Genomic DNA, 144,179 nt, shown 5'->3' with positions numbered 1-144,179 from the left:
GCGCTCTATTGGCGACTAGAATGCAAAAACCCAGCACTCTCAAAACAACGTAATTTATGCATTGTGCTGATATGTTGTTGTTTAACCTTTTGCATTGCAGAGTTTAATCCTGAAGACTTATTTTTAATGTGTTTACAAATACTGTTAATTTGCAATGTATTGCTGCAGGCTTTCAGAGTGTGTTAGGGTGTGGTCCCTTTCCAGGGCCTTCCAGAGACTTGCCCTGCAGCATGCCTGGGTGTGGTTGTGGGCTGGGCCAAGACTCTATAAAAGGGAGCCAGCCCAGCTCCAAGTGCTCACTATTCAGAGGTCCCGGTGCAGAGCAGCAGCTACTTCCTGAGCTCCTGTCCTGGTGGCCTATTTGATATTCCAGGCCTCTGCCCTTCATTCTTCATTGGTGATCCTTGTTCTGGGCGGTAAGGTGGTCGTTGCGCTCACCTCCCGACGCCGTTATCGAGAACTTTTATATTCTTGCCCTAATTCTTTGATGATTAACAGATTACTTTGCGCGCTACCATTTCTTGACATTTATATAGTGGTTTACGAATCGGCAAGACGCGCAATTAGTTTCATCATGATTTGACTTTGTTATTCATTGCGCGCTACCATTTCTTGACATTTGCATGGTGGCTTAAGAATCGGCAAGACGCGTGATTAATTTCATGGTGCTTCAACCTTGTTGTTCATTGCGCGCTACAATTTCTTGACATTTACATGGTGACTTATGAATCGGCAAGACGTGAGATTCGTTTCATGGTGATTTAACCTTGATATTCATTGCGTGCTACTATTTCTTGACATTTTACATGGCGGCACTCGAATCGGCAAGATGCACAATTCTCTCCTCAAGCTTAATTAATGTTGTTCATTGCATATCACTATTCTAAGACACTTATTAGGTAATATTCGACAAGTTGTGTGATTTGTTTCCTGAATCCATATTGTGTTATTCATGGTGCACAATCCTTTTATGGTGTTTACTATATATATGAAAATCTGCAATGTGCGCAATTCGTGTTGAAACATTTCAAGAGAACACAAAAGGCCAGAGTTTCTAGATGCAATATTGCATGGTCCTAGTATGCCTTCTCAAAAAAGGATTCATGTGACTGGTTTAGAACTTATTCAGAATGTTTTCCTGATTCTCATGTAAAGGAAAGTACTTGAATTTGAAAGTTTCATTTAATCCATCTTGATTCCCTTACAGGTATCCGGCCATCTTGAAACGTAGTCATCTTAAGCCTAATTCTTAGGTTGTTCATGTTTTCAGAATGACTAGGCTTAGAGTCATAGTCTAGTATTGATTTCATGAGATGTAATTTTCATATTGTGTATTTTAACCTTTTTCTTACTACAGGTCTCCTTCCCATCTGTTCCCTTCCTAATCCCCTCTTCCCCTCTTGAACTCTCTTAGCCTCTGTGATTTATCTATCAGAGTCTTGGAGCTGTTCAGTGGTGGACGTGTTGGGAACGTGCGCAGACCACGAGGATCTGGTGACTCTGACAACTGGACAGCTAATCCAGGTGCAAAGTGGTGCAGCACAAAGCCAGTGGTCAAAACACATATTTCACTACACATGGTACTCCTTCTGTTGACTCTACTCAGCACATGACCTTGGTGTTTTAGCAACTCACTAATTAGATCATCACTGTTGGTCAACCCCTGCTCCTTTTTTTAAATTCTTTAACCACCATGGAACTAACTTGGAAGACGGTTTCCTTCCCCTTAATAACTCAAATGGGGTTTTCCTTGTCACTGAATGGGGTGTAATTCTATAAGATAATAACATACTCTGAAGAGCCTTCTTCCATGACAGGTTAGATTTCAGAGCCAGCTGTATAGCTTCCTTAACTACCCTATTGAACCTTTCGACTTGAACATTTCCCTCTGGATGATATAATGATACAATTTAATTTTACTAGATGTGAGCTGCACACCATTATCCGTTACTAGAGTCTCAGGAATCCCTTCCCTGGAAAACACATCCTCTAAAAAGTCAATGACCACATCCAAGGCCAACCATACAAACTTCTGGCCACTTAGAATGATAATCAATAAGGACAATGGCATATGCCTCTCCGGATGATAAGGGGCGAAAGGCCCCATAAAATTAATCACTACCTTCCGCCAAGGTCCTTCAGGGAATCAAACCATCTTCAGAGGTACTACCATTGCCTAGACAGACTTGTCACTTGCCTTGCATGCATTGCATTCCCTCACCGAACGAACCACCATACAATCCACCCCTGGCCACCAAAAGCTTTCCTCAATTTTCCTGTTATTACATATGGATAACTCATCCTTGTTCTTTCAAAATGTACTACATTCCCCTTAGAGCTGCCACTCAGATGGCCACCCCTTCATAAGATATTCCTTTACCTTTGCTAAGATCCCATCTTTTTGCATTTCCTTGATCCACTTATCCTCGGAAAACTCCAATTCCATCCCATGATCTTTAATAAATATCACATTGTCATACATAAAAGCCACATCACACTCATTATCATCCACTTCCTCACAATTCTCATACGTCAAAGACAACTGTGATAATCTATCCGCCACCCTATTATCCTTCCCTGGTAAGTGCATAATCTCATAATGGTACATTAGCAGTTTTGAGGCGAGTCTCGCTAACCGGGGGGTAAGATTTCTCCCACCTCCAGGACTCAAGATATTTACCAAGGGTTTGTGGTCCACGCATATCTTAAATTTGAGACCCCACACATACATCCTAAAACACTGGACAGCCGAAGTCGCAGCTAGTAATTCCCTTTTGTTAGAAATGGGGTCTTTGGTTGACAGTCAAGTTACCCCCTGTTCAAGCAAGGACCCTCACTCTAGTCAGGGTAAAAGAGAATCACCCTCAGCTAACCCCTGCTTACCCCCTTGGTAGCTTGGCAGAGCAGTAGGCTTAACTTCAGAGTGCTAGGTGAAAAGTATTTGTACCAACACACACAGTAACTTAATGAAAACACTACAAAATGACACATCACCAGTTTAGAAAAATAAATATTTCCTATCTAAACAAAACAAGACCAAAACGACAAAAATCCACCATACACAAGTCAAGTTATCAATTAAAAATCAAAAAGAGTCTTTAAGTAGTTTTAAAAACATACTAGCGCTGCTAGAGTGAAAATGTACCTGGTGTGGCTCAAAAATAACCCCGCACGGGCGGGTGTGTGTCAAAAATAACTCCGCACGGCGGTACTTGAATTAAAAATCCAGCCGCACGATGATCCTGCAGCGCAGGTTGTGATCTCCCAGCCTCCGTCAGCGATGCTGCGCATCGTTTCTCCTGCTCCGTGCGTCGATTTTTCGGTCGCGTTTCCTGCGAGCGTTGTTTCTCAGCTGCGGAGCTGGCGGCGCGTCGTTTTTTCAGCCGCAGGTCGGATTTGCGTCAATCTTTTCCCCGCACGGCGCTCTGGGCGTGTATTTTCTTGTCTTTAGGCTGCCAGCTTCTCCTTTCAGGGTCCCAGGAACTGGATGGGCACCACAGGGCAGAGTAGGAGTCTCTACAGAGACTCCAGGTGCTGGCAGAGAGAAGTCTTTGCTGTCCCTGAGACTTCAAACAACAGGAGGCAAGCTCTAGATCAAGCCCTTTGAGATTTCTTCTCAAGATGGAAGGCACAAAAAGTCCAGTCTTTGCCCTCTTACTCTGGCAGAAGCAGCAACTGCAGGATAGCTCCACAAAGCACAGTCACAGGCAGGGCAGCTCTTCTTCCTCAGCTATTCAGCTCTTCTCCAGGCAGAGGTTCTTCTTGGTTCCAGAAGTGTTTCCAAAGTCTGTGGTTTTGGGTGCCCTTCTTATACCCAATTTCTCCTTTGAGGTAGGCCTACTTCAAAGTAAACTCTTTGGAATGTGAAATCCTGCCTTGCCCAGGCCAGGCCCCAGACACTCACCTGGGGGTTGGAGACTGCATTGTGTGAGGGCAGGCCTAGCCCTTTCAGGTGTGAATGACCACTCCTCCCCTCCCTCCTAGCACAGATGGCTCATCAGGATATGCAGGCTACACCCCAGCTCCCTTTGTGTCACTGTCTAGTGTGAGGTGCAACCAGCCCAACTGTCAAACTGACCCAGACAGGGAATCCACAAACAGGCAGAGTCACAGAAATGGTATAAGCAAGAAAATGCTCACTTTCTAAAAGTGGCATTTTCAAACACACAATCTTAAAATCAACTTTACTAAAAGATGTATTTTTGAATTGTGAGTTCAGAGACCCCAAACTCCACATGTCCATCCGCTCCCAAAGGGAATCTACACTTTAATCAGATTTAAAGGTAGCCCCCATGTTAACCTATGAGAGGGACAGGCCTTGCAACAGTGAATAACGAATCTAGCAATATTTCACTGTCAGGACATATAAAACACATTATTATATGTCCTACCTTAACCATACGCTGCACCCTGCCCTTGGGGCTACCTAGGGCCTACCTTAGGGGTGTCTTACATGTAAGAAAAGGGAAGGTTTAGGCCTGGCAAGTGGGTACACTTGCCAAGTCGAATTTACAGTTAAAACTGCACACACAGACACTGCAGAGGCAGGTCTGAGACATGATTACAGAGCTACTTATGTGGGTGGCACAACCAGTGCTGCAGGCCCACTAGTAGCATTTGATTTACAGGCCCTGGGCACCTTTAGTGCACTGTACTAGGGACTTACTAATAAATCAAATATGCCAATCATGGATAAACCAATCACATACACATTTTGTAAAGGAGCACTTGCACTTTAGCACTGGTTAGTAGTGGTAAAGTGCCCAGAGTGACAAAAACAGTAAAATCAGTGTCCAGCACACATCAACAACCTGGGGAACAGAGGCAAAAAGTTAAGGGAGACCACGCCAAGGATGAAAAGTCTAACACCTTTCAATAACAGAGTAGTTCCTCTCCGTTTGTGTTAGAGTATGGGATGCATATGCTACCACCCACTCATTCTCATTCCTTTTTTGGGACAGGACAGCACCAACGCCATACCCACTAGCATCCACACAAATGATACAATTTGCATTTTCATCAAATTGTCTTAGATATGATGCATTTACAATTTCTTTTTTAAGTGCTGCAAATTCTTCAGTAAATCTCTGTCCCCAGCAAAACATTGCATTTTTCCTTAGTAGCGCTCTAAGATTCTCGACCTTGGATGTGTAATTTTCTATGAAACGTGAGTAAACTTCTATCAGCCCTAAGAAGGATACCAACTGTTCCTTGCTCTTGGGTTCTGAAGCATCGCAAATGGCTTCCACATGGCTAATTTTCGGATGAATGGCATCCTCTGAAATTACTTGACCCAAATATTCCACATGTTGTTTCCAAAATTAGCATTTTTGTTCTTTCACAGTTAGTCTATTGTCCATAAGTGCTTGAAGACCTTCCTTCAAAATGCAATCATGTTCCTTTTATCCTTCCCAAATATCAATATTTCATCCTGAAAAACCTTTGCACCAGTTATATTTGATAATACTCTGGATAATACCATTTGGAACATACCAGATGCACTGGCTAAACCAAATGACATCCTTTTGTACTGGAACAAACCTTCAGGTGTTATGAAGGCTGTGCAGTGCTTAGAGGTCGGATCCAGCGGAATTTGATGATAAGGGTTTGCTAAATCAATTGTTGAGAAAAAGTTTGCATCACCAATGGACGACATTAATTCTTGCAAATTTGTAGCATTGTTTAAAGAACAGAAGTCCAAAGAAAGTCTTAGATCGCCATTGGATTTCAAGGAAATTACAATTGGAGATACCAAATCAGAACTTTCAATTGGTTCGATAATGTCCCTTTCACATAAATGATGCAAAATTTCTTTTAGTTTCCCTCTGTAATTCAATGGAACATTTCTTAACTTTTGCCTCACAGGTAAAGAATTCTCTTTTAAGATGATGTAATGTTTAAAAAATTTCAAGGTTCCTAACACGCTGATAAAAACATTCGGAAATGCCTCCTTTCAGACAGAATATGTATAATTTGTACTTTTAATACTACCCTCACCCACTGCATATATGGGTGGGCCAGCTTTAGGGTCACTCTCACTCCAAGTTCAGTCATGTGTGGCCAACTTAAAATCATAGCTCCTTTTTCTGCTATAAGTACATTTCCTAAACATATTTTTCCGGCAAATCCAATTTCAGCTGGCACAGACCCCACAGTAGAAATTTTTATGACCAGAATAACTACATGTGCTTGAATTTGTATTCTCTAACAATCTACCAGGCCACAGTTTGTCAAACAACCTTTTCCCCATTATGGTGTACCACGCACATGAGTCCACCATGGCTTTGACCTGTATTCTATCTATGCTTAATGTACACTTAGGCAATTGGGCATTCTTTGCTTTGCTGTTCTCGCTCTGCATACTTAATACCACATCATGCATACCATATTCAAGCTCCTCATCATTAGGATCATCCACAATACAATTTACTTTTTTTTCTCCACACTTTTCCACACATGTGAAAAATGTCCTTTCTTCTTACACACATTGCATGCCTTTCCAATGGCAGGGCACAATTTAGAATTAGCTAAATGTGTTTTAGCTCCGCATCGAAAACACAGTAGCCCTCTAGTTTTACCAACCGCAAGATTTTTTTTACTTACCACTCTTCTCACTCCCTACAGCGCACATAGGCCCTCATTTTAACATTGGTGGTAAAAAACGCCTACTGCCGCAGCGACAGCAGCCAAAAGACCGTCGCCGCGGCTACCCGCCGTCCGCCATATTATCGCCACAGATGGATCTCCACCACAAGAATGGCGGAAATCTGGCCGTGGTCAGTCTGGTGAATGGCAGTAAGGCGGTGCTGCTACCACCAGCAGCACCATGCCAGTAGACCACCGCCAACCCTATTATGAGAAATAATATGGCCTGGCGGTGTTCTGCTGGCGGGCCCTGCTGGCGGTAGCAGCGCCCCATCATGGCTCCTGCCGGAGGACACCCTGGATCCAGGTAAGTCGTGCCTCTGACAGGGAAGGGGGGTGTTCTGTGTGTGGGGGTGGGGGTGTGTGCGAATGTATGGGTGTGCATGAATGCGGGTGTGTTTTTAGTGTTAATGCGTGTGTGCATGCACAGACATGTGAGTGTGTGTATGTTATGAAATGTGTCTGCGTGTATGTTTGGAAGTGTGTGCAGATGTGTGTATGATTGGATGTAGGCATGCATGTAAGTATGTGGGAATGGGTGTGTGTATGCATGTGTGTGTGTGTGTGTGAAGGGGGGGTGAATGTAGGGTGGGGTGGGGGTACAGAGAGGTGGGGAGTGGGGTTTCTGGAGAGGAAGGGGGGAGACCCCCTATCAGTGATAGGGAGTTCCTTCCCTGTCACTGATATGGACTACCGGCATGGTTTTCGTGGCATTACGAATGCCACGAAAACCATGGCGGTAGACAAGGTCATAATCCCGCAGGTGCCACAATGGCGGCCGCCGGACTGGAGATGGAAATCTCCAGCCCAGCAGTAGTTACCACCGTGGCGGTCGGAGTGGTAGATTGGCGGGTTGCCTTCAGCCAACCCGCCAATGTCATAATCTGGCGGTAAGTACCACCAGCCTGTTGGCGGTACTTACCGCCACATTATCCCCGGCTGCCAGGGTCATAATGACCCCCATAGTACCATTGTCTTTATTTTCATTCCTCACTACCGGTATACATTTCTCAGTAATATCAATACCTCTTGCCACTTCCATCGCAATTTTTAAAGACAATTCAATGGAAGACTATAGTTTCTCTTGAATTTCTTTTTGATTTAGTTCTCATCAGTAGCTGGTCCCTTAATACTTGGTCATATGTCATGTTCTCAAACGCACAAGTAACAGCAAGTCCCCTCAACACTGCCATATACTGGTCAATTGATTCATTTTCTTTTTGCCCTTAAGAGTAAAACTTGTATCTTTCCATGACCATACCTTTCTTGTAACTGTTTGAGAGCACATTTATGCACATCTTCCTCATTAACGTTGTCCAACCTCGGCAGATTTTTTAATTCTTTAAGACCTATTGCACCTAGTCTGTGCTTTAGTAAGGACAAATGTCCTTCTGGTGTACATTCCCCAAACACTAGTACTTCCAAATATGCCTCAAACAAATCCAAACACAATTCCCACGGAATAGGTGGGTCTCCATGCACAGCTAAAAAGAAAGATGGTGGTTGAATGCTAGACATATCTATCCCACTATAAGAAGTAAATCAACAGAACCCGACGTGTAGCCACAATTCCCAGTACCCCAAGTATGTGCATGTAGCCAGTGCGTGTCACCCTTAAAATAATTATTTTCTGGTATTTGATTGTGCGCGTCACCGAACACGCAGAGTCAAAGCAAAGGGTTGTAACGATTGCCGATCCTTCAGCAATTAAAGGTGTGTGCATCCCTGAACGAGCAAGATAGAAGGGAAAGTCAGAGTGAATATCCTTATCGGTTGCCATACAACCAAAGCTGTAAAAAGGAATCCTCCCAAACAGCAAAGATGGCCACCAAGACGTAATCTTACGTTTTGTCCGTAGGCATTGGGGCTTGTTTTTACCCAGAATGCACTTCACTGTATGCATCAATAATGCCTTTTGCACATCTCCACGCGCTAAGTGCACTTCACTGTACGCGTCAATAAAGGCTCATGCTCAGCTCCACACACAAGTTTATCATACTTGCACTTCCAAAGCGTTCTCCTTGAACAAGTATGATCACTACCGTGGCAAACCGGCTCCTCCAACCTTTCCTCTCCTTTCAGGAAATGTTTTTTTCATGAAGTTTGCCGCCAGAATCCAAATGCAAAGTAGACACCGAGCTGTGTGACTTTAAAGTGGTGTTGCTCCTCTCCCGCTTGTTGCCGTTGTGGAGAAAATAATGTGCCACCAAGACAAATTTGTTTCCAACTCAATTTAATAAAAAACAAGGTTCGTCGTAAGGGAGCAGCACCAACTCGACATCCTCCAGCAACCGCCCCGCAGCAAGTGCCGCCAACAACATTTTACTCCCATTGTAGCGATCCAACATTCTGATCACCACAATATTCAAAACTGCTTCATTCTGCTGCAGCCTTTTCCTGTGTGCTACTCCTACTTGTCTCTAAAATGATCAGAGTCTGGTTTGTTGGCCATGGTTTTGTGTTGTGGGCCAGAGATAGTGCTAGAAAAGTAGCGTTGGCAGGGTACTAGGTTCACCTAATGTGCACATTAAATGGCTTCACCAAAGAGGGTTAAAGTGGCATCAATATCTGCCTTTGGTTGAAAGCAATGCAGATTGACAACATCCAGACTCCATGATTGTGCACTGTGATGGCAATGACCTAGGCACAATTACTGACGTAGAACTGGAAATCTAAATGAAGGATATCTTTGGTAAATTAATGGCACTTTTCCCATATTCTGCATAGGTGTTCTTCAACATTTGCTAAAAACAAAAGTGGCAGTGATCCACAGCATTTTGCCTGCAGACAGAGAAATCCAGGAAACATGTCAATTAAACTGTTTCTGCATTTCTTCAAGACCACAACGTGGGCTCTGTACAACATAACAACTTACGCTTCGATATAGATGGAATTTATCGAAAAGACGGAGTTCATTTTACAGACCGAGGCAACAGGGTGTTCAACACTCAAAAGACTGCATCCTGTTCTATGTGTAAATATCCTCTACTCATCATAAACACAATGGCTCTTTTCAGAGCTAATCCTTTTCCCAAACACAGATTGTTTTGTTTTCAAATCCTTTTTTTTTTTATTTCTCACTCGGATCTGCTGCAGATCCTCTGCTATATTGTGGGATGGTCCACAACACTTTTGATGTTGCTCTATGGGTGTGTGAGTGGGTGTGTAATTGGCTGTATGGGTGTGTACATGGCGGTATGAGTGAGTGTGCGAGTGCCTATGTGGGTCTGTGAGTTATGTGTGATTGGTTCTCTAAGTCTCTGAGTGGATGTGTCAGTGACTGTATGGCTGTGTGAATGGCTGCGTGTGACTCTATAGGTATGTGAGGGGGTGGTTGTTTTTTTGTGGGTCTCTGGGTGTGTTAGTGTGTGGGTGTGTGGGTGTGTGAGTGTGTAAATGGGTGAATGTGGCTGTGTGGGGCTGTAAGTGGGAGTAATACTGGATTTGTGAGTGAGTTGATGTATGTATGTGTGTGTGAATGGGTGTGAGTGTGTAAATCTGTGTTTGAGTGTGTATACATATATGCATATTCCTATACAAAGCTATAAAAATTGAGCAGTTATACCTATAGTTATCCTTATCTAAAGAAACTATTAGTCATAGAAGTTAAGTAATTTTAGGCCACAAATTATAGTTTCTTGATATAAGTATAACTGTATATGCTGAAATTCTATGGCTTTGTATCGGTGAAACATCAACATAACTATGACATCCCTGTAACCTTTAGTTTTGTTTCTGAAAATAAAATATACATATATATATATATATATATATATATATATATATATTCTTAGATATCAATATTTGTTTTTCCTTTAATAACTCCAACACTACTGAACAGATTTACATCAACTTACTAAAAAGCACTGTTTCTGGACCAGGATTTGCATGGGAAAATGTTTTTGGGACCACCACCTTTTTGGCAGCCCCCATTTAATGAATCACCCCTAAACTTACAAACAGAAGCAGAAGTGAACGGCAAACTAGTTTTGAATGTTTGAAGAAGGTTAGTCATATGGCACCAAAGTTATAGGCAAAACAAAAAATGCTTTTCACATAGAAACTAAGGCCCTCATTACGACCCTGGCAGTCGGTGATAAAGTGGCGATAATACCACCAACAGGCCGTCGGTAACTACAGCCAAATTATGACCATGGCAGAAAGATCTCCGATAGACAGCCAATGTACAACACCGACCGCCAGGGTGGAAACAACAGCCACCACGGCTGTAGCCACCTACAACCAGGCAGAAGTCAATGATCCGCCCACCATATTAAGACACTTCAAACCGCCACCTTTTCCGAGGTGGTACCAACGACATCAAAAGCCTGGCGGAAACTGAGCTCAGAAGGGAAAGGACTCATCATTGGAGACACAGGGAAGAACCATGCCACCATGGAACTTGAACTGCATGTCTTCCCGATGGTATTCTACGTTCTGCTCCACCGACGACGGTTAGTACAGACACCTAGCACACAAGGGAGGGGGGAGGAAAAAGAGAGTGACACACACACAACACCCCCCCCACACACACACCTTACACACAACCAGATGCATTACAAAAACAATTTTACCCCCCAACTCGGCTGCATAATGCAAGGTCAAAATGATTTTGCAAAAGTGAATGTAATGAGATCAACACTGTATGAAAAATAAGTTAGGCAAGAGTATAGATATATACATATGTACAGAAAAAGGGACATAGCCCAGTCCTCAATTTGCATAGGCCACAGGCCAAAGTCCAAGGCCTCACATGTCACTTGCTTCAACACAGAGAGAACACTGCAGGGGCATCAGTTGGTATATAGGCAGGCACCTTAATAGGCAGGCACCTCAGGGTGACGTAACAAGACCACTGGTTCTGGAGGGGGCAACCTGTCCTGTGCTTGGTCCTGTGGAGTGCAAGGTCACAGTCTCTCATGTGGGTGTCATACCCACTGGTTCTGGAGGGGGGCAACATGCCCTGTGCTTGATCCTGGGCAGTGATGGGCCACACTCTCTCAGGTGGGTGTCATACCCACTGGTTCTGGAGGGGGCAACATGCCCTGTGCTTGATCCTGGGGAGTGATGGACCACAGTCTCTCAGGTGGGTGTCATAGCCACTGGTCCTGGAGGGTGCAACATGCCCTGTGCTTCATCTTGGGGGGTGCAAGGCCACAGTCTCTCAGGTGGGTGTCTTGCCCACTGGTTTTGGAGGGTGCAGGCTGCACAGCGGCCCATGGAGGCAGGATTACATACCGTCCACCGGTGGTGACGGCTGCACAGTGGTGGTGCCGTTGGTGGGGGAGGCTCCTGCCCATCCACTGCAACCTCAGATGGCTACACAGTGGTGGTGCTGCTGGTTGGGAGAGGCTCCTGCCCATCCCCTGCAACCTCAGACGGCTGAATAGTGGTGGTGCTGCTGATGGAGGGAGGCTCCTGCCCATCCCAAGCAACCTCGGACAGCTGCACAACCATGGTTGGGGGTGGTGGGCCAGGCACCTTGCTCTTCCTGCCTACTGGTGCAGGCTCCTTGCTCTTCCTGCCTGCTGGTGCAGGCTCCTTGGCCTTTCGGGTGGCAGATGCAGGCTCCTTGATCTTCCTGCCTGCTGGTGCAGGCTCCTTGGCTTTTTGGGTGGCAGGTGCAGGCTCCTTTCCCTTCTTGCCTGCTGGGGCAGTCTCCTTCCCCTTTAGGCTGGCTGGTGCAGGCTCCTTCCCCTTCAGGACATGTGGCCTGGATCCCTTTCCACCACGAGTGGGTGCGGTGATGACTGGGCCCATGGACTGTGTGGCTTAGGTGCTTGGCTGGTTTTTTTTAGGGTTTTTTAGGGACATTGGGGCAGGAAGAGGAAGAAGGAATGGGAGTGGAGGATGAGGGAGTGGTTGCTGGAAGTGTCTGTCTGCTGCTTTTGGGTGCAGGTGCATGGGCTGTATGCTGTTGTTAGGTGGATGGCTGTTGGATGTCTGAGTGCTTGCGTTTGTGTATTTTAGGATGGGGGGACAGACACAGTGGGAGAGGACACAGGGGATGTGTGCATGGCTGTTGTGGAGGTGTCTGCCAGTGAGGTGTGTGTTCTGCTTGGTGTAGTGATGCTGGTAGGGGATGATGATGTAGTTGATGTAATGCATGCAGATGTGAGTGTGGACGTAACTGGGTGGGAGGTGGAGAAGAAGGAGGAGGGGGAGACAGTGGAAATAGTAGATGTTGTTGTGTCTGCAACTGGATGGTGTTTGTGTGAGTGCCTGTGGAATGAAGTGTGGTGCTTGTGTTTGCCGTTGACACTTTTGGGTGTTGTCTTATGCGCATGCTCATCTGTATGTGTGCTTGGTATAGGTTGGGGTTGAGGGGAATGGGACTGGGCAGTAGAAGCTGGAGGGGGGATGGTAGGAACAGGGACAATGGCTGCCATCAGAGAGGAGGCCAGAGCCTGAATCGATCTCTGTTGGGCTACCAATGCAGTGTGAATGCCCTCCAGGAATGCATTAGATTGTTGGATCTGGGCTGCCAGCCCCTGGATGGCATTCACAATGGTTGACTGCCCTACAGAGATGGATCACAGGAGGTCAATAGCCTCCTCACTCAAGGCAGCAGGGCTAACTGGGGCAGGTCCTGAGGTGCCTGGGGCGAAGGAGATGCCCACCCTCCTGGGTGAGCGGGCATGGGCAACTCGATTATGGGCTGCTGGGAGGGTGGTGCTGGTACGGGGTGGCGACTGTACCTGTAGCTGGGGTGGTCACAGAAGTGTCCGCCACCACCAGGGAGATTCCATCGGAGGAGTATCTGGACTGTCCCCTCCAGTCTCCGCCGTAGTGCTCCCCTCACCCTCCATCCACTGGTGCCCTGACCGTCGATGGATTCTGCCTCCTGGGTCCTGTGGGATGTGCTCCCGCCGTCACCGGTCCCTCTGCTCCTCCGCCAGATTATGCTAATGCACATAAGGACAGGATGACAAAACAAGAAAGAGGGGGAAAGAGGCAAAGGATACACTGGGTCAATGGCTGCACCAACACCACTGTTGGCTTACACAGCACCCTCACACACAGGGAACAGCCCTACGCACTATGCATTGCACTACCAGAGAAATAGTTAGCGGCCAAGGCATGGGGAGGGGCACACCGTCAAATCCAGCACACCGGGGGGACACCCAGCCCTGAGCAGTAGTGGATGCCTACGAGGTTGCAAGATTTTCCCTTCTGAACCCCAGCCACCGGGGGACCTACGCTGCAATGTCAGGCCTGACATAGGGGCACCCACTGACACACATCCCCCACATGGATACCACCCTACCATGTGTAAGTTGTAATGATGGGCACGGTACTCACCCCTTTGTGGCTGCTTTGATGCCCTCAAGCGCCCATCCAGCTCTGGACAGGCCAGTATGCAGGCCATCAGAGGGGTCAGAGTTTGAATGGCACCTCTTCCTCGTTGGGAGGCCATCCCCATCTGGGCCTCCGCCGTCTTCCGTGCCCAGCGTCTCAGGTCCTCCCAACGTTTGCGACAGTGGGTGCTCCGCCTGCCTTAGTCCCCGAGGGTCCTCACCTCCTTGGCGATGGCACGCCATATACCCTTTTGATGGCACTGACCTGCAGAGACAATAGACACAGGAAAATAAATTTAAACAAACAGTCCTGTCTGTTACACATATGGCCCACCATACCCGTTTCCATCAACATTTACACACACATGGCCCAGCACACAACCTGTACGCCGCCCAGAGGACATCCACCCACCCCCCTTACAGAAGGCCTTCACACACACAACTCTATGCATTCATGCCACATGCGTCGTGCTCACAGTGTACTCACCTGTTGGTCTGGAGGCCCATACAGCAGTCCGTACTGGGGTAGGACCCGATCCACCAGTCTCTCCAACTCCTCCGAAGTGAAGGCTGGGTCCCTTTCCCCGGTCACACAGGCCATGGTAGGTTCCAGACACAGGTCACAGCAGCACTTGCAGTGTAGGTCCTCTCCTATGGAAGGTCAGGTAGCAAGTGAGGAATATGATAGGAAATGGCGGTCACGTCTGCGACGGTGCATACCGTCACCGCTGGCATAGTTCACCATTGGCCACTGTACCCCATAGAGCCCAATGTTAACCAATGAGGAGTTGCACAGCGGTTCCCGACCACCTCCCGCAACAGCGCACAACGTGAGCAGAATTACCTCTCACTTATACCAGTTCCTCCACACAGGACAGGCAGACGCCATTTCGGGGGGGGGGAGGCCCTGGAAAAATGCTGCATCACATGATATATTAAGACATACTGGACAAATTACAATGACACATGACCACAAAGTTCTGTTGTAACACCATTGTTCAGTTTGTGACCAGATCCTCACTCTTGTGTCCCTTAGATTGCTACCGCTGTGGATGAATAGGAGATGCAGACATACCCATGTGTAGACCCCTGGTGGACTTGGCAACACTGGAGGACAGGTACATTATCCTCACCAATAGACTGGACAGGACCACAATCACAGAGCTGTGTGCGCAATTGGAGCTTGACCTGATATCTGCTATCCGTCACTCCAATGGGATCCCCCCCTGTTGTGCAAGTGCTATCTGTACTCCATTTCCTGGGAACTGGTTCTTTCTAAGTGACAGTGGGCTTGGCAGATGGAATGTCACAGCCAGTGTTCTCAATAGTGCTAACAAGAGTGTTGTCTGCCCTGATAAAACAGATGGGCACCTACATTGTTTTCCCCCAGGTGGAATATTTGGCCACAGTGAGGGCCGAGTTCTATGCAGTGGGACATATCCTCAACATAATTAGAGAATTAGAGCGATTGATGGAACACATAGTGCATTTGTCCCCCCCCCCCCACCAGAATGAACAGGTTTTCAGGAATCAGAAGAGTTTCCACTCTATGAATGTACAGATGGTGTGCCTTCCAGACCTACAAATCTTCCACGTCAATGCTAAGTATCCTGGGTCAGTGCATGATGCCTTTGTCCTGAGGAGTAGCAGCATCCCAAATGTGATGGGCCAGCTACGAGGCACAGGGTGTGGCTAATAGGTGAGCCCTGGTTCCCACCTAGTATATGTTGGTGTATGCCTATGGTGTGGGTCATATGAGATAGTGTGTGGCTAAATGTTGTTCCTAAATATTTGCAGGTGACTCTGGTTACCCCAATCTATTGTGGCTGCTGGCCCCTGTGAGGAATGCCAGGACAAGGGCAGAAGAACATTATAATGAGGCCCATAGGCGAACCAGAAGGATAATTGAAAGAACCTTTGGCCTCCTGAAGGCCAGGTTCCGGTGCCTCCATCTAACAGGTGGAACCCTGTGCTACTCACCAAAGAAGGTCTGCCAGATAGTGGGGGCACGCTGCATGTTGCATAACCTGGCCCTCAGACGCCATGTCCCATTCCTGCAGGAGGTGGAGGAGGCTGGAGATGCCCGTGTGGCAGCAGTAGACCCTGTGAACAGTGAGTATGAGGAGGCAGAGGATGAGGGCAACAGAACATCTGTGATCCGATAATACTTCCAATGACACACAGGTAGGACAGTGTTACTTCACATTTCAATGACATTTGTTTGAATTTGTGTGGCAATGGCATGCTGGTATTTCCCACTTCTATGCCCACTTACTGTTCCCTCTGGCAATTCATTTTGCAGATTTTGGTGACCTGACATATACTCCTGGTGTGATCACTGCAGCCAGCTACAGGTCATTCATCTATGCTCATTCTCTGTACAGTTGATTTGCAATGTTTGTACCTGTTTCAATGAATACATATTTGACATACATGACATACTCCAAAAATCTTTTTTTTACTAAGGGTGTTTATTGAAGTGCTAAAATATGGAGAGGCAAGTGCAGTGGGATGGTGTGATGATAGAGGAAAGTCCAGGGTATTGTTCCAGTCTGTTTGTAGCACAGGTGCATTGTCCATGGGGACATAGGAAGGAGAGCAATGGCAGTTCAATGTGGACAGGGTGGGACACAAGAGCGAAAAATCAGGAAAGTCTTATTTCCTGGTGGCAGTCTTGGCAAGTGTCTCTAGCTTCCGTCTGGATCACAGGGACCATTTTCAGGGCGGTTCACCTTCTGCAGGGGGAGTGGTGCTGGTGGCCTGGGAGTCCTGTGGCGGGCCTCCTGGCCCCTAGTGGCTGCGGAACTGGAAGCCTGTTCAGATGTCTGGCTAGTGGCAGGGGTCCACTGGTGTGAGACTGCCTCCCTCATAATATTGGCCTTATCTGCCAGCACCACTGCTATGGAGATCAGGGTGTTGTTGATGGCCTGCAAGTCCTCCCTGATCCCCTGGTACTGTCCCTCCTGCAGCCACATGTTCTCCTGCACATTGTCCAGGATCTTGCCCATCGTGTCCTGGGAATGTTGATAAGCTCCTAGGATCTCTGCAACTGCATCCTGGAGAGTCGGTTCCCTGGGCCTGTCCTCCCCCTGGCGCACAGCAGTCCTCCCAGTTTCCCTGTTGGCCTGTGTCTCTGTACTCTGAACCGTGTGCCGACTGCCACTGACTGTCTTGTGTGCGAGGTATGGCCTGGGGTCCATGTAGAGGTGGACACACTGCTGATTGACGTGTCCTGGGGACAGAGGTGTGGGTACGCTGGGTGGGTGCTGCGGTGGTGCTTCCTGATGGGGGAGGCTCTGTGGTGGTGCGTGACTGGGCCTGGGTAACCGGCTGTCCAGTGGTCCCTGATGGGCTATGTAGGTCATCCACATCCTGAAGACCATAGTTGCTGTCATCACTGTGGGCATCTTCGGTTGGGAGACTGGATAGTGCTGGCACCTCCTCTCCGCTAACATTGGCTGGGGTACCTGTGGGGAGGTAAATGATGTGTTATGGTTTCTGTGTCTGACATATTGTGCATCTGTGGCTTGCCTTCTTTGGTTGGATTTGCCCTGGCACCTTTCACTTGTGTACGTTGGTGTGTGGTGGGATAGTTAGTTCTCTATAGTGCGCATGCTTTAGTGATGAGTTCCCATGCAGGGCTGTGAGTGGTGTCCATGCATTGGTACATCATGCAGGGCTTGGAATTGGGATGAGTGAGATATGATGGCGGGGTGTGTGGGAAGTGGTGGAGTGATGGGTGTGAGGGTGTGGGTATGTGATGGCATGCAGGTAGGGGTCGATAGTAGTCGAGAGTTGACTTAACAGAGTCCAGTCCTCCTCCTACTCCGGGCAGGCCCTCAGGATGCAAGATTGCCAAGACTTGCTCCTCCCGTGCTGTGAATTGTGGGGGAGGAGGTGGGGGTCCACTACCAGTCCTCTGGATGGCGAGCTGATGTCTTGCTGCAATGGAACGTACCTTCTCCCGTAGGTAGTTCCACAACTTCCTGATGTCATCCATAGGTCTTGGGTGCTGTCCCACGGTGTTGACCCTTTCCACGATTCTCCGCCATAGCTCCATCTTCCTAGCTACAGATATCTGCTGCACCTGAGCTCCAAATAACTGTGGCTCTACCCTGATAATTTCCTCCACTATGACCCTTAGCTCCTCCTCTGTGAAACGGGGGTGTCTTTGTGGTGCCATTGGTGTTATGTGAAGTGTGTTGGTGAGGGTGTGTTGGGTAATGTGTTGGGGTGTGTGACGTGGGGTGCGTGAGTGGTGTATAGGTGTGAATAATGTGTGGCTCTAGTTGTGTCAGTGGTCTTGGTGTCTCTCTGCTGGCAATGGTTTGTAATGGTAAAGGGTTGTGGGTAATGTGGGTGTGTGTTTTATAGTGGTGTGGGTGTGTGGGATGTGTATGGGTGTCAGGTGTGTGTTGTTTGAATTCTCCAATGTGGTGTTGTTTTGTTTGTGTGTGTCCATTTTGAGTGTGGCGGTATGTTCCGCCAATAGTTTACCGCTGTTGAATGTCCACTGTGGTGATTCATGGGTGATAATGTGGTGGGTTTTGTTCTGTTGGCATAACGGTGTGGGTTTTGATACCGCCAGTTTATCACTGACATTTGGGCTGGCGGATTTGTGTATGTGGCTTATACTGACGGGTTGGTGTATGTGTGTCATAATATGGTGAACAGATATCTGCCGCAGCGGCGGTAAGTTGGTGGCAGTCAATGTGGCGGTGTGATTTACTGCCAATGTCATAATGAGGTCCTAAGTCCTAACTAGAACTACTAGGTACTATCACAAAGGGAATTAACATGGGAAACACACTTTTTTTGCCCATCCCCCTTTTCTCGGCCCGCTTGACAGATCACCTCAAAAAATTCCATGCACAACAAGAATTCTGTGGAGCATTTATTTGTAAAATGTTGTGAAGATTCGTCAAACGGTGTCAAAGATATAGGCAAGTCCAAAAACTATTTTTCTATGGAAACTAGGTGCTAACTGTAACCACCAACCGGCAACTGGCAGTAGTTTTTTACATATTATATATATATATATATATATATATATATATATATATATAGAGAGAGAGACAGAGAGAGAGAGATATTCAGTTAAAAAAACAAAAATTACAGGGACGTTGTAGTTAGGTTCTTAATTTACTCACACAAAACCATAGAAATTCAGCAGTTATAGGTAGAGTTATTTCAAGTAACTATAGCTCACACGCTAGGGTAACTATAACTCACATTGTCACAAGTACTGCTAATGAGCCCAAATATTACAGCACTCATGACATATTTTATAACATCATTGAAAATATCAATGTAATATAATTTCTGTAAAACTATTGAGGAGAAAATTGTGCATGGGTGGGCCGTGAGTTAAAGTCACCCTAGAGTGCGAGTTATAGTTACTTGAAATATTTCTAATTATAACATTATAACTACTGAATTTCTATGTTTTTTCAGAGTAAGTTCAGATCTTAACTATAACGTCCCTGTACATATATATATATATTTCATGTTATTTAAAAGGGTTTAGGTTTAATGGGTACCGGTATAAGGCAGAATTTGATTTTTTGGTTACAGAAGCAGGTTAATAAAATGTTTTAGGGTTTAGAAATGCTAAGGGTAAAGGTGTAGTAAGGGGTTTGATTTCAGGAATTCAATAGTGGTAAGGGGTCTTAAAAAGGGTTTGGGTGGGTTCCCCTAAAAATAATAAAAAGTTACATTTTGATATAAAAATGAGAGTCGAGGGGTAACCCCGATAGATAGATAGATAGATAGATAGATAGATAGATAGATAGATAGATAGATAGATAGATAGATAGATAGATAGATAGATACGTTTTTACCATGAAAACAATGGAGAGTGCATGGTAAAGCCTCACGTTGTAAACCAACATGTTGTAAAGGTCAACACGATATATTAAATATGTGATAAAGGCATGCATGGTATATGTATGCGTGCTAACTGATATCCTTCTGTTAGCTTGTTTGATGCTGTTCTATCTGCCGGACATCTACTTTCAGATGCTACGTCATGTTTTTTATAATGTGCTTCACTGCTCCTCGAAGCTCGGCCATGCTATTTAAAAATAACTAAAAGTAATGAACTGGTTTTGTTGTTGCATGAGTCTCAGATATTATGAGCGTTTGGCACAGAGTAGAGATGTTTTGAAGGCAGTGAAAAAAGCTATAAGGTGGATATTTGGATGGCAGCCATTGGAATAATTTTACTGAGCACTGTTACTAATAAGCCGTGATGCACAAAATTAATTTCGAATTTGCTAAAATTTTCAATTTTAACTAAGCGCTCAATAAATAGCATTGTGGCATGCGTGAAAAGCAATACGTAGCAAAATAGAGTATTACAGAAATCTGTTAAACCTATAAGGGAGCTTATTGTAGTGCATCACTAAAAATCATTAAAAAATGGAGCACCTTATGAACGGACGAGAAAGGAGAAAGGGGTTCACCAGTTGCAAACCACTGCCTATCCATTGTCATCTTTGTGAATGACCATATGAGAGCTCAGTAGCCGCATGAAAGGGAGTTGTGAGCCCAAAGAGGTTCAATGGAGAAGGAATAAAACATTTTTTTGAGGAGGGCACTAATGAAAATGACAAACCTTAGAGCATCATTATACTGTATGTTCCCCACGACACTAAAAGTGCCATATTTGCTAGAATACAGAGAAAATTAAATGCATTGACATCATACCCCACAAAGAGGAAAAACTACACAAACAGTGGGATGACCTAAACATCACACAAAGAAGTTAACAAGCAAGTCTATGAGGTTTGTGTGAAAGGTGGATATCCCTCTCGACAAGTACCTCTAACACTTCCAGAAACCCTGGTGTAGGGCACCGTCATGCCAGACTCTTGCATGGACTACCAGCATTGCCATCCCTGATATGGAGGCTGAGGCGGTCACGGAGAAGACAAGAAACGAGTGTGCTGTGAATATAAATAAAATATGGAAAAACACCCATGTATATTGTGCATAAAGTACAAACAATACACACTGTTGACTATGTTCACAGTCCAGGATGCAACGCTAAAGTATTCTGGTACACGAAATCCCAATTTTCTCCATTTTAACACTCTACTGAATGACTCAATTTAGACTATGTAATAATTACAATGGCCCAGCGCTGGCATTCTACATATGCACATAGCCAATTTTTTGGTATGTCACATACAATTAGTGTTTCTGGCCTTCAGGCAAAGCCTGTTAGAACCAATACAACAAAATCACCACTGAAGGAAATATCTGCATTTCAGTAGAAACCAGAAAACCCTGGAACTTGTTACAATATGGCGCCAAAACAGTCTAAGTGTAGCCTCTGCCTTGAAGCACTTTTTGGTGAGGGATGCTACCACTATGAAACAATTAATATGCCCTTGTGACCACCCATAAGGTCCAAGGATCCCCAAGACATACTTCCACCCCTATTTTGTTGTAGCCAGCAGGTTCACAGCTGAAAGCTCTGGTTTGAGGATTGTGGTAAACAAAGATCACTGAATACAGACACTTTCAGAACTATTTTCCTTCTATAAAGCCCTGTATCAAGCATAATTGTACATTATGATGGTCTGAAAAGTGTCTATATGAGCCGCATTCTGTCATACAGAAGGATCAGAGATCATATAATGAACATCTTGAGCACAGGCCAAGAAGGTGGAGAAAATGAATCTTTGAACCCACAATGCAGAAACGAAGGCTAGACGTTTGGCAACATCATCTGTACAATACATTCTTACTGCATTTAATGGAAACGTATTGAACCATGATTGTTCCCCTCACTATACAAAAAAGCACTAGAACTGTGTGCACTGCACAGTAAACAAATAACAAGCACCTGATTTAGATCTTGGCAGATGGGGTTACTATGCCACAACCTTGACAGATATCCCGTCCGCCGTATTACGATTCTATTATATCTTATGGAAATTGTAATACGGCGGACGGAATAACCATCAGATGTGTAAAAGAGCAACCCATCCGCCAAGATATAAAACCAGTCCCAAACAGCCACAAGCAACTCTCACACATAGCCATCAAGAGCAGAGTCCAGGCATTGCTTTCAAATTCACAAGACCAACATCCTTGTTAAAAACCAGGCCCAGTTTAAACAGTTATAATGCATTTATTAGCCTAGTCATTTCTTCGTATATCAAGCAAAGAACTGGGCAGTGGGAGTACCACACAATATACATCTCTTAAGCAGAAAATATTAATTCAGTCAATCTTTGCCTGAAAAATAGAGAAATGGGGAGGTGTTAAATGGCTACCAAAACCTTTTATCTGCTCAGGTTAAATCTTAATGAGGTGTAAACATTTCCTCATCCAAGCACATGCTTGTCATTGAGTAGGACTGGACTGTAAGAAAGAGGAATTTGAGTGCTGGGAAATGAGACAGGCATGGAGGTGACAGGCATAATTACTTGAAAGAGCAAATTCAAGGAGAGAGTAAGGAGAAGGTAGTTAGGTGCAACACAGAACGAAGGAAGGTAGGATTTACAATAGGAATGAACAAGGAAGGAAGGCAAGGGAATGCTTAGAAAGCACTAGAAAAACACAATCTTCATGAATTTGTCTGAGTAAAAAGGAGTAAACCACAGATTTTTATAATTTTGGAAAACTCTGAAATACCCCACTGGAATTCACAACAAATGGAAACCGAAAAACAGGAAAGTCTTTGTACAATATAAACAACAATTCACAGCTCTTCAGAGCACGTGTCATAAGAGCAAGTGCAGAGGAATGAGGTCACTCTGCAGTAGGAAAACATCTCTCCTTCAGAAGCATGTGGAAGCACTGGAAGCTATGAGCTGAGCCAGGAGGTCGCACAATCAGTATCATTGCACACACTGGAATAAACCATGATGCCCTCCTTGAATGCCCAATAGTCATAGCATGAAGTCACAGGAGCAGAATGTGCTTTGGATAAGAAAGGTTACGTGTACAGAAACAGCCGTGGTGCATGCTGATCCACCATCTTCACCATGTAGATTAAGTTACATGTGCTGGCAGGGGTGTGGTTGGCCAAGGAGGAAGATGGCAGCTTAGGAAAGCGGCTGCAACTCCAGAGATCCTTACAGCACTATACCCACAACCAGCACGTGACCAAAATGAATGCTTGCAACCAAATTTAAGTTGCCGGTTGCCACTGAGGAACCTTCTGCATGGTCCCTGCAATAAGAAACTGCTGTGGGAAAACTACAAACGACCTCTGGATCGCCTACCGAGCACTGAGCATGCTGCACGGATCCACTTTTATTAGAGCCCTGGTGGTCTAGGAGCAAGAACAAAGCCATGACACATTCACTAATTTACTTGCAGATTCTTAACTGGTGGATGGTGATTTTCACTTCTTTCAAATTACATTTAATACAAAGATGCAAGTCTATACTCACCCAAGGTGACAATCCACTATGAAAAGATGAGGCTTGTTAAGACAATCACATGTTCACCAATCACAAGACTCAATTAATTACGCCCTATGAAAGCGTTTTCTCCTAATTTACAAGTCTGCGGGCTTGGGCACCTTCAATTGTGACTCCAATCTCTAACGACAGCAAATTCTTATTTGTAGGCACTAAATGTACGTTCACTAACAGGAAAAAGTGGTGTCGGGATGTGGATGAGTTCTCGATACCTCTTGTGTATAGCTTCAAATTGATTTTACTTCCTGAATTTACTCGCACCTGCATTGTGTACTCATCAAGTACAGGGTACAGAGAGCCTCAAGCTGGCTAAGCACTTGATCTGACTCTGCGTGCTGCCTTTTTGATAGTGACTGTCTTCATGGACATATCTATATATAACATTAAGGGTCTGGATTTGACCTAGGTTATGAGAGTACTTACTATGATAAGACCATGATCGCTCGATCATGTACCAAACCCGTACCTCAAATCATATCGCTCTCCTGAAAATGGCAGATAAGGAACAAAAATCCAGCCTCAAACAAACCAAAGTGGAAAATGGACGTCAACTCACCAAAATGCGAGGGGTAGCGGAAGTGACATCACATGCCATTTCATCTTTACTTTCACTCATGCACACACGCTTACACAAACACACATTCACTCATACACACACTCTTTTACAAAAGCACACTCTCGCCCACAAGCATGCACACAACATATATTTAAAAGTGTTTTTTACTTACCTCAGCCACCAAGGAGGGTCATATTCAAGGTAGCTGTACTCCATTTTTTATTACTCCAATAGTCAATAATATATCATTCACTGTTAGTGTAATTTAAAACACTGATTGAAAACAAGGAAGTGAGGGCCCAAGCAACGTCCATAAGGAGGAGCTGCCCCTGTGTTTCTGGCACTGATTTTGCCACCTCTGAAATAGAGCTAAAAAATGGTAACTGTGAACCAAGACCAAGTTTTTCCAAGCAGTACATCATCAGACAAGCATGTCATTATAATTAAGAACAGCTGATTTACATCCACAAAGACATCATCAGAGGGAAGCATAAGTAAGTAAAATAGCTCAGGCCTGCACTTGGCAAACCCCAGCTTCCTCAACATTGGAAAGAGAAATCTCCTTGACTGGGGCAAATAAGATTTATTTAAAAAAAACTGAAAATGAAGCACTCTGTGACCAAAATTAGTAACAAGGACAACAGCATATATAGGCCCTCATCACAACATTCGCTGTAGTTTCTGAATACAGCCGTACTGGCGGCTGCCACAATACCGCCATACCTGTGGTAATCCGCCCACCCTAATACAAACTCACAAAAATAAAATTGGCAGAATACAGCCACAATTCCCACACTGCTGAGCAACAGCGGGAGAGAGGCGGTAGCATCAGCCACACTGCCACGCCAAAAACAGATCCCCTCACAATAATGTGACCCACAAATCAGCACAGCGGTAAGCCAATGGCGGTGCAGACCGCCACTGTCTAAAAGGAACCTTCACAACAACACCATACTGGCCAATTCGAAAACCCCACACCTGATACACATACAAACACCCCCGCTCCCAGATACCATCATAAAACACACGCTCACACAACCCACAACCCTTTGCTACAACAAACAACTAGGACACATTTGACGGCCACTCAGTTGTATGCACTGCACACACACAACACAGCCATCTGCATGGCCCTCATGTATCACACTGCACATTGCACATTTACACACAAACACACACCTCACCATCATCATCACCATGTCCCCACAAAGGCACCCCCGTTTCACAGATGATGAGTTGCGGACAATGGCAGCCGAAATCATCAGGGTAGAGCCACAGCTATTTGGTGCAAATATCCAGCAGACATCTGTAGCCAAGAAGATGGAGATGTGGCAGCAGATCATCGACAAGGTGAACTCAGTGGGAAGGCATCCGCGCACAAGGGACTACATACAGAAGAGGTGAAACAACCTGAGGGGAAGGTCAGAGCCATGGCTTCCAGGCACCAAATTGCTATCATGAAGTCTGGCAGTGGGCCCCCGTCTCCTCCCCTCAAACTGACCTCATGGGATGCAAGCCTGCATCCTGAGGGTCTCAGTGGAATCCCCGGGGGAGTGGAGACTGGTAAGTCACCTCTTATCATCTTGTAGTCAGTATACCTGTATCGCATTCGCCCCATCCCCTGCATGCACACCCAACCCCACCAACCCCAATCCAAACGTCTGCACTCACAAATGCATGTTCAGCATGAAGCACTACGAATCCCACAAGGCATCACACACTATCAACCTAACAATGCACACTCCTCACGTAGGTAGCCCTGCAGACTGCATCATGCCAAATAGCACTCACCTAGCAGCCTATGTCAAACAGATGAGGTAGATGTTAATAACAATCCCTGTCATCCACAGGTACTACTGATAATGTCACCCATCAGCAGGTGCCCCGAACACCCAGTCCTCCACCAGAGAAATACCCCAGTGATGACAGTGACACAGGATGTCTGGGACTGGATGACCTCCCTGGCCCACCTGGCACCTCTGGGCAGACTCCCTCCACTAGCCTCATCCAGGCCACAATAGAGCCCCCACTACTGTAGCAGCCACAACAGCAGTCGCCAAATGCCCCTAAACTAGTGTCCCCAGGCCACATCAATCAATGGTGTGTACACCTGTACAGGGGCCTGAGTGAGCACCCTCCACTCAAGACGATGAAGGTCATGGTGTGAGTGTAAGTGGGCACACTGTGCAGGGGACATAGGCACAGGGGGCTAGGGCCAGTGGGAGGGCATCTCTGGGGCAAAGGGTAGGCCAACCCAGGGAGCCACTTGCCCCGGAGACCATTGAACAAGTCCAGGCAGCATTCCACAAATCCCAGGACAAGATGGGCCAGATAGTCACCATGTTGGGGGAACACCAAAGGCTACAAATCCAGTACCACCAGGAGACCATGCAGCAGTGGCAGAACCACAATGCCACCATGGCCTCTATCAAAGACTTCATGCCAGAATTAATATCCATCCTGCATGAGGCCTCCACCCAGCCACAGGCCCCTACCAGTAGCCACAGTCCTGAGCAGTCCTACATCTGCTGCAGCTACTGGAATGGTGGCCCTGCCTGAGGACTCACAAGCCATAGGTGACCCTCCCCCTGTAGATGAGGAACCCCCACACAAATGTGGGCGCAGACCCAGACATTCTGCAGGGACTAGAGCCAAGACCAACCCCACTGTCAGAAAATGAGCCCTACCAGAACTGTCTCCCTTGTGTGAAACAGAGACACCTCAGAGTCTACTGCCATATCCCCATTACCTATCACTCCTGGAAACTGGAGCTGTGCTACCGAATGCTTGGACTCACAACCTGATGATTACAAACAACATTGCCCCATTCATTAGCACTAACCCATCCTATTGTAATCATAATAAAGATACAGTAACACAACAATTGGTGTTGTGTGTTCAATTAGTGACAATGAACAAACAATGATGTTGTGTAGTGTTGAAGTTGAATCTGTGAAGCCTTTGTCCACGTAGCTTGTTGTCAGATGCACAGTGTGAATGTCAACACATATCTGGGTCCACAGGTAGCAGAGAGGGAAGGGAACTCAGCATTCAACAAGAGTACTCCTGTGTAAAGGTGGCAACAAAAAAACTATCATGATAGATCACCATATCAAAGCAATACCACATGTACCTGCAATAGTAACTGTCAACTAGCATACCTATGAATAACTACGCGAAGAGGATGTTTTGGGAACAATATTGGACACATCACACCATTCCTGTCTTGGAGACATGATACATAAGTGAAATACTGTCTATCACAATTATCAGTGTGCTAACCTCCACTGATAGTATGACAAAACTGTGAATACATATTTGGGTAACCTGTACCATGAGGTGATGTATGAGGACAGCTGTGAAGAAGGTACATTCCATTGTCACAGCCAGCTTATTCATATTACATATTTCACATAAGGGATTTGGATAGTCAGTGATATCAGTTCAGACATACTGACAATAGCAATGACAGTAGTACTTCAGCCCATTAATATCTACCTATCAGGTACAATGTACTGCTGTACCTAACTCAGACATGACACTGCTCACATCACAGATAGTTTAAAATTAACACCCATTCTGTAGTACAGCATGATAAGTAATAGAGTGAGACATAAACCTGCCAGAATGTCACTGGAAGTATTGCTGGATGAGCAGATTTCTTGTGACATCATCATCCTCTGCCTCCAGTCCTTAGATTCCTCACCGGTGTCAGTAGCAAGGACAGATTAGGATATCCTGAATCATCTATGGAGGGTGGGAACATCTATTACAGTCCTGCTATGTTCAAAGTGGTAAGTGTAGGCTTGCTGTGGTCACAGTGATTGTACTCTCACTCATCATACTCACCAATAAGGTAGCCTCTCTCCCTCTGTATGTGTGTCATCATATGTGGGACACTGCTGTTCCTGAGGATGTGGGAATCATGTACATGCCAGGGAACTCAGCTGCCACCTATGAGATATAGGTCTGCTAAACAGACTATCTGTACATTAATAGAATGATAGCTCTTCCTATTCCTATACCCTTGTTAGTTGTACCTGGGTGGTGCAAATGCAATGTGGGTGCCATCTATGACCCCTATTACATGAGGGATATACCCCTTTGCATAGAAGTCAGCCCTCACATGGGGCAAATCATCAGGATGGGAAAATCTTATGTAGCTGTCAACATGTTTCAGCAGGGCAGGCATGACTTTCCACAACACATAACTGAACATAGGTTGAGACATACCTGCTGCCAATCCCACAGTCCCTTGGAAAGCGCCTTTGGCCAAAAAGTGGAGGACAGATAGCACCTGCACATTGTGAGGAATGGCTGTAGGTTGTCGTATGGCTGGCAGCAGATCTGACTCCAACTGGCAACACAGTTTCATGATAGTTGCATGGTTGAGACGATAGGTGAGTATGATGTGTCATTCTTCCATGCTGGCAAGATGCATGTCTTAGCCTCCACAGTGGTCGGTATCTAGGTTTAGGAACCAACACATGTGTGAGCATGATTACACTTAATATGGCCAATATACATGTAACCAGGTTTCTGACTCAGACCTGGATATTTGATGAGAGACAGTTTCAACTATATGACAACCCAGTGAGTCATCTTGGGTGCATACACCATATATTAGTGACGTCTGGTGTCAGTCATTATTAATGTAAGGTTACCCTATCACCTACTACACCATCATAGGCTGTTCATGAGTCAGCAACATATTCCTCATTACTCAGAAGTTACAACTGACTAGATATGACTGACATTGTTCACCTTCATTTATGCTTGGCATGTACATGGCCTGTATGAGCTGAGACGGACACGTGTGACTGTAAACTGGACAATAGATGAGTAAAATGGCTGTTGCCTGTCCTGCATGCAGAGGAATATTACAGTGAGCTCATTCCGCCAACATATGTCGTCATGGCGGTAGGCGTCGAAACCGTTGTGCAACTCCTCATTGGTTAACATTGTTGTCTCTGGGAAACGGGGGTTAATGATGATGACCGCCGGCGGTGATGGTGCAGACCGCTGCAGCCATGATCGCCATTTTCTGTAGCCTCTCTCACTTGACTCCTGACTATCCAGCCAACCAGACCTCCACTGCGTGTGCTGCTGTGTCCTGCTCCTGGAAGCTACAATGGCCCATGTAACGGGGAGAAGGCCCCCGCCTTCACACAGGAAGAACTACAGAAACTTGTGGATGGGGGTCCTACCCCTGTACACAAAGCTGTATGGTGCTCCAGAACTGCAGGTGGCTTGCATATTGGTGTATTTATAGCAACATGGTTGTGTGTGGATGATAGTATATGCATGCTGCATACCCTATAGAGGGTGATGCATCGGACACGCATGCTGGAATGGAAAGTGTATATGTCCAGTCGTAGATGGAACTGTGTGTATACTGTTTGTGGTCCTATCAAATTTCTGCATGATGTGCATACATGACTGTGCCCTTCTTACTGTGTCTCCCATTCAGATCAGTGCCAATCAGAAAAAATCCATGTGGAATGCCAGTGCCAAGGAAGTGCAGACCCTGGGGGTCCATACCCGGTGGAGTATCCACTGCAGGAAGCAGTGGGAGGACCTGACACGCTGGGCCCGGAAGATCATGGAGGCCCAGCTGGGGTTGGCCTCCCAACGAGGAAGGGGTGCCAGTCGGACCCTGACCCACCTAATGGCCCACATACTGGCAGTGGTGTACCCAGAGTTTGATGGGCGCTTGGGGGTAACACAGCATTCACAAGGGGGTAAGTAACTGAGTGTAGTTCTTGTGTAATTACATTCTGTATGGAAAGGATGAGTGTGATGGACAAAGGTCGATGTCTAGTGCACATTAGAAAGGGAATGTATTTAGGACATTTGTATACAAGATGTGTAGGTATGTTAGAATGGTATTGTATGTACCTAAGGATGCCAGGCATGTATTAAGTTGTACTATCTGGGATTGGACTGGGGGAAAGTGACTGTCATGTACAGTTATGATCATGATAAGTTGGTTTTGTGAGGGCATACACAGGTTGCCATCACATTGTAAGGTTGTTATCCAGGAATTCCCCTAGCATAGCACTAATCAGGAGTCATAGAGGCATGCCAGTATGCAGCAGATCCTGAGGTGTGCTGTCGGACTGCGATGGTTGTGCTCACTTACTTCTGGGTAGATATTTGGGAGTGTTGAATGTGATTATGTAGTAGATATTGCATACCTGTAATTGCAGTGCTTATGGCTTAAACTGTGTTGATATGTGCTTGATGTGTAGATATTGACTCTATAGCCCCTTCTATGCTCTCCCACCCTCCATCTTTGTCCTCTTCTTCCCATGTGCGCATTAGCATCAACAGGTGAATGAGTAGGGGCACTGGTGAGTGGGAAAGCAGAAGGCCACAAGACCCATGAGGCCGAGAGCACAGATGCCGAAGGAACCAGTGGGTTGGAGGACATGGGGAGCACCACAGGGGAAACAGGAACTGCAACAGCTGACTCTGATTCCTCCTGCAATGGAAGGTCCCTGGTAGTGGCGGACCCTTCTGGGACCAGCCCAGCAACATCCTTGTCCACCAGCCCACTTTCCAGCACTGTCCTCCCAGTGGCTCCCCGCCCAGGTACCAGTGCCCACTCACCCAGGAGGGTGGGCATCTCTTTCGCTGCAGGCCCCCCAACCCCTGCCCCAGTCAGCCCTGCTGCCCTCAATGCGGAGGCTATTGACCTCCTGAGATCCAGCCCTGTGGGGGCAGTCAACCATTGTGAATGCCATCCAGGGCCTGGCATCCCAGATGCAACAGACCAATGCCTATCTGGAAGGCATTCATGGTGCTTTGGCTGGCCTGCACAGAATGTTTGAGGCTTCCTCATTGACAGCAGCTAGAGTCCCTACTACTTCTGTCCTCCCTCCAGCTTCCTGTGCCCAATCCCAGATCCCTCCCCCTCACCCATCCAACCCACACATTCACACAGGCATTCACCCAAAGCGACAGACAAGGAGTGCAAAGACAGACACACGTGCCACAAGACACACCACAAGCATTCACACACTCAACACTCAGAAGCAGACACAATGATAGCCACTGCCTCCCTTGTCTCCCTCACCACCTCCTGCCTTACAGTTACATCACCACTCACACCCGCCAGCACTGCATCCTCACTCCCAGATCCTGCCACCACTTCTGTTATGCCCACAGTCACCACAACAGCAGACACTCAGACATGCATCCCATCTACCACATCCACACTCACCACAACCACATGCAGCACACCCACCTTCCTTGCAGACACCACCCCAACATACATTCACACAACGTGTTTGTCCTCTCCCACCCTCTCTTCCCCTCTCCTCCCAAAACACATAAACGCTCCCACTCAGACACTCAACATTCCTCCACCTCACACATGCACACTATGCATAGACCTGCATCCATATCCAGCACATCTACACATCTTATGAGCACTCCCTCTACCTCCACTCCCAGACCTGTATCCCAGCCCATCCTCCGTTGTCCTAAAAAGCTTTTCCTTGCCCGCCTTGACCTGTTCCCTGATCCTGTCCCACCTTGTGTTGCCCCTCGCCATCATGGTTCCCTCCCCACAACCAGCCCCTCCATCCTTAAGTCCTCCCATGACCACCCTTCTGTTTCCCATGCCCCTCCCCCCACCAAAAAGCCTCCCCCTGGACCTGTGGCGGATTCCATACAGGCTCCTCCTCAGTCCCCCCCAAAAAATGTGTCCACCAACCCCCACCCAAAACCAAGTACAAAGACCCCCCCCAAACAGAAAAAAGGCCAAGGAACCCCCTCCCAAAAACATCCAAGGACCCCCACTCCCAAACCAAAGCCAAAGGACCCCCCCCACCCAAACCTAAAGCTCTGCCACCACCCCCACCCACTGACCCCTGAGGTGCCTGCATGCCCCACTGATGTCCCTAGCCTGTGGAGGCCATGAGGCTGTCAGGAGTCAAGTTGGGGCAATTACCTGGCCCTGTGTGGCTGTGGACAATTTGGACTGACCTATGGCCCTCTTTTATAAATAGTTTCGGCAGTGTTGGTGTCAATTTTATGCATTTGTCATGCCTTTCTCAGTACATGGTTGATGTACAAATGTATTTGGATGCTGTTTACTTAACATATCTGTGCATTGTGTCAGTATGTCAGAATTGGCTGTATACATGACTAGGACAGTGTAAGTATTGTTATGGATATGGATTGGTATGTTTGTGTATACTTGGTTGTGGTATTTGTGTGGTTAAGTTTTCTGATGTGTGTGCGGAGTTATGCGTGTGTTGTGTGTCCATGATGTGAGTATGTTCCATTTGCATGGATGTCTGTAAGTTCATAATTAGTTGTGTTGTATGTTTCCTATTCCATGCAGGTTGTGTTGACAATTTAGTTTTCTTGCTGGCCCTGTCTGTTACAGGATTAGGGTGCCTGTGTTACGTTTTGTGGCCTATTGAGTGAGATTTCTGTGGGTGGGTATATGTGTGGTTCCATTGTGATGTTTTTTGCCTGGGTGGGTGTGTATAATGTGTATTGGGCGTGGTTTGTGTGTGTTGGCTGTGCATGTGTGTGTCTCTGTGAATGTGTGTGTGTGTATCGGTATGAGTGTTTTGTGTGTGTGAGTGTTGCACTCCGTGCCGGGTGTGTGTGGCGTGTGTGACTCTCACCTTCCCTCCATTGTATGCTAGGTGGGTATACTTACTGATTGCGTCTTCGTCAGTGTTACTGGTCCTGTAGAAGGATGGCATAGAATAGCGCTGGGAAGACTTGGGGCACGTTCCATGGCGTCCGCTGACTCATCTGTATCCCTGGAGGTGAGTGTCTCCTTCTTTCAGTTTACTTCTGCCAGCTTTTTTTGACGTTCGTACTGCCCCAGAAATCATGGCGGTCTGCTGATTCATTATAGGGTGGGCGCTATTGTACTTTTCACCAACCTGGTGATGGCTACTGCCGTCGTCGACTGTCATACTGCACTGGCTGTACTGATCGTCTACTGGCTGTGTTGCGGTGGTGAGTTGTTAATTTTATGTCAAGACCGGAGGCTCTAATATGCATTCTTTTCTTACTTTATTTTAAACAGCAGCAGTCAAGAACTACAACTCCCAAAAGGACTAGCAGCAGGCTAGCCAATGGGAGTAAAAAAGAGTCAAACGTTGGACCAAATAAGGGGACACCACAAACCATAGAGTATACCCTTGACAGTAAGCAGCCCTCTTTTCTTGCTGCTCGCAGTCAAGATAAGTACTCTTTCATGGTTCTCAATAATTGTGTTTATAATATTTGTGTATTACTCTCTTGCATTTATCTTTTACCATTGTTTGCATATTGGCTTTCAATACTTTCGCTGCTTGGTACCATCGCCCCCCCCCCGGTCGTTTTCGTTTGCGCGCTCCGTTTCCCTCTGCCAACCGTCGCGTGTGTCATTACTGTCTCCTGCCAGCTTTTAGTCAGCGTGCCGCGTTCTCACGCTTCTGACTACACTGGGGGTTTTTCTCCCATTTCGCTGCTGGCAACGCACCTCCTTCTTCTCCGGCTTTCCCACAGGTGCTCGGCTGACTGCGCTGCTTCCTCTGCGGTCCGAGCTGAAGTGTTTGGGGGCACGGCCTCACACATCATCCGGCTTCCCGGAACTGCTACGCCCTCCGGGGAGTGGTTATCATCAGAGAGTCTGTTTTTCCTCACTATTAACCCTCATTTAACCAGGAGTTTCTCTTTGCTACTGTTTTAAAACTCTTTTACTGTATTTTTTCCTCATTTTATTACCATAAAACATTACTTATTTATTTTTCTATGGATTCTGATAGTTCTCCTGTCATGCCTGAAATAAATGAGGATGAGGAAGTTTTTAAACCGGATTTGAATATGTTTATTCAGTCATCAGTGAAACATGCTTTACAAGCATCCATGGAAAAAATGTTTAAGAACATTGAGAATACGGTAAAGTCCATGGTGTCCAATTCTCTGGCCCATTCTGCGGGGGAAGGCAGAAAACGCAAGCAGGCTACGGCTAGACCTGCTAAAGGCGCTCAATTGGACAGTGAGGTTGCCTCCCAACAGACTGAGGACTTGATTCCTCCCAGGCCTCCTGTGAAGGAGGGGAACACTACTAAGAAACTTACTTCTTCTCATTCAAAATGTAAATTTAAATCATATTGATGCGCCAAAAAAGATAATTGTTTCAAAAATTTTGGACACTGATGATGAGGACATGGACGATTTGTCTCATTCTGACAATCCTGACGACAACTTTCCTTCATGCTCTCCTCCTTCCAAGCACCTAAAACTCTCACTCAGTGATTCTTCACCCAACATTGTTGACTCAGAGGGTGTTCCTATGTTCGACCCCTCCCTGATCCACCATCCTAACTCTACAGAGTGGCTTCCATCTGAGCACATAGGAGATTACATTTCATCCCGTCTGTGTCTCCCTCTGGACAAGCAAACACGTGCAAAGCTAAGATCAGAATGCCCTAGACCTTTCCTAGCCTCTAATATAACCGCCACTCCTTCTATTGATCAGTCCCTTATAACCTTTTTCACGAAATTTGGCAAGGATCCCCGCAAAGGGGTTGATAAGGCCTGGACGACTTGTCAGGACAAACTTCTGGATGTGGTGGGGCCTCTGGCTCGGATTTTCGATTTAGCGGAATCGGCCAGACTGGATGATTCTCCCATTGATCCGTCAGATCTTTCACTTTGGACTCAAAGAGCTTTCTGCCTCTTAGGGAACGCCAACTCAGCAATCATCCATGAGAGAAGGAAGGGTCTCTTTTTAAAAATTGACCCTAAGCTGGCTAATCTAGCCTCCTTGGATCCCGGCATCCAAGACGATGGAAAACTATTTGGCGACTCTTTTATTAAGGACCTCAGTCGTTATGTGTCAATTTTTTCGTCTTTAGATAAGGCCCAACAATCTTTAAAAAAGGTTTTTAACCAACGGGTTTTTGCACAGGCCTGTAGAGGCATTAGCCACTTTACCGGAGCTTGTACCGAAACCAGGGTGCAAGAGGCTCCTCCAACTCCTTCAATTCCTACGGCCACGAGTTCAAACCGCAGTTTTGGCCTTTCTTCAGCACCCTGGTGTTTCACAAACCTATTGAAACCTGTTGTAGCTCATCTCAGATCTCTGGGTATCAGACTCATAATTTACCTCAACAACATCCTTATCATGCACCAGAACGTGTCTTCCCTTCTTTCCCATCTCCATACAACAACTTTGCTCTTCACCGACCTAGGTTTCCTTATAAATCACGAAAAATCTATGGTTGTCCCTTCCCAACAAATAGAGTTTCTAGGGTTTCAAATAGACTCTGTCTCGGCCACACTTCTCCTCCCTCCTTCGAAGATTTCCGCAATCAAACGAGAACTTTCTCTCACGCTTCAAAAAGATCTAATTTCTCTCAGGTTCCTCGCAAGAGTAGTAGGCCTTCTCTCTTCTTCAATTCAGGCGATTTTTCCAGGCCCGCTCCATTATCCCGCTCTGCAACAACTGAAAATTCTTCAACTTCGCAGAGGTTTGGCCTTTTCCGACCTTGTGTCTCTAGACGAGGAATCACGGATGGAAATTCAGTGGTGGATATCCCATTTAGAAGCCTGGAACGGCAGATCCATCTTCCCCTCTGTGCCTGATCTTGTATTAGAATCAGATGCAAGTCTCACGGGCTGGGGCACCCGCTGTGGTTCGATATCAACTGACGGTATGTGGTCCACAGAGGAGTCAAAATTGCATATAAACTGTTTAGAGCTTCTTGCAGGCTCCTTTGCAATCAAAAGCTTTACAAAAAACAGGGCTCAGTGCTCCATCCTTCTCCGTATGGACAACATATTCGCAGTACGGTACATCAACCATCTTGGAGGCACCAGATCCAGACCTCTTGCCCTCCTGGCCAAGAGCCTTTGGCGGTTTTGTCTATCCCACAAATTCTCCCTTCTAGCCGAATACCTCCCAGGCTCCTTGAATTCCACAGCAGATTGCCATTCCCGTTATCTCAAGGATACCAGCAATTGGAAGCTGCATCTGTTAGTTTTCCAACAACTCGCGAACAAATGGGGCCCCTTTCGCATCGACCTCTTTGCACCTCAGCTCAATTCTCAACTTCCACTTTTCTTCAGCTGGTGCCCCGATCCTCTGGCCATCGCCACGGACGCTTTCCTCCAAGACTGGTCCCGTTCGCTCAATTACGCTTTTCCTCCTTTCATTTTAATCAACAGAGTGCTTGCCCAGGTCAGGCGTCAAAAAGCCTCCCTGGTCCTTGTAGTCCCCTTCTGGCAGTCCCAGGTCTGGTTTCCTCCCCTTCTCGAGCTATCAACAGACTTTCCCATTCTCCTTCCAGTATTCCCATCTCTCCTTCTGGACCCATCTGGTTTCCCCCACAATCTAATCCTCAGCGATTCATTAACCCTTTCAGCTTGGAAGATCTCCAGTTTCCCCAACAAGCCTTCCAAATTTCGGCAGAGGCTTCAGAATTCGTTAGTAACGCCTGGGCTGCTGGCACAAGGCGAGCCTATAGATCAGCGTGGTCTCTTTGGTTAGGCTGGTATGTGGGAAAATGTGCCAATCCCTTTTCAGCGGATCTAAATTTAATTAATAATTTCTTAGCAGCCCAAGCTAGAGCAGGAAAGTCATATAGAACCATAAACCTTTACAGATCTGCTATTTCTATGCACCACTGTTATTTAGATGGAAGACCGATTGGGGAACATCCTTTTATCGGTCGACTTTTGAAGGGATTCAAAATGTCGAAACCTCCGTCCTCCAAGTATTCCCATATTTGGGATGTTTCTCTAGTTTTGAACTTGTTTCTTGATTGGCCGGACAATTCAGGTCTTTCATTAAAAATGCTTTCTGCCAAACTAACAATGTTGTTGAGTCTGATTTCTATTAAATGCATCTCGGATGTTAAATCTTTAGACGTTTCCGCCCGTCAGTTCATGCCTACGGTTGTCCTATTTCATATTTCCAAAAGCACCAAAACCAATCTACATTCTGTTTTCTATCCCTTTTTTCCTGACAAACCAGAACTCTGTGTGGGTCTTTGTTTAAAGGAATATGAAAAAAGAACCTGTAACCTGAGAATGTCCTCTTCTCACCAACTTTTAATATATTTTCGTAAACCTCACAAGCCAGTTTCTTCAGCTACTTTAGCCCGTTGGGTTAAATGGGTGATGTCCTTAGCGGGTATAGATATTTCTACTTTTGGTGCCCATTCTTCCAGGGGAGCAATGGCTTCTAAAGCTTTCTCACAGGGTTCCAGTTTGGTGGACATTCTCAGGTCGGCTGATTGGTCTAATGATAATGTTTTTAGAACCTTTTACTGCAAACCTGTTAGAACCGCAACTTTAGTTTACTTTAGTTATTGACAAGCTTTAAACTTGCATAATAGAGCCTCCGGTCTTGACATAAAATGTAGATTTTCCTAGTAATTTATGACGGAAAGTCTTAATTTTATTAAAGACAAGGAGGCAAATATTATCCCGCCGCTGTTTTCTACTAACACTTATTTTTTCTTTCCCTCCCATCAACTCTGGCATTACCACCATCATCGGTGTAATTCCAGTTCCTCCATTTCCGCTCTTGTCGACGCGGGACTTCAGGACTCAGCTTTCCAGGCTCTTCAGGACCTTCATCCTGCACCAACTTTTACCTGGCTGGTTGCCCGTGTTCAGGACTTCTTCTCCGTCTCTCTCGCTTTGGCAATTATAGGACTTATTTACCCTTTGTTCTATGACTCTGTTTGTTCTGCTCGCTCAAGAAAAGAGGGCTGCTTGCAGTTAAGGGTATACTCTATGGTTTGTGGTGTCCCCTTATTGGTCCAACGTTTGACTCTTTTTTACTCCTATTGGCTAGCCTGTTGCTAGTCCTTTTGGGAGTTTGTAGTTCTTGACTGCTGCTGTTTAAAATAAAGTAAGAAAAGAATGCATAATATTTGCCTCTGTGTCTTCAATAAAATTAAGACTTTCCATCATAAATTACTAGGAAAATCTACATTGCGGTCTGCCCCGCCAGCCTGGTGATGGTACGACCGCCACCGCCGGCCTGGCAGTACCGTGACCGCCAATGTTGTGATGAGGGCCATAATCTCCATCATATTGCCCCAGGTGAAAACACAGTGCCACCTTATGAAGCCCATCCTAAACATAGTCATGCGTGAATGGCCCCATGTCTCTCAATACCAAAGACTCATCACTGGTATTTACCTCGGTTGGGGCAAATAATACAGAAGATCTGCCCAGGCACACTACAAATGTTTTTATAAGTTAAAGCCAAGGGATATCAAGGCCATGGTCACACAAAAGACAATCTGTTATAATTTCTTTATTCACAAATCCTATCCCAAGTTCTTTGTGCACTGCACAATTGGAGCTGCTCATAGGGAGTCCCAAGATACGATGACAGGAGTACTTTTCCTCTAGCTGTACTGAGGTAACACCGCAACACCCCCAGATTCATGCCCCAAATGTCAGTACTAGGAGACATTTACATAAATAAATTTCCAGAAGTGAGATAATAGGAATTGTTTCTAGACTTGAAGCTAGATTAACTATGAAACCATTGGACTGGGTGAAGCTCTGTATCCTAGTGACCAAACATAGGCCTCAAGTACAATTAGAATCAGAGATCCCACCCGCAAGTATAGGAAGTGTAGGGTCCTCTCTATAGGTTTCCCCTTAACGACATATCAGCTGGACTTCAACGTTGTAGGACCACATGCCATAATATATGTTTTAGTGCATTTGGTCTCGAAATTCAAGTGCTCCATAAATTGCACAAAATATGTAAGGAGTTTCTTTAGTCCATTGGGTGTTCTGGAGATAACAACAGCATTGTCCACATATAACAGAATAGGCACAGGCCTATTATTTACCACTGGTATATCCTGCCCTTCTTACAGCAAGGCTGACTCAAGCCCAGTAATATATATTATGAACTAAAATGGGGCTAGGACAATGCCTTGCTGAAATCCCTGCACTAGGCCAAAATAATTTGTGCATTCCCCATAGTTACTAAAGCTTACAGATGCTGAGAGGTCGAGATGTAGTTGTTGGGGTGGAAATGTCTTCTTCATTGTAATAGAAGTGCATCCCTGCCCTGAGTACCCAGCTTATTGATGTCTGGATCCCTAATACTGATTTTTGTTGTTCTAGGCAAACTTGGATCATGCATGTGCTCCATGACTTAAGCCTGTCTCACAGATTGCCGTTTTGTTGAGCCCAAAGCGCTACTGTCATAGTGATGAGAGGCTACTTCCTTCACTAGAACTAAGCAACACAAGCATGTCGGTGGCAGCATATCGGGTAACGATCAATACGACTGAACACGTCCTTTTTAACATATGTCACTGAAGTGAGGCCTACAGGTTCACTCATTTTTAGGTCAAGCCTATCTGCAAGACCTGTTGGCTGGAGTATAGGACTTTACACCCATCTGCCGCTTACCATAGGTTGAAGGCAGTGTTACTCTTGTTTTGCTAACTGGTTTGGCAGCCAATACGTCACTTTCTGTACTTGGCTGATGAGCACCGGCCAAGTACAGTATAATTACGCCTGGAATGTTTTTTGGTTGCTTGACGGACTATTTTTCTTTGTTTCCTGCCTCTCATGTTTGTCAGTAAGCACTCGTGTTCACACACGCGGTTTGTTTTCCGCATTTGCCCTTCACTTGGTCCTTCCTTTACATAATCAGTAATTACAAGTAGTTGTGTTGTGTGTGTGTTTTGTACATTTTTTTGTGACCTTATATGGCATGAAATTGACCCAGGAATTAATCCTCAACAGCGGCTCTCCCTGCACAGCACGAGAGCCGATACTACAATACTCACTGCACTCGGGAAAACCCACCTGATAATGTATTGCAGGCATTCCTTTCACAACACATTTTTGCCCATAATTCAGCCTGTGGTCGCTCTAGGGCACTAGGACCACCACCAAAACATTCAGAACGATGTGCTCTTTCTGTCCAGGCCATATTGTGGGTCACTCTAGGTTAGAGGGGGCCCAAAAATCATAACCTCTTTCACCATTCACACATATTTAAACTCTCTTATAGCTGGAACTTCTGTTTTTACAGCTCAGAGGAGTTTGTGTTCTAAGAGCCTTGTTCGTAATAATATTCTGACAACCTTGCTCGGCCTGCAAATGTGTAATGCACCATGCTCTCCAAGGGCAACTAACTCAGTTGGCTCCACAGAGACATCCAGCCATGACCAGTGGTATTGCACCTTCTGTTAATGTACAAGCACAGTTTATTTCTGATAAAGGTTTAATGAACAGCGTGGCTAAATATTTCAGCCATTTCACAGAGAGGCAGGTAATTATCCAGCCATTTCGGGGTTTGAGGGACATTCTGAGCTTCTGACATCAGGAGAAGTTCTGTCAGTGTTCTGTGACACTACTCGCCCGTGCTTTTGGCTCCACAGGGACATCTAGCCACAGCTAGTGGTGCTGCACCTTCTGCTGTTGACTACAGGGACATCTAGCCACTGACTCCACAGTTAAAATATATTTAAAAGGCCAGTAAGGCCTAAAAATGTGTAATACACTATGCCGTCAAAGGGCTGACTGTATGGTTACACTACAGTGTTCTTTATCATTCTTTTTTATGTAATAACACCCTCTAGGGGCTGAATATATGGCTACATGACCATTTTTCTTCCAAATGCTATTTTTACTATGGCTCTCTGTAGGGGCTGTTGAGATCATTACAGTCTAATGCCAAGTGTATGAGGGAATGCACGAACACAGTTTATGTCTGTTAAAGGTTTAAAGTGCTGCATGGGTAAATATTTATAAGGTCCCAAATGCGAGGTTGTCATTATCATTTACAATGCCAACAGCTCTAACTCTCCCTAATGCAAGCCCTATAGTATTGCAAATTATTGTTAAAGTTCTGCTGCTGTGTGCTTAACTCACCCTTGACCTACATAGGCTTATTGTGAAGTGCTGCATAGTGTAAGAGTGGCACTTGATGTATGTGTGCTTGAGAAGGGTACAATACAGAGGTAAAGTAGTACTGAACAGAGCATGCATGGTGAGTGCATGTGCTGGGTGTATGCATTGTATTGTATTGTAATCGTATTTATATAGTGCTTACTACCACTGATGAGACGTCGAAGCGCTTTTCGGTGAGTAGCACGCTACTCTGGAACGCAAAAAGAATTAGTGATGGATTAGTATCCGGAAATAATGAGTACGGTTTTAGTATTATTATGAGTTAATTTGAGCCGCAAATATGAGAGTTTGTTAGTTAGATTGACTGTTAGTTAGATTGACTGGAGTAATGGAGGGGTGGAGGAGGAAAGAAATCCAGAAGTGTTAATTGGGAGTATATCCTTAATTTACTCAACCCAAAGGCTTGGGATGAGTAAAGGGGGATGGAGGAGGGAAGAGTATGTGGAAGGGTTAGGGAGAGCATAGCAGCAGGGTGAGATAAATGCGGGAGAATTTAGTAGGGTTGTGTGGGAGGTCACAGTAGTAGAGTGAGGTTTGGTGAGTTAGATGTGGAAGCGGAGGGAAGAGCTTAGGCAGAGTTATTTAGGAGATGAAAGTAGTAGAAAGGATTTGGGATGAGTCAGAGTGAGTATGGAGCATAGTTTGATAGAGACATGACATATGATGATGGGTAGATAAGTGTGATAAGATGAGAGCAGGAATTCATAGATATCTAGTATAACAACCGACCCAGGAGCCATGCAATGACCCACAAAATATGACAAGCACAGAAACAACATATACACATACATGCCTATGAGTGGTACAGAACATTAAGATTGTATTGCTGTGCCATGCATAGTGTTTATTGTAGTGCAAATAATTGACTGAAAAGTACAATGGAATGGGGCGATGATAAAGGAAAGTCCAGGGTATTGTTCCAGATTGTTTGTAGCACAAGTCCTGTGTCCAAGGGGCCATAGGAAGGGGAGCAAAGGCAGTTCAAAGTGCACAAGGTGACAGGGTGGAACACAAGGGGGACAATCAGGAAAGTCTCATTTCCTGGTGGTGGTCTTGGTCTTGGCAAGTGTCTCTGGCTTCTGTCTGGGTCGCAGGGAACATTTGCGGGGTGGTTCACACTCTGCAGGGAGGAGGTGCTAGTGGCCTGTGGGTCCTGTGGCAGGGCCTCCTGCCCACTAGCTGCAGTGGAAGTGGAGGGCTGTTCAATTGACTGGCTAGTGGTAGGGTCCCGCTGGTGTGCTGTCGATTCCCTCATGATGTTTGCCATGTCTGCCAGCACCCGTGCTATGGAGATCATGGTGGTGTTGAAAGCCTGCAAGTCCTCCCTGATCTCTTGATGGTGTTCCTCCTGCATCCTCTTGTTCTCCTGCATGTTGTTCAGGATCTGGCCCATCGTGTCCTGGGATTGTTGGTAGGCCCCCAGGATCTTGGTGTGTGCCTCCTGGAGAGTCTGTTCCCTGTTCCTGTCCTCCCTCTGGCCCACAGTGGCCCTCAGAGTGTCCCTGTTCCCTTGTGCCTCTGTCCCCTGAACAGTGTGCCCACTGCCACTGACCTCAGGTCCCTGATTGTCTTGGGGGCGAGGTGGGGACTGGGGTCCCTGTACAGGTGGGCACACTGCTGATTGACGTGTCCTGGGTACAGAGGTGTGGGGACACTGGGTGGGTGCTATGTTGTTAGATACTGATGGGGGAGGCTGTGTGGTTGACTGGGAGTGGGCTGAGGTGAATGACTGACCAGTGGTCCCTGATGGGCCTGGTAATTTATCCAGATCCAGAAGTCCAGAGTTACTGTCATCACTGGGGGCATCTTCTGTAGGGGGACTGGTTTGTCGTGCCACCTCCTCTCTGCTGACATTGGCAGGGCACCTGTGGGGCCGTAAGTGATGTATTATGCTTCATGTCTGTGACATATTGTACATCCCTATCTTCCCCTCTATTGTTGCTGTTGCCCTGCCACCTTTGTTTGTGTATGGTGATGTATTGTGTGATTGTTAGTTCTCCATGCTGTGCATACTTTTGTGATGGGTGTCCATACAGGGCTGGGAGAGCTGTCCATGCATTGGTATAGCATGCAGGGCTTGGCATTGGGGTTAGTCATATGTGTAGGTGCAGTGTGTAGGATGGAGTGGAGTGATGGGAGTGAGGGTGAGGGGATGAGATGGCATGCAGGTGTGGGGGTTGATAAGTAGTTAATGTTGACTTACCAATGTCCAGTCCTCTGGCTACTCCAACGAGTCCCTTAGGATTAAGTAATGCCAAGACTTGCTCCTCCCATACTGTGAACTGTGGGGGAGGAAGTTGGGGTCTACCGCCAGTCCTCTGTATGGCGAGCTAGTGCCTTCCTGCCACGGAACGAACCTACCCCAGTAAGTCGTTCCACCTCTTCCTGATGTCGTCCATTGTTCTCGGATGCTGTCCCACGGCGTTCACCTTGTCCATGATTTTCCGCCATAGCACCATCTTCCTGGCAATGGATATTTGCTGTACCTGTGCTCCAAACAGCTGTGGCTCTACCCTGACTGTTTCCTCCACCATGACCGCAACTCCTCATCTGTGAAACAGGGGTGCCTTTGAGGGGACATGGGTGTTGTGTGGTGTGTGTAAGTGTGTGGGAGTTGAGTACTATTACTATGGTTGGGTATGTGAAGTGGGGTGCGTGAGGGATGTATGGGTGTATGTGGTGTGTGTCTAGTTGTCGCAGTGGTCTTGGTGTCTGTCGGGTGACAATAATTTGTATTCGTAAAGGGTTGTGGGTAATGTGAGTGGGTATGTTATAGTGCTGTGGGTGTGTGTGTGTGGTGTGTGTATGAGTGTCAAGTGTGTGTTTTTGGTATTGGCCAATGTTGTGTAGTTTAGTATATGGGTGTCCATTTTGAGCGTGCTGGTGTGTACCGCTGGTGGTTTACCGCCACTGAATGTCCGCCGTTGCTGTAGTTATAATTGTTAATCTTGACATTTCTGAATAGCCAATAGACAACCTAGTTTTTAATTGTACCACAGATTTGAGGTCTCTGGAAGTAAATGTGGGACATCTGTTAGAACAATTATAGAAGGACATACTGCCAGGGTTAGATGTATAGCAGAAAAGAGTTCACCATGAGGTGGCTCACCCACATTGATTAACAAAAGATCCTATGAGCTGAACAGAACACCAACATTCACCCACCAATATCCCTAGCCAGGGAATGGGGCACAGAAATGTCCACAGGCTTGGATGACACAGAAGGCGGGTAGTTTGACACAACCATACGCTGACCCTGGGGGCAAAGCTCAATGATTGAAATATTGTCGCCCAATTCTGCAAGTAACATATCAATAGTCCCCAGTCAATGATATAGGGGTTAGAGGCTAGTAGCCATTAAAGTTTTAAATGTAGTGCATAAGATCTCATTGAGGTCTTTTAAATCAGAAGGTGCTGACGGAAGGATTGCATCCAAATGTTGTTGGCTACTTTTCTGGGTGTTTCTCTTATGAAATTTTGGGAGTTTTTTGGGGGTACATAGCAACTGGTCCTAAGCTGCACATAGGTGAGTCAGTAGGCGATGGAGGTTCATCAGGCAGCGGTGATAAGCAGGACTTGACTCTTGAATTGCTGAGATTACTGTGCGCTTGGGCTTCCTCTGTGATTGCACCCTGTGTAGGGGCAAGGGGCAAGCCAGGGGTGTAGCATGGGCTTCACATGATAAAGAAAGGTGTCTTTCAGCCATTTAAAGTTTTGTTAGTGATCACCCCCACTGCACGATTTAGAAACTTCTTGACAGTTATGTGCCTACCTCCATGGGTCAGCCTCTAGCCAGCTTATGTTTGCTCATTATCCCAAATTTAGAGATGAGGAACTAAGCCAAAGCAAGCTGGTCCTTCCTTGGCTGGCCATTGATGGGTGCAGATGGTCACACTCTTAGCTTGGTCTTTGCCCAGGCCAGTCCACATGTCCCACAATGCAGGTGGGCTGACACACTTTTTAGCGCTTCCTTAACTGTGCTGAGCCAGTCTATTCCTACTTGGAGGCAAAGGATTCTGGTCCCTGCATTCCAAAACAATAGTTTCAGGTGTCCCGCACTACAGGCAGTCTGATAAATATTACAGCACTTCCTGGGTGTTGCTGAGTCTGCCTTGTCCTTCTATTCCTTGCCAGCAAAGGATTATGGTCCCTGTCAACGTGTGACTCTTCAATGACCAGAAGCTGATCGAACTTATTCGCTTGCCTCAGTCCAGGTGAAGCAGCTACTGCCGTTTGCTTCAGGACATTGGATATGGATGTGAAGAAGCTGCTGACCAAGGCATACTGGCGCCTCTCCAGGGACCGGGAAGGCAAAGCAGGAGGAGGCTCTAAGCACAAGTAGCAAACACAGTGGCAGGTGGTGTCTGCTGGGGCTCTGATTGCTGCAGGGCAGATATGTATCCAATGGGCAGTTTTGCAATGAAACCAAAATCAAAAAAGACCTGAATTACATCAAAACCAATTTGGCCACCCTTCAGAAAGAAGTAGCTGAACCAGAAAACAAAAGTAGAAAAAAGAAACTACGCATTTTTGACCTTTCGAAAGGGACATAGGATCAGATGGACTGTTGCATTTACGCCTAGAAAACTGGTTCAATCAATCAGGGATTTGTAAAGTGCTGCTACTCACCCATGAGGGTCTCAAGGCACTGTGGGAGGTGGGGGGGAACTGAGGATCAGTCGAAGAGCCAGGTCTTGAGGTCCTTCCTGAACTGAGACAGGTTGGGAGATTGCCTGAGGTGGATGGGGATGGTGTTTCCGGTTCTTGGCCACGATGGGGGACAAGGATCTTCCTCTGACTGTGTTTTTCCAGATGCGGGGGATGTTGGCGAGGGCCTGGTCAGTAGAGCTGAGTTGTCTGATGGGAGTAAAGAAGGAGAGTCTGTGGTTGAGGTAGGCTGATCCGGCGCCGTGTAGGGACTTGTAGGCATGGGTCAGGAGCTTGAAGGTGATTCTCTTGTCAATAGGCAGCCAGTGTAGGTCTCTTAGAAGGGCGGAGGTGTGGCTGTGTCGTGGGGCGTTCTTGATGAGATGGGCAGAGGCGTTCTGGATGCATTGCAGTCTTTTCCGGGTCTTGGCAGTGGTTCCAATGTAGAGTGCATTGCTGTAGTCGAGGCGGCTGCTGACGACGGCCTGGGTGTATGTCCTTCTGGCTTCAGTGGGGATCCACTTGTCGATTTTTCAAAGCATGTGCAGGATGTGCAAGCAACCTGATGAGACTGCGCTCACCTGTCGGTCCATTGAGAGCAATGAGTCTAAGATGACACCGAGGTTGCAGGTGTGGTCAGTGGGGGAGTGTCCGAGGGCAGTGGGCAGCCAGGACTCGTTCCAGGCGAAGGGTGTGGAGCCGAGGATGAAGTCTTCTATTTTGTCCGAGTTCAGTTTGAGGCAACAATTTTTCAGCCAGGCGGCGACTGCTTTCATTCCTTTGTGGAAATTGTTTTTGGTGGTGGCCGGGTTGTTGGTGAGGGAGACTATCAGTCTGGTGTCATCGGCGTAGGAGACGATCTTGAGTGCGTGGCTTCTGACGATGGCAGCAAGTGGGGTCATGTAGAGGTTTAAGAGGGTGGGGCTCAGCGAGAATCCTTGGGGGACGCCGCAGCTGATCTTGGTGGCTTCCAAGATAAAGGGAGGGAGTCGGACCTTCTGTGTTCTGCCGGTGAGGAACGAGGAGAGCCATTGCAGTGCTGAGTCTCGGATGCCGGCGTCGTGGAGGCGGGTGCGTAGCGTGTAGTGTGAGACTGTGTCGAAGGCGGCAGAAAGGTCCAGGAGGATGAGGGCGACGGTCTCGCCTCAGTGGAGGAGGGTGCGGATGTCGTTTGTGGTGGCAAGGAGGGCAGTCTCGGTGCTATGGTTGCTTTTGAATCCTGATTGAGAGTGGTCCAGGATGTTGTTGGCTTCCAGGAAAGCTGTGAGTTGTTTGTTGACTGCCTTCTCAATGACTTTGGCCGGAAAGGGGAGCATGCACTCTGTACAAACTAAGTTTCATGAGGAAACTACAAATTCCAGCATCTCATTGGCAGCGGCCATCTTGGGGTGTAGCAGGCCTATAAGTACAAGCCACACCCTAACGAGCGTGCTCACTATTTTGAGGACTTTGACTGAGGAGGAGCTGAAGCTTCCTGGTTTTGATTAATCTGTGTTCCTTCAGACACAAAAGTAAGCGAGTAGGTCGTACTCGTAGCGGTAAGGTCAATTACCGGTTTCTTTTTTCTTTGTGTATTGAGATGGTACTTATAAAAGGATACAATTTTATCCACACTTTGTCTTCAGTCGGGAACTTCGACAAAGCAGTGGATGCAGTTGAGAGTTCAGACATTGTGGCATATTTGAAGGCGAAAGGCTAATGCTTCAAATCATTGAACATTGTAACAATTACCATTTCTGCTGCCATTTTAGACTTTGTTGCACGTGAGTGAGAACGCTCAACATTACGATAATGAGACATCACATGTTTAATAATTCAGTTTGTTGGGAGATAATCTTTAGATTTAAAACGCTATACATATGAGTGAGACATATGCCTAGGTTTATAGGATCTTGTGCCTGGTATCTCTCTTAGTTAGGAGTCACAATAGACATTCTCTGGTGATATCTAGTGAGTCGTTGTTGGTGCATTCCAAATCATCTGTCAATCACCTGTTAGGCAGTGAGATATCATGTTTGCCTAAATTTACCTGCGCCATTCAGAATCAAGACTTTGGAGTCTCTTCTCACGTAAAAGGTCTAATCTTTGCTGATACTAAGACGCTTTGTCCTGGAGTGTGACAATTGCTATTCTAAATTGGTTATGTTTGAATTGTTTTAACTTTCTTGTTTTTCAGAACTCCTTCCCTGCAGTCCCCCTTCCTAACTTCCCTTCCCCTCACCTGGTGCCTCCAAAACTCAGCACTATAACAGCATTCTGAGTTGGTGATGCCAGGAGGTGGGCCCCTTGTTCAGCGACGTACAGATCCTGAGGAAGGGATGCTGTGACCGAATAGTGAGCCCACAAATTTAATTTCCTCTTGATCTGCACGGGAGCTGCACAGGATGGCCACCTTAGAAGATCTAATGCAGGTGATCACACAAATGCAAAGAGATTTAGCAGATTTAAAAAATATAACTGCTGATCTGGTTAACAAAGTAACCCAATTACAAGTTAAGGTAGATAGAACAGGACCTACACCTCTACCATGCCCAACGTCTTCCACACCTACTAATATTGCAGTGAACGTGCCCACACAAATCCCATTAGCTGCACTCAAAAGATTTTCTGGAGATGCCAGTAAGGTTCAAGTTTTTCTCACACAAGTGGAGTTGCACTCTACGTGTCGTCCTAGTGCTTTCCCGGATCCATTATCTAGAATCACATTTCTCATTTCATATTTGACTAGTGATGCAGCTACTTGGGCAGTTCCTTTAGTACGACTGGACAGTCCATTGTTGTATAATTGGCGTCTGTTTGTGGACAAATTTGAAAAGGTTTTTAATAGACGCTCAATCACCATGTCAGCAGACAAGGAGTTATTAGAATTACGGCAGGGAAACAAAGACCTAATAACATATTTATCTCATTTCAACCGGTTAGTGGTGGAAACCGCATGGCCCGAGGAAAAAAGGTCAGCAATATTTTATCAAGGATTGAAAGAAGAGTTGAAAGGCGTTTTGGCCCAAATAGATCCCCAACCAAAGACTTGCATAGATTTAATAAATCTAACTCTGAGATTAGATCACAGACTTACAGAAAGAAAAGGGGAAAAGAAAAGACCAGAACAATCTAATTGGCGTATGGATAAATACAAAACCCTTTTAATGCCTTCTGATGCTACTATTGAACCAAAGGAAATTGGAACCATTCGTCAACCCTTACCAAAGAAGAAAAAGATACACAACGTTGAAATGGCCAGTGTCTGTATTGCGGAACAAAAAGGTCATTTTGTAAAAGAATGTCAATTAAAACCAAAACGAAAATTGGATCCTACTACTATTGCAAAGAAAAAGATAGCAACCCTAGAAAGCTGAGAGGAAAACTAAAAAGCCCAAGAAACAAAGAACGGGACCTCTTGGGTAGATTAACAATCCCTTCAGTGTGTTCTTGCACCAGTCGTTATGTCAAACACTTTCGAATACTTGCACAACTTACAGTCCAGAAAAAACATCATACTGTACAAATCCTAACAGATTCAGGAGCAACAGGAAACTTTGTGGACCTACAAACTGCACAAAAATTACAAATACCTAGTATCAAGAAGATTCCTGAAATTGTACAAGCAGTGGATGGTAGTGAATTAGCAAGAGGTCCAGTCACCATGCAAACCTCACAGATCCAAATGATTTGAAAGGATGTAACGAACCATAAACATCATGAAAAAATTAACTTTGATATAATTTAAGCACCCCAATATGGTTTTATCCTAGGAATGCCATGGTTGGTTTTGCATAATCCAAGCATAGATTGGTATAATCAAACTTTTCGCTTTTCTTCATAACATTGTCAAGACAACTGTTTTCAATCAGGAGAAGAGGGAAATAGAAATCCTCAACAGTATTTAGCCACTGCTGCAGAAAATGAAATAGACGTACCACAACCGTAATCCGAGTATGCTGATGTTTTCAGTGAAAAGGCAGCAAGCACTCTACCTCCTCACAGGCCGTACGATTGTCAAATCGATCTTATGCCTGGCACCAACATACCAAATTGTAGAATTTATGCATTATCAGAAAAGGAGAATCATTATCTACGAGAATACATTGATCAATGTTTGGCTAACAAACTAATAAGACCATCACGATCCCCAGCAGCTTCTTCGCTGTTTTTCACACCCAAAGGTAATGGTGATCTGAGAGCTTGCATCGATTACAGAGCATTAAATAAAATCACCATCAAAAATAAATATCCATTACCACTTATACCAGTATTACCAGACCAAGTAAAAACAGCAGTTATCTACACCAAATTTAATTTACGTGGAGCTTACCATCTGGTCCGGATACGAGAGGGAGACAAGTGGAAAACTGATTTTAAAACCCGTTATGGCCTGTTTGAATAACTGGTAATGCAGTTTGGTTTATGTAATGCCCAGCAGCCTTTCAATACTTTCTAAATGATGTCCTGAGGGAATATTTAGACATCTTTGTTATCGTTTACATTGATGACATCCTGATATATTCTAATTCAGAAAAAGTCCATGAAGAACATGTAAAAAAGGTTTTACAAACAATAAGTACTCATCATTTATACTGTAAGTTAAGTGAGTGTGAATTTCATACCAAAGAAGTAGATTTCTTAGGAGTAATTTTAACACTTAATGGTATGCAAATGACAGAAAGAAAGATTCAAGCTGTAGCAGAATGGCCCACACCAAAATCAGGGCGCGACATTAAATGTTTTTTGGGATTCGCAAATTTCTATCAGCATTTTATAGACCACTTCTCCCAGAAGATAGCGCCGATTACTAAATTACTGCGCAAAAAATCTATCTTTAATTGGTCTAAAGAAACAGATGAAGCATTTCAAAACTTGAAAAAGGCCTTTACCTCTGCCCCTATTTTAGCTCATTATAATGTTGAAGAACCATTCTTAGTAGGAGCTGATGCATCCAATGTCGCTATTGGAGCTATACTTTCTCAACGTCACCCTAACACAGGACAGTTACATCCCATTGCATATATGTCAAGAAAACTAAATGAAGCTGAACAAAATTATACCATTGCGGAGAAAGAATTACTAGCAATCCGTGATGCCTTCAAAGAGTGGAGACATTATTTGCTTGGAGCAAAACACACGATAGCTGTCTACTCTGATCATAGAAACTTACAGTCTACGAGTTCTGCTAGGGTACTAACTCCCAGATAATTGAGGGGGATGCTATTTTTTGCAGAATTTTATTTTTTAGTAACCTTCAGACCACGGATGGATAATCGAAAGGCAGATGCCTTATCCAGACAAGACTCATTAATTATGCACACGGAACAAAAATCCATGTCAATCATAACGCCTTCAAAGGACCTATGTGTAATAGCTGCTGAAAAGTTTTTTGATCTCATCCGCACTCATTTTCATATCACCAAATGGCAAGATTGGTTACTACACAATACCAAACGGTCTATCCTTCAAGGCCTACCCTTACATGATTCTCGAGTGTTTTTACCCACAGTAGAGTTGAGACAGACAGCCTTTCACTGGGTACACTGTCATCCCTTAGCAGGACATCCAGGCCCTCAAAAAACAATAGAGTTGATGAAAAGATATTTCTGGTGACCTACTTTCGTTAATGATTTAAAACAAATGTTACGATCATGTGAAGTTTGTGCAAGATGCAAAAGTGAACACAGTAAACCTAGAGGCTTATTGATACCATTGCCCGTTCCAAATCATCCTTGGAACATATCTCTATGGATTTCATTAGTAGTCTCCCTAAAGTACAACAATTTACAGTCGTTTTAGTAGTGGTCGATAGCCTTACAAATACGCTCATTTTATTACATGCAAAGGTCTCCCAACATCTGGTGCTTTAGCAACCATTATTCTTCAAAATATTGTTCGCCTTCATGGACTTCCAAGATTTATTCTATCTGATCGAGGGACGCAATTCTCTGCACACTTTTGGCAGAAATTGTGCAAGGCCTTGCAAATTGATTCTACATTATCCACTAGTTATCATCCGTAAACTGATGTTCAGACAGAGTGACTGAATCAAACTTTAAAACAAGACTTGCGATGTTATGCAACAGAATCACCAACTATTTGGCCAAATCTTCTATGGCTTGCAGAATTGGCCTACAATAACTCCCACCATTCTTCAGAAATGCTACCCCCTTTTATGGTCTATATGGTCGTCATCCACACATTTTACTGGTCAAACTGCCTGTTTCTATTCAGACCATGCCAGCAGTCCAAGATATGTTGACACATATGAAAAAGATACATTCACAACTACAAACAAACTTGTGCCAAGCAAAAATAAAGTACAAGTTGCAATACGATAAAAAACATCAACCTGGTCCTAAATATAAAGAAAAAGACAAGATCTGGTTATCTACTAAAAACTTTGCATTCAAGAATAAAAGTATGTTTCACCCAAAGTTCATTGGACCCTACGAAATAATTCGACAAGTAAGCCCAGTGACATATAAATTGAAACTACCATCATCATTGAAGATTCACCCAATGTTTCACACTTCTCTTCTAAAACCTGCCTCTCCCTTGTGTAAGGCACAACCTGCAACCCTTTTAGTTCAAGGTCACTGGGAATGTGAGATATGCTCTATTTTGGATTCTCGCTATCGCAGGTCCTCCCTTTGGTACTTGATGTCCTGGAAGGGTTATGGTCCTGAAAATAACTTGTGGGAGCCCGCAAGGAACATCCACGCACCTTGTTTGGTGCACCGTTTTCACCTCCTTCATCCAGACAAGCCGGGCAGGTGTAAGAGATGGTGCAGTCTAGGGCCCGCCCCTACCATTACTTCCACTGCTTCGCGTGTCTGCAGTGCCTTTTTGGTGCCGCCTTTAATTGTTCCCTCATGCTCTAAGGCACGTTCTTGACATCGCCCTTGTGGCAGGGCTCATGTGACTGCGGGGTCAGGACGTTGGTGGACACACTGTAACTATCATTGTCATGCACTCTGTAGAAACGAAGTTTCATGAGGAAACTCAAATTCAGCATCTCATGGGTGGCGGCCATCTTGGGGTGTGGCAGGCCTATAAATACCAGCCACACCCTAACGAGCGTGCTCACTATTTTGAGGACTTCGACCGAGGAGGAGCTGAAGCTTTCTGGTTCTGAACACTCTGTGTTCCTTCAGACACAAAAGTAAACGAGTAGGTCGTACTCGTAGCGGTAAGGTCAATTACCGGTTTCTTTTTTCTTTGTGTATTCAAACGGTACTTATAAAAGGGTACAATTGGATCCACACTTTGTCTTCAGTCGGGAACTTCGACAAAGCAGTGGATGCAGTTGAGAGTTCAGACATTGTGGCATATTTGAAGGTGAAAGGCTAATGCTACAAATCATTGAACATTGTAACAATGACCATTTCTGCTGCCATTTTAGACTTTGTTGCGCGTGAGTGAGAACACTCAACATTACGAGAAAGAGACAGCACATGTTTAATAATTCCGTTTGTTGGGAGATAATCTTATGATTTAAAACGCTGCACATATGAGTGAGACATATGCTTAGGTTTAAGGGATCGTGTGCCTGGTATCTCTCTTAGTTGGGAGTCACAATAGACATTCTCTGGTGATATCTAGTGAGTCGTTGTTGGTGCATTCCAAATCATCTGTCAATCGCCTGTTAGGCAGTGAGATATCGTGTTTGCCTAAATTTACCTGAGCCATTCAGAATCAAGACTTTGGAGTCTTTTCTCACGTAAAAGGTCAAATTTTTGCTGATACTAAGACGCTTTGTCCTGGAGTGGGACAATTGCTATTCTAAATTGGTTATGTTTGAATTGTTTTAACCTTCTTGTTTTTCAGAACTCCTTCCCTGCAGTCCCCTTCCTAACTTCCCTTCTCCTCACCTGGCGCCTCTAAAACTCAGCGCTATAACAGCATTCTGAGTTGGTGATGCCGGGAGGTGGGCCCCTTGTTCAGCGACGTGCAGATCCCGAGGAAAGGGCGCTGTGACAGCGAGGTTTTCGATCAGGGTGGTGGAGTTGTCGTCGTTTGAGTTTTCCAGGTGGAAGTTGAGGTCCCTCAGTAGGATGTAGTCCTTGGAAGTAAGAGCGTGGGTGGTGGCTAAGTCAGCAATGGTGTTGTAGAATGGGGGGCGGGGGCCCGGCGGCCTGTAGATGGGGGTGCCCTGCAGAGTGGTGTTAGGGTTGGTTCCAATCTGGCAGTGGAGGAGTTCCATGTTGGTTGTGGAGTCTTTGGTGCTGGTGGATAGACGTAGGGATTCTTTGTGGACGATGGCGATGCCTCCCTCGGGGGGTTTGTGTGGTCTTTGCAGATGATCTGGAGCCAAGGAGGGGTTAAGCCATGTTTCTGTGAGGATGGAGATGTCCGGGGATGTGGTGTCAATGAGGTTCCAGATTTTGATGGCGTGCCTGTGGATGGAGCGAGTGTTGATTAGGATACATCTGAGGCTGTGTTCTGCTTTGTGGGTCCTTGGGGGTGGGCTTGAGTGATGGGGGCTGGTGAATTTGCAGTGGCGACAGGTGTAGGGTCCCTTGGTGTTCCTTGGAGATGCCTGCTTGCAGTTGTTGTCATGTCCTGGGTTGAGTGTGATGAGCGCTGCTGGTGCGTAGCGGTGGTGGGTGAGAGGTCCAGGGGTCCTGGCGCTGGTCGCGAACGGGCACAGATGGGCTTGCCTTAGGCATGCCTTTTGGCGCGACAGCGGCACGGCTGCACAGAAGCCGCCATTAAGTATAGAGGGAGGAGGAAAGGACAGCTGGGAGGCGGAAGCGGGAATGGCACAAAAAAGGGGGGTGGGCCACAGGGGCAGCAGCGGCAGGGAGGGCGTGACAGGAGGGGGGTTGCAGGGGCAGCAGCGGCTGGGAGAATGTGAGAGAGGAGAGAGAGGGAGAGAATGAGAGGAGCGACGAGAAAAAAACAAGGAAAAGAATCACAGAAAGCGAAAAAGTCACAAAGACAGCACACTAAAGGAAAAAGGAGGAGAAAAAGGAAAGAGGCAGAGAAGAAGGAAAGCACCGAAGCAAAAGGCACTAATACAGCACACTGAATAAAAAGGAATTAGAATAAAGAAAAGAGGCAGAGAGCATCCCAGCAGAAGAGCAGAGCTCTCCCACTAGGCACCAGGGATGAGGTGCAGGCAGAAGCATGCAGATGGCGGAGGGCCTCTAACTTCTGACAGAGGTCAGAGTTTGAGTCAGGACAGGCTTCCACTTACAGGTGGAGCTATGCAAAGGCAGAGCAGTTCAGGTCAGTTTGGTTCCTCAAAACTACTATCAATTTCATGTTCCTTTAAGACTTTGAACTGAAGCGAACCCATCGTGTACGCTCACACAACTTACAATAAACATCTACCACTTCCCCTGGACTGATTATTTAAAACCCCCGGACACCATCTTGTAGAAGTGATATTAAGGTACATTTATTGACATACATTAATTGTCAGGAAAGACAAAAAGATCAATATATCAAAGACTACTCTGAGACATGGTTCTGAGAAGCAAAATATTCCTGGCATTAAGTCCAAAACTATGCATAATGAACAAGCTGTTTTCTTTCTTAGGTCTTGCAAAGTTTAGAATTACACGCAAAGGCAAGAGATCTTTAAATTTGGCATGGTCATAAGGTTTTCCTGAAAAAAAGATGCAGTATTGTAAAAAAGGAAATACATATCTTGCTCTTCAAATTGAAAAAGGAGCAAGGAAAGTCTCAAAAGAACAGATTTTGCAAATTCTGAAAATGAATCCTCTTACCACCCAGAGGGAGGTGAGGATGTACCTAAAAAATGATGGCTACTATCCCAAACATTTCCTTGACTGCAAAACGTTTAATAAAGTTGACCTACAGTGACATAAGAGACCTGGTACCATTTGACAATGAATGTTTAGATGCATTTAAGGTACTGAGAGAAAGTTTATATACTGCACCCTCTCCTGGAATGCCTGACTACAATTTGACTTTTTCTCTTTACTGTCATGAAAAATATCAGTGTACTTTATTGACTCTGAAGCATGGTGGAGCAATCAGACCAGTAGCTTACCTTTCATCTGTATTGGAACTAGAGCTGTAAGTTTTCCTGGTTGTTTGAAATCGGTTGCAGGTGTTTGCATTGCCATCAAACAAAGTAAAAATAAAAAATGGTGCACCATTCAGTCAAGATTGTGTTGACGTACATGAACCCAGAATATGACAATCAGTTGACCAGATAGGAACAGGTCATATTGGCAGCTGAAAATTTAACACATTGAATTCAGCAACATTTCTTCCAATTCCAAACACAAATGGTGAAGACAGGCGTGATAGCAATGATACTAATGGTGATCATGGGCCGGAGAATGACTGCTTAGTCGTTACTGACTTATTTACCAAACCAAGACCAGATGTCATAGAAACCCCTCTTGAAATGGCTGATCTGACTTTGTTTTTGATGGCTGTTTTTTAGAAGAAATATGCAGCATTGAAGGCTGCCTATGCAGTGACTCTTTTCTGAAACCCTTGAAGCATTATACCTGCTGAATGGCACTTCAGCACAAACCAGAATTGGTTGCATTGACAAGAACCTGTTGCTTGTCAAAAAATTTGAATGTGACAATTGATAAAGACAGCCAGTATGGTTTTGGTGTTGTTCACAATTTTGGTCAATTATGGTCACAAAGAGCTTTTATGGCATTTACCTGAGCTCCCAGCAGAACAAAATCTATGCATTTGAGCTGTTAAAGGCAATACAACAGTCAAGTTAGATTGCTTTAGTAAAGTGTGCTTCCCATAAGCACAGAAAATAGATGGTCACTCTTAGAAGCAATTTTGCAAATCAAGTGGCTAGATACTGTGCACTTAAGAATGAAAAGTGGTACAAATAACTGAACCTGAATCAATCAAGAATACATTTTATGCAAATTACAGAAAACACATTTGTTTCTTATTGAGTTGAATTCAGGCCTCTCTGAATGAGTTGATAGATCTTCAGGAAGAAGCTACAGAAGATAAGAAAGAGAAATTGAAAGAATTACGTTACAAGAAAAATCATCAAGATTTGTGTGAACATAAGTTTATACTACCTGATACAATGTTGTACCCCATTGCTCAATACTTCCCTGGGCAATCACAATCAGGGAGGTACTCAGAGGTCAGAACTTTTAGGAACTATTGCAAAAATGCAAATTTTAGTAATGGTTCTGAGAGTTTATATGTGAGATGTTTGGTCTGTCACAAAAATAATCAGGGAAAGAAAACTAGAACAATCATGAATCATATGGAGCAAATCAAATGAGGGCCCATTTAAAACACTTCAAATAGATCTTGTGGAGATGCCAATGTGCAATGGCTTAAAATGCATCCTTGTAATTGTCTGCTTGTTTTCTAAATGGGTTTGAGGCTTATCCCATTCAGAGATCAGGCAGCTTTAGAGTTGGCAAGCTTTTGCTGAGGCATGCATGCCAGCAAGAAGAATTAGCTGCTGATCCAAACAAAGGAGTTCAGTTGAAGATTCGTTTCATAAGAAACCCCAAAGGAAGAAAGCAGTTCATAGTAAATTGTGCAGTCAGCACTAATACAGAAGCTAAGTCCATCAGTGAGTGAAGAAGAATTAACAGTGGTTGTAAGTGCAAAATAAATATCTGAAGACAACAACTAACTGAAAGGAACATGCAAGTGAAACCACTGTAAACAAGAAAGATTAAAGCTAATTAATTAAGAGACTGAAATAATTGAACTAGATTCAGAAAACAATGAAAGTGAATCACCAGTTGTTAAAAGACAGCAAGAACGAGAACCTCCAATAGAACATATCCATAACCTAAATGGGTATATCTAGCATCAGTATCTGAAAAAAAAGAAAATATATTGTCAAAGTCGACAGCCCGATAAATCATTGTCTATACACTTTTTAAAGTGGACCTCGAAGTGAATCAGAAGAGGAAGAGTACTTGAAAAGTTGAAAGACTGTTAAGGATAGAGTTAAAAGGTGAAATCACACAGGAAGATAAAAAAAGAAAATATAGGGGGTCATTCTGACCCTGGCGGCCGGTGGCCGCCAGGGCCACCGACCACGGGAGCACCGCCAACAGGCTGGCGGTGCTCCCGAGGGCATTCTGACCGCGGCGGTTCAGCCGCGGTCAGAAAGGGTAAACCGGCGGTCTCCCGCCGGTTTACCACTGCCCTTCAGAATCCTCCATGGCTGCGGAGCGCGCTCCGCAGCCATGGGGATTCTGACACCCCCTACCGCCATCCTGTTCCTGGCGGGTCTCCCGCCAGGAACAGGATGGCGGTAGGGGGTGCCGCGGGGCCCCTGGGGGCCCTTGCAGTGCCCATGCCCATGGCATGGGCACTGCAGGGGCCCCCGTAAAAGGGCCCCGCAAAGTATTTCAGTGTCTGCTAAGCAGACACTGAAATACGCGACGGGTGCAACTGCACCCGTCGCACCCCTGCAACTACGCCGGCTCAATTCTGAGCCGGCGTCCTCGTTGCAGGGGCATTTCCTCTGGGCCGGCGGGCGCTCTTTTGGAGAGCGCCCGCCAGCCCAGAGGAAATGTCTGAATGGCCGCTGCGGTCTTTTGACCGCGGTGCGGTCATTCAGTGGCGGTACCTTGGCGGACGGCCTCCGCCGTCCGCCAAGGTCAAAATGACCCCCATAATCTTTTCAGAGCATGAACTGAGAGGAAATATTTTTTAAAGTTTTGCTTTGATTATTATTTTCACAGAAATAATAACAAACAAATATTATTACTTTAAAGAACACTATTAACCTTTGGAGTTACACAATATTTTGTATTTAATCTCAATAGAAAGTGAATTATAGCAAATGCTGGCTGTAAAAGGTTCAGTTCAGTTGTCCTAATAATAATAATATAAGTTTGTCTCTTGTTTTGCCTATTTTCTCTAGTGGAATACATCCCCATTAGGATTGAACTAACTACAGTACACAGAAAAATGAAACATAACACATTGACATGTAGGGAAAGTTTAGTCAGTGGATTATAAGATAATATTCTTTCCAAACGTTTGATGGAGTATGTGGAAATAATGAATATTAAATGGTTTTTTGTGCGCTGTTAGAAATTGAGTTTCTGGTTGGCAGAGGTATGCACCCAGTCCAAACTGGAACACAGTCCCACAATTCTAGTCAGGGTAAGTCAGATACACACCATAAATTAACCTGTTCTCACCCTCTGGTAGTTGGCACAGGGCAGGCAAGCTTAACTTAAGAGGCAATGTGTAAAGAATTTGTGCAACATTTAAAACTGTAAAACAGTGACAATAACACACAGAAATTATCCACCCCAGGTTAGAAACATATAACTTAATTTAATGAACAAAACAAAACCAAAATGACAAAAATCCAATAAGTGGAAGTCGAGATATTGTTTTTTTATAGAATATCTGCAATTATAATGCTTACAAACGTGAAACGCTAACCAGGGCTATCTGGCCACACTGTACTGAGGTAAATCCAAAAGTTCCGGCCAACCACAGTGGAGTGCTGGCTGGCTACAGGGACCAATCCTGTCCTACTAAACAGTGCCTTGTGTGGAGGGTTGCATTGACGACAAAGACCCGATGCTCTGCACTTCCTCAACCCTGGAAGATCCTCAATCTGCCACCTAGCCAACCAGAAGAATGCTCATGGACCATTCTCTTGCTGCTTCTGCTCCCGCACCTGCCTCTATCCACCTCATGATCTCGAACCAAGCCCAGACGGACACCTCAGGTGCATATTCCTCAACACCTGCCCCCGCGTCAAACACACAGTAGAAGTTTGGGACCTCCTTGACTCAATCACGCCTGACGTCGCCTTCCTCACACAGACCTGGATCACACCCACCTCAGTACCGGACATCACCACCTCCATTCCCGATGGCTACAAAATCGTCCACAAAGACCCAGCCAATCGACTAAGAGGAGGCATCGCCATAGTATACAGAAACACCCTCCGCTGGTCAAAACACCATTGAGACACAGAACCTTCCAACCACCCTAGAACACCTTCCTCTGTGACATGCTTGCATACAGACGGCCGGGGCAGCAAATCCATTGCCTATCTCATCGTTCCCACACGTTCACCTCCACGACTACATCGTACTTGGCAACCTCAACTTCTACCTCAACAATGACTCAAACACCATAACCCTCTTAGACAACCTTTCAACCCTCAGTCTCAAGCAACTAGTCAACCTCCCCACTGGTCACACCCTTGACAGCGTTTTCTCAGCAGGAAACAACATCACCATCTCTCACACCTCCGAACCCCAGTGGACCCACCACTGATGCATCCATTTCACTTTCACTAAGACCACTGCTCGCCACCACATCCGCGGTAAAGCACTGGAATGGATGTGATCCTTCCACACCGGAAGAACCCAGAGTGTCAGGCTCCCCCCATTCACCTCTGCACCCAAAGAAACATGCTGCTGAGTACCCGAGGGATCCTCACTAAGCCCAACCCTCATCAACATCTACATGGCCCTGCTTGCTAAAATTGCCACAGCCTAAACATCATAACCTACGCCAACGATACCCTACTAATCCTCTCCTTGACTTATGACCCACCGTCAGCCTAGAGAAATTTCCACGACAGAATGAGAGCAGTCGCCGCCTGGATGAAAACCAGCTGCCTCAAACTCAACTCAGACAAGACAGATCATCTTAATTGTCTCCACCCCCTCCACCTGGCATGACTCCTGGCGGCCAACCTCCCTAGGAAACACCCCTACCCCTAATGACCAGGCATGCAACCTGGGCATCATCCTGGGCTCCATGATCTCCATGACCCACCAATTGAATGTTGTCTCAACATCTTGCTTCCACACGCTGTGCCTACTTCAGAAGATTTTCAAGTGGAGCCCAACCAAGACAAAAAGGATGGTCACCCACTCGCTTGTCAGCAGCAAGCTGGGCTACGGCAACACACTCCACATCGGCACTACAAAGAAGCTCCAAACAAGACTACAGAGAATCCAGAACACTGCAGCCAGACTCATCCTGCACATCCCTCACCAGAGCCACAGCTCCGCCCACCTCAGAGACCTGCACTGGCTCCAGGTCAACAAACACATCACCTGCAAGCTACTGGTACACACCTACAAGGCACTGCGCAACATAGGTCCGGCCTACCTCAACCACCTCCTGACCTCTACACCCCCACCAGGCAGCTCTGATCCTCCCAATTCGCCCTCACCGCCATCCCCAGAATCAGGAAGAGCACAGCTGAGGGCAGATCATTCTCTTATCTCGCAGCTCAGACATGGAACAAGCTCCCACTCAACCTCAGACAGGCAACCTCGCTGAAGCAGTTCAGGAAGGATCTCATGACCTGGCTTTTTAAGTGAGCAGCACGCCTTCACCAGCACCTTGAGACCCAACGGGTGAGAAATCACGCTTCACAAGTTATTGGTTGATTGACTGATCATAAGCTCTATCTGGTCCTAATTAAAAATTATTCTTATAGAATGTAATGAGGCTACCCCAATGATAACCTATGAGAGAGATAGGCTTTGCAGTAGTGAAATACAAATGTAAGAGTTTTCCACTACCTGGACCTGTAAAACATAAAAGTATATGTCCAACTTTTTAAATACAATGCTCCCTGTATTTGAGGCTGTCCAGGGCCTACTTTAGGGGTGATCTATATGTATTGAAAATTAAGGTTTGGGGCCTGGCAAGTGGGTTAACTTGCCAGGTTGACATGGCAGTCTAAAAATGCATATTCAGGCATGATTTGTATAAGGGTCTTGGTCAACAAGCAGAAAATGAAAGCATATGCAGACAAGAGGCAACATGCAAAGGACATCTAGTTTAGAAAAAGAGATTTGGTGAGCACTAGACAGATGCATAAATGAAAATCTGATGGTCCCTATGATGCTGAACCTTTTTAAGTGGTGTCTGGCAAGGGGACACATGGTGATGGCCTAGCAGCGTGGGAAGTCTGTTACTAGAGACTCTTCTCACTTTAGGTCTGTGTATCATTGGTCTTCAATTCTAACTGGTGAAAGAAAGACTGCCCTTGAAAACTCAGTGATTGCTGCTAACTCATTACCAACTTTAAAAATCTCCAACACTGAAGATGACAGCTTCCAGTAACTAGATCGGGTCATATGATCAAAGCGCCAAGAAGATTGATTGAAGAGATATAGTTGTACATGTTTCTACGTATATGTCTATTGATTTTATAAAAAATTTCGTTTTTCATTTAATAGGGGGGAGATGTGTAGTGTATTACATGTTTGAGGATGGAACCTTTCTGGCTCAAAATAGAAACCGTAACAGTGTGATGTAATCATTAGAAAATGATGTGATAAACACTTGGATTAGAATCTTGGAGTTCACAAGTATACACAGAGGAATAAAGACTTGTGATTTACAGCTTTGTGTGTGGCATAGTCATTGGCGGGTACCCTGGCTGAGGAGGATGATACATCAATGACACATGGAAGGTTCAAACTCCAGACAAAAGAGACTTCACATTCTCTTTCGATCTACACCAGTTATATTTGAGCATTGACTATCTACTAATTTCCAGCAATAAGACTCATGCCCTTCTCAAATCAAATTTAGAACCTAGGGTAACATCAGATCACACAGTTATGACCATATCCATGGAATGAAACACAATTAAGAAAAAATAGGCATCTAAACACCGAAATTCTAAGATAAAGAGCACTTTGCCATGATTAGACTGCTACTGAAAACCATTTCAAAGAAAAGTCTTAATAAAATAATAATCCCCAATTAAGACTGGAAGCTTTTGGGTGAGCTCAGGGGCAATCTCCTCTCTTGTGGGACTTTTATGATGATGGGGAGCTGAAAACAATTGGGGATATAATAGAGCAGTATGCCTTGACTAAACAGGAACACTTAAGGATAGATCAAGCACTGCACTGGTCTAGTCAACCCCCCCCACGTTTTAACATGCAAAGGGAGGAGACTCTTATAGAAACATTATACCTCAATAATGTTCACCATAGAGGTAGTTCATGATTATATTGTTACATCTTTTCCCTTGTTCCTCAGAAGAAACATGCCAATGTAAAATTATGCGAAAGGGAATTAAACATGGACATCACCAATGACACTTAAAAAGCAATATAGAAGACAACCTCTAAGTTCTCCATGTGCCGCAAATACAAACCAAATTTCTACAAAATACTTACAAGTTGGTATCTTACTCCAGTTAGGCTTCACAGGATGTTTGGGGGCTCAGAGTTATGTTGGAAGAGGTGCAGAGAAAGGTGTACACTTCTATACACTTGGTGAGCTTCCCCGGTTATACAGACTTTTTAGAGAGAGGTCCTTGATATGGGACACACCATCTCTAATATTACACTCCCACGCAAATCACTCCTGCTTCTCCTGGGTGACCTGCGGGCAGATAAACTCTTCCCCACCACCACTCCACAGGGGTGGCTCTTTACCCATCTACTTCTGGCAGCAATGATGAGCATAGCCCAAATGTGGAAACAACCACAAGCACCTGTGGTGGGGATGGTGTAGACTATTTATGCTATGGAGAAGCTCACAGCTATCATAAGAGACAGAGGGCCTGATTTAGAGATTGGCCGATGGGGTTACTCTGTCACAAACGCAAAGGATATCCTGTCTGCTGTATTACAATTCAATTATATCCTATGGACATTGTAATATGGTGGAAGTGATATCCGTCACGTTTGTGTTGGAATAACCTGTCCGCCAAACTCTGAATCAGGCCCGAGTTGCTAAGTTTGACAGAACATGGCGCCATTCACTACCTACATCAAAAGACAGCAAAGGACTGGAGGACTGCACTTAACATTATGCAAGACACTGAGGGCTTTGAAGCTGTGGGTGATGTCCTCTTCAGATGGGGAGGGTGCCCTGTACTCTGGTGCATGCTCTTACTAACAGTTTCCTTCTGCCTGGAGCCAGGCAAGCAGGGGTAAGGGACCTACATCAAGAACCACAAAATGCTGTTCTTTTGTTTATCGAACAAATTTAGCTTTTGTTCATTTTTTGAGAGATGGATATGTGCTCAGCCCCACCACAATGTTATCTAACATGGTGCTGTATGATGACTCTGTAAAGTGTGTCATGTTTTTGTAATGCAAAATGCTAAATGCGATTGTGAAAAAGTAAATAAAAGAAGACTTAACACAATGAGAGATCACCCCTCCCCCAAAAAATAATATTGGACGCTTTTGAAGCTATGATTGAGGGAGCAATTATAAACGGCTACAATGAATAAGTCTATGAGTGAAAAGCTAAATGATTTAGAAGAGGAAATAAAAAAATCAGAATTGAAATATAGGTCAGAAACAGGTAAAAGCATGATTGATTTACAGAACAAAAAAGTATGAATATGATAAAATTTCAAGTGGTAGAGCAGGGCAATTGGTCATCAAACACAATTTAATACAGCTATGTGAAAGAAATAAAGCTGCAAATGTTTTGGCTTGTACCTAAAATATAAACAAAACAGCAACAGTGGCTCTCAGTTAAAGACAAATTGGGCACAATCCACGCAGATCCACAAGATTCTCAAATGCATTTCCATGTTTCGATAAAGAGCTTCATGACTGGAATGGTATGATTAACAAAACAGAATGCTTAGGTTACCTGAAAAATATTGAGCTACCTAAACTTGAAGGAGGCCAAAAGCTTGCCTAAGCCATATGATTTACAAACCAGTCCCAATGGTTTTATTGTAAGATTTCATAAATCTTTCTGGGTGAGTCTAACACTCGGTTTCCTACACCTATACCAGTAATACAAAAAGACAGGGAAGATCACTGGGGCTAGTGTGGTGGCCATTATCACTCTTATTACTAAGGAAGGTAAACATTTGAATATCCCAAAATTCACAGACCAATCTGCCAGATAGATTTACACTGCAAAATGTATGCAAAAACTTAAACAAAAAGATCAGGGAAACATCTTACCTCCTTGATTAGCCTTCATCTAGTGGGCTTCATGAATGTCAAATTCTCCAGCAATAAGGTATCCTGATTGTGTCACATATTAGGCATGGTAAACCAAAAAAACCGATGTAGTTGCAGTAGTCTTAGATGCCAACTAGGAATTTGACAGAAGTGCATAGGCTTTTCTGGGAAACCTCTTAGAAAAATTGAGTGGGCGCCATGGAATCTATAAATATAATCATTAGCCTTACATTCAACTGGTTGATTCATGTGGTGCCCATTAGACTATCCAATGACTTCTTGAAGAATATAGATGTTAATAAATATATTGCTCTGGAACAATAAAAAAACTTGTATCTCAATGAGTAAAATGAGGATACCAAAGGTGTGGTGTGATGTAAACCTAGCTGATTTTAAAAACTACCAGCTGGCATTCCTCATTAATCAAGGGTATCTTTGGCTTAGGACTGTTGACACTTATCCTCCTTGGCTGACTCTTGAAAACGCACTAATGGGGAATCGATCTCTGATTTCAGCTCTCACTATTACAAAAGCAAAAGTTATTTAAAGCAACATAATACTTGAAAATTCTAAGGAGGTGATCCTAAAATTGACTGAATAGTCTCCTTTTTAAAATCAAGAATTCCAACTTAGCATTCCTATAGCCAAATAACCATATTAAAGTCGACTGGTAAGGTCACCTTGGTGAAGAATAGCATAACAGAGGTATTTACTTCATTAAAGACCTAGGTACTAAGAATGATCTCATATGTTTTGCTAGATTACAAAATATCTTCAAGCTGAGTAACACCGATTTCAAAAACTTTCTGAAATTAAATGTTGCCATGTACAAAAACACCAGTATCAGTGTAACAGGATGTCAGATATGACCAGGCTGCAGGGTGATATATAGAAGTATGTATATTTATACTGTACAAGTCATAAATATGCAGCTAGTGTCACACAGTCTTTTCTATGGGTTTGCTGGTTGTTGCTAGGACCCTCCTCGTCTCCTCTGCTTCCTCTGGTTTCTCCTCATCAATCTGGTCTCACTCTCTGGGAAAAATAAAAGGGAGGCCTTAGCTTTCAGGTCAAGCTCTAAGGTTAAGTACCTTCACTGGCACCTTATTGTGATGATAAGAAGCACCTTGACTAATATACAATAATGAGGGTGAAGTATTAAGCAGTGATAAAATCAATCAAGAAAACAACCCTCACGTTTCAACCTTTTTAGCTGTCTATAACAGCGCCGGACTGAACACCTGGGAATTAACAAATAAGAGTGCAAGGCTTGGTGATACTCTCCAAGTGCTCCCCACAATCCAATCAAATAGCCCTGTGCCAACCCCCACCAAATAACTGCCTGTGCAGCCCTTCTGGTTACTTGTCTGAGGCCACAGCCCTGGAGTAGAGCTGTGGTGGCCTTGTCCGTATTGCCTTTCCCCAGGGTGAAGCCTGCATCATTTTCCTCCTCCAGGAAGGCTCAGATTCCTCCCAGTCAGGGGTTGTTGGCTGAGGCTGGTTTCTTCCCTTGCCAACCACCTCTAGGCTCCCTGGAACCTCGGTCCACCACTCTGCTGGTCGCTTCTCTTCCTCTGGCTATTGGGTCCCGCTGATGTACTTCGGGTCACCCTGCTCCCTCATGAAGTTGCATAGGCCTTCTTCTTCCTTCTCTTCCTTAGTGAACCACTTTCTGGTCTTGAGTGCTGTTCTCTCTGCTTCTCCCATGCCACAAACACCACAGGACTAGGTCCTTCTCTTAATGGGATTGGTTGGATGAAGCAGCACATTATGGCTGATGACTAGAATGCTAGTTAACAGTTCTTTTGTACCCCTGGGGTTTATGCTAGAGTTGATTTCACTAGCTTCCCCGACCTTCTGGCCACAGTACGTCCCTTCCAGGAATGGCCATTCGGGCCATGATGAAACAGCAGTCTGAAACAGAAAATCAGCGTTGCCATGCAGATTCCCAGGACAATTATGTGTCTGGAATGAGAATGGTTGAAGGGCTAAGAACCAATGGAGTATCCTGGGGTTGGTGTCTTTGTTTCTGGCTAACCAGACAAGAGGTGCATGGTTAGTAGGTAGAATGAAGAGGCATCTTAATAAACAGTATTGCAGAGCATACACAGCCCATTTTTATAGTTGGATAATACGTTTTTCTTGCGGTAACAGTTTTCTACTGATGTATGCCACTGAACGAAGACAGTTGGTACGATCCATCTATAATAGACCGGCACCATCCCCTCTATCAAAGGCATCTGTCTGTTGGAGAAACTGGCAACAGAAGTCTGGGCATATCAATACAGGGTCACCACACAATGTGTTCTTTAACCATTTGTATCTCTGTTGTTGGGCTGGAGATCACTCCATAATTCAATTAGGCCGATTAAAAAAAGAAAATCTGTCAGTGGGGCAGCCATTTTGGAAAACCGGGGTATGAACTGGCGTTAGTAACCTCCCCGTCCTAGAAATGATCAGATACATTTTTTATCTATAGGCAGTGGTAGGTCTTTGATTGCCTTCACCTTGTGGCCTAGGAGACTAATTTTTCCCTCTCGGTCATGGTATCCTAGGTACTGGATGGAGTTGGTGGCTATGGTACATTACTATGGGTATGCTGTGAGGTCTGCTTTCTGGAGGGTCATGAAGACCGCCTCTAGGTGACGGATATGTTGTTCCAAGGAGGAACTATAGATGACTATGCCATTCAAATAGGCTGCAGCATTTTGGCGATGTGAATGCAAAACTAAGTCCATTAGCGTCTGGAAGGTAGCAGGTGCCCCATGCAGGCCTGTCAGTAGGACCCTGAACTGGTATTAATGTGATGGGGTAGAACAGGCCATTATCTCTCTGGCACTTACAGTCAACGTGAATTGCCAATAACCCTTGATAAGGTCGAGGGTGGTGAGATAGGCGGCATTACCCATGTTCTCGAATAGCTCACCCACCCTGGGCATGGGGTATGTTTCCCACTTCGACTTGCTATTTAGCAATACAAAACCTGATGGTTCCATTAGGCTTTGGGATGAGAATCACTGGGGAGCACCAAGCGCTACTGGATGACTCAATGATTCCTTCTTTCAACATGTTGACCACCTTGTTCTCCACTGCCTTATGCCCTACTTCAGATATCCTACAGGGTCATACTTGGACCACTGGTTTACCTTCTGTGACGATGTCATGCTGTGCCGATCAGGATTTATGGAGAACACATCTCGGTATCGAACTGCGAGTGCCTAGATGTTTTCTTTCTGTGTAAGATCAAGACAGGGACCTGACTGTATTACCCCCTTCCTTACATTTGGTTCCTTTAGCATCAGGGAAATCTACAGAGGTTGTGAGTCTGTACAAACAGAGCTGGTTGGGCACACCTACCCAAGACACCTTCCCCCTCTCATTTCTTAAGGAGATTAATGGTATAACTGTCCTTTGGTCATACAATGAGGAACCGTCAACCTATAGTTCAGAGTTGTGACCTGGGAGAGTACTACATATGATCTCTGCCACTTTGCTAGTAACTTATTGATAAAAGGACTAAGGCTTTCTCCCCCACTTGTAGCTCCCTGATCTTGGTGTTATACCAATCCCATGACTTTTGTTTCTCCTTGGCTTTCTCCATATTTTTTCAGACATCCTCCACGTATGGACCTTTTCTTTCAAGTTGGTCGCATATACTAACAACCCCAGCCCCTCGCCTTCTTCCTCTTCCCACTGTTCTGCTGCCATGTCTAGAACAGTTCTGGGCTGTCTACCGCAGACCAGTCCAAAGGGGCTGCACCCTGTGGAGGATTTAGCGTGTGTACGTATCACAAACAGTACAAGAGGCAGTTTTCTGCGCCAGTCCCTGCCTGTATCTGAGACCAAGTTTTTTAAAGATAGTTTTAATAGTGCAGCTAATTTGTTCAATGAGACCTTCCATGTGTGGGTGGTATAGGGACGTCTTGTGCCATTAAAGTGCCATAAATGGAGTTCCTTGGTCAGTAAGAAGCTTTTTAGGAAATCCCAGCTGGGTGAAGAACTCAGTCATGGTCTGCGCAACTGAGGTTTTAGTCATGCTAGACAAGGGGATAGCATTGGGATACATGGTGGCATAACTGACCAAGACAAGTATGTATTGGTATCATCGGACAAAAGACACAAGTGGGCCAACCAAGTCCAAGCCTACTTTCAAAAAAGGGAAGTTGATGATGGGTAGGGGTCTTACCCAGGTTGGGGGATGGGATTAACCATCTGACACTTATTACCGGCAGCCCAGAACTAGCACATGTCTGAGAACATCCCTGGCTAATAAAAGCGTGTTAGGAGGTACTCTTCAATTTGATCCCTTTCATAATGTCCACCCCCAGCCTCAGTATGGGCTAAACATAGGACCTGTTTCCTGAAGGGAAGAGGTGTGACTAGTTGTGATATAACCTCACCCATTTCTTTATTTCCCTATATAACAGGCCCTTAGTTACACACAAATAAGGTCCTACCTGATCACTCTCATCCAGCTGGTCACGTCTTCTCCTCTGGCTCGCAGGCCCTGCTGACGTCATTCAGTTCATTCTGCACCCTCATAGGCCTTCTTCCTTCACTTCCTTTTGAACCACTTTCCAGTCTTGAGAGTTGTTCTTTCTGCTTTTCTCTTGCCATGCACACCACAGGCTGTCTCAGTCGTTTTCTTAACAGAATTGGTCGAATGAATGGGCGTGTTTGGGCTGATGACTGGAACACTGGTAAGCAGGCCCCTTGCACTCCTAAGGTCCACACTAGAGTTGATTTTGCCTGCTTCCCTGACCTCCTGACAACACACACTTTTCAAAATCCCTCTTTCTTTTCCTTAATTGACTAAGTCAGGGAAATAAGCCATGTAGTGTCACAAATATGTACTTTTCCACTTCTGTTAAAAAAGCATAAGAAATGTTTATTAGATTTGACTAAATAACCATGATCCTCCAAGTCTCCGTAATTGGTGTAAGATTTGGCAGGCCTTTTTCACAAAGAGAACCACACCAAATCTTGCACAACTAAATTTTTACTACTTCAGAGATCTTTGCAGATAAACATTTTAGATTAGGAATCTTATATATCTGTTGTTTGAGCTGCAAAGGGGAGGCAGGTGATCTAGTGTATGTGTTTATTGGCTGTCCTTTCGTAAGAAACTTCTGGGATTAGATTCATGCATGTATATGAGATGGTCTTCCACCACCAAGGAACCTCTCCTGCACTATCCTTCGCCCATCACTGTGTGATCACAAATATCACATGTGTAAATCTGATCTCTTTTTACTTAAATTAATGTTTACACTTGCCCATAAGATTATTTTCAACAACTGGAAAGACTAAGGAAATGACTCAGTGCACACCTGGTGGGATTGGTTAAGCCACAGATGGTGTAGAGAAGATAATGCCCCAACAAAAGTCCTCGATCTCTGCAAACTGCCCAATTTGGGGCAAATCAGATGCTTACCTAGGGAAAATCAAACCACCATCATCATGCAGTGTACAACCTCACACGTGTATACGCCTAAACATATTAAATACATATGTGCTACCTGATCAAGTTACACCAGCCCTAGTGGCTAATAGTAGTTCTCCTTCTATCTTTTCTAGTTCCTTTCCGTTCCCTCTAACTCCTTGTTTTTTACTATAAAGCATTACCTTAATGGCTTCTAGTGCCAAAAAATTTAAGTTTACATGCTAGTGTTCTGCCCGTGCAACCCATCACATTCTGCTAGATCAGATATGTATGTATTATACTATATATCTAAGAAAAAAAAGACTCAAACAGATGGACTCATTAAAGAGCAAAAATATATTTTTCAGTGATGTTCAGTCCATCTGGATAAAGTGGTTTTAAACGGTACATCCAGAGGTTTTCTCTGGCGTCCAGTAGTTCTTCCTACTAGTGGACTATTTACTATCAGATTTTCCCTGTGGAACATGCCCTAAAGGAAAAACTACTTGCCATCAGAGACAACTCTTGGATGATATATATATATGTATACGTGTGTATACATATATATATATATATATATATATATATATATATATATATATATTACCTAGTGACGGTCGCCACTGGGTAGTTATAGCCAGGACCTAGTTTCTATATAAAAACAATTTTTTTACTTGCCTATATCTTTGGCACCGTGTGATAAATCTTCACAAAACTTTACAGTGCCTAAAAAGTTACAGGGTGATCTGTCTGGGGGGGGCGAGAAAAAAGGAGGGTCCCAAAACACGTTTTCCCCATTAATTTTTCACTAGGGATTCTGAATAGCAATAGCACAAAAACTACTGGATGGAGTTACACCAAATTTGGCACAAAGGTAGGTCCTGGTCCAGACAAAGTGGTTTTTTATTTTGCTGTAGTTCCATTTAGTAGTTTTTGAAAAATTACGTGAAAACAAATCTGTATATATACTGATTAGAAGGATTCATGACCCCTCCAGATCTCATGCAGAGATCTGATTGACTAACAACACTTCAACAACAGAAGTCATTGAAGTGTTGTCAGCCATCTTGGGACTCGGCTTCACCTGAATCCCAAAACAGAAGTAAAAAAACAAAAGTGCCCTGGGGACCAACACTCCCTGGGGCAACATGCACTGTATTTATGGGGTAGATGTGTGGTTCCCAGCTGCCCCAGGAACCACCACCTCCCGGGGCAACACTGTACTTGGAGCAACAGTGTACTTGGAGCGGGGGCACATGCCCCTCACTGCCCCGGGGACTACTACCCCACGGGGAAAATCTTTAAAAAAAAAAAAAAGAAAGGGGCGGCCCTATGGAACCCCCAAACCCAAGGATCACCACCCCAGGGCTTCTACATAGAAACAAGTGGGGGGGCTCTGTGCCTTCCCCCATGCCCCAGGGATGACCAACCCCTGGGGCAAACAGAAAACAATTGAAAGGGGGTCCATTTCAGACCCCCATTAGCCATGGGGACCACCACCCCCTGGGGCTACATTCACATTGGAGGGGGGCCAAGTTAAAAAATAAACAAACTAGAAATTCACTGAAAAAAACAAAGGTTACTGGGACGTTATAGTTAGGAAATAGAATTTAAAACAAACATAGACATTCACTTAAAAGAACAAAGGTTATAGGGACTTTAGAGTCAGGTTCATATTTTAACCATTTTAACCGTACCAAACCATAGAAATTCACCAGTTGTATTTAGAGTTACCTCAAGTAACTATAACTCTTGCCCTAAGGTAACTATAACTCGCGCCCTTGCCAGTCACTGCCAGTTACCCCACAAATTACGACAATAATGCCATCTTTCATAACATCATTGATAATATCAATATAATATTTGCAGTAAAAAAAATATGAAAAAACTGTGCGTGGCGGTGGCACGAGTAATAGCTACCTTAGGGCACGAGTTATAGTTACTTGAGGTAACTAACACCAACTGGTGAATTTCTATGGTTTGGTACGGTTAAAATCTGAGCCTGACGATAACGTCCTTGTAACCTTTGGTTATTTTAATCTATATACATATATATATATATATATATATATATATATATATATATATATGTATATATATATATATATATATATATATATATATACACACATACATATATTTCACTCCGACTGATACGAGCTGGGTGCTTTTTGAAAGGATTTTCATTTTTTATTTTATAGCAAAAGTGCAAAGTACGAGGTGCTACAGACAAACAGCTGAAAGCCTTCGACTGGGCCATCTACACAGAAACATGCACATTTTATATTAATGCTCTAGAATGGTGCTATTTGATTTAAATCTGTTTCTGGTCATGCTGGACACTATTACTGTATCAAGTATCTTTCTCAATGTCATCAATGCATGTAATGCTTTCCCCTCCCTCCTACAATCCACAAAATCTTTTTGAATTCAAAAAGAAAAGACACACTTGTTAGGATTATAGACCTGCCCCTTCAAACATGCCAACTTACGGCTTTAAAACACTCAAGCAACAGATGAATCTGAGAGTTGGCCACTGCTATCCTCTGCAGACCAAGCAGCAAAGAACATGAGAATCTTTCCAGGTTCATTGTAACCTAGCCACTGGTTTATTGCAGCTTATCACTACCATCAGGCAATTCATCTCAGTCACAGGCAGCACCTGTGACCCTCCTACCACTACTGCAGGCAGTGAGTCATCAAACATTGGCACTGTGCCACTCTCCACATGCCCAAACATCAGAGGCCTTAGTATAGTAGGCAGAGGAAGCCATTCAAGTTACCTCAAACAAATAAAATGCTCATATAAGAGACATTTAAGAGATGCTTGTAATGAAATGTCAATCTTTGTGTTACATGCTGCACGTGTACCTTTGATGTTCATGATTGTTATTGTGAAGACGTGTTCAGAAGATGTCCCGTTGGAATCATTTTATTTTATGTCTCATGAAACACACAAACGGTGATGGGAGGAATGCTTTCAATTGGTCTAACCACTTGCAATCTCTCAGGATAGCATCCCAGCCCATTGTTCTTTTGCTCATCATGCCCCCTCAGTTTGGACCCAGACATATGCAAATCAGTCTTGATCCTGCTTCTCTTAGGAGCAGTCTAGCCCAAACTGCCAGACCAGCTCTTCCCTGAACCTGAACAAAAGCAAACTAGGTCTGGTTTTGCCCTAGTTATGGGCTGATCTGCCAGGTTCAACTTGGTTGGAGTGGCACAACGAGCATGGGACCCACATCTGGGCACACCCATGCCATGTAGGGCAGTACATGAAGTACACAAACGGTGAGGGGAGGAATGATTGCATATAATAATAATATCATCCAAAAACATTGGAATATTTTAAAAAGTGATCCAGTAAGAGAGGGTATATGGGGAAACAAACCCAACATCACATACCACAAGAGAGAACAGTTAACGCAAAGTGACATCACCAGGAATCAGGAAACCATATTAACTAAACTGGTAGGCTTCCACCCATGTGGTAGATGCAAAGCATGTAAAAATAGCAAAAGTAAAAAACAGTGGCACTTGGCAAGGGTATGAAGACCATCAATCAGTTCTTTACATGTGGCTCACATTAGGCGGAATACATTTAAAAAATGCTTTTGCAACAAAAGGTATGTGGACAGCACCATCTGCCAGGCTAAGAAAAGGCTGCCTGCGTATATGAGAGTGATAGATAACAATGTACATTAAGCTGTAGCTAGGCATTTTCATGTTTCACATTTTGAGGACAGAAATGTATTATCCTTTTGCCTGGTTGAACAAATAACAAAGAAACTAAGAAGAGTCATTAGGACCCTGAACCTTTGGAAGCATGACTCCAGGTATATCATTGATCTTGAGACCAAAAGTCCACAGGGGTTGACCACAGAGTAATAGCTCAGGATAAACTTGGAACAATAACTTGTGTTTTTTTTGTAATGCAGTTCTGTTATTTAGATATGCCCCTTTCTTTCTGTGATTTACATATGTATCTCTCTGATGTATAGATGTTTTTCTTCAATATAAATATGGTTTTACTTCCTTTGCCTTGTCTGAGTGCGAGCTTTCATTTCCTAATTTCCTCTGTTGGTATGCTTCTCTAGAATCAACTTGCACGGGCACTACAGAAGCTTTATTGATGTGGGGTATTCATCTATATATTATGTATATATATATATATATATATAACTTCAAAGTTTAACTTTGACTTATATCATCTGCCTCATACCAAAAATATTGTCAAAAAGCTCCAAACACATTGGTATGAAATCAGTAGCCACACCACATTAACTATAACCCGCCACTCTACTATGCACAGTGTTGCCATAGATCATTTCATAATACCTTTGATATTTATTGTTAGGACTCCTATAACTTAACATGCTAGAAGTGATGTTACATGACAGGATATAAGCAGTGCATCCGTAGGATACAGCATCAGCTGAACCACCACTACCTACTCTATTTGTTCTCCCCTTTCTACATGCTCCTGGCACCTTAGTGCTTGTCCATCTGTTGAGGAACGATCACAATATTTAGGACCAGTATGGTAATACAACCATCTAATACCTACTGTGTCACGCAGTTATAGTTGATGGTGAAAAGGACTTGAACATTCACCAAGAGCATGTTATTGCTCACCAGTGTCCTAACCAACATCTCTATTTCTGTTTTTCCCTCCTGTTCCTTCCCCTAGTCTATCCTCTCCATCTTCATTTTTGTCGTGTTGGTCAAGTTGATTTATTTAGAACAAAACAAACCAGTACAGAAAAGATTACAAAAAAGAAGTAAAAAATGCTTCTTTAAAGAACTACCCAAATATTTCCAAAAATAATGAGCTGGAGGTAATATTAACCATATTTTTTACAGGTAACAGAAGAATGTTATTGAAGTTCATATCTTAATAAAAGGTAAGTGTGAGCTAAATCAAACATGTCAGGATGAGTTGAGTGGTGTGGTGTCCAGTAGAGTTGAATGATGTGTGGTACAGTGGGGTGTCATATAGATGGTAATTTTGACTCTGGGGGTCTTTTGACTCCCAGAGTAAATGTGGCGGTCCCACCACCAACAGGCTGGTGGTGCAGACCGCCATATTATGAGTGTGGCGGGTTGGCCTCTGCCAACCCACCACATCTCCACTCATACCGCCATGGCGGTTGGACCCGCTGGCCAGTGACCCGGCGATCCACAGAAGACCACCAGCAGTATTAGGAGCCGGGATTCCAACATGGTTTCAGCAGCGGTAGCACCGCCACGAAAACCATAGCTGAAAGGCTACCGGTGACAGAAAATTCCTTCCCTGTCACTGGTAGACAGCTCCTCCACCCCCCCCAAGCAAGCACTAGACCACCCCTTCCCCCACCCCCATCCTACCACACACCACCCCCCTTCAGCCACATCGCCCCACTCCCCCTCCTGCCTCTAACCACCCCCACCCCCCTTCAGCCACATTGCCCCACCCCTTACCCCCTCCCTGTATACATGCACACAGACACCCACACATACCACGCATACACCCATTCACTGACACTTGCATACACGCATCCATTCACACACATCCATACACGCATTCACAACAACATCCATACACGTATTCACAACTACATTCATACACAAATTCAAGCATGCATACTCACACCCATCCAAACATGCATACTCACACGCATACACACATGGAGACACGCACGCAATTCAACACTCAGACACGCATACAACCGTGCATTCAAACATTCATGCACACACTCAGACACCACAAACTCATACACGCACACATTACAACCCCCACCCTCCCACCCCCCTCCCCTGTCGAACGATTAACTTACTTGTCCTGGGGAGAAGGTCGACCCGCAGGGAACAGGAAGGGGCACTTTCACCACCGGCAACGCCACCCCAGCAGGACACCACCAGGCCGTATTATGGTCCATAAGATGGTCGGCGGTGCCCTCCGCCTACCAGAATGACTACTGCTTGATTTCCATCCAAATTATGGCGGAAATCTGGCAGTACCCGTGATATGGTTGGCAGGAGACCACCAGCACTGTCGGTCTCCTGCCACCCGCTGCTTTGGCGGTCTTCATGGATGTCCGCCAAAGTCGTAATGAGGGACATAGTGTGTTTCAGTGGAGGGGCATAGAGTAGAGTGGGATGTCTTACTGTAGAGTGGCTTGTGATAGAACTGAATTATGTGTCATACAGTTGAGTGTCATGTTGTACAGTGGAGTACATTGCTGTGTAGTACAGTGTGACAAGGTACAGTAAGGCAGCATACAGGAGAGAGATATGCCTAGCTTTTGTTTAAAAAAAACTAATTTGTTTGTACTTGTCAATTTGTAAAACATTATTTCATGAGCTTAGAACTATCAAAAGTGTATTAAACAAGATTGCTATATCCATTATGCACAAATAGTGTAAAATGTACAAGAATAATTTAGGGCTTGTTTTCTGAACACACCTTACAACTAATACGCACCTGCAATGCTTGAAAATGTTAAGTTGATATCACAGTACTACAGTCATATTTGAATGCATGTCATAAACAGATGTACAAGTGAATCCATTTTTGTTTTTCTTTGTATGTGTTTCTCAGACATAAGTAAGATTTTTCTTACAGAACGATGTCATCATTTAGAAGCTTTGCTGTCCGACATGATCATGTTGTAATAGTTTTCACAAAATACTGGAGAAAAACAAATGAAATGGATTGTGAAAAAACACAAAGATGCTGTGCAAGTCGAATTGTTCACATATCTTTCATAGTAATGTGATGTATATGAACATGCCAATACTTACAGCAGATGTTCTTCGAATGTTATCAACCATGTGATGTGATGTCACATAATGACATATGAACTGAATTGTATAAGTTCAACTGTAAAATACCTTTCTAACTTTATAACATTGGTAACATCAGGACTTAGAAATTAGGATGTAAAATAAAAAAATAACTGTTGTGAACATTTTTGGCAGTATTTGCCCACATGTAAGAGTGTCATCATCACATTCTGTTTAACCTATGATGATCTTTAAAAAGATGGTGTAATTTCATGATGCTGCAGTCTCTTCATGATAAAAAATAATAGCACTACTAGTAAAAGTGTGGGCTGAAATGGACATTTGAGGAGCAGTAAAGTTAGAAATACACAAATTGGTATTTCTCTTATTGAGAATACATCTTTGAATCATAAAAATTGGATATTCTGTTACCATTATTAAATTGAGGGCAGAGACATGTTCTTAATCACAGTTTGGACAAATGTTTGGTTGCACAGCCTTACATATTACGTTTTTAAATTGAATTGATTTGTAGTCAGGTATGTATTTGTACATATACACATTTTTTAAATTCTAACACAGTGCAACTTGAATGTAGGTAATAGAGGCTTTCATGTCCCCAAGAGTAGTTTACACCAAAGAACATGGGTGAGTCTCATTAGGTATTATTTGAAAAACAAAAATACACAATTCCTGAGCATCTTGCTATTTCCTGATAGAAAACTGAACAGCGCCTCTACACATATCTATCATATCTCTAATGTCACTTGTAGAGTGGCACATCTGGTTATCTGACAGAATTTATTGATGAAGATTTGCCAAGGTCTTGCAGAGATCTACATGTTGGTTTATTAGTTCTTTGACTGGCAGTAAGTATAAAAGTAGATTAACAATGACAATGCTATAGCAATTAATGCCACTCTGACTTTTAAACTGATGTGTTATAATTTCTGTTTTTGCTCTTTAATGTGGTAAAATATCACCAAAATAAATTCAATCTCTTCATCCTTTGTAGACGTCAGAAGGCCCACTATCAATCCCATGGCTCCATTTACTAGTCCTTCCTCTGCATGTAAATTGCAATGTAAAGTAACATGTCAATTTTTACACAAATGTAAAGGTGTCTCCAATCTGGCTATATGTGACTGATTTTTTCATTTTTTGTAAAAGAATTTAGCTAAAGTTTTTCTTATAGGTATATTTTGTCCATGATTCTCTACTTTATCTTGACAAGTGACATGTACAATTTCATCTAGTTCCAGATGTAGTATTTTGTTATTTGTTTGAGCACATTTTTGAACAATTGGCATTAAACCATGGGTTGTGATTGTGAAAGCATTACTTTAGGTGGTGAATGAAGGTTGGGAAACAATGTACTTGTATTTTATTCCCTTTGTATAATCATCTTTTCTTCTGTCAAAAAGCCAAGGCAAATGCCTTCTAATATATTGAAATATTCTTCTTCAGTTGCTTGCTTTGTTTTCTGTTAGATCTCTGTATGTAAAATGCAACTGAATGTTGGTGTTCCCTATACTTCACAAAGAATTCTGAGTTTGCTTCTGCCAATGTTCATTGAAAATCGATTCACCGTTTACAGATCTTAGTTGTAATAAGTCTCCAAAAACAATGACGTTTTCCTCCAAAGAGTACTTCATAAGACATTATGAGTACTTCATGCATCCGCATATAAACAAATGCCAATGTCAAGCTGGAAACCATGGACACTTCATCTATGATCAAAACGTTTACAATTTTTTGGAACTCACCCAAGTTCTCAACATCTATCAGTAAGGAATTTTAAGTATTTCAATTTATCATGCTCCACGCACAGTAACAGTAGGTGATCTAAAGTAATTGCTTTAATGTTATATGCAACTAAGCCATTGGGAGCAGTATCTACACACGATCAATATGAAGTCATATTTTTCTACACTTAAGCAGTAATACTTTAATAAGAAAGCTTTTCCCAGTTCCAGCTTGGCTGCTCACATATTGTAATGTAGGTTCAAAGGTACTACATTCGCATAATCCTTTTTCATATTGAAGTGCATGATGTACTGACTGCTTTCTGAGTTTGTATATTTGTAGTTCTTTTTAATATATTTGGGATACAAAGTAATCCAAATTTTCAACGCCCTATTTCACTTTGTCCATTATATGTTGAGCTTTATCAATAGCAACCATAGGATCATTATCCATCATTGGTTGTCCAAGCTGGTCACCAGTGCTGGAAGTGGAAGCATTATTTGTTGATGAGGTATTGCATTGAATTTCCGTATTAATGTTATTCTCTTTTGCTGTTTCTTGTTCCAACATTTTTAGGTATGTCTGAAATTGAGGCACTCTAATGTAATTTTTATAAAAATTAAATTCATCTTCATAGGATTCAAATGGCAGGTATTCTCTTCTTCTTTGTGCATGGTTTAAATAGTTGTAGAAGTGCTAACCAGTAGAATTCTTTCTTTTCTCCTGTGTCAACTCAGTTTCTGATGATTATTAAGAGTCAGTTTGCAATGGCATATTAAACATCCACTGGCCCCTTCAACTTTACATTTTCCAACATTGTCATATTCTTTCTATATTGTAGAACTGAGCAAATTCAAGAGTGACATTTTTTTTTTTTAAATGGACCTCTCCTTGGGTAATATGTGTTTAACATATTGTTTTTCAAAATGTCTTTGGTAGTGGGATCAAAATGTGCAAGGCATTTCATTTATGGGAGGCTTTTCAGAACTCTTCAGCATGATGATGACAATCCTAAGCTAAGCCACATGATTGCCGGGGATTTACCATGTAAGCTTAATGATCAGAAACAGTCACATGCTTCATAGCTGCTGACCTTACATGAGATAGCACTTGGAGGCTAAATTTGTATAATATTTTACTTCAGGATTGCTCAGCTGATATTTCTTCCCATACTTCATTGATATCATTTATTTCAGTCTTTGTAATGCAGGAAGTAACATAACATGCAACAAATATTATATCCATGCTAGCTTTGTACTTATGTAGAATTAGAGGGTTGTAGTAGTTGATCTATTGTGACGTTTGCGTTCTCCTAAGATTGCAAGTACTTTTCAGTGATCTGTTAATAACTGCATGCCTTCCAGGTGACATTAAATTGTTCACTCTACCTTTCTATAGAATTGGTGTTGGAAATCCAAAGTGACATTTTGAATAATATTTAGATTTGCTCCAACATTTTCTTAGGCAGTATTTACTGCACTTATGTAATTGAAAGCAATAAATTTGCTCAAATAAGTTTTGCTCCTTTTATGGTATGTCAGAAGTTATGTAACGTTCCATAAAATGTAGAATGGATTCATAGGAGTTGTATCCAAACTTAGGGAAATCTTTGATCCACAGAAGCAAAGGAACGTGGGATGCTTCTCCAGCTTTAAACTCCTTTCTCCAAATGAAATCAAGTATCTCTCAAACTAGATTTTTTTTATTGGTTAAGTAGTGAAGCATAGTTTGAAAATTATCATTGAAATATCTGCAAACATTGGTAGGATCCAAAGAACATAATTTAGTGGATGTTTTGCATTTAATATCTGGAAGATTAGCATTTTTTTCAAGTAGAATTTGATAGAAATCATCCCATTTATACTCAGCTTAGCTTAAAGTTATAAACCAAGTAGGTGGCCCTAAATGTCTCAGCATAAATTTCAAATCTCTGTATTTCTGAAACCAATATTCATTTGTCCCTCGCTGACATGCCACAATGTTGGTCAGGATTTATTCTACATTCTCATCTTTGTGGTGCACCTTTTCAACTAAATCCTGTGCTGCTATATTGGTAAAGCCAGTTCCAGTTTGCAGAAATTGCACAACAGCATAAGAAGTGACTGAACGTTCAGTTTCATGTAGTAGTGTGAAAATGTAAGAAATATCTTGATGAGTGTGGATCCTCTGAATAGAATCTTGTTACTCAGTACTCCAATGCAGAAATTTGGACTGGACGATCATCATATCGCCTACCTTAACCAGCGGGGAAAAAATGTGGATAACATCTTGCTTCTAGTGTTTTTTCCCCCATACACTAATTGGCTCTCTTCTAGCTTCCCTCATCTGATACAGTTCTAAAGCATCACCCATCATGTCTAGGTTTATTTATTCTTGCCCAACTTATTCAACTTTTGTAGGTACTCCATTGACTAAAACTACTGAAAGTTCCTCTATTTTGTGTTCTGTTCCAAGAGTAGTTATGTTTTTTGTAAAATGTAATGAGAGGAAACAATTTTTCCTTTCAGTGCACATACTAATTCACGTGGGTGAAAATTTCCATATTTTGGTTGCATTCTAATAATGGTTTTAAAAGGATGGACTGCTTGAACTGAAATGCTTTCATATAAATCCAGCTAGAGTAGGCCTGATGGCATTGGGTACATTTCCAAACTGTTAAAAAAATACATGTGAAGCATGAAATTATTGTCTAGTTTTCCAAGGCAGTATTGTAGATTAGCTGCTATTTGCAGACATTATATCTTTCTTACGCAAATAGAAAGAGTCAAATTTCTCCATGCTTACTTTTCTTAATTTTCTGTTTTGTCAAAGAGATCAATCATTTTAGCTTATTTCTTATAATGTGTTCTTCTGCAACAAAAGCAAATTTGATTAGGTTTTTCTGAAACTGTTTCTTGAAATTCAAGAATATACATTTCATAATTGGTAAAGCCCATTAATTGATTTTCTGCTTCATTTTGAGTGAAGACAACTTCTTGGTAATTATTGCTCCCAGAAAGTGTATCAAAGTATTTACATTGTATCTATACTGTAAAACTGTCGAATTGTGCTGGATTAGATTGAAGTAGAGCATAATTGAGTTGTTCTAATTTTAATTATAGGGGTTTTGACAAAGTATAATGTCCGCACATGTTTTCTTCTTAACTATTGGAATGTGGTGTCACACGTGATTTCTGAGGGAGCCTAAAGAATGTCATTATAGGTTAGTAATAGTCTGAAATGTGCAGATGTTTAAGGTTTGTAGTAGTTTAACTTTTTTTAAGTAGTGATTACTTTTTAAGTATTGGCAGAAATGTCCTTAAAATCAGAAGGGATGTATCTCAAATATTGCAAACAGAGGTGCAGCTACAGTCATATGTGTTTTTTGTTGGTTTTCATCCTGTAGATATTGTATGTCACAATATTTTTCTTTCCATACTACATTTCCATGTAAAACTTAGTAACAACATCTTTTATGTGCGACTGAAAGTACATAATTATTCTTTAGATGGCACATCTATTCATGAAAGTATGGTCCAGTACTTGACGCATGCTTCCAATTGCCCTCGAAAATGTTGCAGATGTTTAGTCTTGTTAGTTCTCTCTTCTGTATTTTATGTATTTTATAGGCAGATAATAAATAGTACACAGTTTTGATGCAATTCGTGATGAAAATAAAGAGTTTTCTTTTCACGTGAAAAGTTTTTTCAACAATACGGTGAACATATTGTTTCTGTTCGAGTTTATACATCTTTCTCTTTACGAAAGTAAGTGTTTGGAGCACATTACTTAGGAAACACATTTTATACCGCTTTGCAGTAATGTTCCTCATCTTTTGTTTTCTTGTCAAAGAGTATATTTTTGCAGCTGTACAATATCATTTTTTGCTTCTCCAGGTAATGTTTTTTAAGCATTGTGCTAGAAATTGGCAAATCTGTTGTATTAGAGGTATAAAAAAGGAATGGTTTGAGTATATTGTTTTCATTTATTAACCCGTATTTCATTTTTTTTACAGCATTACATATGAAAATGTACCTTTTTATGTTGCAATATGTAGATAATGAGGTATAATTTTGTTTTTTTCTGCAATCTTTTTCAAGAATAAAGGCAGCTGTATTGCTTTCCAATGGTCACCAGAATGGCTATGTGGTATCTGTTATGTAGTAGTATTGGGCTGCTATAAATCAATGAGATTTTGCTTTACTTCTTCATTGTATTAGTTCTCCACTTTTCTATTTGTTTTCATTGCGATTTGGCCAGAAATATGTGTTTCGTAGTATTAGACTGTACTTATAGGCCCCTTTTCTGTCAACCAACCACGTAATGCTTTAATTGTTTATTGTATTTATCTATTTGCCTATTGGTTTTCATTGTCATGTGACCATAAATTAGTGTTTGACATGCTTCACTACTACTTTTGAAACTTTATAAAAGCAGATTAGTTTATTTTGTGTCATCATTTTGGATTTTTGTAGCATTGTGCTACATTTGCAGCCCAAAATGAAAGTAAGACAATCACTGTCTTCCTCTCATTATGTGTCAATGTTAAGTAGTTTCCTACTAGCCTCTGGGCCACTTAGGGTTGACTGTATGGAGGGGGTTTGGCTGCAGGGTCTGGCGAGGGGGGAGGTTTGCATTATAGTATGGTAATTAAATATTACTTAAATTTTTTTTTAAACCTAGAAATTCACTAAAAAATCCAAAGTTTAAAATAACATTGTAGTAACGTGTGATAAAAAGATCTCTGTTATTTTACAAAACAAAAATAGAAATTCACTGAAAAAAACGAAAGGTTGAAGTAACGTCATAATTAGGTGACTATGTCAATGACAACATTAACGTTGTGAACTAAAAAAAACACAGAACTTCACCAGTTATAGCTAGCAGCACTAACTATAACTTGTGCCCCGCCATGCAATGCTTATGACCGCACATGATATCAGTTATGAGATGTTCTATGACATCACTTAGGGCATTTCAAATGACATTGATGATATCACTGATGACATTACTGATGACATCATCTAAACTTATTTTTTTACCACATATTGCTCTATAAATTACTATTGCATTAGAGGTCTGACCATAAGTACAAAATAGCTCAGGAGAACATCATAGTGAGTAGGCAAAAGAGACAGTCTTTCAGCTGTGTAGTGAATCAATTCCACTTTGTCCCAAAAGAATAAAAGCAATCTCTTTTACACCTCTCATGGACTCATCAGGGCATTTTTTCAAGCTGAGCTGCTATGGAGGAGAAAAACACTTTAGCATCAACCAGTGGAATCAAGGCCTGTCATTTGCTAGTCCCCAGAGGAGGGGCTTAAACGGCCTGATACTGTACTGTCCTGGCACTTTACACTTTCCCACTCTCAGTACTTGGACTTCTCCTTGCCATTGACAGTACCAACATTACCACACAAGTAATGAGAGGATCCTAAGAGGGAATTGACAGGCCCTGCCCCTGTCTCAGGTGGTCCACTGATGTGCTTGAGGTGGTGGCTGGAAACAGTGCACTACTAATAGGTGTATGTCCAGTGGCAGAGAAAAAGCATACTATTTTCCATTGCTCCTTTCTCCAAACAGACACTTTTGACCTGTATTTCCAGCAGGCTGCGAGAGGTAGGAGCTTGGGATGTGAATAGAGGAAGTAAAAAAATCCACTAGCTTCTTCCTGATAACATGCTATTGCACAGACAGCTTTCATAGGGTTAAACACCCCTCTCCCTGTAAAGATGTGCTACATAAGTGTTTTGCAAGCTGTAGAAGGGTGCACAGATTTGTGTTTGCTTCAGGCAATGTTTGTTTTAATATCAGGAAAGTCGACAGTAAAAAAAATGGTCGGATGGCAATAAAACAAGCCCACAAACAGCCTTCAGCCAACACAATGACCTGTCAGACCAGCCTATAAGGCACTGCCCAATTTCCCTACAGGCAGGACAAAACCTGAATAAGGGAATTAACCCCTCTTTAATTCTGAACATAACTCTCATAGGTCATTCTTCCATATAAAGGAGTCCTTAAGGTCCGTCTGCAATTAAATTTGGTGGGCAGATCAATATAAGGGGGGAGGGAACTCCGTCAGAGTTGTGAGAGAGTACCCTCTCCACCAATATATAAATCAGACCCTAAGTGCTGATGGTCAAAGTTTTAGTCAGACACCAGCCACCAACACTGTTAAAGCTCAGGGTGTTGAATGCCAAGGCTGCGTCATCTTCATCCTACCTCGTGCTTCTTTTATCCATGACCAGACACTCCCCGCCTCTTTCTCGCACTGCTGCAGATCCCTGCTTTTTCTCATTATCACTGTTTTTCTATTTGTTTCAGTCTCCATCTTTTCCTCTTGTAAGTCAGTTCAGGAAAAAAAGTGCTGGTCCCCAAAAACGAGTGCTGATGGGACAAACCTACAACCACTGGCCCAAATTAATAATCGGCTAACTCCCAATTCAAGAAAACATGCTACTATTACTGTTTTTAGATGTACTCAATTTATTAACTGTAGAAAGTTAAAATGCTGAGCTAGGCTTGCAGGGATTTAATTTAATGATTCACCATTTACGCCCAGATCTGTTCAGCATGCCAAGCCTCTGAGGTAACTTATAGAGACTGCACCTTGCTACCATCAGGTAACATATAGATTTGTGCAGGAGTCATGTTCACTCTCAGCTGTTCAGCAAAGATTGTAATCAATTGCACACATGGTAAATTAGTTCTTGCAGTGGGCACCTCAACAGCTTGAGTTATCTCTCTGTGACCGGGATATATGCCCTGCAGAACTCATCTGCACATAGCGGAAGGGCATGAGCTCTTGTGTTTTGGGTGTAGGAATGCCCCCAAAATTGTCAGGGAATACCAGAAGGAGTTTGTCTATTATTGAGAATAATAGTTTAATGGGAAAACAGAAAACTTAGATGGGCATGTGTGGTTTTTTTTTTAAGCATAAGGAATTGTGCACCTGTTACAATTTGGGGTGCAGTAATGTGTAATAATTCTAATCCTCAAGAAATTCTAGAACTATTGTAGGTTTCCTTGACTACTTTTGGAATTCTTTTAGAATGTTAAAAAGTTGGGAATTTGCTCCAAATATAGGAGTAGCCCCACAGTGACAAATTTCAGATTTTTGCAAACCAAACAGGTTTCAGCTGCCTGTGAAAGACCTCTATTGTACCATACAAAAACTTACAGTGGGATTTGAGCCCACTTATTGCTTACTTTTGGCTGGCTTTATTGTCAGTAGTTTGCTTGCTTCATATTCAATAGCGTGCTTTCATCCTTTTGTGTTTGTCCCACTCTTGTGGTATTGCCTCTTTGCCATCTTTTTAACTATCTAATTTGCATCCTTAGGGGTTCATGGCCTGGATGGCCAAAACGGCGGATGCGTGAATTTGCGGCTCTGTCAGGGCCCAGTAATTATACTTTCCATCCCGACTCACCAGGAACTGGAGGCAGCCAATGACGACGGGATGTCGATTGGGGCCCCCTGAGCAGGCACCTGGGGCTGTTTCCTAGCCCCTCGGAGATGAACTGGGTGCGGGCCGCGGCGCAGGGGGAGCCAGCGGAGACTGCTGTGGTGTGGCTGGCGGCAGGGGAATACCCGACTCAGCGGCGGGCTGCAAGAGAGGAGGGCCCGGGAAGACTGGCGAGCTGCGGTGCGGCAGCTGGCATCCCCCGACCGCTGGGAGGGCACTGTGCCCTGCAGAAGGAGACAGCGTACAGAGGTGGGAGCCGGTGGAGGCCTGGACTTAACAGGTCGGCGGAGGCGTAACCGCGGATGGAGAGAGCCTGAGGCAACTACAAGTGAGGAGTACCTGGGGCCGTGGACCAGGTGTGCGGTGACTGGTTCCCCGTGGTCTCGGGGGCGCATCGCTGGGGGAGTGCAGTACCCCCCGTTGTGGAGAGCTGAGGTGAGAGGCGGCGGCGATCCAGAATAAAAGGGAGGCCCAACGGTGCATCTCAGCACTGGCGGGCCCTGGCAGAGAGCAGGGGGGGCGCCCCTGAAGCGGCGCTTACCTGGCGGTGGGGGACCAGCCTAAGCCAAGCACCCGCAAGGAGTAGCAACATCCATGGAGAACTAGTGGAAGAGCCCAGTGTGGACTGGGGCCCACTGGACCCCTACTGAGGAGCCCAGCCCTGGGGACCCCTGCATTGATCCCCCAAATGGAACGGAGAGATGGTGACTGAAACCAAAGGGCCGAGAAGTACGTTTGGGGACATTGGACTAACCTGGTGACCACCTGCATCGGCCCAAGGAAAAGGCAGAGGCAGAGGACACGGCTTGGAGAACACCTGGGTGAACTGTGGGTCCGGAGCATCACTGTGAGGGGTCATTAACATAACACCCCAGCATAACAGATGACCGCCAAGGTCGGAATAGAAGCAAAGCGCAGGCCTGCATGCGCTTGGGCAACCCGACTGGTGGAGACATGTCAGACCCTATGCCGCCGCCCCTACAGGCCACACTGGCCACACTGGACAAGATCCTGGGGGCCATAGAGGACACCAAGACGACGCTTCAGCGTGACATAGGTCAGGTGTCGTGGAGGTGAGCTTACTCAGGGCGGACCACCAGAAGCTGGTTGACAGGGTCCAGGACACCGAGATAGTGCTTGCGGAGCTCTTGCCGGTACAGCAGGAACTCAAGGCCACAGTCCTTCAGCTAACGGAACGTGTGCAACGGCTGGAATGCAGGGCAGGGGGCGCAGAAGGCAGCAATCGCAGGAACAATGTGAGAATTATTGGCCTTCCAGAGGGCGCTGAGGGTGCAGACATGGTGACTTTCTTGGAGGGGTGGCTGTGGTCAAATGTGGCCCCGGAGCAACTCACCCCCTTCTTTGCATTGGATCGCGCACACTGGGTGCCGTCGAGGGCACTGGCCCCGGGACGACCCCCCCCCCCCCCGGGTGATTGTGGCCAAGTTGCTGCACTATCGGGACAGAGATGTGCTGCTGCAGAGAGCAAGAGAGGGCGGACCCTTCCGTGTCGCAAATGGAACGATAACTTTATTCCCGGACTTCACAGCAGAGGTGCAGAACAGACGAGCCTCCTACATAGCGGTGAAGAGAGCACTCATGGACGAAGTTATTCAATACTCCCTCCTGTTTCCGGCTAGATTGAGGGTAATCACTGAGAGTCACACTACCTTTTTTCAGACTCCTGATGAAGCGTGCGAATTGCTGGAGAAGCATAAATATGGGGGAGCCCTGGTGACGGAGTGGGGCATGCAGGGCGCCGGGGCCGCAGAGGGCCAAGGAGACAACGAAGCAAGCTCCAATCTAGAGTGGGACTGACCCCAGCCCAGAAGGAGTCCGCCAGGAGAGCGGCATTGGAGGCGGTGGCATCGTTGCAGAGCATAGATTCTACAGTGGAGGCCAGCGAGAAGGAATCGGACCGTGCCTCTGACACATCGGGGGCGAGCTCCTGTAGCCATGATGGGACCCCCAAGTTAACCCCCCAAACTGCTGACGACCTGGGTTGACCTTGACTACGCTGCCCCAGACCTGCAATGGGGATTTTGAATTGTATTCGGGCCATGTTGGCCACGGAAACCCCCCGGATTCTCAGCCGTGGAGGCGTGAACTGGGAGAACACAGAATTACTTATTGTTTTGGTTGTGCATCTGCACTGTTTATTGGACAGCCTACCATTGGAGCGGTGCCCTGGGGACAGGGAGTTGGGGTTTGGAGTTACATGTTCTGTGTTGTGCACGGGAGACTGAATCATTTCGTTCTGATACGGACACTGGCGACTAGGGGGGTGGCGGGGACCAGAAGCGGCGGATGCTTGGAGGGATGGGTGGCCCTCCCTGGTATATCCCATTTAGATTGGCGGACTACAACCTGTTAACATGGAACATTAGGGGGATGGGGACGCTGACCAGACGACACAGAGTCCTGACATATTTGAAGAGGAGGGGAGTGCATGTGGCACTGTTAAAGGAGACCCATCTTAACTCCAGTGAGGTAGACAAGCTACAACGTAGATGGAGGGGACATGTATTTGCCACCACATACTCAGCCTTTGCACAAGGTGCACTGGTGTGGGTAAGAGCAGTGGTCCCATTTGAAGCTACAACTGTTGATATAGACCAAGATGGTAGTTGAGGGTAGGTTGCACGGAAGACAGGTGGTGCTGAGTTGTATATATGCCCCTAATCAGGACCAGGTACCTTTTTTGCAGCGCCTCTCGGGCCGACTAACTAGGCATCTGGGGGGACCACCAGTGGTTGGGGGGACTTTAATTGTGTTATAGATACTGATGTGGATCGATCTCTCCCTCCGCTGCCAGGGGCGCCATCACATAAACTAGCTAAAGAGCTAAGGGACTGGACGACACATTGGGGCCTAGATGACGTGGGACGAAATCAGTATCCAGGGGAGAGGGATTACTCCTACTACTCGGGCTTGCTCCAGGTGCATACTACAATAGATAGGGTGGTATGCACCGGGAATCTAATACACGAAATAACACATACTGAGTACCTGGGACGCACCCTCTCAGACCACAACCCGTTACTCCTTACTTGGCGATGTGCGGAGTCCAGACCGCCCATCCCGATGTGGAGACTTAGGCCGGCAGAGCTAGAAGATCCACCCTACAGGGAAGTGCTTAGAGCTCACCTATTGGAACACATCCACATCAACAGGGGATCCACTGCCTCCAGACATATAGAATGGGAAACTCTCAAGGTAGTGACCAGGGGATATTGCACGGGGCAGACAGTGGGGATCACGCGGACTCTTGAGCATGAACTTGTCCGCCTAGAAAAGATAATACACGAAGGCGAGAGCATTGGGGGCATAGACCAGGCAGTGCGCAATAGACTCCTTAAAGCGATAGAATCCTACAACCTGACCGAAGAACACCTGCGCCACCATAGTTACCGGAAGTATTTGGCATCTGTACATGCGGAAGAGGGTAGATCGGGCAGGATGCTGGTGTGGTTGGTGAGGCCCCATAGGGAGGGCGCACCAATAACAAGTGTATGTGGAACGTGAGGGAATTGCCTGCACGGACTGGCTGAAATAAATTACGCATTTAGGTATTACTATAAGTCACTTTGTAGAAAACCAGAGTCGGATCTGTCAGAATCGTTGAAAACCCGATTGCATTTGTTACCATTACACACCCTGGCGCTGGAGGACAGGGAGCCACTGGGGGGCCCGGTGACGCTGGAGGAAGTTAAGACTGCCATCTCACAACTAGCAGCGGGTAAGACTCCCTATGGAGTTCTATAAGGCATACTCAGATATCCTGGCACCCACATTGGTTGAACTCTATGTAGGGGCAGGGTACACTCCCCGAGACAATGATATAGGCACTGGTGGTCCCCTTGCCCAAGACCGAGTCATGGGAGGCACCGGTGACGGATTTCAGACCGCTCTCAATGCTGAACTGTGATTTTAAGATACTGAGCAACGTCCTGGCCAATCGACTGGTTCAACATATCCCCACCCCAATACACGATGACCAAAACGGCTTCATACGGCACGAAACACATCCCTCAATATTAGACGTTTGTTTGCTCTCTTGCATATGTCAAGGGCAGAGCGACCACCGGGGGCAGTGTTTCTGTCCGTGGACTTCGAGAAGGCGTTTGACTCAGTGCGGTGGTACTACCTGAGGGCAGTGATGCTCCGGATGGGCCTGGGTGAGGGGTAGGTTGACTTACTGTAGAGTAGACCGATGGCACGAGTGAAGACGGGCCGGACAGTGTTGGCCACCTACCCCATATTTAGAGGTACCAGACAGGGCTGCCCGTTGTCCCTGCTACTGTTCGCGCTTGCGGTTGATCCCCTGGTGGCCCAGTTCCGGGCGCAGGGCAGAGGCAGAGGGGTGACGTGTGGCCACACGGAACATAACAACTCACTCTATGCGGATGACATATTAATTTACCTGAGGGAGGGGGATTCCAGGGTCTCATGGGTGCCTGCATTGCTGGGGGGGCGGCTGGACTGGATCACTTTCAGGGGGGAGATTGGGGGAGACTTAATACTGGCGCAAATGCTCAATCACTGGATACCGTTATCGGTGGGGAATACCCTACTTGCAGTGGCTTTCTCCTGTTGGAGGAGGTGCCTGTGACGCATGGGAATAAAGAAAGCCTACTCGCTCGCATTTCCATTGGCGGCGTTACCCACGGGGCACCCCATATCAGGTGTTACTGAGATCCCAAGTCGGGGCCTGGACCCAGGCGGGAGTGGAGTCTCTGGGAGACTTCTTCTGAGATGGGGTGACGCGATCTTTCACCAATATGATGGAGGAGAGTGGAGTTCCGAGAGGACAATTTCTTATGTACCAAACATTGGCACACTCTATATGGGAACATTGGCACAAAGTAAATGCGGAACCAGAGGTGCATACAATTCTCCACCTTTTACTGACCATGGGGGGGGACACGCATCTTATCACTAGGCTTCATAGAGCTCACAATGAGGGCACAATGTAATCCCTTCAGGGCCTAAGGGCGAAGTGGGAGGAGATCTTGGACAGAGCCATGACTGATGCGGAGTGGCGGAGAGTGCTGGCGTTCCCCTGAATGATATCACAGAACAGTCGTCTTCGGTACATACAGTACAATTATGTGCATAGAAAGTACCTCACACCGCACAGGATTCAGGTGATATACGGGAGCGACCCCCGGGCATGCCCCAGGTGTGGTGCTGTGAACGTGGATTTGGACCACATGTTGTGGCATTGCCCTGAGACACGGCAGTCCTGGCGGAGTGTCCTGGGTGTCCTGGAGAAGTCGCTGGGCGTCAGTGTGAAGATGGACCCCTCTCTCTGCTTGTTGAGTCTGAGCTCCAGACCAGCTTCCCGGAAGGTTGGTGGCAAGTTCTTGGATCTGGCACTGGCCCTCTTCAAACGCCGAATTGCCATGAACTGGAAGTCCCATAGAAGCCCCTCAATGGTGGCCTGGAGACACAATGTATCGACCTGGGCACAGGCTGAGCTGCATGCATTGCGGCGTGAGGAGGCCCGGGGGATCCGTCAGTGCCCAATTGCCCCACTTTGGGCTGAATCGCTGGAAGCCTGGGAGAAGTAGATATCAGTAGTGGGTAATAGCCCGGAGAATGGGGGGGAGAAGTGGACACGACTCATACAGGCCCCGGCAAGGTGATGAATAGGGTTGAACTGGAGTGCACGAAAAGGGACAGGGAGCACTACTAGAGCTGATCCTTGAAGAGGACTCTGCAACAGTGCTGTCAGGAGCACCTTGAACCTACTGCATGACATACTGAGACACCAGTTGTTGCACATTATGATCGAACCCCAGCGAGGGTGCTGTGGGGAGTGACAATGGTGAGTGGGCGCCTACCCCCAAAGTGGTGGGCCGGTGGCCCTGTTTGCCCTGATCTTCACGCCAGTATCGGAACTGTATCACCAGCGCAAAGTTAGATTTTCTAGTTATCAAGGTTTGTAAAACATGACGATATCATTGTTGCAGAGCGTGATACTCTGCAAGCCAGAAAAGTGATGAGGGATATAATATCAGAGGATAAAGGTACCATCAAGATGTGTAAATTATGCCTTCTAACAGAATAGTTACCTGTCTTGCATATTTAATGTAACGAATATTGATATGAAAATACCACGATCTAGATGCTCTGCAACATGATCTGTTAATCCTATTAAGATTTCCTTTGTTGGAAAAATTTCAATAAACACATCTTTAAAAAAAAAAAAAAAAATTGCATCCTTCTACTAATCACATTTAGAGAACTAGTTTTTTAGGGTCAAACCTGCGAGTGCATGCGCTAGCGCATGTGTCTCGCTTGCAAGATGCTATTGTGTTCAGTAAAGGGCTTGGAGCCCCCCGTCACTCACTATTTGTTGGTTTGCATGGCACTCTTCTTTACAGCCTCGTAATTCGTCAAGACATTCCTGGCATAATTTCCGTTTCTCTGTGTGGAGCAGGGATCAAGCACTAATTGATTCAACTTAATTAGTGCCCATCCGCTGCTCCCAGAGTGATCGTGGTACCTTTTGTTCTTTTTAACTTCTAGTGCCTGCAAACAGAAGGCTTGTGGCTGGCATAAACGTGCCCAGCAGAACAAACAAAATTGCAAAGTTTTATTTTTTAAAGCTAACTTTTTTAATTTTGCCAAGTCATCTTTTCTCAGATTCCATGCATGTTTTCTTTTGTTTTTGCTGGTGGGCACTGTTGTCAAAAGATGACAATTAAATTGTTCTAAGTATGCGAGACCTATTGCATTACAAATGCTTGTTTTTTTTGCTTTTTTTCCGATGCGGTACAACACAGAACACTGGCAATAGGTCAACGGGGCTTTGCCAATCCATGTATCTTTTGGAATTGAAACCAGAATTTGTCATCAGGTGTGAGCAAAAATATGTCACAAAATGTGAAAGAGGCAACATCTACCTGCTTTTGTTTAATTCACCTGTTAAGCGAAATTGGATTAAAAAAATCACCCTAATTTTGGCCGCAATAAATTCAATCACTTTTTGTGGTTTCCCCCCCTGCAAAACAAAGACCCAATAGGACCAAATTCACTACTTAAAAACCAGACTGCTTGCGGTTTGTGGGAAGAATGCCCTCTGGTTATAGACGTCAATTCACCAAAATGCCAGGGGTAGCGGAACTGACATCACACGCCATTTCATCTTTACTTTCACTGACACAGATATGCTTACAAAAACACACATTCACTCATACACACACACTCTTTCACATAAGCACACTCTCATCCACAAGCACTCACACAACCTACACAAAAGTATTTTTCTCCTTACCTCAGCCACCAAGGAAAGTCATATTCCAGCCTACTGTCCTCCATTTTTTTTACACTTATAGTGAATAATATATTATTCACTATTAGTGTAATAAGAAAACTGATTGAAAACTAGAAATTGGTGCCCTAAGCAACGTCCATCAGCACTTGTGCTCCTGGCACTGATGTTACCACTTCTGAGGCCAGGGGTCGCAGAGGCAGTGTCAGGGGTCGGGAGGGGCAAGCTGGGGTCGCAGCCGCGACCTCTGGCGACCCCTAAATGAAACCCATGCCTCAGGCTTTTCGCCATTTTGATGGATTTCATTGCAATTCACTTCTGCATACCGCAGAAAAAACATCCCAGGTCTATTTGTAATGATCTAGGTGGCCCGATGTAAATATGTTCTCTCCAGACTAGAACCGGATCAGTGCACCTATCACAGTGCTTAATTTGTAAATATAAACGTGCAGGTGCCCAAAGCCCTCCTCTTAAACACACGGCTGCTGCAATTAAATGTGGGAACACTGAATACTGAGGCGGCGTAATCCTGAAGCCACCTGGGCCTCTTTAATCCAAATAAAGCCACTCCCTGCCCCTTCAACTCACTATTGCAGCTTTCTACTTTCTCCCTTTGTGACGCTTTTTCGTTTTTCTCTTCCTCCGTCTTTCCCATACAGACTTTTTGCTCGCAACATATGCTTGAGGCAGAAGAATAATCCCCGGCCCTCAAAAATAAGTGCGCAAATTAAGCACTGACCTATCACAAAACACGCTGCATGCAGCTCCTGTGAAGGACTTTTAATATTTGAATGACTGCATCTTTTCCTCTAATGAAAGCCTAGCTTGCATTCGCCGCAAGTACTACAGCACCACCATGTTGGCTCGTGCGACTTTTATAGAAATATTAGAATAGCAGATGGCGAGGTTGGGATGAAACAAATGCATCTGAAATATGTCCTTTATTGCTTGCATGGGAAATATGTGTGTAACGGAGAAGCGGTCGGGTCACCCTATGGGAGATAACGATTTCTTCATAGACACAAAGTCTGAATGAAGAATGAGGCACATTAGGGAGCTACAGACAAAGACTTGGCAGCGGCTCTTTGAAGTCACAGAGAGGGAGAGAAAGAGTTAGATTTTATAACACATCAAAGGGATTGCCACTGCTGGCAGCTGAGATAACACGAAATATTGCCTTTTCAATGAACTTGATGGTGCATGAGAAATTCAGATAAGAAAGAAACATTCTCAAAAGATTAACATGCACATGATTGTTTGAATGACCCTGAAGAAGGGCAATATCAAAAGCAAAATCTACTGATTGATTAATAAGGCTGGGTGTGCAATCTTTTGTATGGAAGGTAAGTCAGTAACAGGGAGACGCAAAGACTAATGATAGGACCAAACCAGGCTCGAGAAGGCACTAACTCCGTTTGCTCAGTCCCTTGCATTAAAATGACATATTACTATGTCATTTCACTCGTATTACAAGAATCGACGACTGTCTGTCTTCAGACTGAAAAAATGTAGGATTGTCTCAATTAATTCGTATCAAAGCTCCGACCTGCCCGTGTGGATGAATAAATATATGGATCTATGTTCATCTCGGTTCTCTGAAAGTAAAAGGTGCAGTTGATGGCGATCTTATATCTCACGAATAAAGGAATACTAAATAGTTTGACTGGGCTCTGCATGGCCATTTCCTCATGCTTTCTGTGTAATAATCCATATTCTGGCATCTAGAGTTGTTTTACATATAACTAGACATGGGAAAAATATTCATTCAATCACTCATTCATTTGATTCCCAGCCTTGCTTTTTTATTATTTCTCATTGTGTTCTACACCCCAAACCCCTGTTGTGCACCTTCCCCCAGTTATGGCTCATATTTACTTTGGGCGGGTGCTCACCCAATTCACTGTATTGCTTTTCAGCACAAACAGCAGCCTCAATCAACTTTCACAAGAAATACCTTTTGTTAGATTTGACCTCCTTAGGGTGGTTTTATCACAGACTTTTTGCCTTTACCTCCTGTTTTGTTGCTGTAACTTTTTGTTGGCCTTGGAACTCTGAGCACTTACCACTGCCAACCAGTGCTAAAATGCATGTGCTTCTCCCCTAAAACATGGTAACATTGATGTATCCACAACTGGCCTATTTAATTTACAAGTAAGTCACTTGTAGAGTAGTATAACATATACCCAGGGCCTATACATTAAATGGTACCAGTGGGCCTGCAGCACTGATTGTGCCACCCACTTAGGCAGTGATGGCTGCCGCAAATCTCAAGTGGAGGGGTGGGCGAGCAGTAGGGGTGGGGGGTGGAATTATGTCCCAGAAGTCCCTGGGACAAAAGCACAGGCTCCCCCATGCAATCCTGGTGCTGCTCTCATGCTATGCTTAGCATGAGAGCAGCACCAGGATTGGTATGAGTGGCTTGATCTGCTGCTCAGACAGTGCACTGGGTTCTGCGCAGTTTCTCCAACCTGGCTGTGCAACCCAGTCGCATTGGAGAAATCTAAGTGCACATGTCAGTTTGGCAAGCCTAAAACAGCCAGCCAAACTGACATGCGCACTCAGTACGCTCCACTCCTCCTCCCACCACCCCCTCCTACGGCCCAGCCCCACTCCTCCCTGCACATGCTGGCTGAGCCAACAGCTGAAAAATAAAGCAGTAGTAAAATATATATATATTTTTTTTCACCTGCTGGCTCAGTCAGGGGGGCGACGCTCCTTCTCCATTGCGAAGGAGCCGCCCCTTTACTTAGGTAGCCCTGTAAACATGTCTAAGGCTGCCACTACAGAGCCTGTGTGTGCAGTCTGCTACCCTGACTTGTCATTTAAAACCTCTTGCCAAACCCAGAACTTACATATGTCACCCCAAAAGTAGGCCCTAGGGGGCCCGTAGGGCAGGGTGCCATGTGAGCAAAAGGCAGGACATATACTTTTAAGGTTTTATCTCCTGACAATGAAAAACACCTCAAAGTCGCTTTTCATTACTGTAAGGCCTGCACTTCTCATAGGCCAACATTGGGAATTCCTTATAATACCTTTAAACTGTAATTCCTGATCTGAGAGGAGTGTGCCTGCATCCTATCTCCAACACACATCTGGTTGGGCTAGGTGACAGCTACACTTTTGCATTCCATTCAGACACCCACAACACAGAATACTCAGCTGCATCTGCATTAATCTGCATACTGATGGCTCTTCCGGGGAAGGAACTGCTGCCCTGTCTTGCTCAGCTGCCCTGCTGCTTGCTGCCTGCTGATCTCTGCCCTGCAACTCAAGACTCAATCATCACCCCCAGAGTGACTCTAAAGGCTTGCCAACTTGCCCCTGGTGCTACTCCAGGTCTCCAGGACATCAAAGACCTCCAGCGCTCATTTAGCCAAGATTTCAGCACTGCTTCATCGCAGCTCACTGCTCATCTAACCAAGATTTCAGCATGGCTTAAGCGCAGCTAGCTGCTGATCTAACCATGATTTCAGCACAGCTTCACTGCAACCAACCACTCCCTTTTGCCCAAGATTTCAGTGTGGCTCCATTGTAGCCTGCCACTCACCACACTTGGACTTCTGAGGGGCCTCACGGCGACCCGCCGCTCATTACACCAGGACTTTTGAGCAGCTTCAGTGCGGGCCACCGTCCGTATTGCCAAGTGATGGAGACACACTGTACATGCTGGCCTTCCTCAAATGATGAGTCACGCTTGAGTGCAACCTGCCTTCTTGCCCTCATGCCGGGCCAACTTAGATCCCTAAGCCTCCACCCGCAGCAGCCGCTGTGTCTCCCCGGGCTCATAGGCCCACAGCCTTTGAGCTTCCATTGTGCTCTCTGCATACCGAGGACATAACACCTAGTACTCTTAATCCAGCGTGCTCCCGGGCATCCATGATCAAGTCACTCTGTGCTAATTGCAGAGGGCACTCTTTTTCTGGTACAATACCGTAAATACTCTAGAACAGTGATACTCAAAGTACGGCCCGGGGGCCGCATGTGGCCCTTCTGACATTTACATGCGGCCCCCAGGTCAACAGCAGCACTGTGCTGCTGTTTATTCGACTCGGCACTAGCACTAAAAAAAATGTTAAATAAACAGGAAAGTATGTATTTAGGGGGTATTTGAAGTTTAAAAAAGGGAGTAACTAGGGTGTCCAGGACCTCTTAACTTTAGAAACACCTTTATTATTAAAGACATTTTGCAGCAAAAGTATAAAAGTATGGTCTGACTGACATTTAAAAAGTGGATTTCATTAACCTGCAGAACCGCTTCACCTTAGTACACAAGATGATATCACTGCATTGAGAAGTATTTTTTTTTAAAAGAGATAGTTTTCAAACAAGAATTTAGAAACTATCATTCCCCCCTCCGCTCAAGACCCTGACAACAATGTGAATTGTGAACTAAGAGGCAAGTGAGTTGTTATGTGAATTCTTTGGGAGGCCCGGGTTTCTATTATACATGAACAACATTATAGTTTCTTAAATCAGACACAAAGTTTTATACAGCATACATTCTTATGAGGTATTTCAAGGTCTTTATATAAGATGATGAAGAAAAAGGAATAAAGGAGGTAAAGAGAAACAAAACATTTGCCTAGGATCACACAATTTGGTTAAGTGGAGAAGCCGGAATTTATACCTGTTTCTGGTTCCCGTTGTGCAATTCAGACACTAGATGTATACGCTTCTCTACAACCACTTTACCACTGCCTCTCACCACCCCCAGCCCTCCGACCGCCACCCTGCTGGCATCAATGCGGCCCTCGGTCACATCACAGACCAAACAGTGCGGCCCCTGAGAAAATGTTTCTGAGTACCCATGCTCTAGAATAAGCCTCATGCACAGTGCACGTAAGATGATATCTTCAAAGTGAATATTCAGTAGATTCTTGTAGTTTTTGGTCTTGATCTACTCAGATAAATAACTTATATTTTTAATACACCCGTGTGGAGTCGTTTTGTGGTGTTTCATTGTGGTTACTACACGTGTGTTGCGCAAATACTTTACACATTGCCTTCTGAGTTAAGCCTGCCTGCTCTGTGCCAAGGTACTAGAGGGTGACCACAAGTTAATTTAGGTTCTGTGATTGTCTTGCCCTGGCTAGGATTGTAGTCCCTACTTGGACAGGGTGCATACCTCTACCAACTAGAGTCCCAATTTCAAACACTTTTTAATGCTGAAAGTTGATATGAGGAGTATGAAGCCAAAACCCAATTTGTGCTGTGCAGCACCGGCCCTTCCTGTAATCTATAGGCACCAGTGCTTATTTTGAGCCAGTGATTGCAGATGGTGGCCACTGGCACTCATTTTTTGGGACTGGCACTTATTTTGCCTCCTCATACATTTTCTGAGAGCAATAGAGAGTAAATACACAAAGGAAATACGTGGAAAGAGAAAGACGGAAAGCCGTCACAAGGGGAAAATGCAGAAACCTTCATAGGTGAGGTAAATGGGCAGAGAATGTCTGTAAGAGGATTAAAGCAGCACAAGGTGGATTCAACAGCAAGCAGCCTTGGTGTTCGGCATGCCGACATTTAATAGTGCTGGCTATGGGCTTCTGAGCAGAGCTTCGGGATCCAACACGTATTCCTTTATAAATTAACCACTGATACTCATAGGGAGTGATGGGGTGGCAACAGTGTAAACACCCGTATATTTTCACACTACGCAAGAGTGACTAAAATACCGTGACCTTGCTTTGCATGAGAACCTAACACCAAAGTAATTAGTTTGAAGCCTGCCAGATAGCAATGCTGTCTTGTTGCAGATGTCTTATTAGGAAACTGGAAAGAAACTCTGCTGTTGCTTTCCATTGGCTTTCTGTTTTGTCACTATTATTTTCTTGCTCTCTATTCGGTAGTTTAATTCGTTTTAACCCCTCCATTTAGAATGTGTTACTTCTGTGGATCGTAGCCTGTTGACTATCTCTTCAATTGATTACTTTCAACCTTCCACAAGTGACTGCTTTTCAGGAACTTCTTTTTCTTTTCCTAAAAGTACTCCATGAGAGAACATGCGTTTTCCCCATTTACTGTTTTAACCCTTTCCCCAGCACATCTCTGCCCATAACATTCTAAAAATGTAATTTTCCACAACTTTCTCCTCTGCGCCAGTCTTGTGCATGCTTTCACTTTTAAAAAGCTTGGCCCTGCAAGTAGATCCAGAGACATTTTAAGACATGGGCAGAGTGGGCTCTGGCCCAGGTCCCCATCCTTTCAGGGAGGGCTTCAATTAAGCTTTTCGGAGATTCTCAGACTGTCTAGAGTACTAAAATAACCTGTATGATTACTTACGTTCTTTTTTTGTTTTTAGAGCGTAGGCTGTCCTCTTTCATGTAGGTAGATTAAGAAAGCGCTCTAGCTTTTTAAAGTGCCTATGCCCAGCCTAACTGCACAGGCCTTGCCTTTTTTCTGCAAGTGCCACTTCTGTAAATTAGAGATGGGCATGGTGTGCTCACTCTGTGCTATATCATCCTTGTGGAGCTGCTGCCAGCCCAGTGTAATCAAAGCTTGCGACCTTCTGAGGCGAATGCCTGTTGCATGCAGCACAGGCAACGCAGTAAAGAAAATCACCCATCAGCACTGTATGCCCAAATGGTGACGCCAGACTAGCAACAACACACATTGTGGGTAGAAGGCTTGATCAGACCACAAGTCTTTCTGCTTTTTTTGACAGGGAGACCACGTGCCAATGTGCAGTGTAAATGAGCCTAAAATGCATAATAAATTCAGAATGTTTCCGAGCAGAGGGTCCCACAGTATGTTTGTGCCATGGCCTCCAAAATCTTTAAGATGCCTTTGAGTAGCTCTCGCATGTGCTTTAACTCCAAGTGGTGCTATCTTGACCATTCACTCTCACACCCTCCATGTTGCTGTCTCCATTTGTTACCCTCCATGTTGCTTCCCCCACCCATGCTCTTCATACTCTGTCCCTGCGCATCCTTGTGTTTTTTCTGGCCAACCTCCATGGTACTTCCCTTGTCCTCCTGTTGCTTCCTCGCACTCTGTGATTCTGTCTTCCACATTTCATTCCCCCACCTAGGTTCTTTACCCCAACCCACTCTTGTTACATTTTTATTTTATTTAGATTTTTTTCAGATCTAAATTGGAATAGTAATTAAAAAAAAAGAAATCCCCCCAAAACACGGGAATCATTGTGTAGGCAAGTCCATGCTTGACGCATAAGCCAGTGAAATAACACAGATGGCTTGCAGGCTTTTTTTCTGGTTTATTAGCAGTGCTGCACAACATCAGGGATGCTGTGCAGAATAGCTAAAAGCATTGACAAAGCCAAGAGGTTCCACAGGCGAGACCTATTGGCTTTGCCAAGGCGCGTTATATCCAGTGGCGGCTCCTCCGCTAAGGCGGAGGAGCATCATCCCATTGGATTTTAGCAAAGGGAAAAATAAAACGATAATAACATTACGTTATTATCATTTTATTTTTCCTGGGAGTTAGGGGGCGGGTGGGTAGGGCTGGGCTGGAGAGGGCTGCAGGAGGGCTGGAGGAAGGCTGGAGGAGGGGTATGTGCACTATAAAGTGTGCATGCCTGTTTGGCTAACTGTGTTGGACCGGCCAAAGAGACATGCACACTTTGCATGTTCTCTATCTTGCTGTATTGCACAGCCGAGTGGAGAAAATGCACAGGCTTTCACTTCCAACCTGAGCGTCAAAGCAGGCCGCTCAGACCAATCCCGACGCTGCTGTCGTGATTGGCTTGGAGCCTGTGTGCTGCCAGCAAGAGGATGAGAACAGAGGAGAGACTAACAGCATTTCCCAAATTGTTTTTTTTTTTAAATTGAAACCCCTTCCCCCGTTCAGTGGGAGCCGCCACTGGTTATATCCCTGCCTTCAAAACTTTCTGTTGTGCATTCTTCTCCAAATGCACGTGCAAAAACCTTCTTCCAACTGTTTGCCCTGCACCCGTTCTTCAAATCCTGTCCTGTCCTGTACTTCGCTCAGGTCTATCCCCAAAGCCGTCTGCACCATGCCGAATTCTCAGTTCTATTAGGCCTTTTCATAGCTGCGATTTGAGCTATGAAAGGTAAGGTGCTGAAATCGGGGCACTGGCAATAGCTGCTTTCATCGTATTGCCTGTCCTATAAAGCAGAGCATAACATTTTATGTTCACTTAACTTGGAATGCTGCACGAAATAAAATGACTTTGAACTTCTTTGTGGTGTGCGGCCAGGAGCAGGGATTATTTTTAAAATTGATGAAAATTATACCGTGAGGCTAATTATCTGTTGTCTCTTTGATGTAACAATTTTAAGTGTTGGTACCTCGGCAGGATCTTCCAGTCAGAAGGTTAACCAAAAATGAGCCCTGGGCGAAGGAACGCGGGTGGCGCAGTGAGACATTAGCGCCAATATGGTTATACCTCCGAGAAACCAGAACGAGACCGAGAAATCACATTAGAGGAACAAGGAGTGACTATTTATGATATTTCACAATGCCTCACAAAAGAGCACTGCAAAATGAGATTTTGTAAAGGCCGGCAAAAAAAAGAAAATATGTCATGACACAACATACCCATACATCCAACCTACTATCATGTTTGCCACTGTGAAATTGACCCCTGGGGAATCTTTCGACTTGGTGACTTATAAAGCAAGGCTGCAATGTGTGGTGCGAACATCTCCTCAACATTTCCGGTATTACAACTGTCCACTTTAGTAAACCTCCTGTGATGAGGAAGTCTCCTGATGGGGTCTGCTATGCATAGGCACCCCTGATGATGGGAGTTTCCCATTACACCCTAAGCTCACTGTGGTATTGTTAGAAATGGGATCTCTACTTGGCAGTGGTTTGCACCCTGTCCAATTAGGGACCCTCACTCTAGTCAGGGTAAGGTAGTCACACACCTAAGATAACCCCTACTCACCCCCTTGGTAGCTTGGCACGAGCAGTCAGGCTCATGTCTCTTTGGCCAGGGTTGGGGTAAAGCCCAGCTAAGAAGCAATGTGTAAAGTATTTGTACACACACACACACACAGTAAACACAGTGAAAACACCACAAAAGTACCCCACAACAGTTTAGAAAAATAGCCAATATTTGAGTAAAACAAAACCAAAGTGACAAAAATCCAACACACACAAGACAAGATATAAAAATTTAAAGTCAAACGAGTCTTAATCCATAGGAATCAATGGATGCGCTGTTTTAGCACTAAGTACCTGGTATGCGTGAAAAATGAAGCCACAGGAGAGGTGATGCATCAAAAAAACAAGTGATGCGCTGATTCCTTACTCACAAGTGAGGCTGTGTGTCGATTCTTTCACTGTCAGGTAGGCGATGCGTTGATTCTTTCCCCGACAGGACAATGATACGTTGATTTTTGACCACGCAGCCTTGGTTCCTTGTTCTGATGTTGAAGATTTGATGCCCAGAACAATGCAGGGAAAATCCAGACGCATGCCATTGATGGATCAGCGCTGAAGCAGGCGATGCATTGATTTCACCAACGCTGCATCGATTTTTCAGCTATGGTGCAGGCGCTGCATTCAGTTTTCTGCCACAACTGCTGTGGTGCATGGATTTTTCTTTAGGTCACAAGCTTCCACTTCCAAGGGACCAAGGACTAGATTTGGCCCCACTTGGCAAGTCAGGACTCTCAGCAGAAGAGTCCAGGCACTGGCAGATGAAGTCTTTGATGTCCCTGAGACTTTATAACAGGAGGCAAGCTCAGTTCAAGCCCTTGGAGAACCTTGGAAAGCAGGATGTAGAAAGCAAAGTCCAGTCCTTTCACTACAGGGCAGAAGTAGCAGCAGCTGGAGGCCAGCTCAGCAAAGCCACAGGCAGAGTGGCGGGTCCTCCTCAAGCATCCAGATGTTCTCCCTGGCAGAATGTCCTCAGTCCAGAAGTGTTCTGCAGTTGTGGGGTCAGCAGTCCAATACCTATTCTCATTTCTGCCTTTGAAGTAGGCAAATTTCACAGGAAAGTCTTTGCAGCACACAAGACCCTGCCTCTCCCTGCTCTGGCCCCAGACACACTCCACTGGGGTGGAGACTGCTTTGTGTAAGGACATGCACAGCTCTATTCAGGTGCAAGTGTCAGCTCCTCCCTCCACTCTAACCCAGGAAGACCCGTCAAGAAATGCAAGACACACCTCAGCTCCCTTTATTGACTAGCTAGAGTGAATTCACAGCCCAACCTTCAGTTTGACCCAGACTTGTATTCCACAGCCAGGCAGAGGCACAGAATAGTTAAGCAAGAAAATGTCCACTTTCTAAAAGTGGCATTTTCAAACTTACGATTTAAAAAACAACTTCACCAAAAGATGTGTTTTTAGATTGTGTGTTCAGAGACCCTATACTCTATATCTCTATCCGCGCCCAATGGGAAATTGCACTTAACAGATATTTCAAGGCAATCCTCATTATTACCCTATGGAAGAGATGGTCCTTGCAATCGTGAAAAACAAATGTAGCAGTATGGGCCTACCTTAGGGGTGACTTACATGTAGTAAAAGGGAAGGTTTGGGCCTGGTAAGAGGGTGTACTCGCCAGGGTGAAATGGCAGTTTAAAACTGCACACACAGACACTGTAGAGCCAGGTCTGAGACGTGTTTGCAGGACTACTCATGTGTGTGGCACAATCAGTGCTGCAGGCCGAGAAGTAGCATTGGATTTACAGGCCCGGGGCACACCTGGTGCACTATACTAGGGACTTACTGGTAAATCAGATATGCCAATCATGGATAAACCAATCACCAATACCATTTAAACGTAGAGTACTTGCACTTTAGCACTGGTCAGCAGTGGTAAAGTGCCAAGAGTCCTAAAGCCAGCAAAAACGAAATTCAGCACAGGATCAAAAACGGGAGGTCAATGGCCTAAAGAAAGGGGAAACCATGGCAAGAGCTGACAGGTCTAACAGGTACCAGCCAGAAAGGAACAACATGGGGTACTGTATGTTGCTCTGCAATAGAGGGAATCAGATAAGCAAATGACCAAGTGATAGTTCATACTTTATTCCAGAGAGTAGTGCGAGTCCCCTCCCAACCTATTCTTGTAGTCTTATCTTCCATGTGGAGTCTCTATTGAACAGGCCAGTGTACCAGAGATTACTGCATGGTTCGTTCCGTACCTTAACCAACTGGTGGGATGACAGTGACCCACCGACCTTACACCAACGGTGATTAACCTTGCAAAGAGTTGACTGGCAAGAGTCTCAGAGTCTACAACCCCTAAACACCACGGTCCTTCAGCTCCCTACAGTTTGTTTGGGATCTCAGCCCCTGGTATCGTTCAATGTGCTTTATGATGTAGCCTAACTTAATACTTACACACAGTGAACTTTCCTTTCAGTTGTAAATTTTAGTTTTAAAATCTTTCGGCCAAACCTATACTTAAGTTTGCCAAGTATGTCGATGGTGCCCGTGTATCCTGGTTGATTTTTTTTTAATGTTTTTTTTTAACATTGGGAGATTACATTACATGTGGGTTGTTCATTTATTTGCTTTAGTTTAGGTGTATTATTATTATTATTTTGTATGGAGAAGTCTGAGTTGTCTTCATTGTTTCTAAATTGCACTCAACTGTGCTCTTTTTAATTGTGCCATCCAGACCCTCCAAATAAAGCTGTGTTTTTGTTGCAACCAATAACCAAAAAGAGTGCAGCGTTTCTTTTAATGTGGGCAGATTTGGTGTGAGAGTAAGACTTGTGGTTGAGAGCATGTACTCGAGCCAAGGCTAGAGTTCCACACCTTCATTGTACAACCTCAAATTCCAAGTTGCACTCAAAGCACTTGCAATGCATCCAAAGAAGCAAGGGCCAGATTTAGTGTCCGGCGTTGTACTAACCAGGCGATTTTCATCCATCCTACAATCTTTAGGGTGATTGAAATTCAAGTGGTGTATTTTCTTCTAGATTTAGCACTTCTTCCAGAAATCAGAAGTTTTTATGACCACTTTAAGTCAGCCAAATCATTCACTAACTTTCCTTAGCGCCACATTTGCGCCACTTTTTGACGCAAAAACGGTGCAGACTTACAAAATACAATTGTATTTTGTAAGTTTGCGCCGTTTTTGCGTCAAAAAGCGGCGCAAACGCAGCGCTAAAAAAGTATAAATAAGGGCCTAAGGCTTTTGCAAACATAGGGTTTCATTTAGAGATTGACAATTTGGATGTCTCATGTGATTCACAGGTGTTGTGAGATAGCACCTCAGCCGCAGCGAGGGAGGAAGGTCTTTCATACCTAGAGATGGCAGCCAGAGTGGTGAATCTTTTTTCCACAAGGTGGCCTACCTCATCATGGTGAACGCCATCTCTAGAGAAAATTCTATTGGAATTCCACCAGGCCAGGGTGGGTTGATGGAATTGCCGCAGTCATATAAGGGTATTGGAAATGTGCATCCTATAGTGAGAGGACATTGCCAGTATTCACATAACAAGTGTTTTCGATGTGCGCCCAAGAAGAAAGGGACAGCTGCTTAGAAGGACCACCAGAGCAAGTAGTACCTACAAAGATTTGGGAAAGCCACTATAGAGTGTCCAATCTGTTATTCTGACAGCGTCAACACTGACTCATGATGAGCCTGATGGGGGAGTGGATGGAGAGCTGATGAAGGCTCTATCATTGGGTTTCCCAGATTTTCAGCACCCTCTATATCGAGTGAGGGAATACAGACCCAGAGGTCATGATCTATTAACATTTTCTTCTAAATCAGGCCCATTTCAGTTTTTGAGGAGGTTTTAGCTGATTCATATAGGTTTCCAGGCACATTTGAAGCTGTAAGCAATTTAATCAAGGTTAGTTGGAAACGTTTGTGATCCCACTTTAAAGACTGGTATGTGATCTAATAAACAGTTTACTTGAGTCAACCTGACTACATCACTTCTAAACTCATTTTGTGTTAAACTGACTGCACTCCTAGGAGCACTCTTCTGGCTCATGCTGGATATCCAAGTGGCTCACAAAAATTGCAGTCTAACAGGCTTTTTCAGCATATAGGCCAAGACTCCACAAAAGCAACTCTTCCTCAGACCAACTCATTAGTTATTACATCCATGACTGTATCCTATTTCACCTCACCTCGTTGTACGGCTATCTTTCTAGTCCCTTCTTTATTTCCTCAGTTCATCTCATAAACGTATGCGCATGCCTCTGTATCCTTACAGTTGGCTTCGTGCTGCCTTTTGGGGCTAGTTTTACACCTTATAAGTATACTTTCAAAAAAGAAAAATACAATAAGAATGAGCTACACGGAAGAATACGTTATGGGGACTCTGTAGTGCTGAAACTGCATCAATGTTTTTGAATTACAGGCATATACCGATCAGTTTTTAACTAGGATGTACTTATACACTGGCCTTTTGCACAGATTGGCACGAGCTCTAATCTGGCATGCTATATATGTACCTATAATTTCTGGATTGTATTCACCTAGCTTGGCTCTGCGCAGGGGTCCATGACCTCTGGGAGGCAGAAATTAACATAATAACCTATATAATGCAAAGCCACTTGGCGCCCTCCCCTCGTGTGTATGGACTGGGCTATGCTGTTTATATACCAAAGCAAACCAGGCGTTAAACTCAGACACAGTTGTTGGTTGTGAGGCGCCAAGCTGCAATGGGCTGGCTCAAATGGCCTCTTCCCACTCATAAAGAATGGCTGCGAGATACAGTATTCTATAATTACACCATCGAGATATACTCATCTCAAGCATCTCACCTTGCATCCCGTGGCATTTTTTGGTCCCCACTCCGCACTTACCTCTGCCTTGAATCGCCGCCTGGTTGTCGCCTATTGCGTAGCACAATATGAGGTATAGATCATAGCCATTTCACTGTGGAATGTTCCAAGCTGGATTCCAGCAATGCTTGTCTCTGGTCCAGGACATGTCTTGTATTTTACTGTTGCACTACTTTGGTGATGATGCGGTATTTCAACCAGGCGTGCCTTGAGCTAGTATCTTCTGTTTGCTGTATTTGATTTGTACTGAATGATAAACAATAAACAAATAAATCAACCGTCTGATGCAGATTTATTAAAAATCTGTTGCAGCACAAAACGGATTTTTGCTGCCCACAATTTAAAATTAGAAAGTTCCTTTGCTAACAAGGAACATATTCACCTCTTTTATAGGGGATGTAAGCAAAACAGTAACAAGCAATGGCAAAGTCAATAGTTTTCACCTATGCAAGATCTATTGACTTTGTAATTTTTTTTTCATGCTGCACAGTAACAGTCTTAAAGTAGGAAAAAAAGTGCTATGACGTAGCAAGAGATGACTGCATCATAGCACCTCTTTCCTTAAGCCATGCCTTTGCTGCTGTGCAATACGTCTTAAAACAGCATGGGGGGGGGTGAGCAGGCTAGCAACATGGGGAGGGGTAGAAATGTGGAATAGGAGGGCAAGGGAATGAAACAATGACACAGGAGGAGGGGGCAGTGAAAAAACAGTCGACATGGAAGGAAGGCAGGGTACTTAAACAACGTACCAGGGAGGAGGGGGGACTGTTTAAACAACTGATATGGGAGGAGGGAGGGGAAATAGGGTGAAAACAGAGCACGAGGAGGGCAGAAGAGAGGGACTGCAGTCACATGCACTCTTTAAGCTTGCATGTTGAAAAGTAAAAAGGAGTACCTTCAGGAGCCAGCGAACAGTGGAAGGACATTGGCTGCAAGAAGTTGTACTCGGTCCATGCTCCATGGCAGGGAAGAAGACACAAAGCTGATGCAAGGAAGAGGCTCTGTCTAATCAGAAGCATGGAAACGAGAGTGAGGTGGGAGTGAGCCAATGGTGAGCAAGGTAAGTAATAGGAGGGCTCCAAGCCCCTTCTAAGATTTTTTTTGTTGTTATAAGAGATTTCGCAAGCACAGCACAAGCGCTGTGCAAGTGAAACCTAAACATGATGATTTGTCAAGATGTTCGATATTTCTTAGATTCAAGCAAGAGCAATGCACACTTGAAATGGCTGTGAATATGGTGATACAAATATTTGTGTGCACATATGATGGATCAAGTAAGCATGTCTGCAAGTCTGTGAGCTGCATATGAATGATATGAATAAACGTGTCCCCACAGACCCCCACCCCTATATTTGTTTCAGGTTAAGTCATCCTTGAGGTGTTTATTGCAGAGGTCTCTGATGGAGGTCTGCTGTCTAAAGGAGGCCTTCATCAAGGCCTCTGACCCAAGTAAGCAAGTACCTGTTTGTGGTTGAACTGGATGGGGATGCCCTACAAAGCTGGCTGCATCAAAATGCCCAATCTTTGCAGTGGAGCAGAAGGATGTTCTTTCTACACTCTCTTATAACAACAATGTTTTTTATGTAGCACTTAATACTGCACTGCTACTGTTTCCCAGAGTACACAAATCCACAAAGATTTAGCACTTTGCAGACGTACAGTAAAATGACACATATAACCTCTGTCTTTTTGTAGGCAACATGAAACTACCTTCAGGTATTGTGTCTGGCATATTAATAAGTAAGCTTTTCAATTAACTATTAGTAGTTAAATGATAAGGATTGGAGTTTGGGTGCACCATCATTGGTACAGGATTTACACGTGACTCTGGGCTGTAATCTTAACATAATTCCTGTTCCTATAGACTACACGAAGAAGTTCCGTACTTGATCTAATATTTTATGAGCACTGATGTCCAAAAGTAATTGAGCAAGATTGGTAAGTTATTTAAAACCTTGCCACTGACAATTGCTACTATCTCAAGGTCACAAGTTTGGATCCCTGCAGATCAAAGCTCAGATTTACATAAATGAGTCAATATTTATTTTATAGACATGATACAATATGAATTACAGTCATAAGAACAATTAAGTTACTAACATAGCCTTAAAATCTTAGGATATAAAAGTATAAACCTAAAATAAAAACATTTCAGACAGAGCAAAAGCACAATTCCAAAATGTTGTGAGCTTCCCGAAGAATATAGCATCAACAGAGAGAAGCAGTATCTAATTGCATCAATGTGTTGCTCTAAAGTTTGCTATAATGGAACCAGACTTCAAGTACCTTTGTCAGTAAGCACAGTTATATGGGGCATATTCAAAACATATGTTTGATTGACTGAGTCTTGTAACCACAAAGTCAAAAGGATTTTGTTGGGAGGCACTTACTGTTACACAATCTTTCGAATTGGGCGACTGGAGTGTGTATAAGGCGAAATCTCAGATATTTGATTTTACAGCCCGGGTTTAACGTGTGGGAAAGATAGTCTGATGTGTATTCATATAAGTTTCAAAGATATAATTGGAATGCTTATATATATCAGTAAATTAGTCAAATCAAGCCACCTGACGTTTACCCTCATACACTGCCTTATGAGAGCCTTCTGGGAGGAATGTGACAGACTGAATAGATGCAAAAGAGAAGGTACATTATTCTCAGATATGGCATTGTTGATTGCCACAAGTCTCAAGACTGACAATAAGTTACTCAATGATTGCATCTCATAATACATATGTGCTTCAAGCAGCCTTTTCCAACACTAAGGCAGGGAAACGCATAATTTAACACTGCTCCTCAATGTCTCTTGTGTAGTGAGAGGTTATTCAGTGCTGTGACATTTTTATCATGAACAACCAAAGAAGCGTGTAGAAGAGTTGGAATATGTTTACTGCTAAATACCTCAATAGATTGGAGAAAGATCTGGCCCCCATATATTCTAAAGTACTTTTTAAGCAACCGAGTGATAAAGTGTGCTTTTGCTCGTCTGTTTATTATGTGTTCTGCCCATGTTCATTTTTAGTCCATTATTACACCCATATAGTTATAATGGTCAACTTCTTTGAGGCACCTATTGTCAAGTATCAGGCTTGTGCAAATTCTAGCACTACCAAAGGACATGGTTTTTGGTCTTGTCACAATTAATTTGTAAATCATTCTGTTTGTTAAAATCGCATACCCTTACCAGCTGGTATTGAAGGCCCTTAGGGTTTAAGGAAAAAAGGACTATATCATCCTCATAGGCAAGGCAGCTAATTGCCTTAGAACCTAGTTTGGGTGCTAAACCATTCAGGTGGTCCAATGACAAGGATAAATCAGCTACGTATAATGAAAATGATAGAGGTGCTGAAAATCCTACCTTTTTTATCACGTTCTCAGTATACAATAATTTGCGGCCATGCTTAACTTTGCTGCAAGGCCTTTTCCCTCTCAGGTGCCAGGCCTTTTTTGGCTATTTGGGGCAGTTCTCGCTTAGGCCCTCATAACTTTTTGTCCACATAAGCTACCCATGCCAAATTTGCGTCCTTTTTTTCCCAACATCCTAGGGATTCTGGAGGTACCCAGACTTTGTGGGTTCCCCTGAAGGAGACCAAGAAATTAGCCAAAATACAGTGAAAATGTCGTTTTTTTTCAAACAAAATGGTAAAAAAACGGCTGCAGAAGAAGACTTTTTTTCCCTGAAAATAGCATCAACAAAGGGTTTCTGGTTCTAAAATAACCAGCTTCCCAGCTTTCAGGAACAGGCAGACTTGAATCAGAAAACCCAATTTTTCAACACAATTTTGGCATTTTACTGGGACATACCCCATTTCACTATTGTTTATGCTTTCAGCCTCCTTCCAGTTACTGACAGAAATTGGTGTGAAACCAATGCTGGATCCCGGAAAGCTAAACATTTCTGAGAAGTAGACAAAATTCTGAATTCAGCAAGGGGTAATTTGTGCAGACCCTACAAGGTTTTCCTACAGAAAATAACAGCTGAAATAAAAAAAAAATATTGAAATGGAGGTTAAAAAACCAGCCATTTTTCTCCACGTTTTACTCTAACTTTTTCCTGCAATGTTTTTTAAAGCAATACACCGTTACATCTGCTGGACTTTTCTGGTTGCGGGTATGTATAGGGCTTGGAGGTTCGTCAAGAACCCTAGGTACTCAGAGCCAATAAATGTGCTGCACCTTGCAATAGGTTTTCATTCTATACCGGGTATACAGCAATTAATTTGCTGAAATATAAAGAGTGAAAAATAGGTATCAAGATATCCTTTGTATTTCCAAAATGGGCACAAGATAAGGTGTTGAGAAGCAGTGGTTATTTGCACATCTCTGAATTCCAGGGTCCCCATACTAGCATGTGAATTACAGGGCATTTCTCAAATAGACGTCTGTTTTACATGCTGTCTTACATTTGAAAGGAAAAAATGTAGAGAATGCAGGGGCAATAACACTTGTTTTGCTATTTTGTGTTCCCCCAAATCTCCCGATAAAAATGGTACCTCACTTGCGTGGGTAGGCCTAATGTTCGCGACAGGAAACACAACATGGACACATCACATTTTTACATTGAAATCTGACGTGTTTTTTGCAAAGTGCCTAACTGTAGATTTTGGCCTTTAGCTCAGCCGGCACCTAGGGAAACATACCAACCTGTGCATTTTTGAAAACTAGACACCTAGGGTAATCCAAGATGGGGTGACTTGTGGGGCTCTCACCAGTTTCTCTTACCCAGAATACTTTGCAAACCTCAACGTTTGGCCAAAAAAACACTTTTTCCTCACATTTCGGTGACACAAAGTTCTGGAATCTGAGAGGAGCCACAAATTTCCTTCCACCCAGTGTTCTCCCAAGTCTCCTGATAAAAATGGTACCTCACTTGTGTGGGTAGATCTAGCTCCCATGACAGGAAATGCCCCAAAACACAACGTGGACACATCACATTCTCCCAAAGAGAACAGACCTGTTTTTTGTAAAGTGCCTAGCTGTGGATTTTGGCCTCTAGCTCAGCCGGCACCTAGGGAAACCTAGCAAACCTGCTCATATTTGAAAAGATCTGTTGTCTTTGCATTTGCCGCCCCTAGTGGGAAGGGTATGCTCAGGCGTGGGTCCCGTGCTTGCCATGCCACCAGATTCAAGCTAGCCTGGCTGATGAAAGGTGATACCCTGAAACTGGTTCCAAGATGCTTATTTTTGGTCCAGGGAAGACCTAGCCTAGCAGTTCGAGCTAGACAGTTCCCATGGGGAACAGGGTCAAGACTGATTTGCATATGGCTGGGCCCAAACTGGTATGGCATGGCAAGCAAAAAAACTGATGGATTAAACCCAAATCTGTGACTGGGGGTGAATGCTTGATTTGCTCTGCATTCTGTCCATCATCTGTTGTTTTTTCATATTTGAAAACTAGACACCTAGGGGAATCAAAGATGGGATGACTTGTGGGGCTCTCACCAGGTTCTGTTACCCAGAATCCTTTGCAAACCTCAAAATGTGGCCAAAAAAAAAAAATTTCCTCACATTTCGATGACAGAAAGTTCTGGAATCTGAGAAGAGCCACAAATTTCCTTCGACCCAATGTTCCCCCAAGTCTCCCGATAAAAATAGTACCTCATTTGTGTGGGTAGGCCTAGCGCCCGCAACAGGCAATGCCCCAAAACACAACATGGACACCTCACATTTTCCCAAAGAAAACAGAGCTGTTTTTTTGGAAGGTGCCTAGCTGTGGATTTTGACCTCTAGCTCAGCCTGCACCTAAGGAAACCTACCAAACCTGCACATTTTTGAAAACTTGACAGCTAGGGGAAGCCAGATGTGGCCAACAGTAATGTGCCCCCCATTGGGAGTGACGCTTGCCCAAGGGGCTGCCCCCCAAACAAAACACACACTTACACACACACACACACACCAATCCCTGGTGCCTCAGTGGTTTCTGCCCCCCGGACGCAATAGGCCGATTTGCCCCCAAGGGGAGCAGAAATGGGCTAAAATAAATTTGCCCCCCAGGGGAGAGACCCTTGACTAAGGAGTCGCTCCCCTTGTGTGAAATTGGTGCAAAAAAAATCCCTGGTGCCTAGTGGTCTCTGCCTCCCCTGGGGCAGATCAGCCCAATTACAATGGCCTACAACAAATTCGTCCCCCCCAGAGGAGCGACTCTTGCCTAAAGTGTCGCTCTCCTCACATGAAACTGACAAAAAAAAAAACCTTCCTGGTGTCTAGTGGTTTCTGCCTCCCTTGGGAGCAGATCAGCCTAATAAAGGTAGGCCAATCTGCCCCCAAGGGGGTCAGAAATGGCCTTAAATAAATTTGCCCCTCAGGGGAATGACCCTTGCCTAAGGGGTCGCTCCCCACATATAAAAAAATAGCATAAACAAACAAAAATAAAAATCCCTGGTGTCTAGGGTTTTCTGCTCCTCCCTGAGGGCAGATCAGCCCAATTACAATAGGCTGATCTGCCCCAAAGGGGAGCAGAAATGGCCTACAACAAATTCTCCCTCCCCCCCAGAGGAGCGACTCTTGCCTAAGGGGTAGCTCCTCTCACGTTAAAATGGACAAAAAAAACTCCCTGGTGTATAGTTGTTTCTGCCCCCCCTTGGGGGCAGATTGACCTAATTAAAATGGGCTGATCTTCCCCCAAGGGGGGGCAGAAATGGCCTAAATACAATTTGCACCCCAGGGGAGTGACCCTTGCCTAAGGGGTCGCTCCCTATATATACACAAATATATATATATATATATATATATATATATATATATATATATATATATATATATATAAAATAAAAAATAAAAAACATAAAAAAATATATATCCTTGGTGTCTAGGGGTTTCTGCCCCCACGGGGCTAGATCAGCCTAATTATAACAGGCAGATCTGCCCCCAGGGGGTTCAGAAAAGGCCTAAACATATTTTGCCCCTCTGGAGAGCGGCCCTTGCCCGAGGGGCCGCTCCCCTTATGTACAAACATAAATAAAAATCCAAACTTCCTGGTGTCTAGGGGGGCAGATTGGCTTGATAAAAATAGGCCTATCTGCCCCCAAGGGGGGCAGAAATGGCCAAAAAGTAAATTTGCCCCCCCTGGGACGCGACCCTTGCCTAAGGGGTCGCTCTCCACATACATAACACACAAAAAAGCACAAAAAGAAAATTATCTCTGGTGTCTAGCAGTTTCTGCCCCCGGTGGCAGATCGGCCTAATTATAATAGGCTAATCTGCCCCCGGGGGGGGGGGCAGAAATGGCTTAAAAATAAATTGCCCTCCTGGGGAGCGGCCCATGCCAAAGGGGCCTCTCCCCCTATTCAATTAAAAAAAAAAAAAAAAACATTCCCTGGTGTCTAGTGGCATTTCTGCTGCCCGGTCGCATTGCATCCTGTCTGGACGTAACGGTTACGTCCTGGGCACCCGAGTGGTGCTCAGGACATAACCATTACGTCCAGGGCACCTTAGGGGTTAACATGCAGCAGCATCATAAAATGCAGCAAGGATTGGTGAATGCTCCAATTTATTAGTTTACCCCACAATTTGCTCCAGTCTACTTTGTCGAAGGCCTGTGAATAGTTGATAAAGTACACATATAGAGGGACAAACATATTTTTTAAAGTCTTGTTCACCAAGAACTTGAAGGCAGTAAAATTATCAGTGAAAGAGCAACCGCTATGAATCCAGTTTGATTAGAAACAATTAATTTATTCTCAACAGCCTAATCATACAAGGGCAATGAGACGGTCATTTTTTTGTTGGGTTGTCTTTCTGTCCTTTTTAGGTCTCTGCCGGACAGTACTTGCGCTGTCTCTTTGAAACATGTTGAATACACTTTGTTGGCTTTGAACCCACCCAAAGTCTTCTTATTTGCTGGCTCCATCGTTGCTCTCATATTCTTTCTCCCCATGTGTCCATGGCATGCATTTGTCATGCCTCTTGCTGGATTTAGCCATCCCCAAGAGCAGGAACCAAGTATTAGTATCCATTCACACCTCCGATTTAATAGCCATGTTAGGAACTTTACTTTTCTTTCTGTAAGAACCGTCCTCAGGAGTGCTTGTGTTATCATTGTCTCCTAGGCTCCAAGCACAATGTCAGTAGACAGGAGTGTAAATCATTTTCTTATCTTATTACATTTGCTGAGCATTCAAAGACTGAAAAGAAATGTCTGACACTGTTTTCAGAGGGTGCCTCATTTATTCAAAGTTGCTTTCTTTTGGTTAGCACTCACCAGCACTTTATCATGCAGCAAAGGGGTGCAGATGCACATCAACGGATGCTACAGTGGACCAATGACCGCATACACATGGCAGGCTGGTAAGCACATGAGATCCTTGTTAGACCCACGCTGTGAGCTCACAGAAAGTTCTTCTCTGACACGTCTTTTCCATTAACCACTATTCCTTTGTGTGAAGCACAAGTGAGCTGTAAACACTACTGAACTATGCCCAATTTGCATTGTATTCTGTTCTTGCATCACTTTGTTTGGTATGCAGAGAAAACACCCCGGTCAGAGATCTGTTTGTTAAACTGATTAGTATATCCATGAAGCCTCGGAGCATGGAATGGCCAATGTTTTAAATATACAGCTTTTCACTCGCTCTGTTTCCTGTAGCCCCATTCCCATACGCTTCATCTCAACCTAGTCAGATGGCCATCACATCTGAAAGCTCTGAGCGCCATTGCTCATTTCTGTATACAGTCAAAACCAACTACACAGCTTTATTTTACTGATAATAATGTATATACACATTTTCACAGTTCTGATATTTTCCTTTCTGCAGTTGAAGTACAAATCTTTAATGTAGTTCTAAATCGGATATTGCCTTTAAAGGCAATTGTTTCACTAACACGGCTGATGAGTTCTGAAACTTCTAAAGTATAGCATGTTTAGACACATCTCCTCCTCTGACCAAACATGCAGAGCTGTAAGCCCAGGTATCACCCCTGCCCTCACTCACAGTTACCCTACTTATGTGTTCTACTCCAATCCACTCCATTGAGCAGTGTTCTATACCTCATCAACATGAAGCCCAGGCCCTATTAAGTGAGGCCACATGGCTCGTGTGATTGAAAGTTAGCCTGCTCAGTGTTGTTTGGGCGTCTCTCTAGACTTGGACAGAGTCCAAGAGGTATGTGTAGGAGGCTGTCTCTCTATATAGTGTACAAAAATGACATGCATTGAGGGTAGAGTCCAAGCAACCCCAATTTGGTATCCAGAGGTACAAATAGATCACCTAATGCTCTATTTTTGTGGTAGTATGGGTGAGCAGTTAGGCTAATCCATGAGTCGTGCTAAGCATTTGTTGTACTCACAGTGTCAATAAATGAAGTCACACTCAGAAGAATAACTTGAAACCAATTTACAAAAAAAAGCACAGATTTTTATAAAATTTTTAAGACCAAGAACTTCATTACAAGTTAAGTACTTTTTTTTAGTTATTAATTTTTAAAGTTTGGAAAATGTGTTTTTGTGCGTAATTATGCAACATATAAATCAATAGAAGAACATAGAAAAATGCATATTGAATCAGGCAATGCACTCAACAGTGTCACCTTCTATTTTTAGGTTGAAGTCATAGACAGGTCCAATGGTCCAGCAGGAGAAGTTTGGGCAATTCCCATATCGAGCGGGAGCAGCGGCTGAAGATGCTGGAGCTGGAGCGCAAAGGAGAAGGGGGCCACCTGGAACCACACTGCACACTGCACATGGGGACTGTAAGGTAAGTCCAAAGGGTTTCCTTAGAGGGAGGAGGGCCATGGGAGCACACCTGGTTGGTTGGTGCAGGGGCCAGGGAGACCGTGCAGTGTAGATAGGTCAGTCGTGCTTCTTGGAGTCCTCGCAGTCAGGAGCAGGCAGCTTTGCGGGTGGATTGCAGGACATCTGAGCCACTCAGGGGGTGGATAGCAGGTGTCCTGAAGTCCCTCAATGGGTGCTTGATTGTGAGCTTTTAAGAGTGTGGAATGTTTCTGGGTGGTTGCTGCGGGGAGTCCATTACCCAAGGTACTGGTATGCCACAACACTGGCAGGTCCTAGTGCCATCAAACTTAGCAGGGAGGCTGGTCTGGTCTTCTGGAGCTGTTGCACAGGTTTTGTCTGGGCACCTGCATCAGAGTCATTGGTCAGCAGGTCAGTAAACCCAACTTCATGGGTCCTTTGCCTGCAGGATGCAGGAGAGTGATACTTTCACTCTGATGGAGATTCTTGGTGATTTTTAGAAGGCTGGAGGTGCTCTGGGGCTTTGCCCTTCATGTTTCCAGGCAACACCGCTGTGATGATTGTCCAGTCCCTGGACCAGCATGCACGGTTTGGTGCCTTTTTTCTTTGTGCAGCATGACTTCAGTTCTTGGGTCTTCGGTCTACTTTGTCCTTCTTGTGTCCATCAAATCTGAGGTCTTGGTCAGGGGACGACGACTAAATACTGTATTTAGGGAGTGTTAGAGGGGGACCTAGTAGTAGCCAATGGGCTACCTACCTTAGGGTGGCTACACCCACTAAGTGTCAATCTCCTGTGAGAGGGGGCACAACCCTGAACCTAATTGGCTATTTTTTCTACCATCCAAGATGGAGTAAAATGCAATGGAGTGGTCACCTCTCCTGCAACACCTGAGGGGTGATTCAAGCTGAAGATGGCCACTCCCCCTAGTCTTTCTAAGTTTCCTGCTGTTTTTCCCACCTAAAGTGGGGGTAGAACCGGTGGGCTGCCTTCTGCTAGTAGCAGCAGAGGCTGGGGTCAGATTTCAAAGGCGGCAAGGCCTTTGAAACTGAATGCTGGAGCAAGGTGCCTGTCTGGGGGAGGAGTTGTGACACCTGTGCCCGGGAAAGGCTTTGCAAAGTCTCTTAGATTCAGAAAAAATAAATCCGTAAAGGGGCTTAGAAACCTGCCCTTACTTACCTGAACTTACCATTTGTGGATTCCAACGCTGCTCTGATGTACTTGCTTTCCACTGGCCGGGACATCATCTGCTTTTTTTTCCTGCTCTGCTTTTGCTCTCCATGCCGATGCATGGATTCTTGACCAAGTTTTCCTTCTGATCACGATCACTGGCACTGGCTACTGGTCAGTGTCCTTCTGCTGACTACTTACTCAGCAGGTACTTTTTTTTTTAAATTTGCCAACGAACACTCAGTGAAAATGCATCTCTAGGCCTGCCGTCTTTCTTCTTCCCCGTGCCCTTGCAGCCTCTTTTACAGTGGCACTAGTTGCTGTACAACATGCCTTAAAGTTGGAAAAGGAAAGTTTTATGACATGAATAGCATTGACCGTGTTACGTTTGTTTTTTTTAACTGTGGCTAAGATTCAGTCTCATGGCTGCCTGGGCTCACTGCTGGCCCCAGTCAGTTGAGACTGATCATATCAGTAAGTGGAGCTAAAACCTTTAACTTAATCATGAACATTAAAAGTATAGGAAACACCTGTGGTAATGTGTACACTCCCATGATGCTATTGTAGCTTAGGTGACAAAGTGAGAGCACATGTGAGCAACTGACACTGTGGGTGGTGCGCCAGAGCCCGGGACGGTCGGCCGCTATTTGAATTTCAGTACGAGACACAGTTAGTCGGACCTGGGGTGGTCGGCCGCTCAGCTAGAATTACTTATTTTTATACTAGTAAGTCAGTATTTCGCTTGTCTTTGTTGTTTGATGGTGGGCACTCTTCAGTATCCATGCCCTAGGTACCAGGGGCACCATTTACTAGGGACTTACAAGGGTGGCTGAAGTGCCAATCACAGTGCAGTTTTGGGGAAAGAGATCTGGCCCTGGGAACCTGTTTAGCAGGGGCCCAGAGCATTTACAGGTTGAAATCACTTCATGTTCCAGGCAAAAAGTGGGGGACTAGCCATGTCAAAAGAGGCACTTCCTCATAGTGTGCAACAACAAGTCACTTCCGGTCACAACTGTTCTGAGCCTGTCTCAGACTGTAGATAACAACCCTTCTGTTTAACCATAGTGCTCTGATGCACTGAGAGGTGCATCATGAAACTAGCTGTGCTTGCGAAGTCTCTTGGATTCTGAACAAAATCTTAAAAAGGGCTTAGAAAACCGCCCCTTACTTACCTGAACTTACCATTTGTGGGTTCCAAAGTTGCTCTAATATACTTGATTCCCATTGGCCACGTCGTCATCTGCTTTCACTTCCTGCTCACTACCTTTTGTCCTCCATGCCGATGTGTGGATTCTGGACCAAGTACTCCTTCCAGGCACTGGTATAGGCTACTGGCCAGTGTCCTTCCGCTGACTATTTACTCTGCAGGAACATTTTTTAAAATTTACCAACGAACACTCAATACGTATGCATCTGCAGGCTTGCCATCTTTCTCCTCCCTTTGCCACTGCAAACTTTTCTCCGCTCACACCTAACTGCTTTCCCTCTTGCGCTCATTCACTGTCACCCCCTTTTTTAAAGGTACTTTCATTTTTATTTGTGTCGCATTCCACATTCCAGTCCATGGTTTGCCCATCCCTCCCACCACCTCAATCCCTTGGCTGAATGCCCCTTCAATGTTTGCTCATCTGTACTTTTATTTACTTTGGTAATTAGCCTTGCATTCCTATTTATTTCTCTATTTCGTTTCTCACAATTATACATAGTGCAAACCTGACCCAAAGGTATTGGAGTGCTTTGCACAGACACTGGTTCATTATGGAGAGATTTACTGGTTTGTGGAGAATTTCAGGATGTTGAGCCTCCACCGAGAATTGAACCCGGTTCCCCAGCTTCATGGTCAGACCCTCTAGCCCTTATGCCATATGCTCTTCCCCCCAGAAAGGCATAGATGATGGCCAACACTCCTTTGGAATGCTTCCCATCATTCATTCCAGCCATCGTGTTTGAGTATGACGCTTGGATTTTTTTAGTTGCTCTCCTTTCAGCTGGGGTTCTTCTCGTCCTCTCAGAACGGCGTGGTGGGCTGATAAATCCAGCTTGTGAAGTAGAGTATTTTACCTTTCACCAAGGTTTCAGATTGCTCTGTATGACATTTTCATAATTTCAGTGTAATGATGAGTGACATTTCAACAACTATGAGTGGCACTTTCTTGTGAGCAAAATCAAGCCATGAAGACAAGAGAAATAATGAATTACTAGTATAAAAATAAGTAATTAGAGCTGAGTAGCGACCGTCCCTGGGGTCCGGTGTGCCATGTCTCACACTGAAATTCAAATAGCAGCCAACCACCCTGGGCTCTAGCGCACTGCCCGCAGAGTCAGTTGCACACATCTTCTCTCAGTTTGTCACCCAAGCTGCAATAACATCATGGCAGTGCACACAGTCACAGAGGTGTTTACTATACTTTTTACTTAATGGTTTTAGCTCCACTTACTGATTTGATCAGTCTGTATGATCAGTCTCATCTGACCAGGGCCAGTACAGAGCCACGGGCGGCTAAAAGACTGAGGCGGTCATTCTGACCGCCGCCACCCGCCATGCGGTCACCGCCATTTGGCCGCTCCGCGGTCAAAAGACCGTGGAGGCCATTCTGGCTTTCCCGCTGGGTCGGCGGGCGCCCGCCAAGGGAGCACCCGACGGCCCAGCGGGAAAGGCCCTGCAACACAGAGGCCGGCTCCGAATGGAGCCGGCGGTGTTGCAGGGGTGCGACGGGTGCAGTTGCACCCGTCGCGATTTTCACTGTCTCCTAAGCAGACAGTGAAAATCATGCTGGGGCCCTATTAGGGGGCCCCTGCACTGCCCATGCCAGTGGCATGGGCAGTGCAGGGGCCCCCAGGGGCCCCACGACACCCGTTCCCGCCATCCTGTTCCTGGCGGTAAAAACCGCCAAAAACAGGGTGGCGGGAAGGGGGTCGGAATCTCCATCAGCGCCGCCATGGAGATTCAGCCCAGACAGGGGAAATCCGGCGGGAAACCGCCGGATCCCCTTTTCTGACCGCGGCTTTACTGCCGCGGTCAGAATGGGCAGGGAAGCACTGCCAGCCTGTTGGCGGTGCTTCCGTGGTCCTCCACCCTGGCGGTCGATGACCGCCAGGGTTGGAATGACCCCCTGAGTCCCTAATTATGAGTTTAGCAGGCAGAAAACGCTGCCCGGCAAACTCCCTCAGTCGGGTTACCGCCTATGTGGAAGCCCACACGCTGCCCCTATTAAGAGTTTCCTTCTGGGCCAGCAGGCAGAAACACAGTTTCCGCCTGCTGGCCCAGTGGAAAACGCACAACAAGAACATTGATGCCGGCTCATAAAGCAGACAGTGATTAGCGTGACCGGGCTGGCCTTTGAGCCCGCTGCACCCCATCTCCACCAGGTAAATGCTGGCAGAGAGAGGGATCGTAATCGCCAGGGCAGCGCTACTTGCAGTGCTGCCCTGGCGGATTGAGACCGCCAGCACTGCCAGGCTATCAGAAACGTGGCAGTGCAAGTGGTCTGACCGTGGCGCATTTGCCATGGTCGTGATGTGAAGGCAGACCGACACTTGCTGTAATGCGATCAGTGCTGTCTGCATCATGACACTTTCCTTTTCCAACTTAAGCCATGTTGGACAACAACTAGTGCCGCTGCACAAAATGGCTTAAAAAAACACTGACAAAACCAATAGATTTTGCAGAGGCGCTTACCACTGATTACCTTAACTTTTATTTTATTTTTAATTTAATTTGAGCGTTATTATATATGTAGCTGCCAGAAGGAGAATATCTTTTTTTTTTTTTGTCACACCTGTGACCCCGCCCCCCCACTCATTGATCCCCACCCCCATTGCACGCAGCATCCCAATTCCCACACTTTTTTTTAATGCACTTCGGCTGCTGTAGATATATATATATACAGTATATATAAAATACCTACTGGCAGTTGCCAGTCGATAGTTATAGTTAGAACCATGTTTCAATAGAAAAGCGTGTTTTGCCTTGCCTATATCTTTGGCACCGTTTGACGAATCTTCACAAAAGTATCCAAAAAAAGTGGCCTGTTGATTCTTGTGCACAGGAGATTTCAGGGTGATCCATCAAGCGGGGGTGGAGAAGAAGGGGGCTCAAAAAAATGGTGCATTCCCATAGGTCCTGTCACCACGTCTAAATCCTGAACCCCTGGACAGAATTACACCAAACTTGGCAGAAAGCTGGTTGCCGATACGTAGATTGTGCTTTTTGGTATTTGGTGTAAATCTGTTCAGTAGTTTAGGAGATATTTAAGGGCAAATACATTTGTGTATCTCTGGCCTTGATTAAAGGTGAAATTTGTGAAAATTCATGAATACGCATGTGAAAAGAAGCGTTGCAATTGGCTGACCGCAACCTAGCTAGAAAGTTGCGACCACCATTTTATTTCATGGAGCACAGTCCCCGAGGATGAACATTTAAATTGAAAGTGGTATAAGGATCTGGGTGAAGGTACCCTTCACCCAGGGGTGTGATATAGGTGTATTTTAGAGTCACAATATAGGTTTAATATACTTTTGCATCACAGCGCACAATATGCGCAAAAAAAATCACAAATTTCCATTAATTGTTTGCAAAATATAAGCAATTGTGGAAAAAGTTGATAGAAAAACTACAGACTCATTCATACACTAATTCATTCACTCATTCATGCACTCAGAGGCTCATGCACCCAACTCAGACCCACTCACAGACTCACACACTCACTTTCAAACCCACTCAGACAGTCATGCCTCCACTCATACATTCAGTGACAGAGAAAGGCCCTGTGGCCAACCTGCTCTGCGCATGGCCAAAGGACCATTGTGCGGGGTTGGGTAGTTACAAGTGCTTAGCTGCAAGGCCAGGCCTTGCGCAGCGGGGGATGGAATAACGTATAGTAATTAAAATTACTTGACGTTAAAAAAAACACAGAAATTTACTGAAAAAAAACAAAGGTTACAGGGACTTTATAGTTAGGTTCTGAATTTACTTGTACAAAACCATGGAAATTCAGCAGCTAGAGTTCTTTCAAGTAACTATAAGTCGCACACTAAGGTAACTATAACTTGCACCTTCACCATGCACAGTTAATTACTCCACAAATTACATCATTGAGGAGATCTTGTATGGCATCTTTGCTTTGATATCACTGCAATAACATTATTGATAAGAAAACTGTTCATGACAAGGGCGTGAGTTATAGGTACCTTAGGGCCCGAAAAATATGTATTGGCAGCTTTCTAGCACTCTACTTGTCTTTTGTTGCCTTTCGAGGACTGGTGGGTGATCATGTGTTTAACATAACCACATTACATTATGGATGCATGAGTGAGCCAACTAACGAACACCTAAAAACAAAGGAGCATGCAAAAGGGCGAATGAAACTGGGGCTAAACGAATACATGCATGGTGCTTCACGTATGCAGTTAGCACCTCGGGGTGTTTTGTTGATCACCGTTAGAGCAGTGCATGGTCCGATTTAAGATCTGGACTTTTTTAAATAAAAGATGTGTTCTTAGGACTGCATTTGAATGGCGTGAAAGGCCAATATTCAGAAAGACTATTTAGTTAGAGTAAAGTCCACAATAAAAAATTGTTCAACACTGCTGTGTGCAAAAAGTTAATTTATGCGAAGATGCATGCACATTCATGTGCAAGATGCACAAAATATTCTTGGAAATACAGGAGAACTTTTATTTATGGGTGCATGCTCAGCCTGTACGCAACCATTTTTGCTTACTATCATGATTCTAAAAAGAGACCCATGACTTACATATTCACAGTGCTTTCTGTCACAGGCTGTGACCTCTTAGGACTAAAAATTCACATGCTGTTATTTGACATGGCTAAAAAAAAGTGGATGGTGACAATTCTAATGACACTAGCTCTCGGATTGTCGAGACCGATTGGCTTTGCCAAGGCTTGTCTGTAAATGGAGAGAATTAACACACCTTTCCAGGACAATGGAATTTGGCCTGTCTGAGAGATAATAAGGAGAGCAATATTTCAAACCAAACTTACTTTTAGGACGTCAATAGGAATCCTGTTTGTCCCTCCAACTTTTGATGGACTTGATTTTTTAATCAACTCTGTTATTTATTCTGGACTGATGTTCAAGTCCATTTCAGAGTAGTCAGGTAAAGCATGAATGAAAGAAGATTTCTTAATGTAAATGTCTTTAATGTGTGCTTCCCATTTTTCAAATGGGATAAAATGGTAATTTTCCAGTCGGTGGAACCTGAGCCGATGTCCAACCTAGGATCACAAATACTTAGGCCCATATTTAAGAAAGGTTTGCACCGCCTTTGAGCCATTTTAATGATGCAAAAGAGGGGCAAGCCCAGCGCCATATTTATAAAGTGGCAGTACAGCAGGTTAGCAGCACTTTCCAGTATTTTGCATCATTTTTCAGGAACACCGATTCACCTTGCGTTGTTTACGGACAGTGATATGCAAGGTAGGCGTACCCTCCTGAAACATTAGGCTAGCCAGCTAGCGCCATATTCACAAGGCAACGGAAAAATTATGCATGCCTAAAATGGCGCAAACTCGTATTAGTGTAAACAATTTAATGCCTGGTCAGACCAGGCGTTAAAATGACATACAGGCACAAGTACATAAGGAAAACACACAGTAGGAACTCTGGCAAACAACTAGACAACATGGATCTGTTACAGCTACAGTTCGACACCAGGAGACAATTACAACGATGATGCCAAGTGTCACCAGCACCACCACAGCATCCTCAACCACCACCACTGCAGCCACAAAGGAAGCGCAGAAGGAGGGAAAGAATATTTCTCCAACGCACATCCATCCGTAGCCTCAGGGGAGAAGTGGCCATCAGACTCTACCATCTCAAGCGAGAGTCCGTAGAATGGCAGCTCAACCACATTGCTTACAACACCACAGCAAGAGTTGAACGTCAGGAGACAAAACAAGGATTCTACCAAATAGCTGGGTTCCCACATGTGCTGGGTGCAATGGACTGTACACATGTCCAAGGTGTCCTCCCTGCTCATAGGAAACACCTATTTAGGAACAGGAAACCCACACTCAGTGAACATGCAGGCCATTGTGGACCATCACAGGATATTCACCAACATCCTTGCAAAATGTCCGGGCAGCATGCATGATACCAACATACTTCGACACTCAATAATAAACCAATGCTTCCAGGATGGACAATATGGCAATGGCTTACACGTAGGTAAGCAAGCATGCACTATATAATACAGACAACACACTAAACATGTGGGAGAAACAATACATACACCACACTTTACACACAGGGAAGCACACATGCCACATGCATCACTCCACCACATTCAATGCACATCACCCACATATATATGGCACATGTACAAGTCCCTAGCACCACCAGGGTGTCACTTCTAATGATGCTCTGGTGGAGCAATGCCATCTCTGCATTCAAAAGGTGGTGTCAATCCACTATATTTGTTCACATGTTGCATGGAAAATACAGCCCCATCACACATTTAACACCATTTTGAAACCTGAGGCTTCAGCAATAAACAATGCCACCTCAGTGGTGGCATCACCATTTACCTATCAATAAAAATACACAATACCCTCATTGTGTTTTATTTTCCCATGTGTGGTACTTAATGCAGCACACATTGAAATAGGACATTGCCATCACTGATAAATCATGTGAAGGAAGGCACACCTCATAGCACAATAACAATCAAACCCACAAAGCTGTCATCTCTCTACCATACTACAAGGGTGCCTACAGTGGACTTTGGCATCTGAACTACTGCCAGCCCACTGGTAGAGGCCAGGAAACACACTATGGCCCTCATTACAACCTTGGCGGTAAATGCCGCCTACTGCTGTGCTAACGGGCACCAACATACCGTGGCGGTAATCCGCCACGGGTATTATGACCCACACAGAGAATACCGCCACAATACAGACACCCACACAAGTCCGCCACACCAAAGGTCAGTGATAAACTGGTGATCGCAAAACCCACACCGTCACGCCAACAGGAACACACCCTCAGTATCACGACCCACAAATCAACGCAGCGGTCTTTCAACCGCATTAAACCATTTGCGGTACACACCGCCGCGCTCAAAATACACACACACTTACAAAACACAACCACATTGGACAATTCAAAATATACACACCTGACACACATACACACACCACACCCTCACACTCATACCACTATAAAGCACACACCCACATTACCCCCAACCCTTTCAATGAAAAAATTAGAACAAGCAGAGAGAGAAAATCAAAGAGCACACCTTCACTCAGAGGCACAGAACACCATCACTCATACACCATCCATGCACATCACATAATACATCACAACACATCACCCCACACATCACCTCACACCTATCACTCACACCACATCATGGCACCTCAAAGACACGCCAGGTTTTCTGAAGAGGAGCTAAGGGTCATGGTGGAGGAAATCATCCGGGTAGAGCCACAGCTATTCGGATCACAGGTGCAAAAGACCTCCATTGAAAGGAAGATGGAGCTATGGCAGAGAGTCGTGGACAGGGTCAATGCCGTGGGACAGCATCCAATAACCAGGAATAACATCAGGAAGAGGTGGAACGACCTACAGGGGAAGGTGCGCTCCGTGGAATCAAGACACCAGATTGCTGTACAGAGGACTGGCGGTGGACCCCCACTTCCTCCCCCACAACTAACAACATGGTAGGAGCAAGTCTTGGCGATCATGCATCCTGAGGGCCTCGCAGGAGTAGCAGGAGGACTGGTCTCTGGTAAGTCAAATTTAACTACTATGTCCCCACCCTACCTACATGCCGTCACTAACTCCTACCCCTACCATCACTACAACACCTCACATGTACCCCACTATCACAACCCACACATCCCAATACCAAGCACTGTATGTAACACCAATCCATGGACTCCCATCACAGACCTGCATGGACACCCATCATCACAGCATGCACACTAGATAGAGAGACTCACCCACCCCACACAGTCAGCAATCACACAAGGCCAAGGCGACAGGGAAAGCACAAATCTATAAGGGAAACACACCCATTGCACAAGATGGCACACACAGATACAATAACAATGCTTTTGCATCCCAACAGGACCCCTACCCAACGTCACCGGACAGGAGGTGCCAGCTACATCCAGTTTCCCCACAGAAGAGGCCCACAGTGTCGACAGCAGCTCTGCACGCCTGGATCACGATGACCAGCCTGGCCCATCTGGGACCTCTGGACAGTCGGTTTCCCTGCCACAGTCCCAACCCACCACAGAGCCTCCCCCCTCAGGAAACACCAGAACAGCACCCACCCAGCGGGCCCATGCCACTGTCCCCAGGACACATCAATCAGCAGTGTGTCCACTACTACAGGGACCCCAGGCAACCGCACTAACACAGGACGATCAGGGACCTGGGGTCAGTGGTAGTGGGCACACGGTTCAGGGGACAGAGGCACAGGACAACAGGGAAGCTGGGAGAACTTCTGTGCGACAGGGGGAGGACAGGCCCAGGGAACCCACTCTCCACAAGGCACTCTCCAACATCATGGGAGCATACCACCATTCCCAGGAGACCATGGGCACGGTACTGGGTAAGTTTCAGGAGACCCTGCGGTTGCAGGAGGGACAGTACATGGGGATCAGGGATGACTTCACCAAAATCTACACTATCCAGGTCACCATAGCAGCGGTGCTGGCTGACATGGCCAACACCATGAGGGAGGCAGTGGCTCAACAAAGGGCCCCTGACACTAGCCAAACCAAGGAACAGCCTTTCACCTCCGCCGCGCTAGTGGACAGGAGGCACTGCCACAGGACCAAGAGGTCACCTGCACCCCACCCCCTGTAGAAGGAGAACTACCCCGCAAACGGTCCCTGTGATCCAGGCAGAAGACAGAGAACATTGCCAAGACCCCGCCAGGAAATAGGACCCTCCTGATTGTCACCCTTGTGTCCCACTCTGTTTCCCTGTCCACCTTGAACTGCCATTGCTCCCCTTCCTATGCCCCCTTGGACAATGCACCTGTGATACTAAGAGACTGGACTCTACCCTGGACCCTCCTCCACCATCACCCCAGCCCCTTGCACATGCCTCTATACCCATTACCACCTAAAGAAACACCCTTTAATCAAATAACAATCTGGAGTCAATCGGATGATTCACAAATGTATTACTACTATACATTAGCAAAGCATTGCAAGGTTATCATTGGGCCCTATGGGTCCTAGGAGCCAATGGCGATGTACACCAGCGGTGACGGTACGCACCGCCACAGACGTCACTGCCATTTTATACCCATTCACTCACTTGATACCTGACCATCAACAGGAAAGGACCTACACTGCAAGTGCTGCTGTGACCGGAGTCTTGAAGCGACAATGGCTACAGTGTCTGGGGAAAGGGCCCCTGCCTTCACTGCAGAGGAGTTGGACAAACTGGTGGATGGGGTCCTCCTCAAGTACAAGCTTCTCTACGGTCCTCCAGACAATTAGGTGAGTGCACTGTGAGCATGATGCGTGGGCAATGCCTGTTTAGAGTGGTGTGCATGGAAGCCACATGTTGGGGGGTGGCCTGAGTGCTGCATGTGAGGTGGTCAGTGTATGTCTGTCAGGGCATGGGTGGGAACTGCTGGGCAATGAGTATGACGGTTCAGACGGGTGAGTAATTACATTTTTCCGCTCTGTTTACCCTCTAGATCAGCACCCACCTGAAGAAGGGTATTTGGCGTGCCATCGCCAAGCAGGTGCGGACCCTGGGGGGATCCGTCTATCACAGGCGGATCACCCACTGCCGCAAGAGATGGCAGAGGCCCAGCTGGGGCTGGCCTCTGACGTGGAAGGGGTGTCCATCGCACCATGACCCCCCTGATGTTCCGCATCCTGGCGGTGGCCTATCCGGAGTTGGATGGGCGCTTGAGGGCATCACAGCAGCCACAAGGGGGTGAGTACAGTTTCAGAAAGCTGACTTTGCATGGGTTAGGAACTAGTTGGGTGGGGGATGTGGGCTGTGGGTGCCCCTAGGCCAGGGCGATCATGCCAGGGTAGGTCCCTTGTTTGCAGGCTCTGAAGCACCCCTATCCCAATGGTACAATTGGGGGAACTACTAGTGTGCAGGGTCCTGTGGGTGTCAGGTGTGCAGGTGCTGGTGTTAGGCATTGTACCCCATGGGGTGGTGACTACCATAGTGAGTGGTTGGCAAGGCCTAGTGCATAGGGCAGCTCAGTGTGTGTTGTGTCCGCCAACGGTAGTGTTGTTGCTGGCATTGACCATGTGTTTCCTCTGTCTTTCCCCCACTTCTTGTTTTGTCACCCTGTCCTTGTGTGCATTAGCATCATCTGGCGGAGGAGCTGAGGCACTGGTGACGGAGGGAGCTGCATCCCACATGGCCAAGGAGGGTGAATCCATGGAGTGTGAAGGCCCCAGTGGGACGGAGGGCGAGGGGAGCTCCGCGACGAGGACAGGAGGGGATACCAGTGACAGCGACTCCTCCTCTGATGTAAGCTCCCTAGCGGTGGCGGACACCTCTGTGCCCACCCCAACAACAGGTACAGCTAAACCCCCCCAACAGCACCGCCCTCCCAGCAACCACTCAGCGTGTTTCCCATGCCCGCTCACCCAGGAGGGTGGGCATCTCCTTTGCCCCTGGCACCTCAGGCCCTGCCCCAGTCAGTCCTGCTTCCCTCAGTGAGGAGGCTATTGACCTCCTGAGATCCCTCACTGTTGGACAGTCAACCATTCTGAATGCCATCCAGGGTGTCGAGAGACATTTGCAACAAACAAATGCATACCTGAAGGGCATTCACTCTGGCGTGGCGGCCCAACAGAGAGCATTTCAGGCTCTGGCCTCAGCACTGATGGCAGCCATTGTCCCTCTGTCTAGCCTCCCCCTCCAACTTCCACTACCCAGACCCAATCCCCTCTACTTCAGCCTATCCCAAGCACACCTTCAGACCAGCAGGCACACACATCAACACACAAGAGTGGCTCAGGCAAACATAAGCACCACACATCATCACACAGGCACCCACACAAGCAGCATACCCATGCACACATACCAACATCCACTTCCTCCCCCTCCTCCACATCCTCCACCTCCCTCCCAGTATCGTCTCCACTCACACCTGCATGCACTACATCATCAGCCACTGCCTCCATCACCAGCACGCCCATCACAACACACCGCTCAAGAGCAATCACCACCCCCACAACCATTTACACGTCCCCTGTGTCCTCTCCCAGTGTGTCTGGGGGCCCTCCTCACAAAGTACACAAACGCAGGCACACACCCCCTCAACACCCATCGACCTCACAACAGCCTCCAGCCCATGCACCTTCACCCAAACTCAGCAGACATACACCTCCTACAACCACTACCTCTTCCTCCACTCCCACACCCCCTCCATCTTCCTGTCCCAGTGTATCAAAAACACTTTTCCTAGCTAACATTAACCTCTTTCCTACACCTCCCCCCGTTCTTCCCCTAGGGCCACCATGTCTAGATCCCAGGCTAGCACCTCAGCCACCAAATCTGCGTCCGCTGTGGTCCCTGCAAGTCCGGGTGGATCAAAGGGGGCACCTGTGAGAGCTGCCAGTATGCCACCTACAGATGGGAAGGACCACCCGATTCCGCCACCTGCCAAGGTCAAGAAGGGCCCGGCATGCAGCAGGGGAAAGTCACACCACCCACCCAGCAAGGCCCCATCCAAACACAAAGAGGACAGTGCCAAGGTCCCAGCAGCGACTACCAAGGTGGGGAAGGGACACAAGACAAAGGCCAAGTCACCTCAGGGCACGATGCCTCCTGGTGAGGGGCTGGTGACCACCATTTCCCCAGAGATGCCAGAGACCTGTACCACGGTCACCACCACCGCAATGACCTCCACCTGCACTGCTGCCTGCACTGCCACCTGCACCACCGCCGCCACAATGTCAGTCTGCACCATCCTCCCCAAGGATCAGCCATCCGAGGCTGCTGGAGACGGTCTGGTGTCTCCCTCCATCACTACAGACACCTGCACCACGGGCAGCACCGGCAGCATCTCTGACGAAGCCACTGCCACCTGCACCACCATCTGCACCACCACGTGCCCAGTCAGTGCCACTATATCAGACGTCAGCGGCATCCCAGTGGCCAGCCTTCCGAGGCTGCAGGTGACACCATATGAGGCACCACCACCAGCACTGGCACTAACAGCAGTTTGCAGCCTAAGTCGCCACAGGATGCAGTGTGACTCTGACTCCATGGAGTATCATGCTACCTGTTCCATGTACATCTCGTGGCTCAGACACCCAGGTGAGAGAACGGGAACTGCCACACCCCAGGAGCAGTATCACTGGGCACAATGCCCCCTCCAGAACTAGTGGAGAAATGCATCCACTCCCCCACCCGTCCTTGGCAGGATGAAGCACTCTGGGCACAATACCCCCTCCAGAACCAGTGGAAGACGCCACTCACATGAGAGACTGTGGCCTTGCACTCCCCAGGACCAAGTAGTGGGCAGGCCACCCACTTGAGAGACTGCGGCTTTGCACTCCCCAGGACCAAGCAGTGAGCAAACCACCCACTTGAGAGACTTCAGAGACTGTGGCTTTGCACGCCCCAGGACCACGCAGTGGGCATGGAGCCCCCTCGAGGAGCAGTGGCATCGTACAATCTTCCGGCTGAGGTGCCCCTCCCCCCCCTTCCCCCTAAGGTGCCTGTTTTTTTTTCGACCTGATGCCCTTGCAGTGTTCTCTCTGTTTTGAGGCAGGTGTCATGCTTTTTGGGACCACTGGTCCACGGACATTTACAAGGGGCAGTGTACGGCCTTGTGTAAATAATGTAAAATTTTGTATATACTGATTATTTAAAATTCTATTGCTATATCTGAATGTTCCAATTTAACACTTGTTAAACTCATTTCCTTTTGTCCTTGCATTCTTCCAGGGGGTGACGGGGTATATCAGTAATGTTGTTGGATGTGTTAGTGTGTATGGTGTTGTGGGTGAGGATGGGGGGTGGGGGTGCTCCGTGCAGCGTGTGTGTGTCATTCTTGTAAGTGCTAGGTGCAGTACTCACCGTTGTCCCTGCCTTCTTTCTACTTCCTGGTGTATGAGAAGATACACCAACATGGGGAGGATCTGCAATTCGGGCTCCATGGCATCCTGGTTCTTCATGGAGTGTCGGAAGGTGAGTGGTTCCCCTTTGATGTACTGTTCCTGTGTCTCATGATAGGGAGGGCGGTACATTGTCTTCCGCCTGTCTGTTGGCCGTGACCACCGCAGTGTTTGTTGCTACCGCCGTGGCTGTCGGAGTGTTAAGGTGGCTCTCTATGTTGGCGGTTTCCGCCGTGGTCATAATCCCATTTTTTTACCACTGGCCTGTTGGCGGAGTTACCGCCGCTTTAACACCGACTGCCAGGGTTGTAATGAGGGCCTATATCAAGGAGACATGGTACATTTTCGGCCTGTACTGGTGATGCAGGGCAGTGCAGAAAAGCCCCCTCGTGACTTGTCCTGTCCCACAGGTGATGTAAACTTGTAACATACATGGCAATACATCTCAAACAATTATGCCACACTGTGCATAATCCCTACATACACATACACATGCTAGCAAAGAAATTGCAACAGCAACTCTTTGTGCAAGTGAGGTCTTCCATGTCCAGGGGTTGGGATTCACATGCAACTCACAGGACACAACCCCATCTCATGGCAAACACCACACAAATAGGTGCAGACTTGGCCAACATGACTCTTCTGCAGGTCTTAAGTAATGGGAATAAGGGGCAAGTCTATACAACACCACACATATTCTGCATGGGCAAACTGTCATGCCAGAAGAAACTGCACAGTCACCATGTCCCTGAGGCACAACCCATGACTGGAAAGCATACCACCACTCACCAATACAAACATGAATGTAAACAGGAACATACACAATACCGGATACAAGTCAGAATCACCACGCAAATTAAAAAACAGTGCCTGGCAATTTAGCAAAAACACTAATGCACGTCTGACACTGTTTCCCCCTTCCATTGCAGCTGACCAAGGCTACGGCATCGAGCCATCACTCATGACCCCATGTGGAAACCCACACACAGATGCTGAGAAGGCTTACAATGAAGCACACAAAAGGACCAGGAATGTGGTGGAGATGACATTTGGCATGCTGAAATCGAGGTTGAGGTGCCTAGGTCTAACTGGAGGAAGTCTATTATGTGCCCCATCCCTTGTGTGCAAAATAACACTAGTTTGTGCAATTTTGCACAACATCTGTGTATGCACCTGGGACTAGCAGGTAGAGGTCCCCAGGCAGGAGGATGAGGACAATGATGCCCGACTGGAGGATGGGGAACAACAAAACTCTGATGCTGGAGCACCCAGAAGGGACAATATTGTGCACAATGTCTTCAGTCAGAGACTGTACTCAAATCATCATTGAGCACAATTTTGTCAATAAATCACTTTGTCACAGATTTGTTATAAAGTACTTCTTTTCACCTTCACACACGATATCAACTCACCCACATCTTGGAAAGCATGACTAGGCCACAAGCGTAAAACATAAATTAGGGACACTCTGGAACAACATCAACTACACACAATGTACTACTACATGAATATGTGGCTGAAATGTGGGCATACCCTGTGTAGAAATAATGTACATTGCAACACACATACCACACAAGTGTGTTTGGATTACATTGGACAGCAGCAACACAGGAAAAACATGTGGAGACTGCTGATTAAATGTTTGGGCTAGGTAGGACAAGAGTAGTCAGAACCAACAGCAGTACGTCTGTGTCTGCTATGTAACACATCAATGTGTGAATGTCACAATCTAAGGTGACAACTTAAATCATACCCCTCAGTAGCATTCATATGTATGACTAATAGAGAGTTAAATACAGACCTGGATGTCTTGGTCTGTAAGACGCTAACCAGTTAGTATTTTGAATGCATGTCAAGCAATGTTGAAACAAGTCACAATCCTTTGGCAAACTTTAAGGGTCAATAAGGACACATAAATGTTGAAAATTACATGATCTACTCATAGATGTCAGGTGTATTCACACAATGAAAATTCACTCAGTCATGCGACAAATGTTGAGGAATGCAGCTGTGTGTGATTGCTAATGTCAAATAAAGAAATAGGGAAGGGCAGCTGAGACACTCCTTTACTTAACTCTGACATCCAATATGTGCAGGTGACTCAAACATTACATAAGTGCTGTGGCTGGCATTCAGTGATGTGTCAGGGTCAGTCATCTCATCTTACAAAGAATGGCAATGGAATGGCAAACAGCGTTTAGCCTGTAGAAGAAGCAATGTCCTTTAGTAAAGTTTACAAGTATGACTTACTATGACGTGCATGAATGAAGGGACAGCGAGGATAAGGAAGATGAGTACCAAGGGAAATCTGCAGAAATTGTGTCAGCAACGTTGACCTAGAAGCATACATCCCACAAACTGGTTTCAATGTGTGTGAATGATCACACATTGTCAAATACTCACTGTACTAAACAACATTGTAGTCATGTAACACCAGACACCTATTCACACACATTGCGTAGGACAATACATATCCCAGTCACATTGCCAACAACTACAACTGTGTGCATGGCCAGCACAAAAATGTGCGATAGGAGCCAGCGGCAAATTATGCTATCTGTACCCTGGGTTTGCAGATATGACCCAGTTCCACTATCTGCCAATGACCTGGCAATGCATCGGAGGAACAAATCTCACATATATAGATATAGTCATGTCACTCCCTAGAAAATGATGAGATACGTCCAACACAACAACCTGTAAGTCCCTAGAACATAATAGGGCAAGGCAGACATAACCAGCCTTTAAGTCCCTAGTATAGAATAGGGAAAGGCAGACATCAACAACCTAAAAGTCAACAATACATAATTGGGCATAGGACTTCAATTGTGCACTTAGATCTCTACAGGTGATTGTGCACTGCAGTGCCTAATTTAAACTTGAGGATGCCAATGCTCCCCCCCCCCATATCCCTGGAGGGGGCTACATCCACTCTGTACACAGTCATGGACCTGCCGCCCGTGCACTGTGAGCTTTGCTGAGGGTACCACAATCATCTTATGCACACACCAGCAACAATGGGGCTGTGTCGGTGTATAAAGTGCCACTGGAGCACTGGTGAGTAGCCTGCCATCACTGTCTGAGAGCAGCCCTGCCATGCAGATTGTGTGCTAAAAAGGAAGTCTTGAAAAACAAAAGGGTGAGAAATCGTGCAGTCAAAGTGTATATGGTGACATAAATATCACTATGATAAGTCCCACGTGTTCCACCTAGGTGACCCAGGCTTGGTGTGGCCTGTAACTTTGTTCATGGACACATGAAAACTTGCAACATATGGCATGGTGTCTGTTACAAAACAAGTCTGAACATTTAATTACTCTACACATGTATCTACATAGGGGAACATGTTAAACACTGATTTGAGCACACAGCTTTGCTACGATGGTACAGAATTATCCACAATGGATTTGTAAATTTGTAGGAGTTACAGCCCTAAACACACCACTGTGATATGCATTACAGATCACACATAAAAAACACTTTTCACTCACTAGCAAATCATACACATTACAACCATGACATGTCAGTACACAATATCCTAGAAATTGCATGCATGGGGAACTGACCGTTACATGTGTTGGATTACATCATGATGTCTGGTCCTAGGGACACACCATAGATTGACACACACTTGCACATACATAGGTATGGCTTAGCGGGTCATAAACCAGGCCAAGTCACCAACATCCCTATGTAACAATTCCTCAAGGGTATCATGTACTTGGACATGTTTCGCACATGGGTCCGCTATCAGAAGCTGTGTGGTGAAACAAACAGTGGAACTACAGAAATGACATTGTGTCAGACCAACAATGGAAGTTCCCTCACATGTGTATACTCACAGTACATACATTGTACATATGTAAAGACATGAATGTGTGAAACTGTATCACAAACATGCACATTTGCAAGCAAGATCAGTCCTCCTGTGCATCCCTCAGACAAACATATATGTAGGAACACATTTCTGTGTTTTCGATAATAATATCACAACTCATGCATACATATTTAGCCATAGCGTTCAATATTAATGACGCATTGCAGCTGTGTGTGAAATTTGTTACTGAATGCCCTGTCAGTTGTCCCCCTAAAAAACACGCATGCCCATCATGCATGAAAAAAATGACACATACGGTCATTTTAGCCATTGCATATTGTAATAGTATTGTATTGTATTGTAATAGTATTTATATAGCGCTTACTACCCCTGACGAGGCATCAAAGCGTTTTTCGGCAGGTAGCCCACTACTCCGGAACCCAACAAGAATTAGTGATGGATTAGTATCGGGAAAATATGAGTACAGTTTTAGTATTATTATGAGTTCATTTGAGCCGTGGATATGAGAGTTTGTTAGTTAGATTGACTGGAATAATGGAGGGGTGGAGGAGGAAAGAAATCCAGAAGTGTTAATTGGGAGTATATGGTAATAGGATTTAGGCTTGGGATGAATAAAGGAGGATGGAGGAGGGAAGAGTCTGCGGAAGGGCTAGGGAGATCATAGTAGCAGGGTGAGATAGATGAGGGAGAATTTAGTAGGGTTGTTTGGGCGGTCATGGTAGTAAAGTGAGTTTTGGTGAGTTAGATGTGGAAGCGGAGGGAAGAGCTTAGGCAGAGTTATTTAGGAGATGAAAGTAGCAGAATGGATTTGGGATGTGTCAGAGTGGGAATGGAGGATAGATTGATAGAGACATGACACATGATGATGGGTAGATGAGTGTGATATAAGAGAGCAGGGATTCATAGATATCTAGTATAACAACCCACCCAGGAGCCATGCAATGACCCACGAACATGCCAAGCACAGAACAACATACACACATATATATATATATATATGCATATATATATATATACACACGCACATACATACACACATGAATACACACATATATGTACATAGAATACATGTTTAAAACCATGGGTAAATATACTTAAACAGGTTTAAAGCGTGTGAGTGTAGTTTATTTTTATGATGTAGAAGCGATACATATTTTCAAAGAACTATACATAACTAGAAATATACACATAATCAGAAAAAACATTTATCAACATAGGCATATGCAGTCCATAGTTATTTGAATATGGTGGTTATGAAGGAAAGAGCCAACTCTTGAGTAGTTTTCTGAAGACAAGATAGTTATCTGTGGATCTTATAGCTGGGGGTAATGAATTCCATAGTTTGGCTGCTTGAACGGAGAAGGATGTACCACCTATCATCTTTTTCTTGTATGGTGGTGTTCTAAGGTGAGGTGCCAATCTTGAGCGGAGGTTTCTTCGTTGAATGTATTTGGTTATTTTGTTTCTGATAAAAAGCGGTCCTGTTCCATGTATAGCTTTGTGGGTGATACAAAGCAGCTTGAAAGTGCATCTGCTGGCAACGGGTAACCAGTGTAGTGCTCTCAAGGCAGGGGAGATATGGGCTTGTGGCTTTACATGTAATAGTAGCCTGGTTGCGGAGTTCTGAATACGTTGTAGTTTTTTCATAATAGATAGAGATGATCCATGGTATAGGCCGCTGGCATAATCAAGTTTGGATAGTACAAGCGAGATAGTAGCTTGCACCTTGTGTGGAGATCCGAGGTGGGGGAAGATGCGTCGTAGAGTCTTCAAGGTGATGAAGCTTGTACGTGCTAATTTGTCCACTTGGGCATTCATAGTTAACTTGGAGTCCATGGTGATTCCAAGTTTTTTAACTTCCTTGGATAATTGAGGAGGTGGTCCGAGATCATCAGGCCAGGCGCACAGCGGGTCATAACTTTTCCAGGGACCACATATGAGTATTATCTGTTTTGGAGGTATTTAGTTTGAGATGGCTCCAGGCTATCCACTGATCTACGGCTCTGAGGCAACTGACGATTTGTGAGTTTTCCATGTTTCTGGGGCATTCTAATTTAAGTAGTATTTGTGCGTCATCTGCATAGTTGTAGCATGTGAGATGAAAATCATTGATCAGTTCTGGTAATGATATCATGTAGATGTTTAACAGCAAAGGTGAGATGATTGATCCTTGGGGGACCCTTGCTTTTGTGAGGTGGGTTTGGACGAGAAGGGGGGTGAGTAGGTGATCATCATCATCATCATTAGCTTTATTTCGGTAATAAACATACCATAAAAGCTCGCCCTACAATGCACATATAGAAATAGGTAAGAGACATAATATAAAACACTCTATCTATAAAATATTCAAAAGGAACAATAAAAATGCAAATTTATTAAGACAATCACAATAATAAGAATCCAACAGTATAAAAAAGCAATGATATAAAAACCTTCTCCCGATAGACTAAAAATACAAAAAGGAGATAAAAACACAATATAACAATCTTAGGATTAATATCAAATATTCCCTATAGAAATAGCATATCCATTTTTGTCTGCAGGCTTGAACTTGTTTTAGTGTAATGCATTAGAAGGTGCCTCTAGACGTTTTGCTCTTACATGCCAAATTGCATCTAAAAATCTGGCCAGAGCACATACCACAATACCATGGGTATTTGTTTTGCAGATCCTAAGAGCTAAAGGCCGGTTGTTAATGCCCATGGATCTGCAAAGAGGTATAGTCCATTGAATCCGCTGTTTAGCATATGCGGGACAATTAAATAACACGTGAGCAATACATTCTGATGACCCACAGCCCATTGGGCATAGGTCTTGTTGAAAATCCTGTTGGGACCACCTACAAGTAAAAGTGCGTAATGGTAACAATCCCAGCCTAAACCTGATGTAAAGTGCATGTGGTCGAGGGGATAGGATCAAGTCCATGTAGTTTTCAAATTCATAGTAACATTTAACTGATGCGAAGGCGCCTCAACTAATTTACCTATTTTTAATTTTAACCAGTATGCATCCTTAACAATTTGTGGAGCATTTTTTGGAAGACCATAAGGGTCTGTCCAAAAGTGGGCCAATCCTAAATTGGTCAAACTAATTTCAACGTGGTTGCACCATGAGATTTTCCTTATTATATGTGTACTGAGCAGGGCATTCAGCCATATTCTGTAAGGGCCGAAGATATCCATGGACCAAATCCTGATCCAATACAATATTGGTCTTAAGGCGGGGTGAGTAGATGATATTAGATCTTTTTTGAAGATAGGAAGTAATCCAGTCGAGAGCAGTCCCTTGTATGCCGGCTTCGTGGAGTCTTTGAATTAGGGTGTCATGGTCAACCGTATCAAAGGCAGCCGAGAGGTCCAAGAGAATTAGTGCAGCAACTCCATTGTGGTCGACTGTGTTTTTAAGATCATCCCAGATTGCTATGAGTGCCGATTCAGTGCCTCTTCCTGGGCGGAATCCAGTTTGGAAGTCTGAAAGTATGGAATTGTCTTCAATGAATTGTGACATCTGGGCGAATGCTGCTCTTTCTATCAATTTGCCCAGGAAAGGTCCATTTGTGATTGGTCTGTAGTTATTAGGGTCCTGCGGGTCTAGGTTTGTTTTCTTTAATAACGGTCATATGTATGCCTTTTTTAGGTCTACAGGAAAAGTTCCTGTAGCTAAAGAGTTGTTGATGATTCTTCTTACAGGTGTGGCAGCAGAAGTAGATACAAGAATGTTCTTGAACATTTGTGGTGGACAAGGGTCAGAAGGACAACCGGAAGGCCTGCTTGCTTTGACCAAATCCATAAATTCACCTTGGGATATTTGTTGGAAGGACTGTAGAGGCTGGGTTGGTTTATTCTTAGAGGGTATTTTAGGAAAGGGGCTAGTGCTGATGGTTTTCTTCTGTTGTAAATAGGAGTCCAACGTGTCTGCCTTGGTTGTGTAATGAGTTGCCAGTTTGTTTGTGAAATCTTGAGTAGTGGGATGACTTCCTTCCATACATGTAGGTTTAAACAAATTGACGCATCACACCTGCACATCTAAACTAAAATGTCATGCCCTGCCAACCATCCCTCAAAAATACACGTATGGCTGCCATGCATCAAAAAAACACAACGCATGTCATAAAAACATGATGAATACACTCAGGAAGTGATGCAATTGAACTTTCTTGTGGCACACATGGAAAAGTTCACTTACTTTCACTTTCTCTTTACAGTCTTGTTGTCGGTGCTTGGTAGAGGTTGTGTGGTGTGTGTGCTAGTGTGAGGAGTGGTCAGTTTTGAGTCTTTTGAGCTGTCTGTGTTGTGTTGCTAAAGTAAATTTGGTTATGTATTTATCATTTTGTGCTGTTTTTGTCTGAGTATTGTCGGATGTTTGTCTCTGGGTTAGATACGTTTGTTGGGGTTAGTTGGAGATATTTTTCTTTCTGGGTATTAGGTTTGCACTGAGTTTGGTGTGTAAATTGTCTGGGCAGAGTCAGTAGGATGACAGCTGATGAGCTGAGAGAGTTTATATGGCTAGTCTGCCACTACCTCACCAACATGGTGGCCATGGGTGGCCATGTCATCCTGGGCTACAAAATTGAGGCATGGAAGCTGCGTTGGGGCGAGGTGCTGTTCCAGCTGGCACATATCTTTGCAGTACAGCAGACTGACCATCAGCTGAAGCACCGGGCGCCAGACCTGATCTCCCGGGAGCAGGACCTCCTGGATCACCTGGGAACTGAGGTCGGCAGAACTGTTGGTAAGCATAACTTAAATGTTGTTGAATGTTAGTTTGTATATGAATGACTGTAGACCATAGGGGTAACTTTACCATGTCATGACAAAGGTCAGGACTGAAAGTAGTGTCTCTGTGCCCCCCGGCATCCATGTAAGGGCAGCAATTCACTGTCAAGCTAACGAATAGGACATTCCTGTCATTGTATCCAATGTTACACCTGAATAATTTGAAGTTGCCAAAATAAAACACATGTGGCATGGTGCAAGGGTACATGTTTACCAGGCATTGCTGTCCCCGTCCATCTTGGGCTTGCCCACTGTGGTATGTTGCACGGTCATGTACATGTGATGACAAACATGATGCAGGAGTATAGGGTGTCATGGGTGTGTGTGTTTCTTGAGTCATGTATGTGCTGAATGACAACAGTGTGCTATGTTTGTGATAATTGTCACTGGACATCACCTCTGGCACAGGCATATTGTAATGCAAGGATTTAGAAAGTGGTGCTATACACACATTGTGCTACTTTGTTCATATGGCAAAAGGGGAATAGGCTCTTCAGGCCAGATTGGCACCCATCTAAATGGTGATGGTGTTGCACTAAGGCCTTGTATATATGACCCCTAGTGAGACGATAAGACCACTTGTAGCTGATGGTATGCAGGAATGTGTCCCTTAGTGCATAAACCCCAACTATAGCCACTACACAGGCACCCTTGCAGCTTGGTGACATGGCAGCTACTTAAACAGCAACAGAGATGATGATCACAGACATTCCCCATATATGGTGTATTATCACTTTTGCGCCCATTCGCAATGGTGCTGGGAGGCATATCCAAGTTCTTGCTGGCCCACCCTCACAACTGGCCTTGTACATGTTGCCCAATGGGAATTACACATGAGCAGATAGTACAGTTGCCACAGTGAAGGGAGTGATGTGAGGGTTGCGAAATGATCTGTGCATATAGGGGATGAGGTGAGTGCCCATTACATGTGTTTAGCCATTATTCTGCCCCCGTGCAACCCTTTTGCATGCATACTGTGTCTTATATGCCTCCCCCTTTTGCCATTTGTTAGCTACTAGATTCCCTCCACTGCAACTTACCCTGCATTTGTGGTAGTTCTTGAAATGCTGCACTGTCCTGGGACTCTGATGACCAAATCCTCAGGGATGACTGCTTGCACCATCTCCTCCAATTCATCCAGAGGGGCCAGACTTCCACCTACAGTCTGCAGTGCTGCCTTTTTGATGCTGGCCAGTTACTCTATAGTTCTGTGCTTGCAAATCGTGCCATCACTTTTTACAATTGGTCATGGTCCTCTTCACCTCTGCCACACTGTTGACTTTATCAACCTTTACCTGCCATGCGGCCTCCTTTCTACCTATTAGCAATTTAGAGGTGACAAAGAGCTGGTGTTGGTGCTCTGTCACCTCTCTGACCAATATGTTATCTTCCTCCTGACTGAACCTACACTTCCTCTTCCTTTTCCCCTTCTCCTGGGAGTCTGTCTGGACATTTTGACTGTGATGAGGTGTTAAACTGTGCTATATAAATCTACATTTCATTTCATTAGGGGTCTCTCTGGGGTCTCCCCTGTTTTGCAGTCTCCATCTTGGGTCCTCGTGGCTTCTGTTTGAAGTTTTCGCAAGCTTTTTTTAATGCTTTTGAGGCAAAAAATGGTGCTAGCATGACTACCATCAGTTAACGTTGCGGAGTTTATCTTTTTTTTTTTTAACGCTAGCCCTTTTTTAGCGCCATGGTGTGCCCTTTTATAAATTCAGCGCATGCATGGCGCGAAGGAAGGTCACTCTGCAGTGTTAACAAAAATTACGCACAGCTAGTTGTGCATCACTTTTCATAGATCTGGTCCTTAGAGTTATTATATTTGATTGCAAGATGTAATTATGTCCAAGACTCTACTCGTTGGGCACAGCGAATCTCAGATGATTTCTTCTTGTAACGCATTGTTATGCCCTTTACTCGTAGGCTCTGGGATTTGAAAAGTTATTCCTTTAGGAGTATCTGTAATTGTATCTAGTACTCTGATTTTGCGATTAAAATTTTATTTTTACTAGAATTTATTTTATTAGCCTGGGTACAGAATTAAAGGAAATAAAATGTAAGAATTGATGTAGCGATTGTTCCCAGTCATTCAGCTAGCGAAGTTGCTCATTGACTCTGATACTGTTCCAACTATTAAATATTTTCAGCTATAAAATCTTGCTTGCCAAGTCGGTTTATCTTAATCTGAGAAGAGTCGTTCCTTCTGAATGTTCTTTTATTTACTGAAATCTAGGAACCTTTTTGTAAGGGAGCTCAGTAACTCAAAGTCTGTGGTCAAAATAAATAGCTATTATTTGTGGATTCTGATCACTTTTTCGCTATGCAACGACCTCGTTGCTAGTACAAGCTGAAAAAGTAGGAAAGTGTAATAAGGTATAATCAATTAATAAGTAACACGTCCTTATTTTTTAGGTGCGTATTGACCTACCAGTTGTTAATTGCGACGGGAGGGACATTAAGGAATGTCAGCAAGATCCTCTGCAATAACGTACCCAAATAAATAGTAAATTATTATTAAAGTCATTGATAATCAATACAATAGTTGTTGTAATACAACCTAAAATGTCCTCAGACACTTAACTGACTACCATTACAATCTGTAATAGCATCACCTGCTATTTACAGAACTTAAAACCAGTACTTTATTTTAATTTCAATGTTTGACTGACAACGATTTCCATTACTAATAGTATTAATTACTAATATTTCCAAAAGAAAAATGGGTCATGCTTACCTTTTCCAGTGACCTCTTCAGTCACTTTGAGTACATCTTCCCATAGTAAATGCCGCCTGCCAATTTAAGATCGAGACAAATTTATAGCCGAAAACCTGGGGAGTCTTAGACTCATGTAAGAACACATATAACAATGTAGTTGATTGTTGGAATAAACTTCCCTTATCACTCATGGGTAGAGCATTTCCTATACCGGAGGAGTTCTTCAGTTCTGTTGCATCCTCACAAGAGGCTTATTAACGGTGGGTGGGGGTCACCAAGAACAGCATGGGCATCTCTGACGAGGAAGCCACTGGATGGGGGCATTGCTCTCCCTGACTTGCGACTGTATTACTGGGCAACCCAACTGCCGACCATCAATGACTGGGCTTTCGCTTCTCAGCGGGAGCCATCGGTGTTGGCTGACATGAGAGCCATGGACCCAGAAGCTTATGTCCGGCAGCTATATGACAGAATGACGATGCCCACAGTGGTAATGGCCAAGTCCTGGCAAAAAGCCATGAGAGCGCTGGGTTGGAAAGGAAAGTTAATGCTGGAAACCCCCTTGTGGGCCTCCGTGCAACTGGGGGCTACAGGCCATAAGCAGCAATGCAAAATGGGACATGATCAGGATATTCAAAGTGGGGGACATTTAGAGGGGGCATGAGATGATGCCGTTTCTAGGAGCCACAAGACCAATATGAGTTATCCTGGGGGCAATATCTGTGCTAACATAAACTACAACATTTACTTCAACCTTAAATGGAGACGCTGAAAGAGGCCCAGGATGAATCTACTCTGGAGTACAGAGTTCTTGAGGCACCACTCACTACTCATGCAGTGTCATGTTTGTACTCGATTCTACTATACCACAGCACCCACCACTAGACCACTTACAGGAGAAATGGGAGGGTGACTTGGGCAGGTTGAAAGACAATGACTAGGAGCCCACATGCAGATACCCCCCTGTAGGCAGCTATCCGGACTGGCTTCCAACTAGTGCAATTGAAACTAGGTAGATTTTGGCATTTGGGCAGTCTTGCTAGTGCCGCCAAATGAGTGCTTTGCACAGCCTGCATAAACTTCACAAAGCCAGCCAAAAGACACTCAGCATTGCAGTTAAAACAAATTTCAACCACCTCGCTACGTGTTCTCACACCAAGTTTGAAAAATGCTGGC

This window comes from Pleurodeles waltl, chromosome 11, assembly GCF_031143425.1.
Source record: "Pleurodeles waltl isolate 20211129_DDA chromosome 11, aPleWal1.hap1.20221129, whole genome shotgun sequence".
NCBI classification, from domain to species: Eukaryota; Metazoa; Chordata; class Amphibia; order Caudata; family Salamandridae; genus Pleurodeles; species Pleurodeles waltl.
This window is presented reverse-complemented; position numbering follows the sequence as displayed.